Raw genomic sequence first — 144,179 nt, forward strand, 5'->3', positions numbered from 1 at the left:
CTTTTAATTTTTATGCCTCCTATACAATAACATTATTTTACCTGATTACATTTAATAAGTGATAACTTTTGTTTGGGAGCAGGTAGGAATATCATGGTGATGTCTTAGGAAGTGTAATTTAAAATCATCCTTAATGGTAAAGTCAGATTTTAACACACAATTCTGTAAGTTGGTATTATCTTGTCTCAACTACTTGATATCTGCAGCCTGTTTCTTGGGTCACGTGGCTAGGTGTAGTTGTCAATTGTCCTTTGTGTATTCCTCCCAGATAGTCTTACAATAGAAGGTTGGCAGGATGTGCCATTCTGGCAGGATGAGGGGGCAGTGCTGTGCACATCCCCATTTGCACATCCTTGGACTTGGACAGCCTGGGACCAGGGAAGGGAGGCAGGAAATCCTAGAAACCTCTGTGTAGAGTTAACTCCAGAAATGTATTCCATTTCAAAGCTGGCACCAGCTATAAAGTATGAAGCTCAGATCCACTTCTCAGTTCACTTCTGGACCAGTGGAAAAATCTCAGAGGACTGCCCTGTTTTCTGTGTCCTTCTGTGTACTTCAGAGTACTGCCCTGCAGCACAAACTGTAATGCACTGTTGCCAGAAACCGGCCCTGTGCCCTCAAAGGCTTGCCCTGATTGTTGGGGCTTCCTTTTCTGCTTTAACCCAAGACTTTCAGGGCGACTCTAAGGGCTAGTTGACTAACTTCCTGATCAGAGCTTCAGGGAGAGAAAAGTTCCAACTATCCTAAACCCGCACCTGGACCCAGTCTGTGTGAGTCTTTATCCTCCATGTGGTACCCCACAGTCCCAGACCCTTGGAAATGCCAAGGCAGCCCAAATAAATACCAAACGTGGTAAATAGAACGTTTTCAGCCCAAATGTTCTCTGAGAATCGAAAGGAGACTGGGACTTACCTGCATGCAGATCTTCGCAAGGTGCATTGCCAGCCAGTCTGAATTTTTGTTTGCTTCCAATACAGTCTTCTCCATAACAGGAAATCCTGTTCAGTAGCTCCTGTTCAGAAGGATATCTGGCCTCATGAAGCTAGATTGTGTCTGCATACTCATTGCACTGCAATATATAGTTTGTTGAGCCTTCTCTAGAATTAGGGGCACATCCCAAAAAGGAGATATTTATTAGAAAGTACTGATGCAGGGATCTGGCCGCCTAGACTCGTCTACTTTGTGCAGAATATTTGCATAACTACAAACACCACTATTCAGGTCACATGGGCAGATCATTTGAAAGGAATCTTATTGGAAATTCAAGGGATAGACACATGTGGAACAATATATTGAAGGAATAAGGAGGACTGTTTAACACTATTTGGATTTGTATTTGTCATTACAATGACTTTTTTGATCGTGTAGATTTAGAACCAACTGTTGAATTTGCTTGTGTGAAAAGATAATGAGATTGCAGCCCTGAAGAAGTCTTGAGTTACTCCCTCTAAGACACAACACATGTTGGCTTCAGAAACTAGAAAAGAGGCCAACAAGAGACAAAAAGGATAATGAAAAAGAATTGTTCCCGAGCACAGACAAACTACTTTGTTCAATGTTCCTATAGCAAATGCCAGATCGGAAGTCGGCATTTACTGTCTGCAAACAAAGGAACACGGACCTAGCACAACCCTATATCTGGAATTAGAAGCACGCGGCTGTGGCTCCCTCCCCCATTGGGATACTCAAGCCATTGCGCCTTCCCCTTCCCATCATTGAATGGGTCTCACTAATACCGTGCCATTACCTTTGATGCTCTAAGCGGTCTGGTTCCCCTACACCTCTGATTGTATTTTCCTTGGTCTGGCTGTTCACCATTTCTGCCCTCAGTTTCATATTTGTTACTCTCCATGCAGGAGTTACCAACATTTATTACAGGCAATTGTACACAGGCACGCTTTCTCTAAATGTCCTGATGATGATCCATTTATTGTATATATGGATCGAAACACCGTCGACACCCAATACACCTTATACACTGCTCTAAATTGTCATTTAATGTGTAAAGGTGTTCTCTTGCAATTTGTTTGTTACATTGAAAATTGTTTGTTTAACAAACTTACAGCTTTGCCTGACCCTTTTGTGTTCTTCATTGTTTGTCCCTCATGGTTTAGTTGGATGCAGGCTTGTGACCCACTTACAAATTGTTTTGTCTGTATTGTTCCTATTTGAATTTAAAATATTAAATATCTGTCCTCGGGCTGGACAAGTTATGCAAATATAGTACTGACTGGGTCTATATTCATTTCCCTCCCTTTTTACTGTTGTTTCTTTAGGGACCACTGTTCTTAAAAATAGCTAGCAGTTGTAGCATAGGGAAAACCAAAGAGGCCTGGTAGTATGTCAAAAAGCGTGGTAGTGCTAATCCTCTCTGCATTGTATTGGTTGGAGCATTGACATTTTCACCACAGGCAGTTTATTCACACAATAAACTTCCTAATGCTGCTATCTAACTCCTCAAAATGACTATTAGGTACTTTGAGGGAGATGTTAAGAAAAGGAAATATAAGCAAAGGAAGAATGGACATTTTAATCGAAAAGGCCTGCCCCACCAAGGACAGAGTCCACCTCTCTAATAATTGCTTCAACTTCATGCACGTAGTTTAACTGAAACAATTATGAGAAATATGTTGTTACAAAAATACCTAGATATCTCAGAGGACACTGTGGAACAGACTGTAAAGAAGCCGTAAGCTGAGAAATAATTGAGTTAAATATAAGAATTTTTCTTTTGGCTTGATTGACTCTATACTTTTCTTACATTCTGTGTATAGGAACTTTTTGCCTTTAAGCACAGAATGATATCATCTGCAAATAATTAAATGTTTGCCACCCCATTTATAGGTAGTACAAATAATGGGTTGGTGTATATTTTGATTGCCAGGGTTCAATAAAAAAGGAAAAACAGAATAGGGGCCATGGACATCCTTGCCCAGTGCCCTGCTAGATCTTAAGTACTCCAGCCTCCACAGTGTTTATGATAATTTTAGCTTCAGCCTTACTATAAAGTTCTCTCACATATTTAAAAACTGGGATTGGAATTCAAATTGCTCCATAATAAAAAAAAAACTGCTTGAAAATAAACAAGGTTGAAGGCCTTTCCCGAATTCATCATTTCTATTTCAGCCTTGTCCTTGCTGACTGAGAAGTAGTCGATAGCTTGAGTTAAAAAAAGTATTAGCAGTGATTGATCTTTTTGTCAGAAATCTATTTTTTTACAGATGGATCAATTGTTAGGCGCCTGGTACAGTCCTGATCGACCAAATTTTAAAAAATATTTTATAATCCGTATTTAATAGACTTGTAGGGTGTTAAGAATTTGGATCCACTGAGTCTTTGTCCATTTTGGGAAAACTTAGAACAACTTATTCCTTAGAATTATTGGAACTGTGTATGCCATCCTTAATTTGGGTAAAAAGAGATGATAAAAAACGTAGAAGCTCATCTTGGAAAGCCTTATATACTTCAGTTGAAATCGTGTCACTTCCACTGGCATCCGCACTAGCCATATTTTTAAGGGTGTCAGCCACTTCCAGGGATTCTATTTTCATAATAAGTGTGCTCCTATGAGTACCAGACACTTGTGGTAGCTGAAAGGACCGGGAGTAATTTGTTTGCTCTTGCTCATTTATCGCCCGAGCTTCTGCATAGATTTTCATTCACTATATTTTCAGTATCTGGATTTCTGACTTGAGTAACTGCTTGCCTACTCTTCTGGATTTTAGTGGACCATGCCAGGTATTTGCCTAGCTGTTTTCTCTCTTCATACAGCTTTTGCTGGAAAGTTTATCACCCTGCAAGATCCGCCGGCACATATAAAATCCTTTAATTGCTGCTTAGCCCTAGTCAACTGTTCTTGCGCCTCTTGATGTTCTATCACGGAGCATTGGTCCCCCATTAATCTCATATTGACTTTCTGCCTGGCCCTCTCAACTGAGGTCTGTAAAGTCTACATTTTTTGTGCCCAACTTTTGGACATTTTAGCTTTGTAGGGTATTATCTGTCCCCGGAAAGCAGCCTTAAATGGTTCCAAAACCATAAACATTGGGGCAGTATTTTCATTTCTCCTACAAAATTCCCAAATAAAGTGCCAAACTTTACTTAGGCAGGCTTGGTCTACAAGCAGGGATTTTTTCAAACTGCCATTTCAGCCTCTTTTTCTGAGGTGCTTCTGAGATTATTATGAGAGAATCTATGGAGAGGTCTGAAAAAGAATTGGCCAGTATCTCAGTCCTCCCTCTTTTTAATACATTTTTCAAAAGGACACAATCTAGCCACGAGGCAGATCTAAATCTGGAAGAATAACAAGTATACTGAGAAAAACCAAGGTAGTCAAGACATCAGGGATCTATTAAGGTAAGATACTCCTTCATTATATTTAACAATTTGGTTGGGGGAGTGGCTAGCTGCAGATGAAGATGGCCGCCATCTAATTGCGCTGCGCTAGCTGACAGCGTACAAGCCTGCAATATCCGGCATAATCCGTAATTTGGAGGGCCAGTTGGCAGAGCAGGAGCTCAGGGGGGTCCTAGCGGTGCCTCTGATCCAATGTCGGTGCACCGGAAATCGAGCGAGAGGAGAACGGAGGGAGTGGCCGGCAGAGGCAAGATGATACCTGCCGGTAGCGTCTGAGCAGGGAGGGACCCGTTGTTGTGAGTGCCAAGCTGTGAGTGGGGCAGGATAACCAGTGGCTCTATCAGGGCACCGGAGTTCTGTTGCTGCCTCGTTGCGTCTACAAAGTGCAGGAGGCGCTCGCAGAAGCCCCGCTAAGCAGGAAACTTCCAGGAAAGTGCTGACGCAGCCGGGGGATAATGCACAGCCCTGTGGCCCTGGCCGACTGCACTATACAGTCACAATACGCAGGGAGCGAGGGAGGCTCAACGGAGGTCCCTCTGGGCCGGCACTGCGGAATTTCCTACTTTAAGGCCTGAGGGCGGGTGACGGCGCCCCTCTCCTCTGTATCCTCTGATGATATAAGGTGACTTGGACTGGTCCAGATTTGAAGGAATATGGTTGGCCTTGGCTGCAGGAATAGCGAAGAGAAATATCACCAGGCAGTGGGGAGCGCCGCTACGTTTGACGCTGGAGGACTTGAGACAAGAACTTAATTGGTGCCAGCGCGCTAAAGAAACGGTCTACAAAAGCATGGGGTGTGTTAAGAAGTGGGAAAAGATATGGACACCCTGGAAAAAATTACAGAGGAATGAGTTTGGGGGACTGAACGGTATTGGTGGCCTCCACTGCCTAAAAGCAACCTATAAACATACTATTGGTGAAGTGCTGTGTCTGCCTTCCTGTGCACTGATGGAAATGTTTATTGTAATGTATGGTCTATTGAGCTATGTTAATAAAAAGATTTATATTAAAAAAAACAATTTGATTGTTTTTGGTTTTAATTGTTCCTTAATTTTATTAGAGGTATCGCACACTAAATCTCTCGCATTTCTAACGATCCTTCTGAATGTATTACAAGTTCATAAATTTGCTCCAACTCCTCGGTCTCCTCAAAAATGTGTCTATAATAATTCAAGATATTTAACATGGACTCTGCAACCATGACCTTGATCTATATCCATCTACCCTTTCTGTCTCGAATACCTTCCTTCACCTCCCAATCTACTGTATTCGATAATAATATCCTCACTCTCTGCATTGGTATATCCACTGAGGAAAAATATGACTGTGAGAACTTTGTCGGTATAGATAGTTTGGGGGTGTTGGACTTGAACAGGGTTTCCTGCAGAAAAATTACCTCTGGAAAAAAATGAAGGTTACTATTTCAGAAGAGTTCCACTTGCCCGCTAACTTAGAAGGCCATTCACATTGCACATAATTATCTTTATATTCTGTGTCATTATTAGCCTCTAGACTTACAAGTTACCACCCGGCTTGCCAGTACTGAGCACAAACAAGTTATCCCTGACTTTTTCCCAGCTGTCAAACCTCAATTTCAGACCATTTCTCAATTTTTTAATTTGGCTTCATTCAGATCTTTTTTTTCTCTTTGTTACCACTGCACTCCTTTCTCTCACCCTGATTGCATCGCTTTTAATGGCACTACCAAACCCCTCCTCGAAGTCCACCTCTACCCACCCCAGCTCAAGCCCAACCCTCGAGACTGGGAACACCCCATCTTCAAACCTCTCATCCACCCTCCACCAATGGATGCCATGTTGTAGCACCAGGTGACCCACTCATGACCTGCCTCTGTAATAAATGATAAGAAAAGAAAAAGAAGAATACCTAGCTTCAGAAATTCCCTTCCCTTCATCATCCTTCAGAACGGGTCACAAAAAAAATGTTTTCCCGTTCCATTATTAAACTATGTTTTAGCCAACTATGACAAGAAAGCATTCCCACTTCTATTGCTGTAAACAAATGAAATTGGACATTTATAAGAACTTGTTATTTAACCCCTTCCATGCGCATGACGAGCTGAGCTCGTCATGAGTTGCGCCACTCGCATGCTCATGACGAGCTCAGCTCGTCATGTAACGAGGCTTTTCGCAAAAAGCCGCACAGCACAAAAATAGCGGCCGCACGCATGCGATTAACCTGTTGTAACAATGAGGCTTGGTCTCCAAGAATCCTAAATTCCTGAATCAACCCTTGAAAAGTCTTGCAGCAATGTACCGTAGCAACAGATAAGTCAGAGAATACTTTCATATATGCATTATCAGTAATAGCAAAAGATTTTTGCTGAATTGCCATTGTTGAAGATTTGCTCTTTGATACAGAAATCTGGGCTTATGAATGCACCATTAAAATTGTTTAGCATATCGTAGAGCTAGATTTAGTCACTTTCACTTGTTCACGATCCCCTCCCCACACCCTGCTCATCTACAGGTTTAGTATAGTATACCTCCTATCTCTACTAAAACATCCCTGAGCTACCCTCTCTCAGAGAAGAAGTTGTAGCCCACACTACAATTAGGTTTGGAGTGCAAGGCGATCCCCTGAAGCATACCACCCTCGGGTGGGTGAGGGGTATCGTCCTAAGAAAGGGATAACCCAATGCTTTTTTTTTCTATATTAGACCCAGGGTGTGTTTTCTAGTTTCTTCTGTTGGTCTTTAAAAATTCCTCTGGTCCTCTTTTTTTGTGTATTATCTGGATTTCTTCCATATGGCAGAATAATCAGTATAATTAACCATTATTTCAATACTAACTGAGACTGAGATTAAGGATGGTATCGGGTTTCTGTCTTTATTGTATGCAGGTTTAATGGGCAGATGACTTGGTCCTGAGGAGGACCCTAAAATCATACAGAGTAGAAATGTTAACATACCACCTTTTAGACCTGGCATCTTTTTGGCATGTTTCCAGTCTTTTTGCTTTCTGACTTCCTTGTATTGACTTTGTTTTTGCTGGTTTAGTGTCTCTGCACACTTTCTCACTGCTGTTCAGTGTTAAAGTGCAAGTGCTCCTATTGTAGATTGTATTATGGATTGGTGTTTCCATAAAAGGCATATTTGATTTACTGGTAATTCCCTAGTAAAGTGCACTGAGAGTGCCAGGGACTGGAAGTCAAATGCTGCTAGTGAGCAGGCAGCACTGATTTTGCCACCCCCACGAGCAGATTTTCAAAGGGATCTCAGACCTGCACTTGCAGTGTCTGCGCACAGTTTTTACCGCCATGTCGACTTGGCAAGTGCACCCACTTGCCAAGGCCTAACCTTCCTTTTTATTACATGTGAGTCCTGGGGTGTGTGACATGTCCTGAAGGTGAACTATAGTGTAATTCGTTTTTCACTGATGAAAGGCTCCCTGTCCCATAAGATAGAATGGAGAATACTCTGTAACATTCTATGAGAATATCTTCCCATTGAGACAAGATAGAGAAAGGAGTTCAGTATGCATGAACTCAGAATGTAGAAATGCATCTTTTAGTAAAGACGATTTTAATGTTCTGGGTTAAAAAATACCACATTTAGAAAGTAGGTATTTTCTTGCTCAGCCATGCTGTGTGCCTCTGCTGGGTTGTGGATTGACTGTCTGGCTTTGGAGTGGTAGGGGCTGGGGATGTGCATTCTCTTCAGAAAGCACCTGGGGGGGTGGACGAGGTGTGTCCTGTCTTTCTTGGATGAGTCAGGGCTCAGCTGAATAGATCTGCGCTGCATTTACAGTAGTGGGAGGAGATTTCCTTGAACTGAGTGGGCCTGGCCTACCTTGGACAATGCTGTCTCCCCCACCTGATGGGAAGCTGGGCCAGGGTGAACCAAACTGGTTAGTACTAGGTACAGACACTCTCTGCCCAAGAGAACAAATAGAAATGCAGTATAAATATTGGGGCCCAGACCTCAGAACTTTAGAACTCGCTCGGATCAAGTAGCCTGCCAAGACAAAAAGCTGGAAGCACTGCCAGGAAGAGTACTGCCCCTTTGCTTTGTTGTTGCTTTGTTGGGTTGGCCTGCAGTTGCTGCTTCTGCCTTGGGCAGTGAAAGGTCTGGGCTGAACTTTCTTCACTTATCACTGAGTATCTCCAAGGGCTAGAAATAGAACTTGCCTCCTGTTCACAAAGTCTCAGTGACAGCGAAGACTTCACTTACCTCTGGGTACCGCATGTGGAACAGTGGGTTTCAGTTGCTACAAAAGGGGACAGCAGCCAACACCATCGCCAAACCTGCTGCGGGTTCTGTGTTCTGAAGGCACCTCACTCCAGATTGCCTCTGTCTCACTGAGGATGACGCTGCCCACTAACTTTGACAGCCGTGTCCGCACTGTGGTTTGGTGGCACCTCTTATGAGTCACATGATTCACCGCCTACTCCCACACAGCAGTCTGGGCAGACCGACGCCAGTTCCCCTCAACCAACACTGACGCTTGCACCGTGACCTGTCAACACTGTAACAAGAACCACTTCACTCCTTCCTGGTCTCACTGATGCCGATGGATGACTGTCACAGCGCCGCTGCCTGCACCGTGACGAGGGAACCACACGCCGCACCACTACACTTCACAGCACAACCGCAAAGGTTGCCACAACCGGCCTGCACCAACGCTGTCAGCTGCAACCACAGGTACTGTTTACGAGTCTACTGACACTAAAGCCAGTCTGCACCAACACGGTCGGCCGGAACTGTTGGATTCTGTTGTTTTCAGCACCTCAGTAGCTCCGGACGGAGGTAAAAGCTTCAAGGATCTGCATTTTAAAGTTATTTCTGCGTAGTGCCTGTTTTTGGTTACTGTATGTTGGTCTTTTATCGTTTTGGTCTTGTTGGCACAGATAAATATTGGTTATTTTTCTAAAACCTATGTGGTGTCCTTTTGTAATGTTTTCACTGTCTTATGGTTGGTTATGTGCAAATGCTTTACACACTGCCTCTGAGATAAGCCTGGCTGTTTGTGCCAAGGTACCAAAGGGGCGTGCAGGCGTTATTTCCGTAATGTATTCCCCTTGTCCTGACTAGAAGGAAGGGCCCTTTTTGGACAAAGGTGCAAAACATTGAAAATGAGAGACCCCCATCTCTAACACCACCTTTGTTTTTTTTTATGTTTGATTAAAACCAGCAGTGACTGGGATGTGTCATACAGCACCCTAAGATTGATATTGACAAATATTGTGTAAAACAAGAGGAATTAATGAATATGTATTTCTTATTTCACGTTTGAGCACTGCGTCCACTACCCTTGGTTCAGTTAGTCACGTATTATTGCATATAAACTGCCAATATATGTAATTGACAATTAGTAATCCATTGTGGTTCCTTCTGGTCGCCAGTGTTTCTCAGCATTTATGAAATACAAAAGAAATGTTTGTTATTAGTTATTGGATTCATTTGTGTAACTAAGAGGTTTCCGAGCTTAAATGAGTTCCAGGGTACTGATGTGTACATAGTATATGTTGCTTGAGGAGGGCTCACACCATCCTTGTTATACCTGTTATCCTTACGGTTGCCTTCCCCCTCACATTTTGCCTGGTTACCTCTTGTTTCTTTTTGCTGGCCTTAGGAATTTGAGCACTTTACCAATGCTGACCAATGCTAAAGTGTATCTGCTTCTCCCCTAAGCATGGTAACATTGGTATATACCTATTAGTATTATTTAATTTCATTGTAAGTTCCTTGTAAAGTGGTATACCACATACCCAGATCCTGTAAATTAAATACTTACTAGTGGGCCAACAGCAATGATTGTGCCACCCACACAAGTAGACGTTCAAACTTTTCTCAAGCCTGCCCCTGCAGGGCCTGTGTGTGCACTTTACTGCCATTTCAACTTGCCATTTAGAACCCTTTGCCAAGCAGTAAACTACCCTTTTGTTACACATACGTCACACCTACGGTGAGCCCTTGGTAGCCCATTGGGCTGGGTGCTGTGTAAAAATTAGTTAGGACATATACTTTTAAGTTTTGAATGTGCTGGTAGTGAAACCCCCTAAATAGTTTTTTCACACCTGACAGGCCTACTCCTCTCATAGGTTAACATTGGACATTCCTTAATATACTTTTAAGTTGTAATTCCTGGATTAGAAAGGAGTAGCTGTGTCATGTTTTATATCTTCGGAATGGTAATTATTAATCCCCTTTATAGGTTAAATTGGATTTACCATTACTGTTTTAGAAATTACACTTTTAGAAAATGGATATTTCTCATTTCTTACGCCTCGGTGTGCCTGCAGCCTGTCTCCAATGCACATCTGGGGTGGGTGACAGCTACACTTTGTGCATTTCCTCTAGACAGCCATAACATAGGAATGAAAGGTGTGCCTGAGCCCTCGTCTGCATTCTGTTGGCTCTTTCTGGGCTAGAAGGGAGTGTGGAGATAACACACTTGAATAGGTAGTGTCCTGTCCCCACACAAATGACTTATTATCCTCCATAGATAGTCTGGAGCCAGGGCTGGGAAGAAATGGGTTATGTGCACTTTAAAGACCCTTCTTTGAAGTCACCCCCACTTCAAAGGCACAACCGAGAATGAGTACTGGGTCTCTGAACCGACCAAATCTGACACTTTTGGACCTTGAACTGGACTTTGCCAGAGAGCTGCAGTGCTGCATCAAAGACAGACACTCTGGTGGACTGCTGACATGGAGGGCCTGCTTTTCTCTTGTGCTGCCCTGCTGCTCTCTGGCTCTGCTGATGAGAGCTGGACTCTGCCTTGCACTGAAGTGATCACAGAGGGCTTACTGGCTTGCCTCCTGTTTCTTGAGGCTCAGGGATATCAAAGGCTCTACCCATACTCCGGTGCCTAGTTCACTGGAAGTAGACCCAGATACTTACATCACTGATATAAACCGATCTCTGGTCTGTGTGTAGCAGAACTGACACATTGTGGGAGTAGAAACAGCACATCACACTCTGAACCACTGCATCACATCCAGGACCACCAGTTCAGAAGCAACTCACTGCTGTCACTGCATGGAAAAAAGTGACACATCGCCCCTCTGTTGCAAGGTGGATTATTATGTGGTATTGGTCGGAGAATTATCCTTAGCTCATTCCAGGTAGTGTAGTAAAGAGCAGTCAGGCATTATTGGATGGACATGTATTATGGTGCATAAGTAACTGAGATGAGTTAAAAGAAATCCAACACCAATTTATAAAAATAGTGTGTATTTCTACATAAATGTAGACACTAAAATTAACTTTGTATCATAAGTACAACCAAAGTTGTGGATTTTTAATAAATTAAAAATGCAGTAAATCTACTAAACTGGTCCCATTGAAATGAATAGGGGAAAACACAGGTGATTGCATGGTGATTTCAAACAAACCCTTTTGATGATGAGGTCATGCCGGTCCCTAAATCTGGTTCCAACAGTTGTTACTTTGGTACCTTGCTCAGGGAGTCCTGGTGCAGAGGTGACTTGCTTGCTCTTGGTACTAAAAGAGATCCATGTCAAACTTTCAGCAACAAAATCACACTTGAAGATGGAGTTCCACTCTTCCCGCGGATTGTATATGCCATTGGTATTCTAGGACCCAGGTTCAGTAGCTGGATTTTTTCTACCTTGCTCTGTGGCTCCGGGTGCAGAGGTAGCTGACAGCTGTCAATCATCGGGGCAGGTTGCGCCAGAGATGTTTTACCACACACTCAATGGTAGCGGGGTCATTGCCGACATTGGTCACTGTTGCTGGGAAATGCTCTGAGGCTGGACATGTCATTCAAGGGGTCGATCACTTGATTAGTGATCACCAAGCCTTGGTTGCATAAATGTAGTCCACAGTTACTTCAGCGGCTGGAGGTTGATAGGAGAGGAGCAGAGGCTTAAAACTTGTTGAAAGCTTGTCTACCACACAGGGCTTGCAGGACACTGCTTCTCTTCGGACACACTCTCATCATGCTGAGATGGTCAGAAGGCCACAATTTGTTTCAAGCAGCATGTCAATTTACCTGCAGCTTGCAGGGGACTGGTCCCACCAATTCAAGGGACTCTGCTTCAGTTTCTGGCATCCACTGATGTCCTTCTTGCTGGGAGGAATACGCCTTTGATACAGACAAATGACAAACACTCTGTTTCAGTATGTGATCCCTCCAGGGCACTTAAGTGTCCTACCTTTGCATTGAGGCAGAGTCCAAAACCCTGTTGTTGATGAGGGTGTCTTCTTTGTGCTTCTTCTCAGATTTAAAGTCAGAAGTGTGGTTCTGGTGCAAGGGGAGCCCCTTAAATCCTAGTTTATGGGATGTTTAGGGCATGAGGGACAGTGGCCAATGGGCTATTGGTCAGAGTGGATAACCCACCGCTGAAGTGACAACATCCTGTGAGTGTAGATTACCTTTCTATACAGAGTCCTCTGATTTAGGGTCTTCCAACATGGCAGAACGCTTCCTCAGCTGTACTGATCTCCTAGCCCACCCTAAAGATGTGGCTAGTCTTTATAAGGTGTACGCACCTTGAATAACTATTTTCCTGCCTGTTGAACTAGACAGGGCGGGAAGGGCTTCGTCCTCAAGAGGGGGACAAGTAATGACTTAAGGACTGTGAAAGCCTTATGGGCTCACCTCCTTGATGAATGTAAACACAGGCCCTCATGGGACAGAGGATGTATGACCTCATTCCTGCCCACACCTTTGTCTCCATCTTTGGAAAGTGCTAGCAGATCCCACCAGGAGGGCAGACTCTTGTCTTGGTGGTGAACAGCTCGGGGAAGCCCACCAAGGCAATGGGTCCTGTATCCTAGGGGAGCACCCACTCAGAGTGGCTCCCCGGTACATGCAGCTTCCCCTTGACACAAGAATTGATGGTTTGGCATGAAAAAGCACAATGTTTGACACCAATATGGCACATTTCGGTCGTTGCATAATGAAGCCGGCTATCTCAAGTTTTCTCGGTAACCAGCCCATGTTACTCTACAGACCACTGGCCCCTTATAGTAAAACCATGCTTTACAGGATTACTGTAGGGATCTATAAGTCTAAACATATATGTCCACACCTTAAATATAATACACTCTACCTCCTGGGCATAGGAAGACATTCTTAAGAGTGACTTACTTACATTAAGACAGTGGTGTGGCTCTGCAGCACATGGTGTGCACAGAGTCACTCTTGAACAGACAGGCTACACCCTCCAGCTAGGGTTGACCTGGGGCACCACCCTCAGGTCTGCCACTCTTACAACCAGTGCTTTGCTCAATGGACCCAACACATTGCCACCACTGCCTGAAGAAAAGCAACGCGTCACCTTGGCTGATGACTCAACATTAATGCATCGCTTGTCTGCACCCCTGATCTCACTGTTACGATCAGGATAAAGGTACTGTGTTTAGTGGTCCTGCATGGCTCCTGTCCCCGGCCTGTGCTCCATCATGGTCGGCTTGAACTGGTTACTTTTCCCTGGTCTAGCATGACCAGATAACTCTCATAAGCACTTATTGCTTCTAAGCACCAAAACTCTTTTTATTCTTTGCAAATTCAGCTCCCAACTTTTACTTGTTTGATTTTTGTCATTTTGGTCTTGATTTACTTATAAAATATTTGTCTATGTTTCTAACCCAATGTGGAGTATTTGTGTGGAGTTTCTATTGTGTTTCTGTGTGTATGTGTGTGTGGGTTGCACAAATACTTTGTGCATTGCCTCTTTATATAATCTGGCTGTTCTGTGCCAAGCTTCTAGAGGCTGAGCACAGGCTATTTCTAAATGTGTATCTAGTGTACCCTGACTAGAGTGGTGGTCCAAACTTGGACAAGGTGCATACCCCTGTCATTTCTAATCTCCACTTTGCTTCTGAGGGATTCAGGACTAAAGTTGCCTTCTTTCCCCAACCAGTATTGCACCAAGATGAGCATTTGCAGAGAGGTGGATAAAGGTGGCGTGCCTTCCGACAATCTCTTAGCAATCCAGCAGTGTGGGACTTACTGAAGGTAACAGGAGGGGTAGTTGGCCCCCAATGAGGTACTTTTAAGCACCCCAAGAAAGGTTACAGGGACATTATAGTTAGGAATTAGCACTTAAAAACATTTGAAATTCACTGGAAAAACCAAAGGTTACAGTGATGTTATAGTTAGGCCTAGATTTTACTCACACAAACCCAGAGAAATTTAGCTGAACTAACTGTAACTCATGCTGCGCAATCTTTATAACCTCACATATTACATCAGTCGTGACATGGTCAGTGACATCACTGATCACATAATTTACTGAATCTCTGATGCACCCATTCACACCCCATATAACCAATTATACCCACTCCAACTTCCACTCTACCATATTCAAACCCATTGACACACCCATACCAGTACTTACACACCCACTCCAGGATTCATGGGTCTATACACACACATCCACTCACTCACCCATACAACTACTCACACATCCACTCACTTACTAATAGAGCCACTGATATATATTCTCATACACCCATACAGCCACTCACACTCTGTCAGCTACCCATAGAGCTATTCACACACCTACTCACGCACCCATAGAGTCAATCACACAGCCACTTACCTGCCAGTTATACATAAACCCACTCAGTTACTCATACAGATACTAACACATTCTCACTCACCTATACAGTAAAAATGTAAAATGTGGGACTTGTAAAGCGCACTGCTGCCCGTAAGCGTACTGGCGCTGAAGACCGCTGGGGAACCCGTCCTGGCTTTCCCTGTGAGATGGTCCCTTCTGGGTATCTCCAAGGTGAAATCAGGCATCCCCGGCGTCCGTGGGGGGCCGTTGTAGAGATGAGGCAAGCTTAATGCCCAGAGTTGCCGAGTGTGATCCCTGGTTAGAGTAGGCACCGAGGCGAGAATTATCGAGTCCGCTGACCCTGGTCCACAACCCTGCCGCGTCAGGAATTGAACCCTGGTCCCGGGCCATTCTCTGCTTCCGGGTCTGCAGCCTCTAACCAGTGAGCCACACCACTCCTACACTACACTACAGTCACTGACACAAGCACACACTCACACATACAGCCACTCGCACAATCACTCACCCATATTGTCACTCATATACTCCAACACTCACCTATATTGCCTTTCACATATGCAGTTACTCACCTATATACCACTGACCATTCCAATCCTGCACTGACATAGCCATATACATACTCACACATCCATACAGCCCCTCCCACATGCAGTTACTAACCCAAACAGCCACTAACTCACACATTCACTCAACCATGAAGGCAGTTACATACCCCTCACCCACCCACACAGACACTCAGACACCCATACAGGTGCTCAGACAACCAATCAATCACCAATACAGCCAATCGCACACCCACTCACCAACCAACCCAGCCACTTAGACACCAACAGGCTGATACAGACATTAATTCAACCTAGTCACTCACCTATACATTCACTGAGACACCTATTCACTAACCTTTACAGTCAGTCACATACCCACTAAATCGTTCATACAGGCACTCATATACATACTGATTCACCAATGCACCTTGGTATATATATTTAACAGTTATAAACATTTTAAAAACACTCACAGTCACTGGATGATGTCATTGGTGCTATCAACAGTGATCTCATTTGAGATGTCACTGACCATGTCGTGAGTGATGTAATATGTGAGGTCATAAGCAGTGCATTGCGGGCCATATGTTATAGCTAGCTTGTCAGCTGGAGCTACTCTGATCATGTTATCACAAGGGAACCATGGTGCCACAATCACAGATTTGCCGATATTTTGTAAAATTGAATTCTTTTCATATTCAACATGATTTTTGGATGTAGTCAATAAGGTAGACATATGTGCACAATGTATGATGATACATTTATTTTTAAGTGTAACTCACTTAATTTTCTGTTTTATAGCACCGCAAATCTGCCGAGCGGTACCGTGGGTTCACTCAGAAACCCAGAAATATCCCCTCATTTAATTGGACACATAGGGGTCACACCCTTTTACCATTAAACTCCACCTAAACCTTCAAACAGAGAAAGGAGGACATAACTTGGAGAATCTGCTGTTTTCGCGGCTACAACATCCAACAGCTATTTACAATGGCTGCAACATCAACACCTGCTCCTGCTGAAGGTGTTGTTCTGCTGGAAAACGAGGAGGATGAAGAACATGCAGCACCTCGAAGGAAGAAAAATGTGAGGTCTGGTGATACTTGAGTAGACCATCAGGTGGCAAAGAAAGCTTTTGTTAAAATTGACAAATGTAACCATTGTGTCAAATAACTTTCTTGAGGAAAAGTGAAAAAGTGCAGTCACTGCACCTCTTCCATGTGGAAGCATATTGAGACAATCCATGTCGTACGCCTATTGGACTATATACAACATTTGTTGCTGAATATGTACATGCTGTTAATATTCATTCTTGCTAACTTTCATTTTCTTATTACCATCCACATTCGATGCCTCTATTTTTGGCCATGCTATATCATCCATTGACTGGTTTTGGAGTGACTCAGTAGAGAGTTTTTATGGGGTATATTAATCCTTTAAAAAAATAATAATAATAAAAACAGGTTTAAAAAAAGTTATTTTTAGAACCTAACCAATTAATCAAAAAAGAGCTGTGTTTTTTGTTTCATTTACCCATTGTATATATGGTGTATAAGTGTATGTGTATGTGTGTATTAGTATCTGTATTAGTCAGTGTTGGGGTTTGTTTCTGTATGTATGAGTATGTGTCTCATTAACTCAGTGAGTGTATTAGTGTGTCAAATGGAGCATCATTGTATATGTTAGTGACTCCTAGGGTATCTCACGGTATGTATAAATAAGTTAGTGAATGTATCAATGAATCCATGAGTGTGTCAGTAGTTGCATCAGTTTGTCCTAGGATTTGTCACAGTGTGTAGAAATGAATGTGTGATTATTTCAGTTAAGGTACCAGTGCGTTCATGTATCTATTAGGGAGTCTTAAGTTGTCCCCAGGTGTGTAGAAGACAGTGTGTGAGTGTGTTAATGAATACATTATGGAATTAATGAGTGTGTCAGTGTATGTATTAGTTAGTCCTAGATGGTGCCATGGTGTGTATTAGTAACTGTTTGCATGTATTAATGGTTGGATTGGTGTGCCCATGGGTGTGTCAGTGTATATGTCAATTACTCCCAGGGGGCCTCAGTGAGTATATGGGTGAGTTTGTAATTTTTTAGGAGAATGCACAGTGTGACCATGGGTGTTTTAGTGTATGTATTAAAGAGACCTAGGATATGTCAGAGTGTGTAGAAATATGTGAGTGAGTGAATGTATCTGGTTTTTTTTGTCCTCATTTGCCTTTTCTTCAATAGGGAGCATGCCAACCACCTTGCATGACTTGTAGACGTGATTTGATAAATTGGTAGTGGAAATGTCCCATAAGAAGAATTATAAGTGCTTTTTACTCAATCTAGGTATCTTTCAACCTGTAGGACCTTGACACGACTTGACTGACCCTGGTCCAGGAGTATAAGAGGCATAATCATTGGACCCGGGGGGAAAACAAAAAAAAAAAAAAAACCCGGGTTTATCTCCACTTAATTAACAGGTTCCAAAAAGCCATGTGTCTCTTACTAGTTGTTCTTTTCAGGTCCATTTTGGATATTTCATATAAGGAAGAAAGTCACCGAGAGTGTAATGGGGGCGCTTTCTCTACCCAATTCATACAAATCTGTCTTCTCGCCAGCATAATTGCGTAGAAGAGAAAGGACCTTGCCAATCCTTTGATGTTATCTTCCAATCCAAAAATGACGAGAGAAAGGGTTATTTCTAAAGATGTGTTTAGGATAGAGTTTAACGTTTCCTTCACATCGATCCAGAATTTTTGGATGTCTGGACATTCAAAAAACATATGTATGTCACAGGCCCCTGGCCAATTACATTTGTTGCATTTTTTATCTGGTAAGAATTTAGATAGTTTTAGTGGGGTTATATATGCACGATGCATAGAGAATAGATGGTTTTGTCTCAGCCATGAAGGCTTTACTGTTTTGTATAGTAAAGAGAAAGAGTTTTGCCATCTTTCCTCACACGGGGTGCCAATTGCCGTTCTCCATAGGTCATCTGGGAGCTGAAATTCCCCATCAATTTCCTCCAGCAACTGCCAATACCAGGTATTTAGTTCCTTTCCCCCCATAGCTCTTTCCACTAACTTTTGTTCTGTTAAGCTTGTTTTCCCTAGGTTTGCATCAGTACGAGTCTGAGATCTCACCCAACTATTTAGTTGAATATATTCAAATCTTGACAGTCCTACACCAACCAGTTCGTATAACTCATCCCAAGCTATAAGACTGCCTTCTTTGAGTAATTGACCCCATCTTATAATACCTGTTTGTTCAATTATGGTGGAAAGACTATCTCTCAGACAAAGTGGCAATCCTGGTGAATCCCAGATGGGGGCGTGGTTGGAATAATATGAGAGACCCAGTTTCTTTCTGATATTGTACCAAATTTTTGCCCATGATTGTACGATTTTTAATTTAATGTTTTTGAAGTATTTCTGACATCCAAATTTAAACATGAAACTATCCGATGTTAGATTAGCCCCGGTTAACATAGCCTTATACATGGAGTCAGTTGCAAGGTTAGATGGCATCTTTAAAAGCATTCTTGAGTGTGATAGTTGGAATGCCCATGAATAATACAGTAGATCTGGTAATGCAAGGCCTCCTTTCTCTCTCCTTCTCCTTAGCTTTTTCCAAGCAATTCTTGTGGTTTTGTAGTTCCATATGAAGGAGTTTATTTCTCTTTGTGATTTTTCAATCAGTTTTGAGTCAAAGGCAATAGGGATAGAATTGAAAACAAAGGTGAATTTTGGGAGAATACACATTTTAACCAGGTTCACCCTGCCTATAGTCGAAAGTGGTAGATGAGACCAAGATTTTAAGAGATTTTTGGTCTCAGTGTGTATCCTTTCCAAATTAATATGCCCAATTCCCGCCACTTCTTGAGTTATTCTAATTCCCAAATAGCGTATTGATGTGGATATTTTTACCCCCAGCTGGATATTGGGTATGTTCCAAACCATTATCTAACTTTTACTGGAATTGATTTCATATCCCGATATTGGTCCGAATTCTTCTGCCCGATGGATGACTACTGGGTATGCTCTAGCTGGGTCTGATGTAAAAATCATAATGTCGTCTGCATACATTGCTACCCGCCTTTCCCACTCTCCAAAGCTAAAGGATGGAATGTTAGCCTCGTCCCTTAAAAGTTGAGCGAACGGTTCAATATATAGATTAAATAGGAGAGGGGAAAGCGGGCAGCCCTGTCTTGTACCTCTAGTTATATCAAATGATTCGGTTAACGATCCATTAACCAATAACCTGGCAGAAGCAGTACTATATAGTTGTTTAATTATCCTACGAAAATTCTCCCCAAAGTTGAATTTTTTCAAAACATCGTTAAGATATAGCCAGTTAACCCTGTCAAACGCTTTAGTTGCATCTAGGGTTAATGTGGCCAATGGTAGAGAGAAAGCCGTAGCAATGTCTATAGCTCCCACAGCTTCATATGTAAGCTCCGCCAGTTGTCGACCCTTGATAAAACCTTTTTGGTCAGAATGAACGATTTTTCCAATGACACTAGCCAGTCTTGTAGATATTATAGTTGTAAAAAGTTTATAGTCGTTATTAAGTAGTGATATTGGTCTGTATGACCCACAGTCGAGTGTTGATTACCCTGGTTTCGGGATGAGCACGATTGTAGCTTCTCCCCAGGTTTTTGGGGGCTGCTTCCCTTGTATCAATATGCCATTAAACAGTGACGTAAGCACTGGTGCTACTATATCTTCAAGAGTTCTATAGATTTCTCCAGGCAGTCCGTCCGGACCAGCCGCCTTTCCTTTTTTAGAGTGGCGAATTGCTTTCTTGACCTCGTCTTCTGTGATCTCAACCTCCAAAAGGTTACTCTGACTTATTGATAGGGCTGGGAGATTTATGTCTTCTAGCCACCTATCCCTTGCTTGTTGATCATTAGGGAGGTTCTCCTTATAAATCTCCTCAAAGAAATCAAAGAAGGCTCTCCCTATCTCTGAGCTAGTAGATCTTGTTTCTGCTTCTCCAGGTATCTTAATTTCTCTGATGTAATTGAGATTTTTGTCTGCTCTTATTTTCCACGCTAGTACCCTCCCAGCAGCTTCTCCAAATTCAAATTGAGAGGATTTACTCACTTCCCATCTTTTATTTATTCTTTCCTGTAAAATGATTTCTAGTTGAGATTTCAATTCTGCCATTTTTTCATGATCATCAGATGTTATTAGAGACGGGTCGATCTTAAGTTCCAAAAGTTTCATTTCCTGTTCTAAGTTATTTATTTTCTGAATATATATTTTCCGCCTATAGGAGGCTCTATTGGTGATCTGCCCCCTTAGAAAGGCCTTAAAAGTTTCCCAGACAGCTATTGGGCCTGCGGAGTCTTTGTTTATATCAAAGAAGACTGAAGATTCAATTGAGAGAAAATTGACTTCTTCATCCTCTAATAGCAGTGTCCGATCAAAAGACCAAGACGGGTGATGAACCAAATTACTAGATTTTAAAGTAAATTTTTTTGCAGAGTGATCCGAGAGGTGTGATGGTGTATAGTCAATTGACTCTAGTATATCATTTAGACAATAACTAAAAAAAGCATAGTCGATTCTAGATTTATGTTTGAATCGGCTATTTCTCAAAGACACACCGGGTTTATTACCGGCGCGTTCTCTCCATAAATCTGCCAGACCTAAGTGTGTCATGATGTTTTTAAGAGTGTTTCTAGATCTGACAGAACTAGAAATTCTAGATTTAGTTGATTTGTCTAGTTTAGGATCCAAGACAATGTTAAAGTCTCCCATCCAAATTATTGGTTCCTGTACTGATATTAATTGCTCTCTTACAGCGTCCAAATGTGATGGATCGTCTGAGTTAGGGCCATGATAGCCTATCAATGTCCTCATTTGTCCATCCAGAGAGACTCTAACTATTAGCCATCTCCCTGATTTATCTTCTTTATATTCTTGTATTTGTGCTTTTGCTGATTTTTTAAATATAAATATTACCCCTCTTATATTTGCATTATGGTCTGTGGAGCACAATGTATCTATCCACCTTTGTTTTTTCATTACATTAACTGCCTCTGACTTAAGAAGGTGTGTTTCCTGCAACACAATGACCTGCGCCTGAGAGTCCCTTAGATACTGAAAAATACGCTCTCTTCTCCCTCTCACGCGCAGGCCATTTACGTTCCAGGACATGTAATTAACTGTTGTCATGTTTTGTTTTTATTTCTTTATGGTGTCTCTCTTCCATAACTTTCTTTAAAGTTTTTGTATTTATTATTTCTGTTTTAAACGTAACAAGTATGTGATTAAAAGTGCAAGTTATGGTTGGAATTATAATTTCAACATGATTTTCCAGATGAGGACTTTTTTATTTTTTTCCCTCTCAACCCTCCCCCCCACCCCCTTGGAAACCCTCCCTTATTTCTTCTGGCTTGGTGTTGAGCCAGATATACGTCGCTCCGTGGTCTCCTTTGACTCTTCCTTGCTACCTCTCTTAACTAAGCGATAAAAGACAAGAAAAGTGGGAGTTTTTTTTTTTTTTTTTTCTTTTTTCTTTACTTATGATAAGTTATCGTTTGAACCAAAGGGTTTAAAACAAAGTTTGATCTGTAAATGGTTTTGTATATCTATGTATATGTATATGTCTATATGTATTTCTTTATTTTCCTTTCTATATAGATTTTTCTTTTTCTTTTTTCCCTTTTCCCCTTTTTTCTTTTTTTTTTCCCTCACTTTTAAGTTTTGTTTTTCCTCCCTGCTTTTTTTTCTTTTCTTTTTTTTTCTCTTTCCCCTTCTTCCCTTTTTTTCTTTCTTCCTTCCTCCCCCTCCCCCTTTTCCCTCTTTTTTCCTTGAGTTTCACCCTCTGATATCCACTAAATACCCTACTATGCAATTAGTAGCAGTTGGATGCAAAAAAAAAAAAAAAGAAAAGAAAGAAAGGTCAACCAAAGTAAATTATTTGGTCATTTATTGGTTTTAACTAATTAACTTGATTCCCTCCTCTCTTCCCTTTTTTTTCTTTTTTTCTTTTTCTTTCCCCCCATTCATTCCGGAGTTTGCTAAGTTGACTTATTTTATTTATGAACCAGAGCCTGAGCTTGAGCATGGTCTTTTATGGAGTTTAACAGATCATCGGCATCATGTACAGATCTAACATTTGCCTTGAAAGCAGGCACTATGAAAGGCCCCGACTTCTCGTTTGAAATACGATCGGACCTATCCAAAACTACACTGGATAGGCAGTGGGAACTCGGGAGACGCATGGACTCCTTTAGATCACTTGGAGCAACAGCACAAATGAGATTTCCTGCATTCTTAAAAGTTATGTGAATGTATCTGTTAATACAATAGTGTGTCCATGGGTATGTCACTATATACATTAGTGAGTTATAGAGCATATCACTGTGTGTATGCGTAAGGGAGTGAGTATGCCAGTTCATGCATCACTGTGATCATGGGTATGTCAGGGAGTCTCTTAGTGAGACCTAGGGTGTGTCAGAAAGTGTAAGACTGAGTAAGTGAGTATTTCAGTTAATACATGTGTCCATGGGTATGCCAGTGAATGCATTAGTGAGTTGTAGAGTGTGTCAATGTGTGTATGCTTGAGTATTTGAGTGAGTATGTCAGTTAATATATCAGTGTACGTCAATGTACATAATAGTGAGAGCTGGGGTGTGTCAGAGTGGATCACTGACTAAATATCGACGGACACAATATAGACTACCCAAAATATCGACGCCAAAATATCGATGGACAAAATATCGTTTATATATATACATTGTAAACATATCGAATTTGTTAAAAATAATGTCAAATTAAAAAATTATTAAAAATGAATAGCTAAAATATACTTAAAAATACTGAAATTACCTTAAAAATATTAAATAATTAATTTAACTTATAAACAAAAAAATACAATCATATCTGTTAAAACATATATATATATATATATTCACTGAAAAAAACATAGGTTATAGACCATATATAGTTAGGAATTAGCATTTACAAAACCTTGAAAATTCACTGAAAAAACCATAGGTTATAGACCATATATAGTTAGGAATTAGCATTTAAAAAACCTTATTTTACTCACACAAAACCATTGAAATTCCATATATAGTTAGTTGCACTAACTATATATCGCGCACCCGCAATCCACTGCTGATGATGTCACATATTACATCATTCATGACATGGTCAGTGACATCACTGATGACATCTCAAATGACATCACTGATGACATCACTTTCAGTGAATTTTCAAGGTGTTGTATATGCTAATTCCTAACTATATATGGTCTATAACCTATGGTTTTTTCAGTGAATTTTCAAGGTTTTGTAAATGCTAATTCCTAACTATATATGGTCTATAACCTATGGTTTTTTCAGTGAATTTTCAAGGTTTTGTAAATGCTAATTCCTAACTATATATGGTCTATAACCTATGGTTTTTTCAGTGAATTTCAATGGTTTTTTAATAGCAAATATCAAAAGCTTTAAAATGTATTCTTCTTTAAATCGAAAAATATATTTTATATGTTTTTATTACAATTTTTAAATGTATTTTTTAAAAAAAAATCTTTTTGTTTCGCTCCCGGTAAGCGAACCGGTGAGCTTCCCGTTAGCTCAATTTGGTGCCGCGACTCGGTCCGCGAACCGGTAAACGTTCCGTTTGCGCAACTACCGCGTTAGAAAACAACATCGTGACGCGTCGCGTAAACGCGACGTATCGCGTTGTCGCGTAATGCGTCATATGACGCGCCGCGTTAGCGCACCCGGAAGCGCTCCGGTCCGTGAAGCGAGGCACGAAGCGAGGCGCGAGGCGCGAAGCGCAGCTTCCCGGAAGCGATCCGGGGCGCGGCGCGGAGCGCGTAACGTAAGCATAACAGGTCATGTGACTTGTTAATAACACTTTTCATTGGTTCATTTCACTTTTGGTTTCCTAATGTTGTTAGGCTAGGTCATGTGACCTAAAAATAACACTTTTCATTGGTTTAGAACTATTTTTTTTCCCAAATGATGAAAACCCCTCCTTGTTTTTACCTCATTCTTACTTTCTACTTCCAGAGAGCAAGACCTATTTTTGACAATGGCTTCTGTAATAGCTGCAGCTGGTGCTTCTCAGCAACCACCACCACCACCACCACCACCAAAAGGACCACCTCCAACACTGGACTTTGGTAGAGAGGAAGATAATGAGGACGAAGAGGAGGAGGAGGAGGAAGAGCAAGTAAGGCAGTTCCTGCCAGAAACACCAAGGCAGAGCCATATTAAAGAGCACTACATATGGCAATTTTTTAAAATTCCACCTGGACAAAAGAAGGTCAATGCACCCCAGGTGTCTTGTTTGATATGTAAAAATATACTTTCTCGTGGCAACCCCAACAAGAAATACAGCTTTGAGAATCATACAATGATTCGACCACATGGAGCGATGGCATCCTAATAATCTTTCCCAAGCACAAGTAAGGGATCTTGCTGCCAACCCCCCTAATGTCATCCCCAGCACCTCCAGTGGACAAAGCTCATTCGCCGGACCAGAAGGCCGAGAAATAATCCACAATATTCAAGCTCCTTTTGAACACTACAAAATAGTTTGTATATATTGTGGAGGAACTATTTGTTATGGAGAGAAGAGTATTACTTTGATTAACCGAGCTGGAGAAAATCATAAATGAAACAAGATGAGAAAACAATGAATCCTTTTTATTTTTTTTTGCTCCTGTTGAGACATGTTCAAACCCTGCTTTTTTCTTATTTCCCCTAAAAAAACACAAAAAAACACAAAATAGTTTTCAAAAATCAAAAAAAAATCAAAAAATTGTTCAGAAAATTAATAAAAAAAGAAGAAAAAGAATAAAAAAACAGTTCTTTTCAGAACTACCTTCCATTTATAACAAAATTGCTAACATTTTTATACCCTGTCTTTCTTTTTTCCTCATAGTACGCTCCTCGGACCGCTTCCCGGTGCGCGCACCGGGCGCTCCCCATGCAAAAAAAAAGAAAAAAAATATTTATTTTTTTTGCCCCGCGGGGCCCTTTTAAAGCCTCCACATCAAACCTAGGGGGTCAGGGAGGATCTACTATGCCCCCTTATGGTCCTTTCCCCCTTTGTTTTGGCCTCCTCTTGTCTCTCGATCCTACCGAGAGACAAGATGGCGGCCGCTCCGGACTGTTTAGAATGTTGACAGACACCGGAGAGCCAATCAGTTTCGCTTCGCGAAGTTCCGTTACGCGTCAGGTATGCGAACCGGGGCGCTGCCCGGAGCGCGCTTACAGATATATATATTTTTTTTAATGTTAATTTCTCAAAATCCACTGGAGCACATATATTGAGACCTAGCAAAGGCACATCGGGCTACCAGTCCCTACAATTTTGCCAAGTTTCGTGCAAATCCATTCAGCCGTTCGGGCTAAAAGTGAGGCCTACCGCCCTATGGAAAAATGAATAAGAAAAACGCGTTTTGGGACCCCCCTTTTTTCTCGGCCCCCCCTTGACGAACCCCCCCAAATTTTCAGGGGCTGCTCAGAAACAAAATGTTCCATTTTCCTGAAATTTGTAGCCAATTCCGTCCACAAACGCCAAAGTTATTAGACATAGAATTTTCAAAAATCCCATAGAGAAAAAGTCCTAACTATATATACCTACTGGCGACCGCCAGTAGGTAATATATATAAACATAATATTAATAAAAAATACACAATTCCCACTCCAGAGAGTGCAACAGTAGGGAAAGCGTTGGATAGCGTAAGGGTAAAATTTACTATTCCCACTCCAGAGAGTGCAACAGTAGGGAAAGGGTTGGATAGCGTAGGGGTAAAAATTACTATAACCACTCCAGTGAGTGCAACAGTAGGAAAAGGGTTGGATAGCGTAGGGGTAAAAATTACTATTCCCACTCCAGCGAGTGCAACAGTAGGGAAAGTGTTGGATAGCGTAGGGGTAAAAGTTACTATTCCCACTCCAGAGTGTCACGGCTGCTATTCCTCAGGGTCGGAACGATGCTCAAAGGGGTCCACCTCCTGATGTCCCCGCACTCTGACTGTTTAACTTCCAGAGTGTAAAGGCAATCAGGCGAGGGAAAACAGGGAAGGGATAGGAACAGCAGGGATAGGGACCTGAAATGACAAGAAGGGACACGTTAGCCCACAACACTCTAAATCCCTTGTTCATATCATAAGGGTTGTCATGGACCCTCACCTGATAAGACTCAGGAAAAAAACGACCCTTCCCTCTGTTGTGTTCTTTCTTAGGCTGAGGAGAATAAGTACACGTTATAGCCTTTCTACAACCTACTTGTGTCATGTGAAACATTCACCCGCCTTCACAACCCTCACTCACTCACCAGTTGCCAAAAGAAGGGGGACTGAAAAGGAATCCTTAAAAAGTGTCTGGTAGATCAATGTCTCTCCCAGGACCTTATCATCAGATAAGACAGCAACCACTGTTCTTTATAAAGGAAAAGAAACGAAACCCAAAAGTAGCCAGACGGCTCTTCCTGCTCAAAGGGAGGAACGACACAAGTTCGATAGTTAACAACAGGAGGGTGCAATCCTGCATCTCCTGTACAATGTTCTCAGCCGAGAACACCGTCTAAGTCTTGGTGTGCGTGGAGGGGGAAATCCAAGCGTCTCCAACGAACACACAAAAGAAAAGTCTAAGGAAAAACAAAAGTGCGGAGGGTGAAATCCAGCGTCTCCCACGCCACCTATGAGTCACAGCACCAGCCGGTGTCTGCAGCGCGGATGAGGGCCGCGTCCCGTGAGTGACAGCGAGGGGGAAATCCAAGCGTCTCCTGTTCACTCACCATTCAGGATAACGCTGTACCTCAAGAACGCGGAGGGGGCAATCCAAGCGTCTCACGCGTCTTGCGAGAAGAACCACTAGACAGTACCAGCCGGTAACTGTCTGTACTCGGTAGAACACAGCTTGCTCCACAGCCGCAGAGCAAAACGAACCACACCTCCCCAGCAGCTCCGCGGGGACAGGGCGTCCGCAAACATCAACTCCAAATGGACAAATCACAAGCACCAATAGCAGGCATCCATGAGAAGATATGCCTTCTGAGGCCATCCCCCTTCATGCTCGGCATTCTGGGAGATGTAGTCTCTCACCTAGGTAGGCACCTTAGTCAGACCCTGACAGTACGCCCCCCTGCCCTGTGCCTCCTAGCGCCCGGCTTCCTCGGGTTGCGGGCAAAGAAGGAGCGGACCAGGCGCGGGGCGTGGACGTCATGGCTAAGCTCCCACGAGTCGTCCTCAGAGCCATAGCCTTTCCAGGAAACGAGAAACCACAGCTTCCCCCGCCGGAACTTCGAGTCCACGATACGCCGAACCTCGAACTCCAATTGTCCATCCCTCAGAACCGGTGGAGCGGCCTTGCGTCGCATTGAGCCAGCCGGCTTCAACAAACTGCTGTGAAACACCGGGTGAATCCTCATAGACATAGGCAGCTTCAGTTTGTACGCCACCGGGTTGATTTTCTTGATGATGGCATAAGGACCGATAAAGCGGGGATGGAAAATGCTGCGGTATCTGAACCGAATGTTTTTGGTGGACAACCAGACCTTGTCCCCTATCTCGTACACAGGACTCTCCTGTCGATGTTTGTCTGCCCACTTCTTGTACGAGCCTTTTGCATGAACAAGGGTCTTTTGAATCCGCTGATGTGTTTCCAACAAAGCCTTCACATGCGCAGCCACGTTGGGTTGATTCTGGACATCACCGGGTATGGTCAAAGGCAAGGTGTTGGCGTGGAAGCCTGTATTGGCCTTGAATGGAGATTCTCCCATGGCACTATGCCATGCATTATTGTACGAAAGCTCCGCCAACCAGAGAAGAGAGACCCATGAGCGACTAGCTTCTTCCGAATAGCACCTCAGATATTGTTTGAGTGTTTGATTAAGCCGCTCTGTCTGCCCATCTGTCTGAGGGTGAAAACTGGTGGACAGAGCGTCTTCCACCCTCAGTGCCTTACACCACATGTGCCAGAACCTGGCCACGAACTGCGGCCCCCTGTCAGAGACAATCACCCGCGGAAGGCCATGAATCCGTACCACTTGTGTTAAGAGCAATTGAGCGGTTTGGCTGGCAGTAGGAAGATTCTTGCACGGGATGAAGTGCCCCATTTTTGTCAAGCTGTCCACTACTACCATTATCGCGTTGTACCCTTGGTCCATGGGCAAACCTACGATAAAATCCAGGCTGATTGTGTGCCAAGGACGAGATGGAGTGGGCAACGGTCTGAGCTTCCCACGACTCATGGAATGATCCCCCTTCGCTCTTGCACAGGTGTCACAGTGTCCTATCCATCTCTCTACGTCCTTTGTCAGAGTGTCCCACCAGAAATGGTGTCTCACGAGATGGACAGTCTTTCTCACCCCAGGATGTCCTGCCAAGGCTTCCCCATGGCACCAGTTGAACGCCTGGAGACGCAGATCATGGGAGGGTAAAAACAACTTCCCACCGTGCAAGGGTACTCCATGGTGGATGGTTCGGAGACTGTTCTGGCTTGCCCAATTCCGCCATTGGACCTGATCTCTGTCTTTCTGTACTTGGTCGATGAAACGATCGGCTGTTATCAGACACACCACCTTTTCTGGGTCGATTATTGCTCTATTTTGCTCCTTCGCCGGCACCAGGTCTCCTCCTTGTCTTGAGAGTGAGTCCCCTTTCCTGTTTTCTGATCCGGGACGGAACGTGACGATGAAATTGTATTCTGCGAAAAACAGCTTCCACCTCATTTGTCTTTGAGACAGGTGACGAGCAGTTTTCATAAACAGAAGATTTCTATGGTCGGAGTACACAGTTACAGGATGTTGTGATCCCCACAGGTAATGTCTCCATTCTTGAAATGCTCGTTTTATGGCCAGCAGTTCCTTTTCAGATATGGTATAGTTGGCCTTGGTAGAGTTTAATTTCCTGGATAAAAAGGCAACTGGATGCAGTTGACCTGTCTCCCTGTCTCTTTACGACAGAACAGCCCCCACCGCTGAATCTGAGGCATCCGCCTCCACTATAAAGGGCAGGTCCAATTGAGGATGTTTCAGGATTGGGGCAGTAACAAACGCTTACTTCAGTGACCCAAAAGCCTCCATGGCTTCCGTATTCCACTGGAATGGAACCCCTTTTCTCAGCAGTTTAGTGATGGGAGAGGCCAACAAGGAGAACTGGGAGATAAACAGTCTATAGTAGTTGGCGAAACCAAGGAAGCACTGCACCTCTTTCACACAGGTTGGCACTGGCCAGGCACGCACCGCATCGATCTTTCTCTCCACCATGTGAAATCCTCTCGGTGTCAGGATAACCCCCAGGAATTCCACCTCCTCCACACTGAACTCACATTTACTGAGTTTACAGTAGAGCCGGTACTCCAGCAACTTCTGTAAAACCAGAAGGACATGACTGGCGTGTTGTTTACGTGTGTCAGAGTAGACCAGTATGTCATCGATATACACGATGACAAACTGATCCAGATACTCTTTCAGCACATCATTAAGAAAGTACTGGAATGCCGCTGGGGCATTACAAAGCCCGAACGGCATTACCAGATACTCGAAAAGACCATATCTGGGTTTGAAGGCCGTCTTCCACTCATCACCGCTGCGAATTCTGACCAAGTGATAGGCACCACGGAGATCCAACCGTGTATAGATCACAGCCTCCCTCACCTGGTCCAACAGCACTGGGATGAGTGGAAGAGGATACCGGTTCCGTATAGTCTGCTTGTTTAGCTGGCGATAGTCAATGAGGGTGCGCAGCTCCCCATTGGCCTTCGTTGTAAAAAACAGAGGGGACGCTGCTGGGGACCTAGAGGGCCTGATGAAGCCTATAGCACTGAAATGTGCCAGATATTCTTGCAAGTGTTTGGATTCGGGTTCAGACAGGGCGTACACTCTGCAAGACGGAACAACGGCTCCTTCAACCAGATCTATTCGGCTGTCGTACTCCCGATGTGGTGGTAGTACCTCGGCCTGGCTTTCACTGAATACCTCCCTGTACTTGTGATACTCTGTAGGCAAGATGGTTACATTTTTCCACCACAGTAGCTATGTACATTGTTTGAGTCAAAGCTACCGTGTGTGATGTAGCTGTATGTAAGCATATGCTCCGACACTCATCAGAACGAAAGGTTAAAGTTTTCTCCCTCCAGTCGATTGAAGGGTTATGCTTTTCCAACCATGGGATACCCAATATTAGCTCATATTGCGGAGCCTCTATTATATTCAGTACTATGCTCTCAACATGAGTTATGGTACTGTTCTCCAACACCTGTACCAATTCCTCCGTACGCTCAATGATGGGACCGGATTTTAGAGGAGTACCATCCACAGCCAACAAGGTTTCTGGGTTGGCAATGGACACCCTTCCCAACCCTAGACGACGCACCAAGCCCTCGTCCACAAAATTCCCCGTTGCCCCCGAATCCACCATGCTCCACACAGCATGCTCCTTGCCCTGAGACTGTAGAGAAGTGGGTAAAGCAACGTGCGTAACCGGGGCTTCACCCTCAACCGAAGCCAACGATGTCAGCCTCCATTCTTTTGTTTCCAACCCTTTACTCGAAGGTATGCTTTCAGCGTTTCTTTCGGGATCGGCAGCGGTGAGAGCCACTTTCTTTCCCGAGAAAAAGGTCTTGGATCTTTTGGGCTTAGAGGGACACTCCTTGACATAATGTCCCTTTTTCCCACAATACATACAAAGCCCCTGTGTGCGACGGGTTTCTCTTTCTGCTCTGGTAAGGGGGGACCTGATGGCTCCAACATCCATTGGTACAGAAGTGCTATCACTGGTCCGAGGACTGGACGGAAGTACTTGTCCCATGGTTCCAGAAGGCCCATCATGTTTTCTACGATCGCCTCCTCGCTCTCCCAGACGATGGTCTAAGCGGAGCGTGAGGTTAATTAAATCAATGTGGGTTGTGGGTCAATCTGAGCTATGACATCTTTCAACTCATCCGACAGGCCTTGGTAATATAACGCCATCCTTTTTTCTTCGGGCCATGCTGTTTCAGCCACAAGACGATTGAAAGTGGTCATGTAAGAAACCAAATCTTTCCTCCCTTGTCGGAGTCCCAACAACTCCCTGTCTGCGCTCAGTGTTGTTGCTCTCCGGTCGAACACCCGTTCGAACTCTCGGCGGAAAGCTGTCCAGTCGTTCAGAATGGGATCGTCATTTCTGACAAAGGAAACCGCCCAGTTTGCCGCATCCCCTGATAAATAGGAGATGGCGAACGCTACTCGGGACATATTGTTTGGGAATGATGCCGGCCTACACGAAAAATGAAGGGTGATTTGGGTCAGGAAAGCCTGAATCTTTTGAGGGTCGCCTGAGTATCTCTCTGGGCTAGCTAACGGTATTGGAGGAGGTACGGTTACTTGAATGGGTCGGCCACCTGTTGCAGCGTCAAAAGGATTGGCCTGTTGCCGATCCAGCCTTTCCTTTAAAGCAGTGGTCTCTGCTTTAGATGCTGCCAGTTCCCGTTGAACTAACACCAGGGCCTGAAGCACGTCATCCATAGATGCCATGGTTTGAGTCTCTTTCCGACCAGGAGGAGTATATACGTGGGCTTGTGATTCTGTCACGGCTGCTATTCCTCAGGGTCGGAACGATGCTCAAAGGGGTCCACCTCCTGACGTCCCCGCACTCTGACTGTTTAACTTCCAGAGTGTAAAGGCAATCAGGCGAGGGAAAACAGGGAAGGGATAGGAACAGCAGGGATAGGGACCTGTTATGACAAGAAGGGACACGTTAGCCCACAACACTCTAAATCCCTTGTTCATATCATAAGGGTTGTCATGGACCCTCACCTGATAAGACTCAGGAAAAAAACGACCCTTCCCTCTGTTGTGTTCTTTCTTAGGCTGAGGAGAATAAGTACACGTTATAGCCTTTCTACAACCTACTTGTGTCATGTGAAACATTCACCCGCCTTCACAACCCTCACTCACTCACCAGTTGCCAAAAGAAGGGGGACTGAAAAGGAATCCTTAAAAAGTGTCTGGTAGATCAATGTCTCTCCCAGGACCTTATCATCAGATAAGACAGCAACCACTGTTCTTTATAAAGGAAAAGAAACGAAACCCAAAAGTAGTAAGACGGCTCTTCCTGCTCAAAGGGAGGAACAACACAAGTTCGATAGCTAACAACAGGAGGGTGCAATCCTGCGTCTCCTGTACAATGTTCTCAGCCGAGAACACCGTCTAAGTCTTGGTGTGCGTGGAGGGGGAAATCCAAGCGTCTCCAACGAACACACAAAAGAAAAGTCTAAGGAAAAACAAAAGCGCGGAGGGTGAAATCCAGCGTCTCCCACGCCACCTATGAGTCACAGCACCAGCCGGTGTCTGCAGCGCGGATGAGGGCCGCGTCCCGTGAGTGACAGCGAGGGGGAAATCCAAGCGTCTCCTGTTCACTCACCATTCAGGATAACGCTGTACCACAAGAACGCGGATGGGGCAATCCAAGCGTCTCACGCGTCTTGCGAGAAGAACCACTAGACAGTACCAGCCGGTAACTGTCTGTACTCGGTAGAACACAGCTTGCTCCACAGCCGCAGAGCAAAACGAACCACACCTCCCCAGCAGCTCCGCGGGGACAGGGCGTCCGCAAACATCAACTCCAAATGGACAAATCACAAGCACCAATAGCAGGCATCCATGAGAAGATATGCCTTCTGAGGCCATCCCCCTTCATGCTCGGCATTCTGGGAGATGTAGTCTCTCACCTAGGTAGGCACCTTAGTCAGACCCTGACACAGAGAGTGCAACAGTAGGGAAAGCATTGGATAGCGTAGGGGTAAAAATTACTATTCCAACTCCAGTGAGTGCAACAGTATGGAAAGCGTTGGATAGCGTAGGGGTAAAATTACTATTCCCACTCCAGCGAATGCAACAGTAGGGAAAGCATTGGATAGCGTAGAGGTAAAAATTACTATTCCCACTCCAGAGAGTGCAACAGTAGGGAAGGCGTTGGATAGCATAGGGGTAAAAATTACTATTCCCACTCCAGTGAGTGCATTGAGGGATGCTGCATGCTGGGATACGAGCATTGACTCATTGCAGTACCCGGAATCCCATTGAGGACCTCTTCCGACAATTATCCTTGGGACCATTGTGCTCCCGCCCCCGACAGCAGACCTGCGGTTGCGGTCCTGCTTCGTTATTCCCAACTGGCAATAACGCCAAATCTTAATTCCATTACGGGACCTTTGTGCTCCCGCCCCCGACAGCAGACCTGCGGTTGCGGTCCTGCTTCGTTATTCCCAACTGGCAATAACGCCAATTCTTAATACCATTACGTATGATAAGGCATGAATTTTGAATGTCCTGATGATGATCCCGCAATGCCCTAAGGGGATCGAAACGTCGTCGACACCTCACACTGGATGATTTGATTTGATTACTATTTAAATCATAACAGTGTACCTTGTGCAAATATTTGTCTGCAAAAATTTGGAATGTATGCAGACTGCCTGCTTCTGCCTCATTCATGTTCATTTGTTTCACAATTGTCTTTTATACAGTAGTAGGACACAGGCTGTGTCCCACTTTTGATATTGTATTTAATTGATTGACAAATTCTACAATTGTGTTATTAAACCCTGTCCGGCTGGACAGTTCATATAGACCTTAATTTCTGATCTATATTTATTCAAAATCATCAACTGCTTGTTAGGGACCTATGTTCCTTGAAACAATGCCCTGCAACAAGGCCTGCTGATCAGTGCCTGTATTTCAAATCCCTCCTTCACTACTTATTTGGGACTCACACGGACGCTGTTTTCCTCGCTGCTGACGCCACTTTGCTGCCTGCCCACGGACCTTCAATCACACCTAGTGGAACCCGCTTCGCGGGTCCCACGTCGCTGGAAGGGGCATTCCGAGGCTGTGCTTTCTCCTCTGCTGCTGGGCGGTGAGTGTGTGACAGGGCTGCGAGCAGCAACCCGGACTCAGTATCCCAGGAGTCCCGGGTTGCCCTGGCCGTTTCCAGCTGGCCTGCTCTCCCTGACCGCCCCGCCCAGCCCCACCTGCTTCAAAAGCGGCAGTGATTTCCCTCTGCCTTGGGACTCACACGGACGCTGTTTTCCTCGCTGCTGACGCCACTTTGCTGCCTGCCCACGGACCTTCAATCACACCTAGTGGAACCCGCTTCGCGGGTCCCACGTCGCTGGAAGGGGCATTCCGAGGCTGTGCTTTCTCCTCTGCTGCTGGGCGGTGAGTGTGTGACAGGGCTGCGAGCAGCAACCCGGACTCAGTATCCCAGGAGTCCCGGGTTGCCCTGGCCGTTTCCAGCTGGCCTGCTCTCCCTGACTGCCCCGCCCAGCCCCACCTGACCGGCAACGGCTCCTCCCCCTTACCTTCAGTCAGTACTTACTGAGCCAACTGCCCAGCTGCGCGGGAGCGCGCGGGAGGGCGCCGGGAGAAGCCCGGGACAAGGGCGGGACCGTCCTAGGCCGTCAGTGGCCGAAGGAGGCCGGGCTGGGCCCTCTCTCTTGACTTCTTCCCGTGACATAACCAAGGTAATGTCCTCGCCTACACACCGGGAAACCCCCTCAAGGGATGGAGCCGCCAGCTCCGGGACTTTGGACAATTATTTCAAACCCAATAAAGGTGAGGTGTTTATGGACGGTTCACTTGAGAAACGCAGGGCGGAGCGCAGGCGCTCTATTGAATCCATAAAAAACAGGTCCTTGATCGACATCAGCCCCTTCCCCAACACTCAAGAGGGAGGCGTGCTATCTAGCAGTATAAATAATTCGACATTAGAGGACTTCCCTGTCCTACTAAGGGAAATCCCCCCCACTCCAGGGATAGCGCTTGTACAAAACATAGAGCCAGTTCCCCTAGGGACTTCGAATTCTCCTGTCAACCTGCTAACCCAAATTCCACCTATCCAATTGGCCAATAAGAGCAAGCCCAAAATAAATGTAGTGGTGGAGTTACATAGGCCCCCACCCAGTAAACGTGCTCGGAAAACAACGGGGGGGCGGGGGAAACCTAAAATATCCCACCTGGATTTTGGCAAGAAATTGCAAAATAGTGTTCTTCAGGGGAAGCAAACGGAGATAGTGCCTCTTTCTAAACCCTCAAATACTGGTACCACTGCCATTACCAAAGAACAAGAGGGTACTACGCCAAATCCAAACAATCCACTCTATGCTAAAGGGAACATTGAATTTCTACTCCGTTCCCTTCTGCAGCCGATCACCGATAGCTTAAAAAAAGTCGAGATTAGGCTCACCTTACTAGAAACTTCTCTCACCACCCTGAGCACTCTAGTAAGGAAGCAGACAAAGTCAGTGGAAAACCCTCCCGCGGCTGAGGAACCTCCTAAAGAAGATGTCGCAAATAATGCTAATAGAGCTCCACCAAGAGGCACGCCATCTGCTCCCCCACTGCAACCCCTTATGGCCATTCAATTCCAGGCACAGCACAACAACCAAAGCTCCAGACCCACTCATCCTGTGGATTTAATCCCACATAGCTTGCAAATAGAGTCCTCTGGAACGCATCAAGGACAGGTCAATGTTCCCCCACTCACGCCCGTTTGTCCAACTCCCAGACCACGGAGGCCAGACCTTCCACCTGAGGCCAATAGATTAACGGCGGTTCTAGCGGGTGCCCCTCACTTAAGATCAGGGGAAAATGAGGATTACCAGTCTCTTAAGAAAAAGGTAATCAAATGGCTCAACTGGAACCGACCCTTGCCTCCCCAGTATAATAATGAAATCATCATGGTGAGAAGGGTTCCATGGCTAGGGAAGACCAGGAAAACTATAGTGGGGGATTGTATCTTGGTAACTTTCAAGGATCCAGGCACGGTTCGACACATTTGCAGAGGAATGAACCGATCCCTGGATTCCACTATACAGACCCTCGCAGTATCCTTTTTCTTCCCCCCGATCCCTAAACGCCAGGCCCCAATATATGATGACTGGACAAGGGTGGAACAGAGACGCAAGCACAAAGGCCCTGTACAATGCCCGTATTTGCAACCACCGGATACACCTTTCTGGGATTTCAATCGCTTCAACTGCCTGGACGGCTTGGATGGGGTCGACTGACTTACTGCTGGCAGGATAGCACCAGGGGTTTTGGGTTCCCGTGGGCCGTTGGAGAATTTCATTCTGTCCTCCGGCCCAAGTTTGGGCCCACTGAATGATCTACTCGCCATAGATCACGGCAGAACTGAATTCTCTTACCCAGCCACTGATGGAGTAGTTGCTGCAGAGGGGACATCTTTGGTTCCCCTCCCTGTGGGTGAGGGGGAGAGGGGATCTATGGTGCCACATGTAACTGATGCCGCCCCCGCTCCAGGCCCGGCAATACAAGAGGACCCAGGACTTACCTCTTCCAACCCTTGTGTCTTGACATCTCCCACTTCTGAACACCTGAGGATAATCTCCTGGAACATCGCGGGACTAGTAAACAAATTGGAAGAGCCGACCTGGGAAAAGTATATAGAAACTGGCGATATATGCATGTTCCAGGAAACCTGGGCCAGAGAGGACCATGGACACCAAGGCTACACATCATTCTTTATTCCAGCTAGGTGGGAGGGCAAAGGCCGCCCTTCAGGGGGCCTTGCGATATGGGTTGCTGCTCACCTGGGCTGTGTGGCATCACGGCTCCCATGCAACTCTGATGACATCCTGGCGGTCGCACTAACATGGCCAAATAAAGCCAACCTCTTGCTGGTTAACATCTACTCCAGGCCGACGGGAAAGGCAAAAGAATCACCGACTTTTAATGAACTTTCGATCTTTTTATCTGAACTGTCGACTGATTCATACTATGTGGTGGGTGAGGATTTTAATTCTCACTTTGAGCCACTCCCCGGCCTCCAGGAAGGGTTCTTATCAGATGAAGAAGCTAGGTGGGCAGTACCAGGGGTTGACGTCCCATCTCCGAAAGCTTGGACCCCATTGGCGTTGCAAATCACTGCCCTCACCTTAAGGTATGGACTTAGAGCGTGTAATGGGAGAGTTAACTCGGACATACCAGGTAAAAATACCTATAACCGCCGGGGAAGAGAGTCACACTTGGACTATGTTCTGGTCCAATTGGCAAGGTGGTCAACTATACAGGATTTTAGGGTAACAGATAGGCTGGATAGTGACCACAATGCCCTTGAGTTAGACCTTGTTCATCCAGCACCTCAGGGCTTAGTGACCCAGGAAGAAGGGAACTACCCCACGCTCCTCATAGATAACAGTAGGAGAAGAATTAGGTGGGAGCATCTGGTCACAAAAAAGGACAAACTCCCACTGCTCTATGCAGAGATTACCCCATCCTGAAAATTGTGGGGGAACTTGATAGTGTGGCAAGCAAAATAGACATAAGGAGTAAATTATTTGATGCCCACAAGGAACTTATAAAAGTTGCAGCACCCCACTTCACATGTAAGGCACGAAAGCCAAGAGAGAGGTGCCAAGGCAAAACTCAATGGTACAATGTGGCCTGTAGACGGGCCAAAACAGAACTCCTTGGAGTAATAAAGGAGGGCAAGGGAGGGGAACGCCTTAAGCAATGTAGGCAAACCTACAAGAAACTTCTCGCCCAGGCTAAAATAGAATGGGAGGAGAACCAGTGGGAAGAGCTCACTAAGGCCTTAGCAGTGCAAGACCAACGCCTGTTCTGGAGAATGGTGAACGGGGGATCAGGGAGTTTACATTCGGCAGTGGAGCCTAATATAGCTCCTGGAGTGTGGCAGGCCCACTTCCAGTTCTTATATAGCGCCGAGTCCGGAGAACTTCCTGTGACAGTTGAACTGGAGAGGCGGGGCTCTCAGGTGGATCAAATAACACTGAGCGAGGTCACTGCTGCTATTTCAGGCCTGGCTTCAGGGAAGGCCCCTGGGCTGGATGGGCTACCGGGAGACCTGTACAAGCAGGAGCCTACCGTCTGGGCGCCCTACCTCGTTGCTCTTTTTAATGGTATCCTCGGTGGGATGGAAATCCCTAGTACTTGGCTGGGGGCAGAGGTGGTCCCGATATACAAAAAGGGATCCCCCCACCTCCCAGCCAACTACAGACCGATTAGCCTGATAGATGTAGCGCAGAAGCTATTCGGCAGGGTTCTCCTGAATAGGCTTCAGGAATGGATTGAGGAGGTAGGCGCCCTCAGTCCATACCAGGCAGGCTTTAGGAAAGGGGTATCGACTGTGGACCAGGTCTTTAGATTGAACTTGGTCTATTGGAAGACAGTGAGGTTCGAGGGCGGCAGTTTGTACACAATTTTCGTGGACCTACGTGCCGCCTTCGACCTCGTGCCCAGGGGAAAACTCTGGGCCACTCTGGCAGGGATGGGCGTTCCACCAGATATTTTATTGACCTTGCAGAGGCTGCACCATAATAACTATGCCCAGGTGAGGTGTGGGAGGTCGGGGGAGCTGACTGATAGATTCCCCGTGGGCAGAGGGGTAAGACAGGGCTGTGTGCTGGCGCCGACCCTGTTTTGCCTCTTTGTCAACGGGGTAATCGCTCATCTGAACGCCACCGACTACACAGATGCCCCCAAGCTAAATGGCAACAGTGTGCCCGCAATAATGTTTGCGGACGACACGCTGTTGGTATCTAAAACTCCCATGGGCATCCAAAGGATACTGGATGCCTTTGTGGCCTTCTGTCAGGACAGAGGACTGGAAATCAATGCCACAAAAACCAAATATATGGTATTGAATCCAAGCCCCAAACAGCGCCCGAATCCCCTGCTGGGAGCAGCACGGCTGGAAAGAGTAGCCACGTTTGAATACCTCGGCGTGACACTCAACGAAAATATGACCTGGGGGACCCACCAAACTAGGGCTAACCTTAAACTAGTACAAATTGCCGGGGGGATCTCCCGGATGATGACTGGTTCGACCTATCGCCCATTGGGGGCCCTAATTCAGATATATAAGGCACAGGCCAGGGGGGCGATCCTGTATGGGGCTGAACTGTGGGGCCACACTCCATGTCGGAATCTGTCATCCACGGAAAACAGATTCATAAGACAAATTACCGCACTTCCCCCTAGCACCCCACTTCTCCCTTTGAGGCTTGATCTTGGGCTACGGCCTCTCGCCGATGAGATAAGTCTAAGACCCATTGCCTTCTGGCGCAGGCTTTGGAGCAGCGACGATCTCACCGACTATAGGGCGGAACTGGCCAAACTATTACAACACCCTAAGGCGCTCAGTATCCCCTGGGTCCAAAATATCCAGTCCACCTGCACAGATCTGGGGCTCCCCGAACTGTGGACTAAACCAGCAGATACAGCACCTAGAATCTCTAAGAGATTTCTGGCGAATCTGTATCATGAACACAAAAGGGTAAGGGCCTTAGTTACCCAGACAGAGGGATCCCTTTCTTCCAAATTCCTGCAAAATAAGGACCTCTACGCATTCGAAAAGGCTTTTGATCCCATATATCCCGTACTCTCTAGAAAGTTATTTCTCCAGTGGAGATACGGTACACTGCCTTTGCGTTCCTTTTCTAGCACCTGGTCGCAAGTCCCTTCCACCAAGCATTGCCCTCTTTGTGATGACAAAGAGGAAAATGACTTGCATGTGATCTTTTTTTGCCCAGCATATAAGGCAGCCAGAAAGTACTGGCTGCTGCCTCTGATTAAGAACTTGGGTGGTAGGGAATATATCCCTATGTACAGGATTTTAAAATGTGATGTTTCCGGCCCAATTGTTTTTGCGCTTGCCAAATTCTTTACAAATGTATGGTATACGCGTAATCGTCTTTTAAAAAATGCTGGGTAGCTTGTAGAATTGCTCATTTTTAACAATGTTAATAATGTTTGATGTGGATTTTTAAATCTTGCACTGATGTTCTATCAAATGTGACAGATTGTATGTGATTTTTAACCTATGTGCATCTTTTATGACCAATTGGTCGAAATAAAGATTGGAAATGAATTGTCTTTTATACAGTAGTAGGACACAGGCTGTGTCCCACTTTTGATATTGTATTTAATTGATTGACAAATTCTACAATTGTGTTATTAAACCCTGTCCGGCTGGACAGTTTATATAGACCTCAATTTCTGATCTATATTTATTCCAAACCATTTATTGCTTGTTAGGGACCACTGTTCCTTGAAACAATATATGCACCCAAGGTCCCTTACCTATTGCTCCTTTGGGTTTCCCTTGTACTTTAAAATATTATGGATAGTTACAGCATACGCTACAGAGAATGGGAACTGTTGGTGCTACACATATAAGTCTTTCACAAAGGTATCACGCAGCAACCAATCTGTTTGATGCCATTATTCTGATGAAATGCTATGGGCAATTATACAACCTCATTCCAAATTGAAAAATGAAAAAACTCAATAACTTTAGCCATCACACCATTTGCTAATCATTCTTCAACATTTAAATTGTGCTGCAAAATTACTATACAGAGTTTACAGGTACATTACCACTTCTCTGATACAGCAGTCTTAGATACAGATTTCTCTAATGAATCCAGTTTTAATTGAAGTCTTTCATTTAGCACTTGTATTACTCCCTGGTGTTTTATTTAGTCAATAGCTGTAACTTCCAAAATTATTTATTCTCCACTTTCGGCAATTCTTTATTAAAATTGGTGTAATCTTGAAGTGTGGGCATTAAACAAACTGTTGCTCTTGCGTCTTCAGTCAAATTAAACATTAGCTTTGTTGCTTTTTTCTTAGATGTAATAGTTTTTGGAAAAGTCAAGTTTAACTCTTACCTTCCTTTGTCAGAAGTCCAACTCCAATAGCCTTCAGAATATTACCATATCTTATCAGAAGCTTGACTCATATTCTTTAGTAGTTCCTAATACTGATATTCAGTCAAATGTTTATATTTCCAATACTCCCTATGAATTACAAGTTTTGCATGCAGAAGTATCACGCTCTCCTTTCACAGGGGTTGGTTGCAGTAAGTCACCAGACAAAATTAAATGCCTTCCTCTGAAGAGAACGTTTCTCAATCTGATTCATTCTTAAGTGAACAAAGGCAAGCATTACATTTGAAACCATGCTTACCTCATCATTGATTAAAAGCTTCATTGTCTTCAAAACTCTTGCTACCTCAGGACATGATTCACCAGATAGCTTCCGGTATTCCAATTTATTATCATGTTCTATAGGTAGCACTATTAGTCATTGTAAAGTAAATCCTTTAATATTGTATGCAGCTAATCCAGTTGGTGCTCTTACTACACACAGCACATTTTATCGTGTTGTCCTCTCTGGTAAGAGGTGAGAATTTTAATTAAAAAGCTGTTTCCCATGCCAGCTTGACCACAAATTTTTTGTTATTGCTTTTGTATTGCTTTAGTCAAAGTGTACAACTTATGACTAATACCAATGGACCACTGATATATAATACAATTGGTTTAAAGGATGAATAATTGCATTCCTTCTTCTCGTGAAGAAATCCATGTTCTTTTTTTTGCTTTTACTTCCAAATAAGTGTTCTTCTGTAAATTGCTCATTTGTGCAACTAACTGCTCCACATGTGTAGTTTATTGTCTAGCTTGTTTCATTGCATTTTCCACCTCATCCATTGCTATTGCAGCGTCATTTTCAATAATAGGTGGTCCAAGAGTATCTTGACTAAGTGACTGCTTTGTGAACTGTCCATATCTGTCTAACTCTTCAGCAATTCTTTCTTCTTGCTGAATCTCGTCAGTTAAAATGTGTATATATATCTTTCACAGCATTACATGAATCTTTGTAGCAGTAATAGTCTCCAAGTATTTCTGATTCAGCACACCAAGGCTTGAACAGTTGAAGAGCAGCAACATATTAAAATTCCCTTTTCTCTGAAGTTTGGCAGCTAAGTTTGATGTGGCTCATTAAGTTTCCTTTTGCATGTCTCACTAAACAACCATCACATCCAAGTACTGCAAATTGGTTTCTGTTACTTCCTGTTGGTACCTGTAGTGTTAAAGCACATATTTTCTAGATGTACATCTCTTCTTGGATAGTTTGTATCGGTGAACAGCCATGACAACGCGGGGATTACCCGGCACTGCCATTACAACGCAGGGATTACAACGAAAGTCGTTACAACGACTTTCACTGGAGGGCGCTGTTGGATAGGGAATAGTTTAATTTTCTATCCAACACCTTCCCTACTGTCAACGTGGGCTGGAGTTGGAATAGAAAATTAAACTATTCCACTATCCAACGCCCTCCAGCGAAAGTTGTTGTAATGACTTCCGTTGTAATCCCCGCTTTGTAATGGCATGCGGGGTAAAAGCCTGCGTTGTAATGCCATACAACCGTTTGTATCCAATGTGTGTGATTACAATGTCAGTACTTTCCAAGTCGAACTCCGCTAGATACTGAAATTCTGAGAAATACTTTAACACTCTATTTCATGTGCTTTCTATGACCAAACTGATCCAAACAGTTCTCCTAGACTTTGAGAATAAACTGATCAAGCGCAACCTGTCAAAATTATTTCTTTAGAATGCAGGTGATGGCTGCTGGAGTGTTTATACATACAACAAGGGAGATGAGGGCCCAAGGGGATGTTTAAAAACCTCTCACCGCTACAGCCCCTAAACAATCAGTAAATACACAAAGAGTAGCAGTGGGTCATTAACTAACTAACTCAAAAAATGTATCTGGAAAACGTACTTATGAAAGTAGGCATCTCCCTAACGATGGGTTTTAGGAAGAAATCAACGAAGCGACGAAGATGACGAATCATTTTTTAGAAGTAGGTCATGGCCCCACCGATCTCAAGTGGACTGTGATCGAGCAGCCAGTGATCCCAACCCATGTACCAGATGTGAAGAAGTTTCTGTTCAGGCTTGAACAGAAATGGGTATATAAACTGAACTCGGATAAAGTGGGATTAAATGAGGACATTCCTTGGATGTCATTATGAGGAGTGTGCTCTCTGTCATTGAGATACTTGTTTCTCCGCCCCTAACTATGTTCTGCCTAAATTCATCCTGATTATGACAGCATACGAAGGGCGTTCACATAATACATCGAGGTAGACTCCTTCCACACTGGAGGGGATAACTAACTTTATATCTAGACTCTGCGTTGTATATTCAATAAACTGTGACACAAAGACTACACTGCAATTACCACTAAGTCAGTCTTAGAACACACGTATGGCCCTTGTTTGGTGTTAAAATGATAGCTGATGCTCAATAGATTGTTTATATTCATGCAATATGTGTCTCTAGAAAGTCCGATTCTAGTAGAAAATCGTCACATAATACATTTTAATCTATGTCGGTTTTCTCAAGAATCCAAACACAATATTGGTTTTGACACGTTCTTTGTGTAATGTTTACATTTCGTGACATGTAAGAGAAATTTACGATCTTTCCAAACGCTAAAAACTACATTTCCCACAATTCCTAGTGAAGTCGCATGGATGTGATGCGTAAGACGTGGTGCGTAAGACGTGTAAGAGAAAATTACGATCCTTCCAAACCCTAAAAACAACATTTCCCATAATTCCTAGTGAAGTTGCATGGACGCGACGCGTCTCATGCCGTGGTGGAGAGAGAGCATATCTACGCGAAGACTGTTCCGGTCGGCACCTCCCCGAGACAGCCCAGAAGTACGTCTGGAGTAGCGACCGGAAGGTTAGTAGATGCGTAAGAAGAACGGTGTTGATGTCTTTGACGTGGCAGTGAGTAACTATGACTCGGTCTCAGCGCGATTTAAGTGTAGAGTGGTTGCACACTGGTACGAGGCAGCTCCTGTGTATTGTTAATGAACGCTGTCAGTCGGGAGAGGAGAACGAGATTTAAGGAACAGATATAATTATTGTACTAAAGGATGACTTAGATACATCCTCACGAGTAAAGATCAGCGTACAATAGCCCAATGTTTCTAAGAAAGAGTGGATTGGGCAAAGCATTAGCACATTAATTAAACATCAATGCACAGTGGTACGATGCTTCTATTGAGGAATAGCCACAGAGGGCAAATAGAATTGAGAACTAAGTAGAACATGAGACTAGACCACCATGTTGTTTGCTACCTTTGGGTGGTGTTATGAAGTCAGTTTGTCTGACATGTTGAAGTAACCCCTGTTTTTCAATGTTTTTTATGCTCACCAGTGCGGGGCTCCATTTACCTGCGCTGTGGCCAGGTGGGGTGGAGTGATGCTCTCCTCTAAATTAGGTAAGTGAGAGCGGCCACTTTACGATTACGATAGTGTGGGTGTCATTTAGAGACACCAGATCGGTATTTTGAAATCCAATCATTGATACACATCACTTATAGAAAGTGTAACCAAACTGACTTTATGTTGTCATGGTTGTCTGTCTCTTTTTATGTATCTGTCTGGACGTCTTCCCCTTCTAACGACGACCTGGAAATCACAATTAAGAGGAGAATGAAGTTCTACTGAATACCCAGGTGATAGTTTCCTTCTTTTTCACCGTTTTATTGAGCAGTCGCGATCATGGTCCTGAAGAAAGCAGCAGGATACCTTTAGGCTCCATTTAAGTTTGCAGAAACATGTCGACCACACATTAGAACTAGTGGTTATTTGTTGAAGCCACTACCATTGCACGCATTTTATTGTTTTGGGAGTACTAAGGTGTCAATAAAGTTCTTATCCTTTCTACTACCCAATTTTATCTGTTCACTTCACAGTTCACTGTTTTCACTTTTCACTTGCACTGCTTTACAGTTGTCTGTTCACACCCTAGGATAGGATAACACCTACTGGTTTCCTCTGTATTGACAAAGTTGCTGTCTCCAGTGGTTATCTAAAATCTTACCTTCCCGGTGTGGGAGAACCCAGATGATGAACAGGGCGGCAAGGATCGGCAACTGATGGGTATTTTTCCACACAGGAAAGATACTTTACACTCAGATAGCGTTTTTACACGTAGTTTGAGGTTAGTTTTACCTTCCTTTGGTTGAGTGTTACGTTTTCCAGATACATTTTTTGCTGTAGTGTTTATACAGCTGTTCTGATCTGGATCAATCCACTTTTTCAATCCCTCCGTTTGATGCTAATTTAATATTCTCTATACAAGTTACAATTTCAGTAACATTTGTATAGTAAACAATATGATTTGCTAGGTAAAATGTTGCTTTTTTGACATTATTAACATCACTAACTCTTGTCATATTTTTCTTCTCTTTGTTGGAACACCATTTACTAAAATAATAAGTGGTTCTTCAATATCTTTATCTATCTCCATGGTTTCAAAATGCTGTTTAAAAATCCAATGGTAAATACACAACTCTTCCTTTCAGTCCTTTCTGGATCTCCATTGGAGGTAATCTTCTTTTCTTTAGCTCCATATGAACTATGGCTTGGAATGGATGTATGCACTGTATTAGAAGCGATGCATAAACATTTAATACTTTAAGCTCTTTTGGAACAGACACTAATTCAAACGTAATATTTATGGCTCTAGCTGGCATTTTAATATTTTCTAACTAATCAAAGCAGTATTAACATATAATCTGCTGAGTCTACAAATCAAATCTTTCCCCAACAAATACATACACACCAAATTCTTGCCACTTTTTCACCTTTACAGTATACTACTGCTTTGCAAGTTTGCATTTTGTACTAAGGGAGCACTTACTGCAGCCACCCAGGATCTCTGCTGAGACAGGGACTCCAATCCTCAAGCACTCTTGCACCAGGAGGCAAAGCCACAGATCTACAGAGCCCGAAGGCGCATAAAATCACCTGCAGGCACCCGCAGCAGGGGAGCCCTTTACTGCAGCCATCTATGATCTCCGCCGGGACGGAGGACTCCAATCCTCAAGCATCCTTGCACGAAGAGGCGCCGCCACATATCTACAGCACCCGGAGGTCCATAAAAACACTGGTCTGCCCCTGCAGCGTGGGAACATTAACTGCAGCCATCCACGATCTCATCCAAGACCAGGGACTCCAATCCCCAAGCACCCTTGCACCAGGAGGTGCCACCACAGATCTACAGCACCCAGAGGTGCATAAACACACCGGCGGGCCCCCACAGCATCGGACTCGCATGGGCATGCCTAGGCCACACCGGGCCACGGGCAGGCCCGTCTGCACCCATCAGCAGCTGGCAGAGGCTGGGCTGGGCCAGGTCTCTTGGTCTCTATTCCCCACATTGGTTCTATAAATTAGAATAACTACCATCTGTGCCTGGGAAAAGATCATCTTAAAAGAACTTATTTAAAGACATTGAAGAGATCCGAAAGGTGATATACACTGTCAGAACCAAAAGTTAACTATGGAGAAAAGGAAGGGGGGTCATTTAGACCAGCAAGATACACAATGTTAGACCCGGGATCCCTGGTTGGCTGAGGCAGGTTCCCTAGGCCAAAGTTGGACCCGCGTTCCAACATCAGGGTAAGGAAGGTCACCTTCTTAGTTAATCCTGCTCATCCCCTTGGTAGCTAGCCACGAGCAGCCAGGCTTATCTTCAAGGCAAATGCGTAAAGTATTTGCAACCACACTCACAATAACCCAAAGATGTCACCACAAATAGACTCAAGTTTAATGAAACAAGTATAAACTTTATATAAAAAGATATACGATAAGACCACACAATATAAATCCAACATATGAGGTTGTGTACTATTTCTCCTGGCTGGTTGTTAGGCTAGCCAGCCCTTGTAAGTGCGGGCAATATTAATGAGCACTTCTAAACATTCTCCTGTACTCCTAATATCATCTCATACAGTTCGTAATGCTAGAATCAGGCACTTTTGCAATGAAAAAAATACTGTAAGATGTAACGCAGCAATCAGACACCCTGCAATGAAAAGAATGCAATGCGTAACGCAACAATCAGGCAGTTTGCAAGGTAAAATAATGCAATGCGTAATACAACAATGAGGTGTGTCGTTATGCAGAAATAAGGCAATGCGTAATGCACTAATCAGGTAATTCGTTATGCAGGAACAATGCAATGCACGATGTAATAATCAGGTAGTACGTTATGCAGAAACAATGCAATGCGTCATAAGGCAATCAGGTAGTTCGTTATGTAGATCAAATACCATGCGTTATACACTAATCAGGTAGTTCATTATGCAGGAATAATGCAATGCTTAATACTCTAATCAGGCACTCCATTATGCGGAAAAGATGCAATGTGCGGCTGCCGCGCATGCGCATTTCTTGCGAGTAATGCGCATGCGCGGGTGCCCGCGCATGCGCATTTGGCTGGAAGAAGTCGGCGCGACAGCAGAAGAGGGACCCCCGGGACACCGCATATCTGGTCTTTTTAATTTACTTTTACTCTATTTAAAATTAAATTAGGCATGTAGAAGAGGGCAGGAGGGAGGCAGGTGACGGGCATTTTCGCTCCGTCCACAGAGTGTGCATAGTGTTGCATAATACACCTACTTTGCGAATGACGAAGTAGGCAACATTACGCACACTCCGTGGACGGAGCGAAGCACTGCACCCAGGGTTAGTTAAAACAGCAAACTGCAGGCCAGCCCCAGACCACAAAGCAAGGGTCAGTCTTATCCTTCAGTCTCTTCAGTTGTTTCTTCCTTGGCAAATGGCCTCTTGACCACAAAGTAGTTTGAGTCTTGTTCACACTTGATCAAGCCATTCTCCAAAGTTCGGGGGCTTCAGCTCTCATAGTTATACCCCTTAATGGCATGGAAGTCTTTGTGTTTCAGGGGTCACTGACCCCTGGTAAAACCAGTTCTGGGTGCCTCCCTGCCAGTGACACATTTCTTCCTTTGATTAGTGGGGGTCTGGATTCTCAATCACTCAACAGGAGATGAGCCAACTTCTTTATAGCAGCAACCCAGGCCTCTTCACCTCTAGGGGCTTCTCCTCCCCCTACACTCCACATGCAGGTCAGCCTGTTGCTGTCTCACCTCCTCCCCTGGGTCAAGACATTCCCCAGATCCTATTGCTTCAAATCCAGACAGTCATTCCACAGCCAGACAGAGACACACAGAAAGAATAGAGCACAAAAACTCAGCCACTTCTAAAAGAGTGGCTTCTGAACACACAATGCAAGAACCACCTTCATAAAAAGATGTGTTATTACATTATGAATTCAGGCATACTAAACTTCACCTTTCCATCTTAAGCCTTTGATAAGGTGGGCTGGAAAACATATTACACAGCCACCCAATTCTGTCCAATGGGCAAGATGTCCTTTCAACAGTGTAAAATGAAATGGAGATTATTTCACTGTTGGGACATGAGACACACTGTAGTACATGTCCAACCTTTCACATGCACTACATCCTGTCCAGGCCGTAACCTAGACCTACCATAGGGGTGTCTAATGTGCATAGAAAGGGAAGGGTAAGGTCTGGCAAGTAAGTGCACTTGACAGAACAACAATGGCAGGCCTGAGTTCCCTTTTTAAGGCTACTGGTGTGGGTGGCACAAATAGTGCTGCAGGCCCACTAGTAGCAGTCGCATTACCATCCCTGGCACTTTAGTAGGGACTTGACTTAGTAAGGCGAACATACCAATCATGGACAACCAATTACCATTTCACTTTATACAGAGAGCACATACACTTTGACACCGTTTAGCAGTGGCAGAGTGTCCAAAGCATCTAAGTTGGCAACACCATGTTAGAAAAAAGGTAGAGCGGGAAAGCAAAACCTGCCTCCTGCCTCCCGACCTGCTTCCTGGATTGCGCCTGATTGCCGCAGCTCCTCGTGGGAGACCCAGCCTCCGCTGTGCCACCCACCTCCGCTTTTCCCGCCGATTCCGGCCGATTTCTTTTTTCCGCCGCTGACCCCTGCGGCCCCGCCCCCCCTCCTGCCCATTTGCCGCCCGCTGACCCTCCCTCCCGGCTCCCTACTTAAGGGGTCCACACCAGAAGCAGGTAGCGACCGCTGAGCCTCCCCTTAGGCGAGGTCGCCCCACGCTACACTGCCTCCTGCCTCCTGCCTCCCGACCTGCTTCCTGGATTGCGCCTGATTGCCGCAGCTCCTCGTGGGAGACCCAGCCTCCGCTGTGCCACCCACCTCCGCTTTTCCCGCCGATTCCGGCCGATTTCTTTTTTCCACCGCTGACCCCTGCGGCCCCACCCCCCCTCCTGCCCATTCGCCGCCCCGCTGACCCTCCCTCCCGGCTCCCTACTGATGACGCCCCCTAAACGAGCGCGTAGCGGACGCGCGCAGCGGGAGCACCGCATGTGCGCTGAAGGTGCGCCAAAGGTAAGCCCGTCTGCGCCCGTCCGCGCCTGGACCGCGCCCAGTGCCAGGACCCCTGGCCCCCACCGATGCAAGACGACCCGACATACCTACGACGCCGCTGCCCTCAACGCACTCAATGCCGGCCGGAACCCCATCTTCTGCCGGGCTGCCCCGAAACACATTCACGGACCCTTCACCTGCAGAACCTGCAAGTTCACCTGCCTCCGAACCTGCACCGCGCCCGCCAAGCCCAGCACCAGCAGCAACCTCAAGTGCATCCTGCTCAACACCCGCTCCGTCCACAGACACGCCGTGGAACTCTGGAACCTCCTCGACACAACATCACCAGACATCGCCTCCCTCACGGAAACCTGGATGAACGTCTCCTCAGCCCCCGACATCGCCACAAGATCATCAGGAGGGACCGCGTCAACCAGACCGGAGGAGGCATTGCCATCGTCCACAAGAACACCATCCGCATCACGACCGACTCCAACGACACCTTCGCCGCCGCCGAGCACCTCCACTTCCAGATTCACACCAACCCAAAGACGACCCTCAGAGGCACCTTCATCTACAGACCCCCGGGACCACGCACGCAATTCAGCGAAGACATCACGGACTTCATCAGCCCACACGCCCTCCCCTCCACCGACTACATCCTCCTAGGGGACCTCAACTTCCACCTGGAGAACAACGAGGACCGCAACACCGCCGCCCTGCTGGACAACCTCGCCAACCTCGGACTCAAGCAACTGGTCAACACCCCCACCCACTACGCCGGCCACACGCTTGATCCCGTCTTCTCATCCAGCAAGCACATCACCTTCAGCCACTCCACCGGACTCCACTGGACCGACCACAGCTGAGTCCACTTCAGCTTCAGAAAAACCACAACCCACCACCACCCGCAACAGGTTCCTCACAGGAACTGGAGCAAGATCACCGCCGACCAGCTCACCACCTCCCTCAGCCAGAACCCACCTGCCAGCACAACGGACCCCAACGAAGCAGCCCGCAACTTCACGCAGTGGCTGACCGCCTGCGCCGACGACCTCGCACCACTTAAGAACCCTCCTAGCAGACCCAGAAGCAAGAAGGCCCCCTGGTTCACTGACGAACTCAAGGACTCCAAGAAGACCTGCCGCTCCCTCGAGAAAGCCTGGCTCCTCGACCAGACCACCGACAACATGACCGCCCTCAAACGCGCCACCCGCAAGCACCACCAGCTCATCCGCACCACCAAGAAACAATCACTGAAGGAGCGACTGGACAACAACGCCCACGACAGCAAGGAACTCTTCAGCATCGTCAAGGAGTTCTCCAACCCCAGCACCGGCAACAACGACATCACTCCTTCACAAGATCTCTGCGACTCTCTCGCCTCATTCTTCCACCGCAAGATAGCCGACATCCACAACAGTTTCGGCGCTCCACCCACGCACCCAACCATCGAACCAACGCACCCCACCGCCACCCTCCGCACCTGGACCACGGTGACCACCGAAGACACAGCCCGCACGATGAACAGCATCCACTCCGGATCTCCAACCGACCCCTGCCCCCACCACGTCTTCAACAAGGCCGACTCCACCATCGCACCCCAACTCTTGGATGTCATCAACACCTCCTTCAACACCGCCACCTTCCCGAGAGCTGGAAGCATGCCGAGCTCAGGGCCCTACTGAAGAAACCAACAGCGGACCCCACCGACCTCAAAAACTTCCGCCCCATCTCGCTCCTCCCTTTTCCTGCCAAAGTCATCGAGAAGATCATCAACAGACAGCTTGCCGCCTTCCTCCAGATGAACGGATCCCTCGACCCCTCGCAGTCCGGTTTCAGAGCCAACCACAGCACCGAGACCGCCCTGATCGCAGCCACCGACGACATCCGAGCCCTGCTCGACAACGGGGAAACAGCGGCACTCATCCTCCTGGACCTCTCTGCAGCGTTCGACACTGTCTGCCACCGCACCCTAGTCCAACGCCTCAGCAACATCGGCATCCAAGAGAAGGCAATGGAGTGGATCATCTCGTTCCTCGCCGGAAGAACACAGAGAGTCCGCCTCCCCCTGTTTCGATCAGGCCACCGAAGTCATCTGCGGCGTCCCGCAAGGATCATCACTCAGCCCCACCCTCTTCAACGTCTACATGAGACCTCTCGCTGCCATCGCACGCCAACACAACCTCAACATCATCTCCTACGCCGTTGACACCCAGCTGATCCTCTCCCTCACCAGAGACCCCGACACCGCCAGAACCAACCTACACGAAGGGATGAAAGACGTCGCCGAATTGATGAAGAACAGCCGCCTGAAACTGAACTCAGATAAGACGGAAGTCCTCATCCTGGGACCATCGCCCTCCGCCTGGGACGACTCCTGGTGGCCCCCAGCCCTGGGCACAGCTCCCAAGCCAACAGACCACGCACGCAACCTGGGCTTCATCCTGGATTCCTCCCTCTCAATGACCAGACAAGTCACGCCGTCTCTTCATCGTGCTTTCACACCCTTCACATGCTTCGCAAGATCTTCCGATGGATCCCGACCGAAACCAGGAAGACGGTCACCCAGGCCCTCGTCACCAGCCGACTGGACTACGGAAACACCCTCTACGCCGGAACCACAGCCAAGCTACAGAATAGACTCCAACGCATCCAGAACGCCTCCGCCCGACTCATCCTGGACATCCCCCGATGCAGCCACATCTCCGGCCACCTGAAGGACCTGCACTGGCTCCCCGTCAACAAGAGGATCACGTTCAGGCTCGTCACCCACGCACACAAATCTCTCCACGACCTGGGCCCCAAGTACCTCAACGACCGCCTGACCTTCTACACACCCACCCGCCAGCTACCGTCTACTAGCCTCGCCTTCGCCGCCATACCACGCATCCGAAGAGCCACCGCCGGAGGCAGATCCTTCTCCTACCTGGCGGCCAAGATATGGAACTCCCTCCCCATCCACCTTCGGCTGACCCAGGACCACCTCGCCTTCAGGAGACAACTCAAGACCTGGCTGTTCGAGCAGTAGCGGACCCCTTCCCCCAAGCGCCTTGAGACCCTTCCGGGTGAGTAGTGCGCTATACAAGTGTTATGATTGATTGATTGATTGATTGACTTTAGCCGAAAAGGGACAAGTCCTACACACAATCTTTAACCACTTGGGTGCTAAGGCAATTCCCGCTGGGTGCTGAAATATCCAAGATCCCATTCTACATGACGAGTTCACCTTGTCATGAGCACAGCTCCAGTGTGCCTCATGACGAGCTCACCTTGTCATGAGCATGCAAGAGGTTAACTGCCTTAGAAACTATATCATGGATGAACAGTCCTCCCATTAAACAAATCAGGCAAGAACTAAATATTGCAGAGATACCTAGAATAACATCTCTGGAACTAATCCCTGCTTCCCCTGTATTACAAAGCATCAAAAAGAAGAAAGGCCTGTGGAGAAAGTCAATAAGAAAGAATTTTCATGCGGAACCTGCTAGAAAGAAACAGGACCCGAAACAAACCTCCAGCTTAGACCAACTTTGCGTACAACTAAATTCTATATTTAGATTGTGTACCAGAACATTTGAAAAACTCATTACTTTAGAGGGAAAACTAGAGGAAGTAATTTTGACACAAAAAAGATTGATAAATAGGGTGGAGACATCGGAAGAACAAGGAAGAACTAAGGGGCATCCAGGACTAAGCATGGGATCTACAAATAAAACATATATAGCCAGACAGAGAGAAGCTCTGCAACCAATCCTTCCCTCAAAACCCGTAATGTTGCCGTCACCTGGGAAATCAGTAGGTGAGCAAATGGCTCAAGACCAACGGGTCTTAACACAGGATACTAATTGGAGGGAACACAAGGGTATAAATGGGGTTAGTCAATCTAATTTAAATCAAATACTACCAAATATCCAACCAGAATGTACACCATGGGGTCGATTCCGATTCGGGAAAAACCGATCCGTTCGGAGCGTTTTTCCCGTACGAATCGTACCCTGCAATGTCCCCAATTACGTACGACGAAGTACGATTCGTACCAGGAGCCGTACTCCGTACAAGACACCGTACGACTCTAATCTCCGTACGATTCTCCCTTGGAACCCGCTGTACGCGGCATCTGTACGGTTCGCGGCTGGTTTTTATGACCCAGCAAGTACGATACGTGTCGGGTACCCACCGTACGACCCTTTTTCTACGGGAGCTGAAAACAGCCGTAAAAGCAGAGTTTGCGCTGAAACAGGTACGGAACGCCCCCCCGGGTACGGTGCGTACCCCCCATGATCGCAGGGGTACGCACCGTACCCCTGCGATCATGGGGTGTACGAGCCGTACCCCCATTGTGCGATCGGTGTACGAGCCGTACCCCCATTGTACGATCGGTGTACGAGCCGTACCCCCATTGTACGATGGGGGTACGGCTCGTACACCCATCGTACATGGGTTACGGCTTGTACACCGATCATACAATGGGGGTACGGCTTGTACACCGATCGTACAATGGGGGTACGGCTCGTACACCGATCGTACAATGGGGGCACGGCTCGTACACCGATCGTACAATGGGGGTAAGGCTCGTACACCCATCATACAATGGGGGTACGGCTCGTACACCCCATTATTGCAGGGGTACGGTGCGTACCCCTGCGATCATGGGGGTACAGACCGTATGGTGTGTATGTGTTTGTGTGCTTTTCCGTACGACTCTCCCTTACCTGACGTGGACCGTACGAATCGCGTCCTCATACCCCGGTCCGGATCGTACTCGTCGGGTCGTACGGCATGTGTACGAGTTGTACGGTATGTGTACGAGTCGTACGGTTCATGGTTTCAGCCTTGCAATACGTACGGATCGCGACGATTCGGACGGATTCACGGAATACGGATCGTACTTCGCGACTCGGGCGGACAGGTACGATTCGTACGGAGAGGGCTCCGGATACAAATCGTACGGACGGTTTTTTTCCCAAATCGGAATCGACCCCCATGTGTAATGGTCTTGGATAATGTTCAGCAGCTGCGGCAGGCACAACATGAGTCTCATGAATCCCTAGCAAACAAAGTCTTGTTTTGGCTGTAGAGAAATTCTAAGTGCCCCCATGATCTCTCAAAGGATATTATCTTTACACGAAGAGTGGACTGGGTTAGCCTTGAACCAAAATTATCTGAAGGGGATTGTGTAATAGTTAATTTCAGAAATTTGTGCCTAGTCAAAAATCTCTAGGCCACACCGCACCGAAGTAGGTTGTATCAAAGAATACAAAGGCTTGATACGCTGGGCATATTCAGGAATGTATGTACGCCCAAAATTTAAAAATCCCAGCAAGGACTGTAACTTTTTCAGAGTTGTAGGAGCGCGCAGTTGTGCGCATTTCTCTAAGAAGTGAGGAGCCAATCCTCGACCTTCATTGTTGAGCTCGTAGCCCAGAAACAACACTGTGTACTCTGCAATGTCAGACATTGCAAAATTGAATTTGCAACCAAAGTCCGCAAAGTTACAAATTATGCGGTCAACGCGACACTGATGCGACCGGACTATTCTTATAGCCCATCGCAAGGCATTTAAATTGGCGCTGTTTGCTACCACAGATAATACTGCTCCATTGGGAACTAAGACCATCCAGATTGTGGGCAAAAAAAACGTTTGAAATGTCAAGTGTGGTTTTAAACCATTTTCGCACAAGACCATCCACTAAAGCAGAGCCGTGGGTATTTTGTACTGCACAGGTACGGCAATGCGAGTTCAAATGCTGGTAATCCAATAAAAAGAGGGTTATTCATCGGTGACACACAAGTTTCAATTACACCTTGATATTCCAGTTGTTCAAGGATTTCCGCAACGGAAGCCTTAGCTTCGCGTCAGATGGGATATTGAGGTCGAGGCTGTGGCATAGACCATAAGGGAATCTCGTGGTGTTGGGAAAATGTATCCCAACCACAGTGTGTACGGTATAGAGCCTGCGCAAGGGCTTTAGCCCACACTTCCGCAAAATTCAGCGCATTCTCCTTTGAGACAGTGTGTGCAAAACTAGGGAGGATCACCTCCTCCCCTCTCGGAGCTGCGAGAACAAAAGGTGGGGGCCAATCAGCCTCCGCTAACAAAATGTCATAGGTAGTCGTAAGATTTTCCAATAATACCCCTTTTATGGTACGTCGTATGTCACCTTCAATTAAAAGGACAATGTCATAAAGTCTATCAGGGGGAGCTACTCTGGTATCAGCTGTCTCCACAACAACATACTAGTCAGTCGCTGTCACCTTCAGTAGTTGACGCAGGGCCTCTCGCACTATGGTAATCTCCGCCTCGCTGTCCAACAACGCCAGCGACCATGTCAGATTCCGAAGCTGCATTCTCACTATCTGTGGCATATCTCGCTGTTAAAGCGGCAACCATTTTCTTCTGAACTGGAGTCTTTTCCGTGTCGAATCGTCCCGCTTGCCTTTACTGTCTTTTGGGCGGGGCTGGTCGTGTCCCTGCTGGCCACCCCTACCTCTGCCACGTCCTCCACCACCGGTCGATGAGGCCGATGAGTCCTGAAAAGAACGAAGAGAGCGTTGTTCAGAAACCTGAAATGATCAGGAGATTTTATCGTCGCGCAATCGCACAAGTCATAAACACGTTCTGTAGGTGCAGGCACTGGTGATGCAGGACATGACCCCTGTTTATGTTGCTGTTGTTTACCCTGTTTTTGTTTTTTCTGCCAATTCTGCTTCTTAGCCTCGGGCTGGTCGTCTGTTTCCAACTTCTCCCCTTGCGGTTGTTTTTTCTCTTTTGTAGAGAAAGGCTTGACACCCAAACTATTACGGCCAACGGTCTTATAAGCCTCCGTAATAATTCTCGGTAACTGGTGGGGTTTATCGGCATTGGGAACAGCCTGCAAAGCATTAGACACCTGAAAGCTTAGCGCATCTCCCTTGACATTCGAAGAATGAGATCGGAAACTACGTCAAAACTGCCGCATAGCTGCAAACCCAATTCAACAGCTGCCTCAGGTTCGTGCTCATCTCGAACACGTTTAATGACCTGGGGTAGGACGGTCATTGACGGAGTGCCAAAGCACCTCGTATACACCGCCGCAAAAATCTTACCCCAAGACTCACAGTCACCTGCCTCTGGTATCAAGTCTTTAGGCAAGCTAATTGTCAGAATCCTGTGTTTTTCAACAGGAGTCGTGTTAGGAAATACTGCTTCCAGCTGGTCAAATTTCACGGCAAGCCAGAAAGGCATATCATCCTTACCCTGGGGGCGCTTGCCCATCACTGCATTAACCATAACAGGACTAAGCTTCATACCGCTCGGTCGGGCTGGAAGTGCCGCAACACCTGGGGCCCTGTCTAGGAGATTGCGGGTAATGTATTGCACTAACGACCTAATTACACTAATTGCGACTGTATGTAGTAGCCATAAATCCGCAACGGGAACCGTTCCATGTCGAGGATGCAGTGTAAATCCAGCCAAAACAGGCAAGGTAGCGCCTGGAATGGACAAAGGACCTAACCTTGTGACTAACAAAGTGTGGGATAGGGCGCCATTAAACCAAACTCAGTGCTGCCAAGCAATAATCGTAACTTCCTGTGTCCTATATGGAACATATTCCTGTGGCACAGCAGTAGGAGCATAAGTGTCGAACACACCAGTATTTGCGTTCACAGCAGGGAAGGTCACCCACGAATAGAACATTTTGAAAGGGTAAGCTACATCCGCACTCACTACCATAATAACTGCCATGCCCTCTAACCCGACGTTATAAGCCTGCAAATGATTGCAAACCACAATTCGACTATGCTGCGGTATGTCAACGTCAGCCATAACGACACAGTAAGAAAGAGGTACAATAAAACCTACGTAGCACAACTGGGTAGCAATTCAAAAGGAAACCATTTGAAAAGATTCAAGCTTGAAAAGACATATGTAAGTATAGGCAGGTTTGTCCAACACCACTGTCTTCTAGAAACAATAGGGAAGGGGGTTAAGGACTGATATAAGCACTACTCAAGCGTCATGTAATAAGACCTCCAACGATTGGGCGCCATGTCGCAGGGATTCTGCTCCTACACAGAACTGTGCATAGAGACTTGGAACCTCAGTGAATTAGGGTGTACCAAAACTCACCTTAGTATCCAAAATCACTAGCAATCAGTGTCTCATTGGTTCTTCCATACCCCCAATGATTAGACAACCCAGAACAAGGACTTAGAACACCTCAGGTAACGTGGAACACATGAACACTCTTTCGTTATACTATCATAACAGTCCAGAACGAGGAGTAAATGAAGACACGTGCAAGTTTGAAATATTTATTTCTAATGCTGTGTTCTCAGGCGCAGTGTCTTAGCTAATAGAAGCAAACATATTTTAAGCAATAAGGTTATCAGCATAATTATTATTCCATAAAATACAAAGGGAGAAAGCATGTTAAAATGCTAAAGGGAAGAAGGCTAAATGGCACCTCAGTCTTACCCTCCCTTGCTAGTATATTATATTATATCTACAGAAGGTCTCTTTGGGATTTAGAAGGGTGGCCCCATACCTCTGGCTTTAGTAGAAAGGGATCACATCATCTTCTACACCATCTCTCTGCATGCGAATATTCATCAAGTGTGTGTGCATGCTCCGTGCAGTGCATTATTAAATGCGCCAAAACCAGAGTTGGCCACAGCTGCGTATGTGTTATGTCTAGGACGTGCGCTGATCAGACCGAACAACAACCACTGTGTTGAAATAACCTTGAAGGCCTCGGCACTCACTGTTCAGACATAGCTTACCAAGCAAAGCTGATACAATAGGAAAACATATTATTCTCGTGTGAAGCAAAATATTCTACTAGGCTCAAAGCATTAATAACAATATGTGCCATGTGCAGAAGCAGATGAAAGGAAAAATGGAATTTAAACTTCTAATAAGTTCATGCTAACTTAACACAGTGTGGAGGCAAAGCCTATCTCCATGACAGTAGCTGTGGACAAAACCCTTTTAATGCTGGAGGTATCAGAATATGCTCTTTGGGCTTCTTTTATCTTCCAAAAGTTTATTGACCTACAGGTCGCACAAACAATTCAACGCATTCTGATTTGATAGAGAATACATAATTGTTTGTTGCCAAGAAACTTGGTCACTGGACCCTTTGCATTTTGATGGTTTTGTTGGGTATTATGTGCCAGCGCTACCCTGGAGAGCGAGCCGAGCCAAAGGTGGTCTTGTTACGTTTAGATCAGTCCAAATGACAGACATAACAGTTAGTGTTGTGTGTATATCTAAATACTATCAATTTCTTTTAATTACTATGTCAAAGTCGCCAGATTTGCTTCTGATTAACTATTATTATAATGTGTTTGATCCAAAGGTGACAAGTATTGTAGATGATCTTGATGATGCCATAACCCAAGCCCAGAGTAATCATGTTAAGGAATTGCAAATAATCTGGGTAGGAATCATGTGTTAATGAGAGAGATTATTCTCTGAAGCACTTTAAGCACACGCAGTTTGGTGACTCACCGACTGAGTGATCCTAATCCTATCGTTCTAACTCTAAAAAAAATGTTGTGACTACAAAAAGGGATAAGAAAATAAAGCCTGGTATAGAATATAACAGAAATAAGGGGATTAACATTAAATGGGAAAACGTTGACAAAAGGTCTTTTTTAATAGACCTTATGAAAAACAATGAATCCGACAGTGAGATAGTGCTCTCAGCTTCCGCCTCCCAGGAAATGTTATAGAGGCTTTTACAAATTTAAATAGTACTATGTCACATGAATTAACTAAGCCCAGCAAAAAAGTCCCTGATAACCCACAATGGTTTGACAAGACCTGCTCTGAAGCACATAGGATCCTATGGTCTGCCATAAAAAAGACCCCGAAGAACCAAGAGGAAATAGCAAAAGCCAGGAAAGATTATAATATATTATAAATCTACCTAGATGCGTCACTTTGTAAATATGGCGCAATTAGGCACATTTTTAACGCCACTGGTGCGTCACAAAAAGTGACGCACCAGCGGCGTAAAAGTGACGCATAGCCTCATAAATGAGGCCCATGATACTTTAAGCTCTTTTGGAACAGACACTAATTCTAGCTTATTATTTATGGGTCTGGCTGGCATTGTATTATTTTCTAACGTATCAAACCAGTATTAACATATAATCTGCTGTGTGTACAAATCAAAACTTTCCTCAACAAATACATACGCACCAAGGACCCGATCCATAGAACTAACTTAAGACAAAATCCTAAGCTTACCACCATTTTGGTATTCACAGAAGGCACTTACTCATTTTGGTATTCACAGAAGGCACATACTCATTTTGGTATTCACAGAAGGCACTTACTCATCAATAAGTAAGTGCCTTCTGTGAAAACCAAAATGAGTAAGTTACTCAAAATGAGTAAGTTACTCATCTTGGTATTCACAGAAGGCACGTACTCATCAATCAGTAAGTGCCTTCTGTGAATACCAAAATAAGTAAGTGCCTTCTGTGAATACCAAAATGAGTAGGTGTCTTCTGTGATTACCAAAATAGTAGTAATTTTAGGATTTTGTGTTAAGTTAGTTCTGTGAACCGGGCCCCAAATTCTTGCCACTTATCATTGTTCTCTTTTACAACTTTACAGTATAAAACGGCATTGCAAGTTTGCATTTTGTAGTAAGCGCGTCAACAACAAATAAAAAAACAGTTTGGTTTTTCATAGTAGACTCTGTTCAAGTTTTCAATCTGTTGTGCAGTTTTCAGTACAAATGTTTGTATCCTGTTCTACTGCACCTCCAGTAACCAACTCTACATTTTTCCTAGGCACCTATTCTGGACCAGACAACAAAACTAAATATCTTCACAAACATTTTCTACCTCTACTATGGTACCATACGATAAAACTCTATTCATTTCTTCTAAACATAAGGCGGGAGTTTTTACATAGTAAAGTCTTCTAACTAAAGTTTATATTTTGCAGTGGTGAACAGCTAACATCCTGAAATGATAAAAAAAAGTGCTTCTGCAAACTTTCCTTGAAAGACAGGCCAATGAATGCCCCTGTAAAGTACCATATTTTCTCACTTTGAATGGACCTTATTCTTGCAAAATTGCAATATTCTGTTTGAGACTTCTGGATGGAAATTCATGTGTAAAATAATTTAATAAATAGGTTGACTCCTGATGAATACGGCAAATAGCATAATACATGGAAGGGACCACCCTTGCTTGTTAAGTTATCAACATAGGCTTAGGACCAGGGGGAAGCCAACAGGAAAAATATACAAAGAGGTCCTACCAGCCTAATTTATTTTCACATAGGAATAAATCCATCTAAAACAGATCCAGACAAAATTCCATCTATTTCTTAATAACAACCAAGCCCATTTCCCTCCTACTTCACACTTTCATCTAACAGCCTATTCATACCAAACATTCATCATGCAACAATCTGGAAAAACAACATCCCTCATACATCAGCGGAGTCTAATCTCTTCTCTACTTCTGGTGCAGTGGCCTCAAACTGGACACACCAACAGACAACACATGTTTTGGTGGTTCTAAAATTATTCTACCACCTTCTTTATCACCATATTAAACTGTAATATATGTATAACACATCAGAAGGGCAGACAGAGAAATCTAAAACCAACAAAAAGTATATCAATACCATGCACTTTATAATTGATACTTCTCCTCATCTAGATCTCTTCACACCTTATTTGACAGGAGCAATTCTTCCAAAATAAAATGTTTAACAAATCTAAGCCACACAGCTCACCCGTTACCCCAGTGTACCAAATTTATATTGTGCAGATAGAGTCATGCCCCCATTCATTGTTCAAATAAAAACAAATACTTACCCTGGTCTATATAGCTTTCTAAAAACATCTGGTAGCTAAATGACTGCTACCCCTTCAGATTATCCTTATTAAAACCATTCTTCATACACCCGGGTGAAAATATTCCAGGAAAAGTGTGAACCTATATTCTCTTTGACACTAGACATGCACAGGACGTGATGTCCTGCACCAGAGTCCAGATACTCCGGTCCAGGAGGACCTGATTGGAATGGCCCTATATGTATATTTAGGAAACATAGGGCCAGATGTAGGTAATCTCAATTTACCTATTCTTAAATATTGAATCATACCGATACGGTATTTAAGAATAGGTAAATGGGATGTAGGTCATTTTTCGTTAAAAATTACCGAATCGTTAAGATTCGGTAATTACCGAATCGGTATTTACCGATTCGGTAATTGCCATTCATTCCTATGGGCCTGGAGGCCCATAGGAATGAATGGCAATTACCGAATTGGTAAATACCGATTTGGTAAAAGGGGGAATACATTGAAGGGTGGCAGGGTGTCACTTTGACTCCCTGTTGCACCCCTCAATTGTGTATGGGTGCACATGTTGCAGACATACATGCCCTAGTGGCATGTATGTCTGCAACATGGCACTGAAGCAATTCGCATGAAATTGCTTTTTGGGGTTTTTTCTTTATTTACCACCAACTTGTAGTTGGTGGTAAATAATGAATCCCAAAAAAGGGAAAGCACTCATTTGAGTGCCCCCTACATTGCAAATTCGGTAATTTACTGAATCGGTATTTTAAGGAATCGGTAATTTACTGATTCCTTAAAATACCAAATCGGTAAATTACCGAATTTGCAATTTAGGGCCCCCTACATCCCAAATGCCCAATTCCGGTCGGTAACGGCCGAAATTCGGTAATTTCGGCCGTTACCGACCGGTATTGGGCCACCTACATCTGGCCCTAATTGCCTTTCAGAAATATACAAAGAGGAAAGATTACCTATAATCCCATAAAAAAAATTCAATAGCTACAGGCTTACTCTTACATTGGTTTTGTCAGGAAATAATTACATTTTTTATATATAACAAGAGAATAAGGGTCACGATGCTCTTAACCAATGTTCATTGGAGAAAAATAAAAAACAGGAGGACCACCCGGGCCCTCTCCATTAATTACCATCTCCAAGATATGAGTTCAAACACTCAACAGTCTCCTCAAAAAATTAAAACTAGAACTACCTAATGCAGCAAATCTTCTTATTTTCTAAATGGTTAACCTCCACTTTGGTTTCCACTTTACTATCCCTCAGCCAGAACGAGCTTGACCAAAAGGACAGATATCCTACCGCTATAGGAGAAAACAAATGCAAAACTTTACCAGAGGGGAAATGTAGAGATAAATAGGTCTACCACTAACCATGGTTGTGCATATTTCAATATCAGGAGTCCCCTGATTTACAAGCTGTAAAAACCTTCAACTAGCAATCTATATATTTCCCTACAGTGGTGGTTGGTGCAGGTAAGCGCGGTGGGCGTGGACAAGGCGGGGGCAGGGAGGACAGGGGGCAGTCAATAGATGACTGAATAGGGGAAATTTAGTAAAGAAATAAATCCTATTCTTTCGTCTGTCAACATTCCCCGCATGCCTCACCACGCTGACCTGCACCGACCACTGCTGATGGTCAGCCCTCCAGAATGGAGGTATTCACTACCCTGTACATATCCATTGTACAATACTCCATGTCTCGATGTAGCTTATGGCTGACACATAATTTATAGCTTGCGCAAACAGAAAAACACCTAATAGCACATCCCTCAATCAAATACATGGCAAAATAATAGGCACAGATGTATGAGTAATGTTTAAACAAAAAGTTACCTATGCATCATTTTCATTGTCTTCTAAAATGGTGTACTAATGTACAAAATCCATAATACGCGCATGCATTTCCGTAATTTACGAAATCTGTCAAAGGGCAAAAAAATGCAATGTACATGGTGCGAGATGCCCTTCCTGTTCTTACTAGTATCAAACACAAGACTGTGCAAGCAAAATGCGTGTCTGCCCTGACGCTGGTTCAATAAAGCTGCAACTCTCAATTATAAATTATGGACCTTGATAGTAGTGCTATCTACATGGAGATGATACCAGCATGCGGACTGATAGTGCCCTTACCTCTTCTATTGCTACCCCTGCTTCTACTTTCTTCCACAACAAGTGTGCAACAGCTTACTCACTTTACATGCATCACATTTCTCATTTTAAACATTGGCACTCCTATGTTTCATACGAGCAGCTAGACTGTTAACTCTCTACATCTTTGCATTAAATATAGCGACATGGAAATAGAAAATATATTTTTTTTTATTTATCCCCCCTAAATTATGCTGTCAAAAGAATCATGCTCAAACTGTACGGTGAGAAAAACCTGGACTAAAAACTCTTTTTAATCCCCATGAAGATACTACAGGGGACTGCCATCCTGGGCATTGTTGTGAATGAATTCCTTGGTATTCTCCCTAAGGACCCAATAATGAACATTCTCCATAAGGACCACCGACAACCGAGTGAGTATCTTCTTCAATTCTAAACCTTAGGGTTCTAACCATAGGATTTCTTCATTGAGATCCTTTTTGTTCGTTTTCAGAGACAAATTCCAAAAGGTGTACCTCTTCTTGTGTTTCTTCATGTCAAAGGAAGGACCCTGGTTTGTATTTTATTGTTTTAATATGAGCCACCTCCAGTCATTCTCTGTATATTTCTCATCAACACAGTGCTCAACCAAATACTACAAATAGTACACAGCTGTGTTTGTCTACAGGGGCCTGTGTATGGCTTAATTGCACCTCTTCACTACCACATCCTCTACATTCCTAGAAACCATCTCCTCTTTTGCAACAGGAGTACCAGCCTAACTTCATAAAAATAAATCAACTGCATGCACTAGTGTATTCACTTGCAAATAGCATTCTACTTTAAAATAAGGTTCTGTGCCAGAGGCATTCTCCGATTCACCTTTAAAACTTTTGCAATAATTAGTTCTATTGATAAGCAGTTTCTAAAAGTTATTTTCTTCATACACACCATTGTTTTGTCTAGTGTCCTCATTCTATTCAATTTTAATATAAATACTTTCCTCTTCAGAGCAAATGCTTTCTACACAACACTGTCAATGTGTTACTTTTGCTCAAATGTAGCAATTGTACTCTTATACTTCTTCATCATTTTCAGCAAACTTTGTATTACTCTAGTCCAAAACAGTTTAGGTCTTACCTTCTTAAACTGTTTCTGTCTCCATGAAAAATTCCCTTATTACTTAGATCATTTCCTACTTTCAAAAATATGAACTCCTTACTTTTTCCACTCTATGTGTAAATTCCACTTTTAGACAAGACTGTAGCCACATTTTGCATTTTACAACATATTTGTTTGAGAAACTAGTAAGTATTCTTACGAGCATCTCCTTTTTCCTTCTGGATAGTCTCCTACTTATTTTGTTTGTCTCCCTGAGTTTGCAGTATATAATACTATTTTCTTGTTTCATTTGTCTTTCTGCTTTGTCAGGCATTGTATGTCTTCTTTCTTGAATAAAATCAGATGTCTGTAATAAAATAAACAATAAATTAACATCTACAACAAATAACTGTATTCCAAATTTACTGAGAAACTGGTTAATATTTAGTCTAGGGTGTATAATCAGTTATACAATTCATACTTTCCTTATATTGTTTAGCCTGCTTTTCACAGTAAACGGATATAACTATGTATTCATCTGCATCTCTTGGATATATGTATTATTGATACTCTAAGTATAACTGAGTGTGTAAGTGAGTCAGTGACTGCATTAATGTATCATTGGGTGAATCCATGTATGTATTACTCTGTCCCAGAATGTCTCACTGTATTTATCAGAGATTATGCGTATATGTCTCTGAATGCATCATTGTATTAAGAAATGTCTTAGTGTATGTATCAGTGTATCACAGAGTATCTTACAGTCTGTATGAGTGAGTCTGTCAGTGTCTCACTGTATCTATCACTCTCTCATGGTATCTCAGTGTGTCTATAGGTAGTGTGTCACTATATCACTCAAAGCATCACTGTGTTTATGAGTGTATGTATTAGTGTCTACAATAGTGTCTGAGTGTATGTATTGGTGCATACATGAGTAACTTAGGGAGTGCATCAGGGTATGCATAGGTGCCCTAGTGTATATATGAAAATACCCGGGATGATCAACTGTGTGTGTAAGTGGCTGTGTGAATGTATCAGTGAATGCATTGCTGCGTGCATGGCTGTGTCAGGGTGTGTATCCATATGTTCCAGAGTGTTTAATTGTATGCATAGGTTAGTGTATAAATGAGTCAATGAGTGTATTAATGTGTACATGGGTGCCTTTAGTAATCTGTTCTAGGGGGTTTAAGTGTCTATCTAAGTAAGTATCTGAGTCAGTCACTGAGTATACAAATGTGTATGAGTGTGTAAATGTATGCATCAATATCTCCAATGGTGTCTAACTGTATGCATAAGTGAGTGTGTTAGTGTATTAGTGAAGTCATCACTGTGTCCATAGTTTCCCTTTAGTTCTATTCTGCAGTTTCTAAATAGTTATGCAACAATTGTTCTTTTATTCTTTCTTCTTATTTGTACAGTATAAACATATAACTACCTATTCATCTACCTCTTTTATACATAGGTATTATACAGTGAATGTATTGTTCTAGGTACTCATGTGTGCACATGTCTATAACCACATACATCACTATTTCATTTAGGGGCCAATTACAAGTTTGGTGGTCCAACTGCCAAACCGCCATGTCTGCTTCCTCAATGACACTGCTGTGCCAATTATCTACTGCTTGCCATATTACAAGATGTGCTGTCTGAAATGCTGACCGCGGTCATGGTTGTCTACTCGGTGGGACCACACCAGTCTGCAATCTTGTCTGTGTTTCCACTAAAGCTGTCAGGTTCGCGATCCACCTGCAGAGCGTATTACAATGACACAGTTGTACTTGTGGTGTCCCAGCAGCGGTTAACAAATGGCGGTACCCGAAAAAAAACACCACAACAGTGACCATTAGATGGATTTAAAAAGTACACACCTGATGTGTTTTGGCAAGTGGACATGCCTGCATATCACACTATAAAACACACCTCATTCCTGAGCAGCAATCTTTGCTTCACAGCTGCAGCACAGCAAGACAGAGATCCATTTTCTCTGCTACCTATTTTTATCTTCCCATTTAGCACTCTCCATAACCTAAAATCTTTTTTGTACATTTTTATTTCCATCAATTGTTTGCTTTTTGAGTTACATACCCACTCACATTTTATTTTGTCACCATGCCTAGGGAAAATATCCACACTTTACTGAGCAATAGTTGACAGTCATGGTATGTGAAATATTTAGAGACACACATTTTTGGATCCCAAGTCCAGCATACTCCTCTCAGTAGGAAATCTGAAATGTGGGACAGGATAAACAAAATGAATGTTTTGGCATCACCCTGTGCACACAGGCCGACATTAGAAAGAGGTGGAACGACCTCAGGCAGAGGGGGCGGACCAGGTACAGCAACCAACAAATGAAGGCTCAGAGAACTGGTGGTGGCCCTCCCAGTGCATCATTACAACTTTTTCCCTGGGAGGAGAAGGCCATCCTGAATTCTGAGGGCTTGACATGGATAAAGGGGGGTGGACTCTGGTAAGTTACACTTCAGTACCTGCCACAAAATCACAATGCTCTGTATGCTCTCAACTCAGATTTTTCAATTGTGTTCTCAATCTACTTTCCTAACATGCAATACTCAAAGTATCTGAGATGTTGGTGTGTCTGTGCAATGTGTATTGCAGCATATAAGAGCACATGTAGCCAAATCCATTGCATGTCACATTTTGCAATGCTGTCTGTAAGGGCTTTACTTTCATAACATAGCAATCCAGGACCCATGATATGGGTTACCATGTGAATGTATGTTGCCAACAGATATGGTAAAATAAACATTTGTTGGTTTAGTGAGATTAAAGTGACTACAACTACCATGAGGCCTTGTAACTGGAACTCTAACCAAGATGATAGACTCTTATTGCCCCTTCTCACTTGTCTGCCATGTTACTACTGATCTTCACTCATCATGGTCTGTGCAATGTACAGACAATGGTCAACAGTAATATACGTCAGAGTACTTTGCTTGATGGTGTCCTGGACCCATCAACTGAAACTATTGATGGCATGAGTGACACCAAAACAACGGTAACATATGTGAGCATAAAGGAAACTCAGCTCAGCAGTGAAGACTTACTCAGAAGTATACACACTTTACATAGATAAGTAGCTAAAGCTACAGCTACAGCTACAGAGCTCGTTCTAAGATGCTCCTTCTAACTTTCCATCTAGTCCTCGTCTGCTCCAACCTCGGGGGTACTGTCCCTAATACAAAATCCCCAAAACAATAGACACGCCCTGAGCACATCCCCCTAGACAGGCCTTTTCTCTGGAAGTTTCCATCGAAACTCTGGCTTCATCCAAGAACCGTTGGGTCGACCTTGAGTTCCAGACACTGGCTTCGCTTAAAGTATCGTATCAGCAGTCTTTGACCCTTCTGTGCCACCTGCTCCAACCGTCCTAACACCTAAAACAAACGGGTTATTCTACCTACAGAGACATGCTTCCTTGCACTTGCAACTAGAAACTGGTAAACATCTCAACCTTACACGCATGCAGATTCTACTGTCTTTTATTCAACCATGGAAAGAGAGCCTTCCCAATTTAAAAAAGATTTCGGGCCTACTGAATTAGCTAACATAAGAAATCACAAATAGACCTCTTCTCGTACTTATATGCAATTAGGCCTTTACACAATTAAACACTCGTTTCTAAAGACATAATATGAGCATTACATTTAGAAATGACCAATGCTTTTCTTTCTATTACACGATTAAACAAATCTACACGTGCAAGCTTTAATATGGTGCACGTTCATCCTAATGCATCACTTTGTAAGTGAACTGATACATTTTGCATTACCTAAGGCACATTCTCAATTAAACACCACATATATATAGATACACTTCTAAACATTCTAATGTAAATGGATTGAATACTACATTTCTAGTAATCACATGTTAATACAGTCTTCTAAATATGCGGGTGCTTGCTACCCATGATTATGACGCACCCCTACAAATTTCAGAATAACATGGCGCTCTATCGGTTCCCCCTTTGATGACCTGTGTCATCACCCAAATCACACCACCCTTGGGGAAGAACTCACTTAAACAGAACTTGTTGCCATTCTCCCTCGTCTGAGCAACTCCATGTTTTCAAGTTTCTGATATTGACTGTCCTGCAGTCTTTCCATTCTCCTCTCTTGCTCTCTCAGTGATCTCTCAATCCTGTTGGACTCATACCACTTGTAAGCCCTAACTAAACCCCACAACCGGATCACAAAAGCCACAATTATAACAAGAGGTTTCAACACATAGCCAAGGAACCCCCTTCCCAGGTTCGCAAACCAATCTACCACCTGACTAAATCCCTTGCCAATTTTCTCCCAAACGCCTTCTTCAGTCAGATCCCCAATCTCATGATGAAACGTAGTGATGTCACTTATATATTTCTCCAGGTCTCTGCTGTCATCTGGTATATAAGTACAGCACTCTTGAACCTTCAAAAGATTACAGACTCCATCCTCTTTTGCAAAAAGGACATCTAAAGCAAGACAATCTTGCAAAACCATAGCCCGTATCGACAACATCTCTCCTTCGACCAGCACCAGCGACTTAGCTGTTCTAATTGACAACTCATCAACAACATTTGCCAGTCTTCTAATATTCACATCATTCAGAATCACTCTCAAACCTGGTATCATTGCTCCAAAGACATCTCCAACAATTGCTCCTACAGTCTCGCCCCTCTTCACCCTGGAATGTCTTCCTCCTTCTAGGGGTTCCAAATCTTCTGCATGATAAATCTTATGGAAAATGATCACTAAATAACGTGTGCCATACCATTTTGCAGGCAATCTCATATATGCATTCTTTCTACAGACATAATACACAGTTGGTATCATTTGCACAGAACCTTGCAAAAAGTCCTTTGCTGAATCTTCTAGAATGAAGACATGATCACACGTAGTTTGTCCCACTGCAACATTCTCATAATACGTCTGGTGACTCCTTATGCACAGCTTCTCCCTCTGTTCTTCATCTAGCGCTATCGGACAGTAACTCCCTTTTGATTTATGTAACTTTTCTTCATCCATCCAAACCATTCTGCCTTCTCCTGAATCTCATAACTGTATTTGTTTTCTTTATCTATCTTCCACCTGATCTATGAACTTTTTCACTACATCGGACAAGAAACATTGGTTATATCAATAAGCATATTCTCTATCTAGCTCCAAAGATGATATTAAAAACTTTCTAAGCCTGTCCTTTGTTTTGTAATAATCATACTTGTGCAAATGTTTATAAGCTGGCACTTCAGGAAGCACTGAATCATAATTGGAAAAGAAATACTCAAACTGGCCTCGTCCATAAAAGATGCTAAACAACAAACTACAAGAAATACCATATGTCAGTGGAAGGTGATGATATTGAATACCCTCGTCTACTGAGGCAGGTAACTGCATACACACATAACAATCTTTCGCATCCATTGCATCAATATATTCATACAAAAACTTTGCATATGCATTAAGCTTAAAGTCACTTCCAGAAAGATCTATATGAAACCTGCAACTCTCCACTAGCAGCAAAGATCTCTCATCTTCTATATTGACCTCTTTCTTGCTAGGAGTGGTTGGAGTAGGTGTTCCCTGTACCTCCAGTGCCTGCTCATGTGGGGCCAAATATGAGACTATAACAACTAGGATTATGAAAATTATAACTCCACCTACAAGTGTACCTACTATACATCTACATTTACGATTTGGGTTTTCAGCTCCCATGGTCTCAGAAATGTTTTCAATCTACTCAGTTCAGCAACGAACACACAAACGTCTCTTTTTCTCCTCCTTCAGTTGCTTGTGAACCAGTTCGAATGACCCTTTAGAAAGTTGAAAATCCCCTTTTCAGTTTCAGTTCCTTTTTTACACAATGCAAAGACAACCTTAACCGTTCTCCGTCCTCTGCGGGAAGTCCCTACATTTCTTCTTCTTCCACTCTGACCTAGGGTATTTCCTTTTCAATTTATTTACAACAAAGTCGCTCTAATTCAGAATCAAACTTGCTCCAATTACCTCTAGAACATGCTGCAAAAGCTCAAGATGAAGAACAATTATTTAGTGAGATGGAACTTCAACACCAAAGTTAGGAAATACCAATCTATTCAGAACCAAGTCACGAACTCCACTCAATGTCGGGGGATTTAGAACAGTGAAGGTCAACACTCCTTCAATTTCACTGCCTGGAATCAACAACACCACATCAATTTTCATGTTGGGGCTGTTGCTGACCACTGTCACTGACCACAATCTCCCAGACCTCAGTAATCCCGGCATTTGTCACAACGTATGTCCACTCCGGGGTTGCATATCTCTGACAAGGCACTCTTGTTCGTCTTGACCTTCTCAGACCTCCATGAGCTTGCCCTTCTTTGCTTTCTTCTGATTCCGAGTCCTCCGACACAGGAGCAAGATGTCTCTCAGAAGCCAGATGCAGATTCAGTTTCCTCTGTCTTTCAGGCCACGTTTCTCCTGCACATCTTGTCTTTCTGCTCTTCTCTCGCTCACCCTGCTCACAGTCTCCTTCTTCTACATCTGATTCTGGACCACTTTCACAGCAACTTACTCCTTCTGAGGCAGTTTTAGTGTCACTATTTTTGTGACCCTCCTCAGCTCGGTCTAGTGAGCAACCAGCTTCGTCAGCCGACCTCACAGCTTGGCTTGTCCCCTCCTGTGGCCCTGCTACCACAGCAGGATTTTCATTTGGGAGAGGAGCTGTTTCTTCCAAGGGTGTTGAAACTCTGCAGGTGTGAGAAGCATGCACCCAGTTTGGCAATCCTCAGCACTTCACTGCAGCGTTTGTTACCAAAATATTCTGGTAGTGGCCTCTCCAGCGAGCATCCAAGCAGCTCTTACTCATGTGCTTCTGAACCAGCACCCAGTCCCAGAAGCCTGCACTTCATGAGACACAGAATGGACCACATCAGCGAGTCCCTTGCAATAATCAAAGATCAGATCATCTGTGATGTTTATCAAAACTGTCGATGGCACTGCTGGTAATCTCATAACCCTCCCCATCAACATTTCATGGGGTGAAAGACCTGTTCTCCTGTCTGGTGTACTACGGACACTCATTAGCACCACCACTTCAGATGGAAAACAACCTTTACAATGCAACTTTTACAACGCACTACCATTACAACGAAACTTTTACAACGCAACATCCATTACAACGCATGTCGTTACAACGCAACCATTACAACGAATGACACTACAACGCATACCATTACAACGCATGTCATTACAACGCAGTCATTACAACGCATACCATTACAACGCATACCCCTGGTGTTAGAATAGTAATTTTTACCCCTACACTATCCGACACTTACCCTACTGTTGCACCCCCTGGAGTTAGAATAGTAATTTTTACCCCTACACTATCCAACACTTACCCTACTGTTGCACCCCCTGGAGTTAGAATAGTAATTTTTACCCCTACACTATCCGACACTTACCCTACTGTTGCACCCCCTGGAGTTAGAATAGTAATTTTTACCCCTGCACTATCCAACACTTACCCTACGGTTGCACCCCCTGGAGTTAGAATAGTAATTTTTACCCCTACACAATCCAACACTTACCCTACTGTTGCACCCCGTGGAGTTAGAATAGTAATTTTTACACCTACACTATCCAACACTTACCCTACTGTTGCACCCCCTGGAGTTAGAATAGTAATTTTTTCCCCTACACTATCCAACACTTACCCTACTGTTGCACCCCCTGGAGTTAGAATAGTAATTTTTACCCCTACACTATCCAATACTTACCAATCATGCAATGTAAATTTTTGCGTTGTAATGGTATGCGTTGTAAAGGTAGTATGCGTTGTAATGGAATGCGTTGTAAAGGTAGTTTAACAATATTCGTTGTAATGGCATGCGTTGTAAGGGAATGCGTTGTAATGGATGTTGCGTTGTAAAAAATGCGTTGTAATGGTATGCGTTGTAAAAGTATGCGTTGTAACGTCATACATCCCTTCAGAGACGTAGAAGAGCACACTTTTGCCATTCAAGCTTTCAAAGTCCCATTAATTACCTCCACTATTCCAGAAGCCTCTGGACGATAGCTACAATGGAGTCTCTGGTCAAAATTCAATGCTGTGCAAAGGATCTTCATGATTTCGCTATGGAAATATGTTCCTCTGTCTGATTCCAATGAAGTCGGAAACCCAAACCTAGGTATGAGCTCCCTCAATAGTAACTTAGCTACAGTGAGTGTGTTACACCTCTGCATTTGGTAAGCCTCCACCCACCTTGAGAACACACATACCACCACCAAAATATAGCTCAACCTGTTGCACCTAGGCATCTCGATGAAATCCAACTGCATTCAATTTAAAGGCCCCCCTGACCTCCCAACGTGACTCAGTGTAATCACAGTCTTCTTTCCAGCACTCATATGTTGACATGTGATACACCTTTGACACACAGCTTCCGCCACTGGCCGAAATCGTGAATTGTACCATGTTTGTCTGAACACTCATACCATTGCATCTCTTCCCAGATGTACCGCACCATAAATCTGTCTTGCCATTGGTTTCAACAAATCATCTGGCAACACTGCCCTTCCATCACTCAAAACTCAAATTTCAACATCTTTTTTCGTATAACCTGACTTTACCCACACGCTTTTCCTGTTCTGAAACCTGTTCCTGCAGACACTTGAGTTCATCCCTAGTATCCGCCATGGCCAACATCATGTTGAACTCGGTTCTTTCTTGGCTCTCTCCTGTGTGTCTCTGGGTAAAAATGAAACCTTGTTCAGCACAGAAACATGCAACTTCATCCGCATAACGGTTTCCAAGTGAGACAAAATCCGTCCCCCTACCATGAGCTGTACATTTTCCCACAGCGATTTTCTTTGGACGTTGTAAGGCCTCTAAGAATAACCTCACAAACTCCCCATTCCTAATGGGTGATCCAGACGATGTCATGTAACCTCTCTGGGACCACAATTGACCAGAGTCGTGAACCACACCAAACCCGTACTGGCTATCAGTGTAGATGGTAATTCGCATTTTATCAGCGGCCAAACAGGCACGAGTCAAGGCAATGATTTCAGCTACCTGGGCGGATTATACTCCTTCTAGGCAGGGAGCTTCAACCATTCCTGTTGTGGTGCATACAGCAAACGCTGCTCTCAACTGACCGAAAGTGTCTCTTAAGCATGAACCATCGACAAAGAAAATCTCATCAGGGTCAGACAATGGTTGATCTACAATGTCAGGTCTCGGTTTGGTGCAAAGTTCAGTCACCTCAAGACAGTCGTGATCCATACAATCCTCATCAAATGTGTTTGGTAACGGCATCAATGTGGCAGTATTCAAAACAGAACACCTCCTAAGAGTCACATTCTCCGCAGCAAGAATGACTTGCTTGTAGCTTGTGAGTCTATTGTTGATCAGGTGCTGTGTCTTGGTCCTTGTCATCAACAGTTCAACAGAATGTGGTACATATACAATCAAAGAATGGCCCATCAAAATGCTTTCACATCTCTCAATGCTGACACCCATTGCAGCAACGGATTTGAGACATCCGGGCAACGCTGAAGCTACTGGATCTAAAGTAGCTGCGAAATAGGCAACTGGTCTACGGACACCTCCATGATCGTGAGTAGGAACTGATAATGCACAACCTTCTCGTTCACAACAGAATAGTGAAAAGGCTTGTTGTAGTCAGGCATTCCCAGTGCCGGAGCACGACAAAGGTCTTCTTGCAACTCCAAGAACACCTTCATACAGTCATTGTCCCATGGTATCAGATCACTCACATCCTTGTGTTACAGTCTCTGCTAGGGCTTCGCTTTCAAAGAGAAGTTGGGAACCCACTGGTGACGGTAGCCCACCATCCTTATAAGCATTTTGACCTCCCTTTGCAAGGAAGGCACAGCCATACTCATTATTGCCTCAATTCTGTCGGATGACACCTTCCTCTTGCCTTTCTCAATTCAGTGCCCCAAATATTGCACCTCCTTCAGACAGTTCTGTAGCTTGTTTATGGACACCTTGTGTCCATTTTCTGCCAAATGATTCAGTAAGGCAATGGTGTCAATCCTGCATGCATCTTCAGTTTCAGACGCAACAAGGAGATCGTCTATATACTGCACAAGAACAGAGTTCTGCGGCAGCACCAGACTCCCAAGATTCCTTTTCAAGATCTGATTAAAGATCGATGGACTCTCTGTATACCCCTGAGGGATACAACACCATGTTAACACACGGTTTTCCAGCTTAAACGCAAAAGGAAACTGGCTTTTTTCATGCAACGGTATTGAAAAGAATGTTTGACACAAATCAATCACCGTGAACCATTCTGCTTTACATGGGATCTGGAGCAATATCACTGATTGATTCGGTACCACTGGACAACATGTAACAACTATGTTATTAACCTTGCGCAGATACTGCACAATCCTAAATTTGCCACTCGGTTTCTGCAATCCCATAATGGGTGAGTTGCATGGACTACCCAATATCTCCTTCAGGATCCCCTGCTTAATCATGGAGTCAATCACATGTTTTATCCCTGCAATCGTTTCTGGTGTCAAGTTATCATGGGGAGTCCTTGGAAACTTAACATTCTGCTTAACCTGAATCTCAACTGGCTCAACTCCATTGATCAGTGCAATGTCTTCTCCTGTGAAGTCCAACACTTTCTGTGAGACGGAATCTCTCAAGTCAAGTGAAAGCTCTTCCACTGTCACCACGGGGTACATTTGCACACACAAATGCTGATTTGCAACCTTAAAGGTAACATCCTCATCATTAGTTTGCAATTCCACTCCCTTGGGGGTACATTAAATAGTGCAGTTGAGCTTGCACAAAAGATCTCTTCCAAGCAAACAGACTGGGCTTTGTCAGCTGCTTGCATGTGAATCAACATCAGCTTGTCCTTCAGCTTTCTATATTTCAAATCCACCTTGTCACTGCAATATCTGACATATCGCAGTTTCTCGTCTTCCGGCTTGTTCTGCCAGCAGATCAAATGCTGTTGGATCATGAGGCATATCTCAGGCCTGAGACCCAAGACGAACTTAAAAACTAATTGTCCCATGTCTTTAGGGTCCGAAGTATCCAGCCTACTATACTACTTAAAGACTTGCAAGAGCCTCTCATAGTAGTCATGCACTGTCTCCTTAGGTTCCTGAACTGTCCGATCTATCTTGACCCAATCAATATCCCGTGGCGATATCTTAGACTTCAGCCATGTGATCGCTTGCTCATACTTTTTCATGACATGGGTGAAGGCCCATTTGTGACAGCATCCCTATCCAGCTCGGATGTAGGCCACTCAATTGCAACCTTAGAAGCTGCCCACACATCACTTGGGACAACAATCTCAAACAGTGTGTTCAAATTAATCCACAATACATTCGAGATCTTAACAAACTGATCAACCTGTTAGTACCACTCGACTGGCCTCTCCTCAACTTAGGTAAATCATTTGTGAATGCTGCTAAATCACCTCTGCTCCAAGGTACATGCACATACCCTCCACTGGATACCTCTCACAAAGTGTAATTCCCTACTCCTAACGTTCCCCTCTCCTGGAGGTTGTGCTCTGCTACACTCTTTTTGTTACTCTTGTTCTTGGACCATCTTTCTTCCCATTTATCGTGCCTGCTCCATGCTTGTATCCCTATGATCAGTTCTCTAATGTATGTCTTTAGCCCAATGACCCTCTTCTCCTCTAAGTCTTGGTCACTGTACTGTAAACGGTGGTTCCCCTGTAACTTTTTTATTTTAGACAAATCCACCTTGTGTCTGTTTGCCAATTCAGTTAATTTCTCATGTGCTGACCTTGCCTAGTGAGTCACATCCTTATCTACAAACAACAAATCGTCTGGTTCATAAAGTTCCACTCTCTCCAAAGGCAAGTTTCCTTCAACTATCTCATCCACTTCTGCTTTTAGCCTCATCACATCTAACATCTTCGCCCTTATAGCCACTTTTACAGTACCTCGACTAGATGCACCACTCAACTCCCTGCATTCACTGTCCTGTTCTCTGCATCTATTTCGTTTATTGGTATCCCTGAGGACTGGCCTGTTTTCTGTGCTTCCATGATCCCAGTCTCCTGTCATTCTGTCACTCTGGTTTTCCTCTGACTGGTACCATGTCCTCAAAATTGATCTTAATTTGGCAAAAGATTTTGCCCTCTGTCCCCTCAAGTCCATAGGTCACCTCGACGAGTCTGCCTTAGCTGGTAGCGGCATACTCGATTCTATGGGCCTTGATAAGTGAACTATTCTGCTCACTACCCCATTCCCTCCAGAATCAGTTCTCCCTTTCACCACTGATAGTGATGAATTCCCACTCCTCCCCTGATCTGGATCATACATTGACACCATGGGACCAATGGTAACCGGTACGTAAGGGCATCTGGCAACCTCCTGGCATCTGCATTCTCTGGAGTCTGCATTCCCATCCCTCCGGCCGAGAGTTTCCCAACTACTACGCACTAGGTGGAACTTGCGATTCTCTGATTTCCTCTGTCAGGCTGGTTTTTGCCCCACTGAGTCTGGGTTTTATGGAGGTGGTCTCTCTGATAGCAGCCTTTCTATCAAGCTATCATCGGTATCACTGTCATCTTCTTCATCATTCTTTTTCTGGGTGTTCCCTTCCTTGACTATCAGTGGGAACAGCGTATCCCCCTCAATGGTTTGCACTCTCCACTTCTTCTCCAATGCGTCCCATTGTGCATCTTGAAATGCCCTGACCAACTTTTTCACTCTTTCCTGACTCCTGTCCCGCTTCCTTTCGTGTGCTGCCCTAATCCATGCATGTAACGCTTCAAACTGTGTTGGTCTAGGCAAGGGTCGCAAAGAAGCCATGATCGTTTTCAACTGATACAACACTTCCAATCTATAGGTCTCATTTCAGGGAAAGGTCAATTCCTCATTTCCTTCTGTCATTTTGCACCAGTTCTCAAGCCAAAGTATAGTATATAGCCCAACATTCATAGCCATGTAATGACCTGGGGGTATCCTCAGGCAGAGCTTCTTCTCCTCCTCGAGTAGCCACCTTTCTTTCACCTCTACACAAATCTCATAAAACTTTAAAACCTTTCATGATAATATCAGATATCTTCCTTTCGCAGCGCTCTTTTACCTTCTGATGACAATTCACCAATACCAGCGCGGCTTCACACCAACCACCCTATCGCAACGCGGCACCTTTTGATGTCACTTTCCTCCGCTTGCAGCAGTTCCCCTCCTTTACAGTCTGTCTCTTACCCACTCACACGTCCCATTAATGCGCTAAAATAACTGCTTGTACATCCAAGCAGTCACTTCTCTGACTGTATGTCCACAGTCTCATGTAATTGACTACCTCAACTGGCAACTGTCTGTCCACGAAGGACCATACAATGATCCTCAACTAAAAGGTTACAATCGCTCAATGTTCCACATACAGCAACCCACGACCAGCGTCAGTTACTCACACATTTGCTCCCTCTATCTCGGTCCAGGTAGTCCATGGTACTTCACGACTCCCTTCAGACTGGTTGACAATTACGCTCTGGGTGTCTTCTACACCACAGTCTCTTAGACTACTCGTCGAGTCTAAGATTCCCGGGCTGCACGCGCTCACAGCCTGATCTCGCAATCACACAACAGTCATTCCAACTCCGCAAGACATCACAACATTAAACAACACCGCTATCTAACAACACATAATTCTGTTCATACTCACTCTCCCACGAACTGCTGCTTTCACCATACCGTCACTCTCCGTTGGTCTCCATAAAACGCCGCCTTCCGCTGACAATCCGCTGGACAATCATCACCTGAATTCTATGGGGCTCGGGAAATTCTTATCCTATTCTAGATCTCCCCTTATTCTAGAGTCAACCATCCTCGGTTGCTACCAATTGATGATGCCGGATTCTTATCTAGATTCTTACCTCAGTCTTACCAATCTTTAGAATCCTCGGTCGACAGAATTGTTGTTGTCTGCTTTGAAGTAGCAACGTCGGTTGCCTGCTTGACACCTCACCTGCCTTGTGGGGTGAATCTTGTGCCTGGGTTCGCAGTTCTGGTGCCTGCTCCTTCGCCCCCCCCCCGCCGCCGCAGGACACTGTCATCCCTTTGCGGCCGCAGTGCAGGGGAGGGCTCCTGATACCGGGGCTAGCTGGGACTGCAGCTCCCAGCCTGCATCGCGGCCGGAAGCCGACAACCGCAATGCCAGAAACGCGCCAGAACGTGCTATTTAATCAGCCTCTTCCCCGGTGGAGCGGGGGACCCTGTCAGCAACGTCGGTTGCCTGCTTGACACCTCACCTGCCTTATGGGGGAATCTTGTGCCTGGGTTCGCAGTTCTGGTGCCTGCTCCTTCACCCTCCCTCCGCCGCCGCAAGACACTGTCATGCCTTTGCGGCCGCAGTGCGGGGGAGGGCTCCTGACACCAGGGCTAGCTGGGATTGCAGCTCCCAGCCTGTATCGCGGCCAGAAGCCGACAACCGCAATGCCAGAAACGTGCCAGGAGGCGCTATTTAATCAGCCTTTTCCCGGTGGAGCGGGGGACCCTGTCAGCAAAGTCGGTTGCCTGCTTGACACCTCACCTGCCTTGTGGGGGGAATCTTGTGCCTGGGTTCGGAGTTCTGGTGCCTGCTCCTTCACCCTCCCTCCTTCGCTGCAGGACACTGTCATCCCTTTGCAGCCGCAGTGCGGGGGAGGGCTCCTGACACCGGGGCTATCTGGGACTGCAGCTCCCAGCCTGCATCGCGGCCGGAAGCCGACAACCGCAATGCCAGAAACGCGCCAGGAGGCGCTATTTAATCAGCCTTTTCCCTGGTGGAGCAGGGGACCCTGTCAGCAACGTCGGTTGCCAGCTTGACACCTCACCTGCCTTGTGGGGGGAATCTTGTGCCTGGGTTCACAGTTCTGGTGCCTGCTCCTTCACCCTCCCTCCGCCGCCGCAAGACACTGTCATCCCTTTGCGGCCGCAGTGCGGGGGAGGGCTACTGACACCGGGGCTAGCTGGGACTGCAGCTCCCAGCCTGCATCGCGGCCGGAAGCCAACAACCGCAATGCCAGAAAAGCGCCAGGAGGCGCTATTTAATCAGCCTCTTCCCCCGCGTCGCGGGAGCGCACGGGAGCTTCGCCGGGCTAAGCCCGGGCAAAGGGCGGGCTGTCTGTGGCTGTCTGGGGATGGAGGAGGACGGGACGGGCCCGGACCCTAACATTTGTGGATTGGGAAGTGCCTGGAAACATCATCGGACAAGACTCGGGTCAGTACATGAAATATCCCTTGCTATATGACTAACGGGTGATCGTGTGAGTCACCGTGAACTAGAGACGCTTGGGAGTGACAGTGGGCAAGTGTCACTGCCTGGATATCTAGTGATTAAAGTTTGGTGAACTTAGGAAACATTCTGTTGCCCCATTTATAAAAAATGATTAGCACATGGACATGGCAAGCACAGTGCAAACAAGGTCATCTAAATTACCCAAGTGCTCCCCTCTGGTCTCCTCTAATGGTAGTAAATCTAAAGGTATCTCTATATCGATCCCGGATAAACCTACTGCCATTGACAGAATGCTACGTCAAGCATTAGGGAAAGTAGCATCGGAGATTGAGCGAACAGAGAGAAGTCTCTTATTAACTCCCCAACCTGTTTCACTAACCCTGGAGCAAGATTCAGAAGCCCAAACATCGTTACTGGCTTTACCTGATCTCGGGATATTTGATATCCCTTGTGCTCAAGAAGGGACTTCATTGGTACAGGAGATAACCTCCAGGGGGGAAACACCACAAACTAGCGAGGTTAGGTTAGGAAAACTAACAGGCTTAAGAGAGTCACCCCGAACAAGGCCCCGTTAGTTAGTTCCATCACAGCAGATACAAGGTCTCCGGGGGGGCTGCATCAAATACATAAGTGCCCCCAATGTGGGTAGCCCAAATAATAGCTAACTTACAAAACCATTTAGAACAACTTATTGCCAATCAGACTAAAACAATCCTTAGTAGACTGGATAAAATAATAAGTTTGGTTAAAACAAAGGGGCTGTCTGGTGGCAGTAACCCTGCCCCCTCAGGCAAAAACCCATTGAGGGAGGATGCTATTAATAGCTTAGAAATACCACCCATAAACATACCCGGAAATGCCCAAGGTAACACCATTCCACAACCCCTGACCCCCCTGAATACACAACCAGTAGGCCCGATACCGGTTCCCCCAATTTTGCCCGCTGCCAGTAGAGAAGCCGTCCAGGGATCGCCAAAGGGCACACATCGAGTAATGGTTCATAGACAAGCCACGACCCCCCCGTAAGCCAGAGCCCACCAGAGAATACCGCTACCAAGGGGCATTTTATTACGTCAGTAACCCTCAATTTACCTCCTGACGCAGCACCCTATGTAATTATCCTTACAGGAGTACCAGTGTTGAGACCAGAACAGGTGGAAACGTATGGCAAACTTAAAAATAAAACCATGTTCTGGTTAAACAAGTGTAGGCCCCTGGTGGGCATGGAACAGGGGGAAATAATAATTGTTCGGCGGGTGAATTGGGTTGAGAACCAGGCCTAAGGAGGACATCGGGGATTGTGTGGTGGTGAACTTTAGAAACATGCAGGTGGTGGATCAGATATTAAGTTGGGGTCCAACCACGGAGGCTAGCAACATCAGGTCTATGCCTCTTAGTTTATTTTATCCTAAAGGGGCCTTTAATCGGGGGAGTGCCATGGGTGGATTGAAAGCTAGGGAGTGGAATTTAGTTGGCCACAACCGCAGACCGTACTATGTAGCCATGAGGAACCAGGGTGGGATTGATCTCCAGAATAGATTTCACCCTCTGTCGACCCTAGAAGGAGTAGATTGACTAGGGATAGACACAAACCCTAGACATATACAAGCTAAGGATAAGAGTCACGGACAGATTAAGACACCCCTTATTAAAACACCCCAAAATGAGTTAGTGCAGAGAGGGGAAAACAAGGGGGCAAATATGGCAGAGAGTTCCCATCTATGTACTGTAGGGGAGATCGAGATAACAGGACCAGATAGCACCAATTTAGGCACCCTATTAATAAATATAAATAAGGCTGCTGACCCTAATGAAATTACGATACTTGAGGGAAACGCGCTTATCCATCCTCCCAGGGCCAGGACAAGACAAGTTGGGCTGGATGGATTGAAAATATTATCCTAGAATGTAGCAGGACTTGCAGCCAAATATGAGGATCAGGAATGGAGGCAATACATCACCGGGTTTCATGTTATATGCCTGCAGGAGACCTGGATGATTGATTGTAACCATTCCTCTCTGGAAGGGTTTAAGTGTTTTTCAGTCCCTGCCCATAGGTCAGCCCCAGGGAGAGCCATGGGAGGGCTGATCATATATGTAGACCTTCTCATACAAGGGGTCTGGTCCAACCTCAACTGGGCATCACAGAACATGCAGGCAGTGGGCTTTCGCTCAAAAGGGTTAAACATCACCCTGGTTAATTGGTATAATGCGGTGGGGGCAAATGGTAAAGGAAACACAATAAAAGAACTGGACTCCCGCCTAAATGCCCAGCTGACGATGGTGTCAACGGCAAAGTCGGCAGTAGCTCTATCTGTAGACCTGGTAGGGGATTTCAACTGTCACCTTTGGGCAAACCTAAGGCCATTAAATAAAGATTGGTCACGGTGCACAGTGGAGAAAGGGCCACACTTCTCGCATTCTATGGAAGGGGTGGAGCTAGATAAGGTGCTGAAAGGCCACAATTTGGTCCATACAATGGACCTGATAGAAACGGGCAGTGGTGAGGAGCTCAATCCCACTTTTAAGGGCAGAGGATGTCGGTCGTACATTGACTATATTATGGTGTCACCTATACTCAAAGGCTGGGTTAGTAGGGCGGACATAGAAAGTAGCATATTTAGCCACTACAACCCCCTGGTGATAGAATTAAAATGCCCAACTATTAAAAACGCATCATGCGGGGTAGGAGCGGTGGATATCAGACCAAGGGAGAAGACTTATATGGTCCAAAATAGATGGGGATAATTTTTACAAAAACTTAATTATTACAGGGGCAGATGCACTAAATACATGCCTCGACACCAATATTGAGGGCGTCGCTGTCGTAATTGCATTTGAAAAGATGGCGCACCTCATTGAAGGACTATTAAAGACCACTAGGACTAGGATATCAATGACCCCCAAACCTAGATGGTTCGATAAAGAATGCTCAAAGGCACATAAAGATCTTAAATCTAGCCTAAAAATAACCCCTAGAGATAATATTTATATAGCTCAATGTAGGCTGACATATAAGAAGGTACTAAAAGCCCGTAAAACCAGCATTCAAATACAAGCCTGGGTGGACCTAAGGGAGGCGTTGGAAAGAGATCTGACCGAGTTCTGGAAAATTATAAATAAACCATGTTTCCAGGACTCAAATGCCCCACAAATTTTAAACACCATTTTGCCGGAGCAGTGGCACTCCCACTTCAGAAATTATACAACCATACAGGTGAAATAAACAACGATGAAGGGCAGAGGTTAAAACTGACTGTACGGCCAGAGATTACCCTGGCCAAAGTGGAAGGGGCAATCCTGGGGCTAACTAAAAATAAGGCGCCTGGCCCGGATGGTATTCCTTTCGACCTATACCTAAGTAAAATAGAGCTGTGGGCACCCATTCTCACGAGGGTCCTGAACGCGGCAGTGGAGAAGGGTCTGCCGCGCTCCTGGTGCTCGGCAACCATAGTTACAATATTCAAAAAAGGAAATCAAGATGACCCCAATTGCTATCGCCCGATATCCTTGATTGATGTCACGGCGAAGGTCCTGGGTCGGGTGGTTCTAAATCGCCTGACCGAATAGGCAGACACCCACCGGGTAATAACGGACACGCAATATGGGTTCAGGGAGGGGAGGTCAACCACGGACCAATGCCTGTACCTCTACTTGTTGGTCGCTAAGTACACCATAGCCAGCAAGGAGGCAGTCTATATGTGGTTCATGGACCTCTCCGCGGCATTCGATCATGTGAATAGGGAGAAGCTATGGGCCCTGATGATAGGCCTAGGGGTGGACCAGGATTTAGTTAACATCCTAAAGGCTTTGTACTGGAACACAACAGCGTCCGTCCGTTTTAACCAAGACGGAAGCAAGACCTCACCATTTCCATGCACTAGTGGAGTGCGGCAGGGCTGCATTTTAGCTCCTTTTTTGTTTTTACTTTACATTAATAATTCAGACAGGGATTTATGCAAACTTGGAGTGTACTCCCCGCAACTAGGCACCCATCCAGTCCCCGTCCTGCTTTACGCGGACGACGCAGTGTTATTAGCCCAGACACCGCGGGGGTAACAGAGGCTCATCGACGGATTTGTGAGTTTTATGGCCACACTTGATTTGTCAGCAAATCTGGCGAAATCATATGTTATGCTCCCTTGGGGCCAGACCAGACAAGAAATTTTCTTATGAGATAGGAACTTATAAAATTAGTCTGGTGCAGTCCTTTTCCTATCTAGGTGTACTATTTGACGGGCTTTTAAAGTTTAGATCTTTAGTGGACAAACACTGTGCAAAATCGGGGGCCTCATCTGGGGCTATATTGGGTTATGGGAGAAGGCTGGGAAGATAGTTTCCAGAGCAAGTGCTGAATCTGTACAGATCGATATGTTGTGCTAAGGCAGCTTACGGGGTGGAAGTTTGGGGTTTTGTGAACATATACCCAGTCCAGGCAGAGGAAAACAAATTCTTCTGAAGGGTATTGAAAGTTCCACCTAGCACATCTGCCTACATTTTACACGAGGAACTGGGAGAACCCTACATTGAAGACAGGATTAAGATCAGGCCACTTTTGGCCTGGGTGAAAATCTGGTCTAACCCCGAGGCAGGCCTTAGTAGACAAATTATCACAGACTGTTTGAAACGAGACAAATGGAGTTCTATCCCCTGGCTAAATTATGTAAAGGGTACACTAGAGGCCATTGGCTGTAAGAAACTCTAACGGAACCTGAAGCCCTTACTGCCCAGAATAAAATGACGGTCAAGAAAATGTTTGGGGAATGGACAACTGTAAGTAGGGCGGCCACTGAAGAGTGTAAATCCACAGTTGTGGCTTATAGATTACTGAAAATAGAGAGCGGAAGGGAACTCTATCTCTCACTGATCCATAATGCCCAGGACAGATTTTATATGTCCCGTTTTAGATTTAACTTGTTGCACCACTTGTTGTCTGATCCCCCTGGTTTTACCTTAACGGTTGAGCAGAAGGGTACCTGCTGCTGCACAATAGGTCTCCGCAGGATACCCTTCATTTTGTTTTGCTGTGCTCTTTTTATTCATTACCTAGGCGAAAGTTCTTGGTGGGATTACTGAAACAAGCCAAGTTTAAACATGCCAACGTAGCATTCATGTTTTTACAGAAGGCTAATGATGCATATACCCTGTCCTGTATTATGAGTTTTATCAAGATGGCAGTGAGGCTAAGGAATTTAAGAGAGATGAGTCGAATATGATGCCCTGCAAATTGAGACTCTGGACTAAATGAAATGAAATGTATTGGATGAACTATTTTTTAATGTAATTTTAACTGTTTTGATGTACTTTTATGGTATCTTTTTAAGTGCCGAATAAAGAAATATTTGATATAAAGGGAAGAAACCCAATTCATTTACAACCTTATAGAAGACCAAATCAATCCAATTTAAAGGACCACTGACTACGAAATAAAGTTCAGAAAATGTATTACAAAGCCAAAAACAATTGAACATACAAGCACCTCAGCAAGAGGTTAAGAAAATAAACCGGCACTAATAAAAACATAATCAGACAACTCAAGAGTAAAATCAAGGTAATCTCCAAAAGCATTAGGCAAACTATTATGGTCCCTACTTGAAGTGTAGAACATTGACCTAAAGGAAGAAAAGAAATATTGATCTATCACTACACTAACACTAAAGTGGCATCCCTACTTAGCATCATCCTCAGGCAAGAGAAAAAGGTGTCAGCAGTGAAGACTTCCTCAGAAGTACACTTACTTTGCATAGATAAGTAGCCGAAGCTACAGAGCTCGTTCTCAGATGCTCCTTCTAGCTTCCCCTCTAGTCATATTCTGCTCCACCCTCGGGGTACTGTCCCTAATACAAAATCCAAAAAACAGTAGATACCCCCTGAGCACATCCCCCTAGGCAAGCCTTCTCTCTGGAAGTTTCCATCAAAACTCTGACTTCATCCAAGAACCGTTGGGTCAACCTTGAGTTCCAGACACTGGCTTCACTTAAACTATCGTATCTGCATTCCTGGACCCTCCTGTGGCGCCTGCTTCAACTGTCCTAACTCCTAAAACAAACAGGTTATTCTGCCTAATGAGACATGCATCCTTGCACCTGCAACTGGAAACTGGTACACATCTCAACCTTGCATGCATACAGATTCTACTGTCTTTTATTCCATCAAGGAAAAAGAGACTTCCCAAGGAAAAATAAATTTCTGGTATACTGAATCAGTAGGCCAGAACATAACATACGAAATCACAAATAGACCTCTTCTAGTACTTATATGCAATTAGGCCTTTACACAATTAAACACTCATTTCTAAAGACACAATATGAGTATTACATTTAGAAATGACTAATGCATTACTTTCTATTACATAATTAAAGAAACTACACGTGCAAGCTTTAATATGGTGCATTTCATCCTAAGGCATCACTTTATACGTGAACTAATACATTTTGCATTACCTAAGGCACATTCTCGATTAAACACTACATTAGGCTTCAAACAATATGGATACACTCCTAAACATTCTAATATAAATGGATTGAATACTACATTGCTAATAATCACATGTTAATACAGTCCTCTAAATATGCAGGTGCTAGATACCCATGATTATGAGGCACCCCTACAGATTTCAGAATAACATGGCGCTCTATCACCTGTATTTGACACAACTAGGCCCTGACATGGACAAATACAAGTTATGACTTTTGGAGATGTCAATATCTATCATTAAAGCCAAAATGCCACATATCTACACATATAATGAGCTGTTGAAATCTATTACATCTATTGAATGTCAACTAACATCTAGAAACCACCTTCAACTCCACACACATAGATGATGATACTAATCCCTCTCTATTTTGTTCCGTTATAGGTCCCCATTTACTTTCATCCAAACAACGTTGATGTAGATACCTCACTTCCACCATTAACAATGGACCATATCCATGAAAAACCGTATTTGCGATTCCCAAATTGCGATTAATAGCGATTCGCATTTTGAGAATCTCAAATCGGTATGTAAATCAAAAAACGCAAATAAATAGCGATTTCTTCAAAATCGCAGATTTTTATGCGATTACCCGTTTTGCGATTCCTTAAGTGAAAATTTGCAGATTTTGCGAACTCGCAATTAAGGAATCGCAAAACGGGGAATCTGAAACTCAGGTGCAGCTTGATGACATCACAACCAGGAAGTGTGACTACCCATGCCGCACCTGAGTTCCAGAATCACAGTGAAAGGCTGGAAGGAATGCTCAGGCACCAGTGCAGGGCAACAGAAAGTGGAGAAATGGCTACACAGGAGCAGCAGCAGGGTGAAATCCAAAGAAAGAGAAAACAGAAATTTTCAGAAAGGGAGCAGGAGGTGCTCATCCAGGAGATGGTGCAGAGCCATGAGCTTTTATTTGGAAAAAAATCCATCAGAGTGCCAGAGACCTGGAAAAGGAGAATATGGACGGAGATCCAAGAAAAGGTCAATTCCATAGGCATCACCCACCGCAGTGTCGAGGAATTGCGAAAATGCTGGTACAATATGCGCAAGCGTTCGAAGGAAAGGGTTGCTGCCAGGCTGCAGGAGGCAAAAGTTACTGGTGGAGGGACATCCACTGCCCCCACTTCCACGCCAATGGAGGAATTGGTGGAGCGTACTCTACTACCGGAGAGTGTGAGCGGCGTGGCTGACCTCGACAGCTCTGGCCTACCAGGACCAAGACAAGGTAAGAAGTATGCCACCCCCATGAGAGACCCAGGCACACATCACATATGCCATTCCAGTGCAGGGACCCGCACAACCACAGCAATGCATTATGGGAGATGTAGTCACAGGAAACAAACAGTGTACCCTTGACTTTCTGGTAGGTCGCTCCCCCCTCCGCTGCAGCGCCACCAATGCCAGTGCCAGCCTTGCCACCTCTCTTCGCCTCTGCTGCCTGCTGCTCCTGATCACCGCCTCCGCCGCCGCCTCCTCATCCAGAGTGCTTGTGCCTTAACCCTCTCTGCCTTGTATCCTGTCTGCCTGTGCCCATTCTTCTCCCGTGTTCCCTGTGTGCCAGCCTGCCAGCCTGCCCTGCTGGTCCCCCTGCTGCCTCCTTTGAGCGGGCCTGCCTAATTTTCCTGGCCTCGCTCTTCCTCTGCCGTTTCTGCTGTTTTATATTTCCTGCTTTTCCCATTTTCTTTTCCCGCCGCTGCCTCCCCTGCGGCCCCGCCCCCCCTGCCCATTCGCTGCCCTCTTTCCCGCCTTCCGCCTCCTAGCTGGTCCTCCCTCCCCACCTCCCCTTAAATGGTGGCTGCGCGCCACTGGCGCGCCGAAGGCGTGCCTAAGGCAAGCTCGTCTGCGCCCGTCCGTGCCTGGACCGCACCCAGCACCAGAACCCCTGGCCCTCACACCACCCGCAATGCACGCCACCGCTACGATGCCAGCACCTTCATCGCACTCAACCACGGACGCACCCCCAACTGCTACAAGGCCAACCCCAAGTGCACCCACGGCCCTTTCACCTGCCAGAACTGCAACTTCTCCTGCAACAACAACGCCGAGACCACCACAGCAACGGAACCCAATCAACTACGATGCCTCCTGCTCAACACCCGCTCCGCACGCAAGCATGCCGTCGAGCTCTGGGACCTGCTCACCACCACTCCACCAGACGTCGCCTTCTTGACCGAGACCTGGATGAATGATGCCTCTACCCCAGACATCGCAGTGGCCATCCCCGACGGATACAAGATCTCTCACAGAGACCGCACCAATGGAGCCGGGGAAGACATCGCCATAATCCACAAGAACACCATCAAGGTCTCCACAAACACCGACGACACCCTTGCCACCGCCGAACACATGCATTTCAAGATCCACACCGACCCCAAGACCACCCTCAGAGGCAACCTCATCTACTGACCACCAGGCCCACGTCCCCAATTCTGCAACTCCATCGCCGACTTCATCAGCACGCACGCCCTGACCTCCACCAACTACATCCTGCTCGGCGACCTGAACTACCACATAGAAAACAACAACGACAGCAATTCCTCACACTGATCGACAACCTCGCCACCCTTGGACTGAGACAGATCGTCACTACCCCGACCCATATCGCCGGTCACACGCTTGATGCCATCTTCACCTCCAGCCCCCACGTTGCCTTCAGCCACACTTCCGAGCTCACCTGGACCGACCACCATTGCGTCCACTTCACCTTCCAGAAACCTGTCTCCCACCACCGCACTCTACAGATCCCCCGCCGACGCTGGGGAAAAGTCACCAAGGAACGACTAGAAACACACCTCGCACTCAACCCAGCGACCAGCCCCACTGACCCCGAGGAGGGGGCCCGCACCCTCAGACTGAGGATGGAGGACTGCGCCAACACCGTAGCACCAATGAAACAACCCACTGACAGAGACACCAGCCAGAGAGCCAGCTGGTTCACCCCGGAGCTCCTAGCCTCCAAGCGCACCTGCCGGAAACTGGAGAACATCTGGCTCAACGACAGAACACCCGCCAACCGCACAGCCCACAAAGACGCCATCCGCAACCATCACCACCTCATCAGGACCACCAAAAAAGCCTCATTCAAAGACCGCCTCGACAACAACACACACAACAGCAAAGAGATATTCAACATCGTCAAAGAGCTCTCCACTCTCAGCTCCTGCACCAACGACATTCCGCCATCACAAGCCATGTGCGACACCCTCGCGGCCTTCTTCCACTGCAAGAACACCAACATCCACAACAGCTATGCCCCCCGACGCACCCCACGGACCCCACCACGACGAATACCCCGAGCCACACCGACCACGACCCCCTGACCATTTGGACCAACGTGAGCAGCGAAGACATAACCAGGACCATGAGCACCATCCACTCAGGCTCCCCGTATGACCCTCTCCCCAACCACATCGCCAACAAAGCCGTCAGCATCATCGCACCCCACCTGCGTAACATCATCAACCTCTCCTTCGAGACCGCTACCTTCCCGAAGAGCTGGAAACACGCCGAGATCAACGCCCTCCTGAAGAAACCCAAGACTAACCCGACCTCAAGAACTTCCGGCCCATCTCCCTGCTTCCGTTCCCTGCGAAAGTCATGGAAAAGATCGTCAACACCCAGCTCACCCGCTACCCAGAAGACAACATTATCCTGGACCCCTCCCAGTCAGGCTTCCTCAGCTACTACAGTACCGAGACCACCCTCATCGCCACCACAGATGACATCAGAATCCTACTTGACAGCGGCGAGACGGCGGCCCTCATCCTCCTGAACCTCTCTGCCACCTTCGACACCGTCTGCCACCACACATTGCACACATGCCTCTATGATGCAGGGATCCGCGACAAGGCCCTGGACTGGACTACCTCCTTCCTTACCGACAGAACCCAGAGAGTACACTCCGGATCCACCACTACCATCTGCGGCATCCCCCAGGGATCCTCACTCAGCCCGACTCTGTTCAATGTCTAGATGGCCCCTCCTCGCTCGCATCGCCAGACTACACAACCTCAACATAATCTCCTACGCCGATGACACCCAGCTGATCCGCTCCCTCACCAAAGACCCCCTCACCGCCAAATCCAACTCACACCAGGGCATGAAGGCCGTCGCCGAATGGATGGAGGCAAGCCGACTCAAACTGAACACGGACAAGACGGAGGTCCTCATCCTCGGGCCCAATCCCTCATCGTTGGACGACTCCTGGTGGCCAGCATCACTGAGAACCCCCCAGCACCAAACAACCACGCACGTAACATAGGGATCATCCTCGACTCCAAGCTCAGCATGACCAACCAAGTCAACGCAGTCTCCTCCTCCTGCTTCCACACTCTCTGCATGCTCCGCAAGATCTACAGATGGATCCCGATGGGCACACGGAAAACCATCACCCACGCCCTCATCAACAGCCGACTCGACTACGAAAACGCCCTCTACGCTGGAGCCCCGTCCAAATTCATCAACAGACTCCAAAGAATGCAGAACGCCACCGCACGCCTGATCCTCAACGTCCCATGCCGAGACCACATCACCCCGCACCTGAGAGACCTGCACTGGCTCCCCATCGACAAAAGAATCACATTCAAACTCATGATCCACGCACACAAGGCACTCCACAACACCGGCCCAGCCTACCTCAACGACAGACTCTCCTTCTACGTACCCAACATGGAAACTCTGCTCCACCGACCTATCCCTGGCCGCCGTCCCGCGCATCCACAGAACCACTTCCAGGGGCAGACCCTTCTCCCACCGTGCCTCAAAGTCCTGGGACACCCTCCCCCTCCTCCTACGACAGACCGCAGACCTCCCAGCATTCAGAAGACTGCTCTAGACCTGGCTCTTCGACCACTAGCTGCAGCCCCCCCCCCCCAGCGCCTTGAGACCCTAGCAGGTAAGCAGTGCGCTTTACAAATTCCCTGATTGATTGATTGAGTGTAACAGTGAAACCCAGATAGGCTCAAGGAGTATGTGTGTATGAGTGAAGGCATTATACAGACAGTCAGGACCCACGTAATAAACCAAATAGTGCAATTTATTGCATTACCAATGCAAGGCTGGACAGCAAATTAATGTGTGCATTTACGTCCAAGGCACCACAAGAAACACAGGGCCAGAGGCCTGGACGGGAGGAAGAGTCCCACAGAGCAGTAGTACCAGGGCAAGTGAAGGAAGAGGAGGAGGGCAGCCCAGTCATCTCACCCAAATGCCCCCGGCGCATTGCAGTGGCTCCATTGCCACCGCTGGAGGATGAACTTAGTGACACAGATGACAAAGCCAATGACGTCCAGGGACAGTCTGTGCCACAATCCAGACCACGAGCAATTCAAAGTCCCACACCTGCCAATCCATCCAGGCGCAGGGCCCGTCCATCCCCAGGTACATCTGCGGCTGGAGAGGAGTCAGTGTTCCTCGGCCTCGAGGGAAACATGCTTCATGCACAGCTCCTGCAGGGGAGAGGAATACGGAAAATTAAAAAAGAAAGCTTAGGGTGAGCTTCAGGGGCATTATGGGTGGCCGGGGGCACTCTGTGCGGAGGTACGCGCGGACCGTGCTGCTAGGCACCGTGAAACTCAGCGCCTCCACACACGCCTTGAACTCTTCACAGGGGCTGTTAACCGACTGGCCTCAGCCAGCTCTATCCAATCCCGGCGCAGCATTAGCATGCAGCTGGAGGTTGCACACAGCAGTCAGGGCATGGCCAGGGGATTACTACAGGTCACATGTGCTGTGGATCAGCTGTGGACAGTTGCTACTGGTGGGACAGGAGTCCTCAGTTCCCTAGAGGAGGACGCACAATCAAGCCATAGCAGCCTCACTCCACCCCCCAACAGGACAGGTGCCATAGTGAGCGTCATGGCAGGGATGCAAATGCCACTGATGAGGGTAATGTGCACTCGGGGCACAGAGCAATAGGACGTCAGCGCCGCCGTTGAAGTGCCAGGACATACTAATGGAAATGGGTGGATCAACCCATTGCACAAAGAGAACAGTGACAAATTTTTTTTTTTTGCACTGTGAATCAAACATGTGTGTGATAATACTAACCACATTGTGTGCCACATAGGCTGTGTGATATTATGAATCCTGACTTAAAGGATATTAAACACAGTTTATCCTGATTACATAGCATTGTGTCATAATTTCTCACCTAGAAATAGTTCTGTGTTATGTCATCCCGCCTCTGTCACCCGGCTGCTGCTCCAATCACACCGGCTGGCCTGCATCCTGGAGCTGGGCCCTCCTCATCTGATGTGTCTGAATCGCTGAGCTCCACTGGGGTGCCTTTCAGGTGGTGATGTTATGCAGCATGGCACATGCAACCACCATTTTGCAGCAGGTCTCAGGGCTGTATTGCAGTGCTCCCCCACTCATATGCAGGCAACTGAAACGGCTCCTGAGTATGCCAAAGGTCCGCTCAATGGTACTGCGGGTGGCAGTGTGGGCACTGTTGTACCTCCACTTCCCTGCGTTTGCAGGATTTAGGGATGGGGTCAATATGAAGTCCCGGACTGCATACGCACTGTCACCTGTGAGTCAAGAGGAAATAGGTTACACACTGTCCTGCCACTGCTGTGCTTTACTATTGTGTCACTGTTTCCTATGCAATTACCCAGAAGGTAGCCCTCTCCAATCTCCCCATTAGTGAGTCGACGGTGGATCCCACTGTGGCAAAAGATGAACGAGTCGTGGGTGCTCCCTGGGTATTTAGCTACAATGTCAGTGATAATGTACTTGACATCACACACTACTTGTATATTCAGGGAATGGTATGACTTGCGATTTCTGAACACATACTCATTCTGGGAGGGAGGATATGGCGACATGTGTTTCATCAATGCATCCAATGACGTGGGGGAATTGTGCTATTTGATAGAACTCCTGCTTGGTCTGGTCTAGTGCCTGTGTGGTGCAGGGGAAGTGGATGTGGTGGGGCAGCCTCTAAACCATGGCATCAAGGAACACGTGGAAAAAACGCAGCAATGCACTCTGTGACACCACTCCTACTGAGGCTATCACCCCCTGGAAGCAACCTGATGCCAAGAGGTGCAGTGAGCACAGGACCTGGATGTGGGTGGGGATGGTGTGTGTCCTGCTTGTGGGGTGTTCAAGAATAGGTTTGAGTTCCTCAATTAAATCAAGGATGCTCTCTTCATCCAGCCTGTAGTGTGTATGGATGTCCTCCTCAGTCCGCTGGAACAGGGTAATGCTCGCACGGAATATCCTCTCCTGGCGTCTCATCCTCTGTGCAGCAGCTCTGAGTCATAGCCTCCTGGCTATCACATACAGCCCAGCCATTGTGGAAACATCTGTTGCATTGTGGGACACCTTACACAGTTTGCACCTGGTTACCACCTGCTCATACTTGGTGCTAATTGCGAGACTCTATTTTGCGAATTTCATAAAATCGCTATTTGCGATTTTTTCATACATTGCATAGCGATTTCTAAATTTGCGAATTCCCGTTTGCGATTTTCGCAAACTGAGAAAATCACAAACTAAGAAATCGCTAGGGAATTCGCCAAATGCTGGTTATTGCAACGTAAGAAATCGCTATATTTGCGATTTCTACTTTTGCGATGTGATTGTGCCTCATACATAGGAAATAGCATTTTTTTTTATCCCAAACACTGTTTCTTGCGAATCGCAGCGTTTACGACTAGAAACTTGGTTGATACATATGGCCCAATATGTTCTATTTCTCAACAGGTCGATCCACCACTGTACCTATACAGATGTTGGAAACCGAACAGAGGGGCATATATACAAGGGTATTGCACCCCAGGAATGTCACATTTAATGACGTTCCTGTGGCACAATGCCCAGCTCCATGTTTACAAAGTAGCATTAGGCACTTTTGATGCTTTGTAAATATGGTACCCTTTCACACAGGTATCTGCATGAAAGGGGTGTGCAATGGGTGTGTCACGCCTGCCAATTCGCTAAGCATACATGAAGATGGCCGCGCCGCTGTGCACATGAGCGAGAGGGTCAGGCAGTAGTCAAAAGCCTGTCTTCTCTGAATTCCGCCGCTTCGCGCTCTAGTGTTCGTGAACCTTGCGCCGCGTCACTTCCGCTCACAGCCCTTCTTGCTTCTGTTCCTGTCTATCGTGTATTCCTTGCAGGTACTACTTTCCACCATTAGGACCCCGGCTCTTCTGAGGACCTGAGCCCTTTGATGTTCCTTTGGATATCACGGGGACTTCGACTTCGTTCCTGGCGAACTCGTCATTACACTGCTAGCGGCTCCGCTCTGGATATTTAGAGTGGTGCTAGCATTTTCCTTATCATTTCTCCTGGGCACTGACTTGGTTGTCTACTTTGCCTCCTGTACCGGACTCCCGTCTGTTGCTCCCGGTTCCGCCCGCCAGCCAGACTTGGTTCCCGTTGGCCGGCCGGACATGGGTAGAACGGGCACGGGGTCTTTTTAGGGGCATTGTGGGATTCGTAGTATGCCTAAGTTTCCCTGTATGTACATCCCCCTCAAATCATTACTTATTTTGCGGCATCTACGGACCAGTCTTTGGTGTGTCGGAATGGGCAGGGATTGCAGCTGAAGGAGGCACAGAAGATCTGGAACAGGCGCCTGGCTCAATTTATGAGTTCTTTCACTAGTGTTATTGTTCACATTTGTTTACAAGGGATCTTTTTGTGATACAGAAACCATCCTCAGCCCAACACCTCTGTTCAGCCCCAACCATCTATATTGTCATCACACCTCACATTAGGGTAAGTCCTGTAGTAGTAGATAATTCTCCTAAGATTAGGTACATACATCTTTTTCTTATTATTTTGTCTCTTCTCCTTTTAGCGTTACCCATAGCAACGAATAATGAGAGAGTAGCTGTGGCAGTTACCAAAGGACGTAGAGTGTTCAAGAGAGGAATCTTGTTTACTATCTATAGGTAAAGTGACAGGAGAGGTGAGGTACTGGTAAACAGAAATAGGTGGGGTTTTTCACTTTGTACATTGTCCTTTTTTCCTTACAGTGCCAGTATCCGACGTGCAGAAACTCCTGGTCCAAGGTGTCCTTTTCCCTCCTTCCCTTCTATCACCTCCACGTGCTATGGTCTGGTAGGCGTGTCGGTGTTGAGGGGGAGGGGCTGGGCTTATCATCAGTTCCTGGCACTCCTGTGGAAATAGCTTGTGGATCTTTACAGGGTGTTGCTGTGGGATTTTCACTGCCTCACACATTGCTTTTTGATGCTGCCCCATATTCACAAGGAGGTGCAAATCTGAGGCAGCGTCAACATCTAACGCCATGCAAGAGCGGCATTAAACTGGCAAAACAAGGAGAAATACTTTTATTTCACCTAATTTCTGCTATTTATATGTGTGCCGCATTCTTCAGCAGACATAGACAGAGCAACACGCCATGAATGACTGCTTATGTGCAGGAAGGTGTACATTCCTGGACATAAACAACCATAACATAATGATGATTCGCTACTACTATGTGTGCTGCAGAATGCAGCACACATAGGAGTAACAAATTGCCATTATTGATTATTTATGTGCCAGAAAGGACGCCTTCCTGTAAACAAACAATTATTCATGGCGTTTTGCTCTTTCTATGTCTGCTGCAGAATGCAATAATTCCCTGCAATGCAGGCACCCTTGCACTATGAGCCTTTCTTGTATACTTTTATATGCATTTGAGGATGATGTTAGTCAAGTGAAGCATCTCACAGATCACTCACGTCACATCACATTTGATGGGAGATAGTTGCACCTCATAGACCCCTTCACAGTGCCAGCCAACCATATGTTCACCCTTGAAATGAACAGACGTTTTACTTTTCTGCATTGAATTGGTAGAAATGTGAGTGCCATGTGGGATAAGTAGCCTCATCCTGCAGAGAGCAAGGCCTGACTGTGGAAGGAGAACCGTAGCACAGAGTATTGTCTGTGTAGACCTGCTAATCCATGGATGTTCACAGAAAGAGTAATCTGTACCACTAGTGGCCCTGATTGCTGTTACATGGCTAATGCCAGGCATGATAACTGAGGTAAACGTTTAACCTGATACTTTTTTCCATTGACCCATAATGTCAATGTATGTCTGCCATTTATGACTGCCCCCTTATTCACAACGGCATGTTGATACTTTTCTAATAGTGTTACTTCCACTGTACAGGCCTATTGCAAATCAGAGACATGAACAGTGTAGATTGTGGCTTACTTTTGAATAGACGTAGAAATGTGATTTATCTCCTTGGCTAGTATCGCAAGCAACAACAATATACACATGGAAGTGCTGCTATTCTTTGGCACTCGGAACGACCAGGGATCGCATCGGAGGAGCCGGCGAATACATATCAAGTACGTTTTGAGCTGCACAGTGGCTATAAATCTCATCAAATGCACGCATTGTGCGGGTTCTAAATTAATAATACACCCCTCGTTTTTTTCAAAAGGAAACACCAGACGCCAATTAGAACGGAACGTCGTGAGTTTGATTCGCTTTCTTCTTCCATGGGTCACACGTAAAAACACGAGGAGGACATGGGTTCACTTATATATAAAACAGCAAATGGATGCATATCGCTTTAAACTGCACCGAACACAGCATGTTATGTTTATATTTACATGAGGCACTTTAACTTTATATGAATGTATTCACCACACTTTATGGTCTATAAGGTTCAGTAATGCACAATACAGCAGATTGACAATATCATATGTTGAAATATGTATATAGTGTACAAATATATGTGCTTTGATCTTTTTGTAGTGATGCTCCCTTTCAGCCAGAAATGCATAGGAGCCAAGGAGCCAAAAAAGGCTATGTTAAAGGATATAACGTATAAGGAATATTTTGGCTCAAAATGAAATGAGAATAATTTCAAAGAAATGAAAATATTGAAATAATAAAGCACGTTTTGAAACGATAAAAACAAATTGAAGTTCTATTTTCTTTAAGGAACACAGGTGTGCCCATGGGGAGGCATCTAATTTAAGTTGGAAGCACTACATTAATGGTTAACACTCAGACGTCTCTAGGATGGAAGACGCCACCCTTGGAGCACCCAAAAAATGTGGATAAGCACATCTAAACAGATAAGTAGAGGTTAATGAACAAACAGGTTGTGCACCAGTTACACTTGTTTGAATATACGACAGGGTTGAGGTTAGTCTTCAGATGACTATAAAAGTTTGTATCCATGCCTTAGTTGTGCTTAGAATGTGACATGGACACATGCAACATGTTGACTCTTGATGAAGGCTTGAGCTAGATGACAACACAATGTGTATTAAGCTGACAGCAATCCTCAAACTTCCAGTTATAAACTGTTTCTACGTCTGTTGTATACATACAGGTCAACGCCCATCGGATGAAGGCCATTTGGAGAGCAATCGCACGGAAGGTGCGGATCCTGGGGTCTACAGCTGATGTAGAGTCCAATACAGAAACAGGTGGGAGGACCTGTAGCAATGGACACAGAAGATCGTGGTGGTCCAGCTGGGAAAGTCCTGTCAAATAGAAGGGGCATGCACCGGACCCTGACCTCCGTGATGGCCTGCATACTTGTGGTGACCTACCTGTACCTTGATGGGCAGTTGAGGACCCAAAAGCAATGACTAGGGAGTACGTCTTGGCCAGAGTAATACATGCCCTATTGCCAAGTTTGACTGCTACAGACCGGCATTTGACCAACCATATTGGTGGTGGCCCATGTGCCACACTCAAGATGAGTCATTGTTAGTGAAAGTGTGGTAGTAGGTGCATGCTGCTGTGCTGTTGCCATTGCCTTTGTGGTTTGAAACACAGCAGAGTCCTGTCTACATTCAATGATCTCCTTTTCGGCAGACACCAGGCTGAATGAAATCAGTAATCAGTAATCACCTTATGATCTCAATAAATATGGGTGACATTTGTACCACACAGGCAACTGGTGTTGCTTGTATGAGGAGTGACATTCCTTCACTTCTGTCTCTCATTTGATGGTGGCCCTATTGCATGTGACATGACATGGAGTTCTGAGTACATGCATTGACTGTACAACAGTGCCCATTGGTAAGTACTGGTTATACAGTGAAATGAGGGTGCAAACATCACTGGTGCCATCAACACTAGTGCTTACATGTTGGCCAGTGTGCACTTGCTGTTGATGGGTCCTCTGTAAAAATATTTTTAAAAACCCATTCAGTGACAGGTGACATGCATAACAGAGTGAGATGTAAAACTGCTGATAGCATATGTGAGTGTCTACACTGATCCTTACAAGGCAATCTGAATAAGCAATACAAAAGAGTGGTGTGATGTGCCTGCTCATTGAGACTCTAGTGATCACACATCATCATGTGCTAGAAGTACAGGGACACCTGAAACCTTCAAAGGTGAATTGGTTTGTGTAAATACAATCTATGACTGGCATCATCACCTGTACCAATCAGGGTTGATGATGTTAATATGGCTATATGGAGTCGTGTACTGTTTGAGCAAAGGGAATAGCATCACAACTAAAATATATACTACGAGAAGTCTTCATATGTTTAAAGATATAAAATTTGGAAACTATCTTTCCAACATCCTTAGATTCTCTGTATGAAACAGAGACTGGGATATATTTTTGAGTCTTACGCAGATGAAAAAATTATTGCTGTATCCTAAACATCTTATCATGTTCAATTTATAGACTTTATGATCATATAATGGCATGCAGGATTAAGGTCCAATTTCTTATGTATAAACTATGTTACGATGAGAGAATAGGGCATAATTTCTCCTGACATTCTTTGCCCTTCCGGTTCAGGCCCTGATGCATTTCCGGGCCACATGGGGGTGACCAAACAAATGTGGCAGAGGACGGTGGTGTTCTCTGACTGGGAACACAGAGATGAATTGCTCCATTGAGCAGGTACTTTTAGATATAGGTAGATAAAATTGCATGCATTGAGACACTTGACTGGCAGGCTAAAATCACCCGTGCTCTGAGTTCTCAGCATGTTGAAATCCTCTTGTTTCTTTTTTGCTTTGTTCCCCTTTTTCCTTTCATTTCCTTGTGGTGAGTTTAGGAAGATCCACTGTGAAGGGGACTGCAGTAAGCATGAGCGTAAAATCCGTTCCGCTCGCGGATTTTGCGGATTTTCGGCAAATTCGCAATCCGCGAACTCTCGCGAACTTGCCGAAAATTCTTAAAATCCGTGCGAAGCGGATTTTTTGCTTGGTCGCACTTGCCAACTAGAATACTATACAATTTCGCGGGAGTAAACACTTGCGAACACGTAGATGCGGCGGGCAGCGACAATCTCGCAATTGCGAGATTGCAAAATTTGCAATTTCGCCCAAGAAATCCACCAGCAGGCAGCATAAACCTTGAAAATTATGATTTTTATCAGAATAACTCCTCAGGTTGACATTTGCCTGCACTTTTTCTTTGCAAGGAGTCCAATTTGGGGGGGGGGGTGGGAGGAAGGAAGTGCCCCACAGTCTCCAACTTCCTGTTCCTGTCCAGCAGGCTCCTCCCAGTGCTTTCTTCATGTGCTGGTCACTTTGATTTGGATCTTGACCTGGAAGGATTACTTTTTGTGGATGCTGCTGGATATTTGGATTTTTGCAAAACTGAAAGCACTCAGCAGGTGCAAAAGTTCAATCTTATCATTAGTAACCATTCCCTGTAGTGCTTCCTGAGGGGCACCTTCAGAGTTCATTTGCCTACTTGCAACTATTCTATGACCCTGCTCTGACCCTCACAGCAGGCTCAGAGAATAGCTACAAGTATACAACAAAGTTCCTGTTAAAAAAATTACACTGCAACGGAAAGCAATTACAGACAAAACTGAAAGCACTCAGCAGGTGCAAAATTTCAATCTTATCATTAGTAACCATTCCCTGTAGTGCTTCCTGAGGGGCCCCTTCAGAGTTCAGTTGCCTACTTGCAACTATTCTATGACCCTGCTCTGACCCTCACAGCAGACTCAGAGAATAGCTACAAGTAGGCCACAAAGGTCCTGTGAAAAAAAATTGCACTGCAACAGAAAGCAAATTACAGATAAGGAAGCAGGTGCCAGCCAGACTGGAAGTTTAAATTCAGTGACACATTAATCAACCCCAAATTAATTCATGTCAGTGGAAGCAGGGCAGGTGTGCTTGCTTTTTTCCACCCCCATAATCTACAGTGATAAACCAACCAGAGGGTGGCAGTGATGTACCAGAGGGTGGCATGGGTGTACCAGAGGGTGGCAGTGGTGAAACAGAGGGTGCTGTGAACCTGTGATGATGAACCAGATGTAGAAACAACATAGTCGCGGCCGTTGCGAGCCGACAAGTAAGTTTGCAATTGCGAACTGGTACACAACCCTCGCAAACTGGCAGAAACCCTTGCGAACACAAAAAAAATAAAAAATCCGCAAATTCGCGAGAGTTCGCGGATTTTGCGGATTGCGAATCCGTAAATACGCAAGTTCGCGGATTGCCAATTCGCAAAATCCGCCCATGCTTAGACTGCAGTCCCCGGTTAGGTCAGTGGACCTAGCAGAATATAGTATGCACTGCCCTTTTAGTGCATGGTGCACACCTCTCATTTGTACAATTGTATAAAACTCCCTCTCCAGTTTCAGTCAGGATGGTTAGTAAAGATAAGTACATACATTTCAATGTAGCAAATATATGCAAGTGATTAGGATCAGTACACAACATACATTTGCAAGATAGAGATGTATACAGTTGAAATACTCATCTTGCTATTCTTTTCCTTTGTGTCTCAAATATTATAATTTTTAAGCTCTGTATATTCTCATGGAATATGATGCATTACATTTGGGTAAGGACACTATTCTTTCTGTCCCTCCTTTTCTTCTCCTGCCCGCATTTTTTTAATTTTTATCCATCAAAATTCACTGCACTACCCTAGCACAAGTGCGCTTTATGGTGGTGGTTAATTTTATTGTGCAGTACAGTTTCGAAAATTGAGCTGAGTGAACTGATAACTGCAACATTTGCTGTTTTGTTTGGTTTTTCTTGTTTCTTACAGTGTCATGGGTGAAACCTGAGGATGAGATTAATACACCCAGTCAATCAACAGTTCTAATGTTAGGTCAGTTGTAATCACTTTTTCTATTACTTTTGTAGCAGAGTGACAGTCCATCTCTGTTCCTGATGAATGCCCGTAAACGTATGTTGTCAGCTAAGGAGCAGAAACATGTTGACTCTTTAGAGCTAGGATAGTTGTTATCCCCTGCCTTCACTATTTTTAAATATACTGAAGGGGGCACCAGAATAAAATAGTTTTGCCCACCGGGAGGTAGTTTTAATCACTGTCATTTCCTCTTTCTTCTTTTTGCACTCTGTCCCTCACCCACCAACATTACAATCTTGTCATCGAAAACACCTCAACTCATCCAAATATTCATGGAAGTTTTAGCCAACACAAGGTACTTTGTGGTCCTAGTGTGAGGAGGGAGCCCAATGATAAAGCATGTCATCTTCAGGTAAGTGAGGGTTCTCATCCTTTTAGGCTCGATGCCAAACTTTAATGCTACCTAAGGTACATATTGTGTGGGTAAAAAAGATATATATGCCTCAGCCTATCCTCGCTACGTGGGCACAGGTATATATCATAGATCTCTGGGATCAGAACCGGACCCCATACCTTGTAATATTGTTAAGTAATTTGCATCTCAGGTTGCACAAGGCTGGCACACTAGTTTCAGGACCTCTCCTCTGCAAAAATTCCTCTCTGTTTTTTAAACAACACGTCTTGGTGTATATGATGTGAGTTTTTTTTTAAACAGCTGATGTGAATTTATATTGTGTCTAAATGCCAAGATACGTTGCTAATTGCACATAGAAAGACAGGGCTCAGAGTTGTTTGACATGTACAAGATGATCAGACAGAGTCCCAGAAAGAACCAATTACATAAACAAGTGCTGTGTTATGCTAAAGAAAATATTGTGGCACAAAAATAAACATGCTGAGTGTAAGGTATGCAAAGTAAAGCAGCCTACCACTTGCAGTTAGCCTAAAATAAGGGAGAAGAACTAAGTAGGTCCTAAAGGAGACACACGACAAGGCTTTTTTCTGCACAAAAACAATCCATGGAGATGTTTTCCTCTTCTGCAGCACACATAGAAATAGGAGAAAAAGAGGTGAAAACAATATATTACTCCTCATTATGCCTCACCTGGGGAGACAGTAGATTTGAACACATTCCCAGGTTTACAAGTCCTTGTAAATCTGAGAATGCGTAAAAAAATGGGAGTTGAGAGGGAACACCTATAACAACCCCCATGGAAAACCTCCCCTGCGCAGAGTAAAGCAAAGCAGAAATTTGTGCTGCAATGAATTACTCCTTATTTGTTAAGCCATTCAAATCCAAGCTAAGTGGCTTTGCATGGCTTCATGAATATGACTTGGGGCTTTGCATTATGCATGTACCACCTTGTGTGGTGCAAGCATGACACAAGGCCCTCATAAATATGCCCCTAAGTGGATAGTATAAAGAAAGAGAGCTTGCTGGAAAGGGAGGGGAATAAGGATGAGAGAAAGACAAATGAAAAATTGATGAATTGAGAGATGGGTGAATGGAGAGATTGATGAAGGAGGGATGGAGAGAACGATGGATGGAAAAAAAGTGGAGAGAAGGGATGGAGGATGGTGTATGGATGCAGAGATGGATACATGAATGATAAAAAAGGGGGAAACATCCTTTACAACGAAACTTTTACAACGCAGTGCTTTTACAACGCAGGTTTTACAACGAAAACCATTACAACGCATTGCGCTGGGGGGCGCTCTAGGATAGGGAATAGATTTAATTTACTATCCAACACCTTCCCTAGTGCCCACGGGGACTGGAGTTGGAATAGTAAAATAAACTATTCACTATCCAGCACCCCAAAGCGCTATGCGTTGTAAAGGTTTGCATTGTAAAAACTGCGTTGTAACAGCATGCGTGGTAAAAGCATGCGTTGTAACGTCATACATCCATAAAAATGATATATGCATTTAAAAAAGGAGGAAGGAAAGATGGATGGATATTTGTATCAATGAATGGATAGATGGGAGGAAATGGAATACGGACAGAAGTATGTATGGATATATGAAGAAAGGATGCAGTAAAAAAGAAAGGGATGGGAGAAAAAAGGATGGGTGGATGTAAACACAACAGGAAAACAAATGACAAAAGTGAGGAACAGAAGATTAAAAAACAACTGAAAGAAAAATGTAGAGAAGGAAGGAAAATTAAGAATCTTCTGTCAGGACATTCTTGAAGGGCTAACTCATCCCACTCACTCACCTATTGCCATGAGCGATATGGTTAAAAGTGGAGACTACTTTATTTTTATAGCGACTCCAGCTTAAATATTGAGAGGCTTCTTAAAGCAGTCCAATCTGGGACGTCCTGTAGTGTAGTTCCTATATTCCCAATAGGCTCTGTGCATTGGAATAATATATCCTATAGATGTGACGTAGGACTTATGTCTACTAGATCTCTATCGAATATATTAGACTTAATTGTGAGTGCCAGCTAGCTCAGTGGTCACTAGAAACTTTCTCGAGTTCACAAGAAGGGATTTAGTTTCTTACAACCGCATAAACATGACAACTTTGTTTCCCCAAGATAAAACTGATCTTCAGAGTTGTGGAAACAATAGATAGATATTTAACTCAGTCATTCGTGCATGTTTTGTTTCACCAGAGTTTGCAGAGAAGTAGATAGATGAGTGTTTTCAATAAAAGTATTTATTGAACAGTCTTCTTTCTCAAGCAAAAGAAATGAACTGCTACAATCGTAATACTGGTTGCAAAATATAATGCATACAGTAAAAAGAGTAGAATAAAATAATACTGTAAGAGCATTGTATAGTTCTTAGACCATAGATAAATACATACATAAATAACAAAGGCTAAAAGTACTCAACTGGTGCTTCTAAAATACGCCTACCCCGATGTACCTAACCTAGGTCTAGTACGAGGGAAGAAGTAAGTGCGGTGTAGCATAAATTTAGTATTCTTTACCAAGAATCTATCCAAGATTTCTCTAACGGTCTTATCAGCTCCGTACCTTGGTTTAAAATAAAGAAGGTCAGGCACAGGACTCGATTTCCCAACAACCTGCAAGGGTAGCTTGAAAACACTGGAGCTGGATTTCTCTGCAAAGGAAAAGACAGCGTCTCTCTCAGTGCGTCTGCTGGAGGGTCGGCTTCCTTTGGCACTTGCTGCAGCAGGATGCGTTGGGCAAGTAGATAGTCGAACTGCTCCAAACCACCATGTGTTTGCTATGGCAAGTGTGGGCATATTTATACCTTGAAGGTGCCGAGTTTGACGTAAAGGTGGACATAATAATGTCATCAAAGAGTCACAGTTCTTTGAAAACTCCATGAGTTCTTGGACAAGTCAGTATTCGAGCAAGGGGAAGTCCCTAGTTGCTGAAGCCGAGTTTTCCAAGAAATCGTTGTGGATATTCGGAACTAGTGGAAGTAGTCATGCCGTATTTGAACTGCACGAGCTATGTCTAAATTAGGTTATGATTTATATGCCTATATAAGAATATGGTGATTTATATAAGGGCATGAATAAGGAAATTTACACTAGGGTCATAAAATGCTATACAACACCCACTCCAAGTTTATCATGTTCAACATTACTAAGTTCAAGCACTAAAACATATTCTAAAGCATGTGTTTACAATCCCACCCAAAAATACATTAAAATGCATTTGAAAATGGTTGTACCCGAAAAAATGAGCATTTGTACTGTACGCATTTTAAAAGCAATGAGTTGATCGTAAGCATATACTATAATATTGGAAATGCTAACCGAATCCATCATGAAATTACATTTATGAAATGGCTCTTAGTTACAGAAGAAAAGTCAAGACCATCCCATAGCAGAATATACAAGCTATGTTGGTTTGCGAATTGAGGTCAATATTGTTTCTAGGAGGTATTCAAAGAAATCTTGTTCTCTAGGAATAGTTCTACTTTAAGCAGATTGCTTTGTGCCAAAGTTCATTGTGTTTGGAAAAAAGTCAAATAAAAAAATAGAATTCCAAAGTTAGAAGCTTTTGTTTTGAAAAAAGTGAAGGTCGAATTTCAGAGTTGAAAGAACGCTGTGTGCTAACTTCAAAAGATATTCTCGGTGTCAGGAGAAAACATTAATTCGTCTAGGCTGGCAAAGAAATCGTCTACCACAGTAAATGAAAGTTGAACCACTTCATTGAGTAGATCAATTGAACACAGATAAGAAGCATCGCCGTCAGTGTCAGTCGCAATAGCAATATTTGCAGTTGATGGTACCTGTGTGCCTGTTGGTCCGCGTATCACACCTACAGTTGGAGTTGCCGGTGAGATCTCAATGAATGCCGTCATCAGAATTGGTAGCCGTTGGGGGCAACACAATACATGAGCCGTTATCGGACTCAGTAAAGTGTCAACATCCGTTGGCATTGCTGATGGAAGTGTTAGACAGATATCTAACACGCATTCCTCTCCACAAAGCAGGCATCGTAGAACAGGTAAGATGCAATCTTGCCAGATTGGTCTGAATGACAGGAACCATGTGGTATTCAGATCCCTCAAACGAGCCAAGCCAAGGATGTGTGTTATGCATTCAAGGACTTAAGTACCGCAATGCAACGCCCATGCTGACAATGGCCTCCTTGTAAGCCCTAGTACTAAAAGACGGACCCTGGTCAGAATGTAGCGTAAAAATCAAGTGGGGGGGATTAACCACTTGTCCTGTGTTTCCAGGGTCTGTGATAACGTGCATGGGGTCATGTTGGGAAAAAAAAACATATGCGAACACCGGTGTCAGGTGGTAGATCTTGGTTCTCTGCCATTCAGTGCCGCAACAGCATTATCATTGGGTCTTTTCCTTTGTATGTTATGCTGACCTCCACATGGAGGAAGACAAACTGGAATGACAGTAGTGGCCAGGAATAAAAAGAGGGCGTGTTGGTGCTCAAGTGAATGTGGTTTAAAATTCAATTCCATATATCCAGTCTCAGGTATTTTATTCTGTGGAACACTGGTATAGGAAACTAAAAACAAAGAGGTGCGTTTAAAGACCAAGTTACTAGCCTTTCGCACTTGTGAGAGCGGTCAACATGTTTCAGCCTGCTGGTATCTCCAGAGGCTTTCATCAGGACCAGGTGATAGGAGTGTATTTTGACTTCTAATTAAGAAGATGGTGAACTCGCCACCTTAATGTTTTGTGAGGTAGATGAGTTTCATCTGTACCTGAAAGGAAAAGAAGGTTTCACAATAGTCACTTATTCTAGTGATATCGGTGTTGCAATGTATTGTACTCTAATTGCCCCATAGTGGACTTGATTGATCAGTAGGGCACGTGTATTACGTTAAATCTTGGCAAGTTTAGCAAAGGGTCAGGTAAAAGGTTCGAGGGCAAGGTGATAGCTACATATAGTTTTTGTAGAAGACTAGTGAGATTCGTGGTATTGTAAAGAAAAAGGAAGTTACAACGCATTGTGCATATCGTATTTACAGGAGACTGGTATGGCTTGTTATATTGCTAAAAAATAACAGGTTGCTTAGCATTGGGTGGATTAGCCAGAACGGGTGTTCGGGTGTTGTTTTAGTCATGGCGGTTTCTTTTTCTATAACTCATTGCCGCTGTAACGCCGAATCGCGCATATTACGAAAATCAGGCAGGGAGAGGGGGAAATTATTGTCGTCTACCTTTACATCAGTATACATAATGTTGAAGTTAATATTTTGTATATAGCCACGAAGCCGACATTGTTGTGATTTCCTAGCTGCGGGTATCGTTGTTCATTAAAAACATCGCATGAATCATAGCGAATGAGTCGTTATGCAGGGTTGTTAAATAGTACGTGCCTCGCATTCACACTAGGTCATTAATTAAATGTCTGTCACCTTTTACCTTAGTTCAAAAGTGTTCGCGGCGGCATACCAGTGTTCCACAGAATAAAATACCTGAGACTGGATATACGGAATTTTAAACCACATTCACTTGAGCACCAACACGCCCTCTTTTTATTCCTGGCCACTACTGTCATTCCAGTTGGTCTTCCTCCATGTGGAGGTCAGCATAACATACAAAGGAAAAGACCCGATGATAATGCTGTTGCGGCACTGAATGGTGTAGAACCAAGAAATACCGCCTGACACCGGTGTTCGCATATGAGGGTTTTTTACCAACATGACCCCATGAACATTATCATAGACCCTTGAAACACAGGACAAGTGGTTCATTACCACCCTACTTGATTTTTGCTCTAGCCCAAGGAAGCTGAATGAACTACGACTTCTTTTTTTTCCCTCCCCAATTATTTTTTGAGTCAGAATGTAGTGTGCCAATTGCGTATGTGCCGATAAAGACTCACAAATCTTTTATAACATTTCGGGCGTCAGCCAAGCACTGAGGCCACATCCAAATGAATCTTGTCCTAGTATTTGTGGGACTGCTTTTGTCCATGGGGACGTTTGAGCGTGGATAGTCTAATTCTATCTAACAATGGTGTCTGTACTGGGCTGGCTACCCTCTAGTCTGGAAACTGGTGGCGCTCCAAGCTGTGATCTCTGTAGCAGACATCGGAAATTAATATCAAATTCGTAAATGTCTGCACTCATCCCTGGCCACCAGTACATCTCTTGCAATTCTAATAGAGATTTTGAGATCCCTTGATGTATCAGACCCTCTCCCATATGTGCTTCTTGAATCAAAGCACCTCTCTGCCTTCGCGGCTTCATCAGCCAATGAATTCCCTTCAATGTGAACGCCATCACGCTGTTGACTCAGTGTATGGATCACATGAGTCTTTGATAGTTCCTTCTGTAAAAGAACTACTTGTTCCCAAAGCATTTTATGCTTAATTGTGCCACCTTTTGTGTCTTTAAAACCATTTGAAACCCAGTTCTGCAAATATTAATTGTAAGATTGGATGCAGTAATACGAATCGCACACTATGAGCTTGGGGAATTCGCGATCGGTATTTCCAGCGCCATCTTGAAAGCCTGTAGTTCAGCTCGCTGAGCTATACAGTCTCCGAGAGATTGAGTTTTTGTGACCATAGGTCTGAATTTACCATTGAGCCAATTGCGGGCTGTGCTGATCCGTCTGTATATATTATACAGCCGTAATGTTCTTGAGGCAGAATTTTAGTGGGCAGAGGACATTCTTGTTCGTGTTGGAGAAATTCTTGTGTCTTCAAGTAAGGGTCAAAAACTTACTCAACGTCTGTCGCAGCAAGAGAATTAACCCATTGTATCCATATTGGATGTAGAGCTTTTGCATTTGGAATGCTTGCCTTTGTCACTGCTTCTAAGGCAGGTACAGGAGTAACAACTTTTATGCGTTTACCCTGTGCGAGGGCTCTCTCTTTTGCTACCGCAGTTTGAACCGCTGTCAGAATTTTTTCTATTGAAGTGAATTTCATTTCAGCTTGTGTGTACAAGTGTGATTTGTAAGCTATTGGTACCTTTTCACCTTCATTAAAGGTTAGGTATGTGAATCCGCATCTCCCTGGGATGATTCGGATTACAAGGTTGCGATCGTTTACGTGTGTCTGTAAATGTGTTGTTGCTAACATGTCTGTTTGCACTGAACGCAAAATTTCTGTGTGTTTTTGAGTCCAAGTTGTTTGTTTGAAATCAGGTTTGATTAATTCCTTGAGAGGTTTAACCCTTTTTGCGTAATGTAAGTTCTTCCGACATTCAGGAATCCTAAAACTGACTGTAAGTTTTTCAGCGCTTTTGGAGGTTGGAGCAGTGCACATTTTTCTAAAAAGTTTGCTGCCAGGCTTTTGCCTTCACTTGAAAGTTCATATCCCAAGAATAAGACGTTCAGGTGGGCAATCCTTGATTTTTTAAAGTTGAATTTATACCCTTCATAGGCGAATCCAAGTATTATGGTGTTCACCCTGGGCAAGTGCCTGTCCAAATCATCGTCTGTAACATAGATTTCATCGACATAAAATAATCCCTCATCATCATACGTTTGTAGTAACTCTGGCAGAAAATAACCCTGGACTGTTCTTGAATCCCTGTGGGAGACAACAGAAGTGACGCTATGTCCCTATAATTGAGAAAGCGGTCAAGTACCTGCTTTCAGGTGCAATGTTTTGACAGAAGAAACCGTTCGTTTGAAATATCTAATGTCGTTTTATATTTTTCACCCACAATGTTATTCATCAGTGCTGCACTGTGTGCATTTTGTACTGCAAAGGTTTTGCAACAAGAATTTAAATGTCTGTAGTCCAAAACTAGAGGATATGTATTGTCTGGTTTGGAGAAAGGCAAACAAGGGATTGTTCATGGATGAGGTGCATGTCACCTCTTGGCATTCCAGTGTATCTAAGATCTCCCTGACCTGTTTTTTAGATTCTTGTTTAACCGGATACTGCTTCTGAGCAGTTGGTTGATTTTTTAACTGGATTTTATGGTGAGGATAATCCTCATCCCATCCCACATAATTTGTATATAATGCTGGAGCCTGGGCTACAGCCCATTTTCTGGCATAGGTGTATTTTTTATGAATAGGAATATGATTTGAGAAGGCTGGTATAATGATCTCTTCACCATGTGGGCACTCCCTGACAAATTCAGGTGGCCAGTCTTTTTCAGCCAGAAGAATGTCATAACCCTTGGATAGTTTTTCACAAAAGAGTGCTTTTATTTTCCTAGTTATGTCCCCCTCTATTCGGAGTGTTACTTCATATAACTTATGTGGTACACTAACTCTGGTATCTGCAGTTTCAACCTAAATGCATTCATTCAGGTCCACTGTCTCCAGATGATCCTTCAGGATCTTGCGAGCTATGGTAACCTCTGCTGCGCTGTCCAGCATTGTCTGGGCCCACTCCCCGTTCTTGAGTTGTGTCCTCAAGATCCTCAGCATGTCTGAGTTTTAGACTTGCTGCCTTCTTTTTGGTGAATTGGGTTTTCTTATGTTACGGAACATGTTGATCGTCTTTGGACTTCATGCATTCTTCCTTGTGTTCTGATCGTCTTCTTCTTTCGGATTTCTGCGAGGAAGTCTGAAAGGTACGAGAGGAACGTGTATCAGTATCTTGATATCTATCAGGTTTTCTCAAATTATCCCTGTTTCTGAGGTTATACCTCTTTTCAGAGGGCTCATTTTGGGGAGACCTACCTCTAGATTGAAAACACTTTTCTTTAGGACGTGTCTGTCTAGTATCTTCCCACTCTTTTTAGGAGTAGAGAGTGTGTTTTTAATAAAAACATTTTCAGGATTTTCAGTTAGTTCAGGCTTTACCGTTTTCACTCCCAAACTATCTCCTCCTAGTTCTTCATAGGATTTTTCAATTATTCTGGCCAGTTCGGATGGTTGCTCAGTTACATCAAGTTCTTTTAGTTTTTGGCGGATTGCCACGGATGCTGCTTCACCTTTAATATTAGCTAATATTATAGCTGAGACCTGTTTGAAATCTATCAGTAACTTCATACCGATATTTAAAGCAGGCTCTGCCCCGTATTAATTTTGAATCTGTTTCAGGACGTCTGGTACTACCGCCATGGACGGAACGCCATGTGTTTTTGTGTAGATTGCAGCAAACACTGTACCCCAAGTGTCACAGTCCTCCAGGTGTGGTGCAATCCCCATTGGTAAACAGATTGTTAGAATCCTGTGTTTCTCATGAAGTGTACTATTGGGAAATGCTGCCTCGATCTGAGTAATTTTTTTAGCTAACCAAAATGGAATTTGTTCCCTCTTTGTGGGTAATTTACCAATGACTGATTGTATAGTCTGTGGTGTAATTTTGTTTGTGTTCCCCTGATGAGGGGTGTGCTGTGGAATTCTTATAGCAGGTTGGACTGTTAGAGTCTGCATGACATATTGTACCAATAGTCTATGGATTTTAATTAACTGTTTTAGCTGAGATAATAGTTCTGGACCTGTCATTTGTTCAATGGCAGGATGTGGTGTATAGCTAGCTAGTACTGGCCATGTCGCTCCTGGTCTACCAAGTGGACTGAGCCTGGTAATGTGATTTTGATGTTGTAGGGTGCCTTCAAACCAGAGCTGATGCTCTTGGTAAGTTAGTGGAATTTCACTGTCCTCGAAAAGAACTTATTCTGCTGGATGTTTTTCTATCTTATAGGAGTGGAACACATGTGTTGTTGGATTTGCTTGTGGAAAGAAAATCCATGAATAGAATACCTCTGTCTGCCGATATTCATGTGCCTCTGTGACAAAAATTACCCTACCAGCTCTTGCTGATAGGCCATTTTTTATTAGTTTTATAGCTATTGTTTTCCGCAAATTTTTCGGGATGTTTATAGCATCCGGGTAGTCATGTCGTAAACTTGTAACGTCAAGACCTGGTTGGTTTGCATTTACTGCAGTTCCATGTACCCTTGGATTATCCTCGTCGGTATCCGACATTTTGTTTGAAAGTCTTGCAGAGCAAGTTTCAAGGAAATAAAGTTAAGGTGCACAATATTTTGGAACACTGTATCCTTCAACGTTGAACAAAACCAAAAACTAAAAAGTAGGATTTTCGTCCTACTCAGTTATGGCGGATATTTTATCCTTTAACCCACTCCAGACGTCTATTGGAGTATTTTACGGGATAAACGGGTCTCTGTGAAAAGCACGACTAAGTAACTCTAGTATCTAGCGTTAAATTAATGCCTTACCAAATGTTGGGCGCCATTTAGTGTAGTGCCAGCTAGCTCAGAGGTCACTAGAAACTTTCTTGAGTTCACAAGAAGGGATTTAGTTTCTGACAACCGCATAAACATGACAACTTTGTTTCCCCAAGATAAAACTGATCTAAACAGTCGTGGAAACAATTGATAGATATTTTGCTCAGTCATTCGTGCATGCTTCGTTTCATCAGAGTTTACAGAGTAGTAGATAGACGGGCATTTTCAATAAAAGTATTTATTGAACAGTCCTCTTTCTAACGCAAAAGAAATTAACTGCTACAATCGTAATACTGGATGCAAAATATAATGCATACAGTAAAAAGAGTAGAATAAAATAATACTGTAAGAGCATTGTATGGTTCCTAGACCATAGATAAATACATACATAAATAACAAAGGCTAAAAAGTACTCAACTGGTGCTTCTAAAATACGCCTACCCCACTGTACCTAACCTAGGTCTAGTACGAGGGAAGAAGTAATTGAGGTGTAGCATAAATTTAGTATTCTTTGCCAAGAGTCTATCCAAGATTTCTCTAAGGGTCTAATCAGCTCCGTACCTTGGTTTACAATGAAGAAGGTCAGGCACAGGACTCGATTTCCCAACAACCCGAAAGGTTAGCTTGGAAACACTGGAGCTGGATTTCTCGGCAAGAGAAAAGACAGCGTCTCTCTCAGTGCGTCTGCTGTAGCAGGATGCGTCGAGCAAGTAGATAGTCGAACTGCTCCAAACCACCGTGTGTTTGCTATGGCAAGTGTGGGCATATTTATACCTTGAAGGTGCTGAGTTTGACGTAAAGGTGGACATAATAACGTCATCAAAGAGTCTCAGTTCTTTGAAAACTCCATGAATTCTTGGACAAGTCAGTATTCGAGCAAGGGGAAGTCCCTAGCTGCTGAAGCCGAGTTTTCCAAGAAATCGTTGTGGATTTTCGGAACTAGTGGAAGTAGCCATGCCGTATTTGGACTGCATGAGCTATGTCTAAATAAGGTTATGATTTCTATGCCTATATAAGGATATGGTGATTTATATCTATATAAGGGCATGAATCGGGAAATTTACACTAGGGTCCTAAAATGCTATACAACAGTCCTTGGATCCAATCCCCCCAAAATTCATGCTGCTAGGGGAAGAAGTAATTGCTCCGGTTCTCGTCAAGCTTCTACACCTGTCTTTTACTTCGGGTCAGGTTCCTAGCAATTAGAAGCATGCCATGGTGGTACCACTGCTAAAGAAACCTTCCTTGGATCCTGCTCTCCCAGAAAACCTGAGACCTATATCTCTACTACCCTATGCTGCTAAAATTGCTAAAAAACATTTAAACAGTCAACTGTCCATATTTCTGGAAGAGAGGCAAGTGCTTCATGAAACCCAGTTGGGGTTTAGACCACAACACAGTACCGAGTCGGCCCTTCTTCTTGCTTCAAAGGCCCTGAAAACCGCTGCTAATGAGGGTAGAACTACTGCTCTGATCCTCCTAGACCTGAGTGCTGCTTTTGACACGGTCTCCTACGGCCTTCTTATGGAATGGTTGGGGGAGGCCGGGGGAGGTGGAGGGACATGGCAGTGGATTAAACATTTTCTGGAGAATTGATCCTTCTAGGTTCTACAGCATCCTTTTAAATACAGAGTCTGTCCTCTGTCTCAAGTGGTGCCACAGGGTTCGGCTCTTAGCCCTACCCTTTTTAATATCTACATGCACCCCTTGGCAGATATTGTGCTGAGACATGTGGTAAAACTGGTGTCAAATGCTGATGACACCCAGTTAATCATTACCCTGGAGCAAAAGGAGGCAGGAACGGCATCTGATTTTAAGGTACACCTGGGGGAACTTGCCAATTGGATGAAGCTCAGCTGTCTGCAGCTGAATTCGGGAAAGACGGAGGTAATGGTAGTTGGTAAGCAGTCCTCTCTTTGGTCACATTTAAGGTGGCCGTAGGAGCTGGGACCGACTCAGATCCCTAAGGCTAAGGTCAAGAATCTAGGAGTATGGTTTAACAACACCCTCTCTTATTTAGAGCAGATATCAGCTGTGGCTGGTGCCTGCTTTGGCATTCTTAAAATGTTGTGAAAAATCCTGGATCTACTCCCATTAGATGCCAGATGTACCATTGTACAGGCCCTTTTTACACCCCATCTAGATTATTGCAACAACATGTACCTAGGGGTGACCCAAAAAAGTCTGAACATCCTGCAGAAGGTTCAGAATACTGCAGCTCGGGTAATTCTGAATATTCCCAGCCAGACTTCGGTGGGGGAGGCCTTGAGGAAATTACACTGGCTCCCCATACAGGCTAGAGTTACCTTTAAGGCCTTGTGTTTTTAGCCACAGGATCTTCAACAAGAAAGGTCCTAGCTTCTTGCACCCCCTTCTTACTGCCTATAAACCTGCACGTTGCATGAGATCCTTGGGCACAGCAAAGTTGATTGTGCCCAAGGTACAGAAGGTACAGGTTGGTGGGAGCTCTTTTGGCTTCCTTGCGGCTAAGGCCTGGAATGATCTCCCTATTGAGTTACAGACGTGCCCGTCTGAGGCAATGTTTCGGAAAAAACGTAAGATGCGGCTCTTCCAGCATCCCCCTGGTTGCCGGAAGTAGGCCTTTGTAGCGGTTCCCTGGGGGTCCTAGGCTGTAGGGCGGGTGGGTGGTTCTAGTCAGTTATGAGGTATTATTGGTGGTCTAGCATGCGGACACTCCGTTGGAGTAACCAGGCAGGAGAGGCTTTCAGTAAAAGTTTCCCCTCATTTTTACTATGCCTACTTCCAGTTTTTGCCCCTTCATCTAGGACGGCCCCAGGAAGCATTACAAATATTGGTTTTATAAGACCTGTGGAGGCGATTAGTTTGGCTGTGTTTTTCAGCTCTTGCTTCATATCTGATCTGATAATTAAAAACTTGCTGTCATGCCCATGCATCTCAACTTTTAGTAGTCAACTTTGAAAAATGCACTCCCAAATTCAAAATTGGCTGATGCTCTTTTAACCCAGAAGCCCTGTACTAGTTGTATTTAGCAAAGCTGCTCTGTTGGACTTGGCCCTTTCTGCAGGGTCATCACCAGACTTTTTCCATTGTACATCTGTTTTCTGAATCTGTTTATGTTGGCGTTAAGGACTTTGCCTACGTTACCAATGCTAACCAGTGCTAAAGTGCTTGTGCTCTCTCCTTAAAATGTGGTAGAACTAGCTTATACCAAATTGGCACATTGAATTTACTTTTATGTCCTAGTAAAGTGGTTCTGCATGTAAACAGGGCCTGTAAATTAAATGCTTCTAGAGGGCCTGAAGCACTGCTTTTGCCACCCACTTAGGTAGCCTTTTTAAACATGTCCCAGGATTGTCATTGCAGCCTCTCAATGCAGTTGTAATGTGGCACCTCAAAATGACAAAATGTGCCTTTTGCCAAGCCCAGACTTTTCTTTTCAATACTTATAAGTCACCCCTAGGGAGGGACCTGCACTGCCCCGAGAGCAGGGTGCAGTGTATTTAAAAAGTAGGAAATGCACTTTTAAGCTTTACATGTCCTAGTAGTGAAAAAAAACTAAAATCGTTTTTCACTGCTGCAAGGCTTACTTTTCCCAAAAGCTAGCATTTGACTTACCTTACTACATATAATCAACTGTAACGTTCAATTGAGAACAGGTAGACAAATCGAGTTTGCTGCCTACGAATTTGTAATTAAAAGCACTCTTTATTAGTAATGTCAGACTTTTAATCACAATTCTGAAAATGCTGATTATAGAAAGTTCAAAACAAAAGAGTACCAGATGGGGATCTGGTTGTCCCGGTGCACTGCTTCAAGTCACTCAAGCTGAGTGTACTAAACTAGACAGTAGATTCAGGAACATTCCAAAAACATTTAAAGCAGAATTTCAATATTCAAAAGAAACATAACAAGCAATAAACGACATGTAGTCCCTGGAGCTTTGCGTAGAGTTTATTTTTATCCATTCGTAAAGTTCAAGAATTGAGAGTTGAAATTCAAAAATCAGGAGTGGGGTCCAAATAAGTTTGAGGGGGATTTCAAAATTAAATATCCCAATGCATTTTGGGCAAATAAAGCTCGCCCTTCGTCAGGAGAATCTAAAGAAAATGGTATAAACATATCAAGAAGCTTATTTACAAAGGCAGCAGGCGCAGTAACACTAAATTCATAGTCCTATATTGCACTAAATGAAGCCATCCAAATAGGTCTGCAAAAAAAGGGCAGAGTGCAAGAATAAACCATATTCGTGAATTAGGGGGAGTCCAGGAAACAAAAGAGAAACCATAGGATTCGTGATTAAAGCCAGCTAGAAAGGGGTGGACACCGTAATGCTATAGTCATAGTGAATACATGCATCCTAGATTGCAGTGAAGACGGTGACTAGCAAGAGTGGACATGAGCGCTAGTGATTAGATCAGTAAGAATTTTATCTTACCAGAGAATTCACATGGGTAACGTGTGAATAAAAACGTAGTGTTCAGAAATGGCGGCAATACTACAAAATAAAATGTGTCGTTTAGGATTCCATAGTGAAAAAGCATGATCAAAGTGAACAAAATAAAATGCGAAGGGCTTACCAAGCGTAGAACCCGAGTAACGAGTGTAGGTGGAGAGAAGGTGAGCAGATCTGTCTGAGAAAAGAATACGGTGTTATCGCGAAGTTTAAAAAAAGGTGAATAGTAAACTGCGGGTAGAGAAAAGTGTGTGAAAAACTCACTGTTCGAGTGATGAACAGAGAGCTTGAAACCACGAACGCTAGAAAGAGCAGCATGTGTACAGCGTCGATCGGCAAGAATCATTAGTAGTCACCAGTGTAGTAAAAGTAGAAATCGGACTGGATTAAAGATGTATTAGAAGTGGGAACAGTGGCGGCCATCTTAGGTTAGTGTGAGGAAAGTGGTGAAGGAAACAAGTGGCGAACATTACAGTACATAGAAAAAGGAAGATGACATTTCAGGGGTGTGCCAGCAGCAATACATACATTCAATGCAAATGCTCACAATCGTGTACAGCAAAAATACAAAAATGAGATGGACAAGAAATGCGTCAGTTAACATGAGATTCAGGATAATGAGATGAAAACATGAGAGCATCATGTTGAAGTTAAGTTGAAGGGCAGAGGCTTTTAAGTATTTACAAGGAATACAGTATGTGCAAAAATACAAGATAAATGTAGTGTGGGCATAGTTACAAAAAGCAAGCAAGTTCAAATTTATGATTAAGACCATTTGGTACAAGAGTTTGCATAAACCAAATCCAGTAAGTTTCACGTTGTGATAAAAATTTGTTGTTATCACGATCAGGGCGTTATTCGATGACCTCAAGAACACCGCATTTTAGTTGGGCAATGTTATGTCTGGATGTGCACCAATGTTGAGCTAAAGGAGAGGTTATGGTGTTAGTCCGGATACGACTCTTGTGTTCAGTGATGCGAGTACGCAAGGCTCTCTCTGTTTTGCCTATATAAAAAAGGTCACATGGACATTTGATGAAGTATACAAGATGACGGCTATTACATGTGGCATTGAATCTCAAATTAATTGGTTTACCAGATCTAGGGTGGTGTAGTGTTTTTCCTGTGTTTAAACTTCACGATAACACCGTATTCTTTTCTCAGACAGATCAGTTCACCTTCACTCCACCTACACTCGTTACTCGGGTTCTACGCTTGGTAAGCCCTTCGCATTTTATTTTGTTCACTTGTGATCATGCTTTTTCACTATGGATTCCTAAACGACACATTTTATTTTGTAGTATTGCCGCCATTTCTGAACACTACGTTTTTATTCACACGTTACCCGTGTGAATTCTCTGGTAAGATAAAATTCTTACTGATCTAATCACTAGCGCTCATGTCCACTCTTGCTAGTCACCGTCTTCACGGCAATCTAGGATGCATGTATTCACTATGACTATAGCATTAGGGTGTCCACCCCTTTCTAGCTGGCTTTAATCACGAATCCTATGGTTTCTCTTTTGCTTCCTGGACTCCCCCTAACTCACGAATATGGTTTATTCTTGCACTCTGCCCTTTTTTTGCAGACCTATTTGGATGGCTTCATTTAGTGCAATATAGGACTATGTATTTAGTGTTACTGCGCCTGCTGCCTTTGTAAATAAGCTTCTTGATATGTTTATAGCATTTTCTTTAGATTCCCCTGACGAAGGGCGAGCTTTAATTGCCCAAAATGCATTGGGATATTTAATGTTGAAATCCCCCACGAACTTGTTTGGACCCCACTCCTGATTTTTGAATTTCAACTCTCAATTCTTGAACTTTACGAATGGATAAAGAGAAACTCTACGCAAAGCTCCTAGGACTACATGTCGTTTATTGCTTGTTATGTTTCTTTTGAATATTGAAATTGTGCTTTAAATGTTTTTGGAATGTTCCTGAATCTACTGTCTAGTTTAGTGTACTCAGCTTGAGTGACTTGAAGCTGTGCACCGGGACAGCCAGATCCCCATCTGGTACTCTTTTGTTTTGAATTCCCATAGGCCTGCAGAGCCTATTACCCCTCTGCACGCATTGCTAACTCTTTAATCAATGTAGTTTAATTGATTACTCTTATGAACTTTGAATACTGAGTGCAAGACGGTTGCCATTATCTCTTTTCGATTATAGAAAGTTGGCATTTTATTTTGCAAACCATTTGGCGCTTCCAACCTGTTTCTGAGTGATAGACCTGTCAGCTTTAGTGGGGACTCCCCCCACAGTGTTTGCATACCGACCTCCAATTTTTCCTGACATTTGTTTTTGTTGTCCTTAGGATTCTGCACACTTTACCACTGCTCATCAGTGCTAAATTGCTTGTACTAACATCCCTAAAACCGGGAGACAATGGCTTATACAATATTGGAATATTTAATTTGCTGGTAATTCTCTTGTGGAGTGGTTTCCCATATAACAAATGCCTATAAATTAAGTGCTACAAGCAGGCTTGCAGCACTTGTTGTGCCAGCCACTTAAGTAGTATCTTAAAGCACACCCCAATACTGCCACTGCAGCCTGAAAGCAGTTTTAAATTGCCATATTGACTTGCCATTTAAACTCCCTTGCCAAGCCATTTATTCCCATTTATTACATACTTTACCCCTTAGGTAGGCCCAGGTAACCAACGGGTGGGTACTATGTAGTTTAAAGGTTGGACATGTTCTTTACACTTTTACATGTTCTGGTAATGAAAAACTCCTAAAGTCAGATCAGATCAGAATTCACTTTATTCGATTTAAGGTATATTAAATCATCAAAGTACAATACATTAAAAAACAAGAATATATCAAAACTATTTGTATAAAAAGAAAAATCACAAGCAATTTAAGAAAGAGAGGGACCATCCATTGTCTCCCTGTATCTGCCCACCCCTTTCAAATATTTAGCTATGTGATCAGTAAAAATGTCATCATTTAAAAGTTGTAACTTTATAAAAGCAGGTCGGCATTGTCTCAGGCCACACACTTTTAAAATAGGCAAAATCCATCTTTTCCTAACTAAAATATAGAACTTGCAGAAAAACATAACATGAATTGTGAACTGTACAGAAATGTTGTCGCAGGGACATGGGCATAATGAACAAGATATGAAAATTGGCAAGGTGTAAACGAGTTTTAGGACATCCTATCGTAAGTTCCTAATGTATTTATTAGGTAGGATTGCGCCCCTGGTTGGGTCAGGAGCAATTGATTTGCTCTTACCGATGGTTTCATAATATTAGTAGACAGTCTAATGGTCTCCAGGTGGTCAATACATAACAAAGTTAATTCCTTCCTAGTGACACGATTCAGACTATCAGGCCTAGCAAAGTACTCAGGATGTCCTAGACCAGTGTTTCCCAAACTGTGGTCCGCGGACCCCCAGGGGTCCTTGACACATTCCCAGGGGGTCCGTAGGCAGCAGTTTTGAAAGCACTGGAAAGTTTCTTGTATAATTAGCCGTTTTAGAGCAACAATAAAAGTGTCAAGATAACACCAGTGATTAATGTACCTGCTGGAGAGAGATTAGAGTTTTTTCCAGTGGCAACTTTAACTTATCTAATGTAGCACAGAGGGTTAATATGCCTACTGCAAAGAACGTGTACCATGCATTTAAAAATGGGTTACTGCTTTTGTCAGTAACTTCTTTTTCTTCCTAGATTGTCGTACCCTGGTGCATAGTAAGGTCTTCATTTACTACTCCTTAAAAGCTAATAAAATTCAATATGTAATGATAAATGTGTTGTAGGTTGCACCATTATTTCCCCAAAATTTTGGGTGGAGAGCCTTCCAAAGCCCCCTCTGTAGTGGCCAGGGTCACTCACTGCACTTGGTATGCACCGTATGGGGACTGGTCTGAAAACATTTTCTAGGGCTACTTTTGGTTTCCAGTCTGGCCCTGGCAAGAGCAAGAGCCTCGTACTGTAAAATAAAACCAACTATTTAAAAGTGAGTCACTAGGTTGCAGCACCAATCTTCCTATCAAATTATTTAGTTTTTTGCAAATTCTTTCAATATTAAATATTAAGAGGGATATTTACAACAGAAGTGGAAGAGCGTGTTGTTAGCCTCCTTGGCTTAACAACACGCTCCGCCACTTCTGAAACGCAGGGCTGCACCATATTTACAAGAATATAGTGCAGCCCTGCATTTCCCCCTGCACTGGCGCTACCCTTAGCAGGGTAGCGCCAATACAGGCACCCTTGCACCATAGTGCAAGTGTGTCTGCGTGTAGGGAAAGATTGTTTATGTACAGGAAGGTCCTCCTTCCTGCACATAAACAACTTTGAAATGCTGTTTTGTCACTTATATGTGTTCTGCTTAATGCCGCACACATGGAAGTTACAAAACATTTTCAAGATTGTTTACGTGCAAGAAGGGTCACCTTCCTGAACATAAACAAACCAAGGCGTTTTGCTTTTTCCACGTGTATTGCATAAGGCAGCACACATGAAAAAAGCAAAATGGAGGAGAACTAAAGCATTTCTCCTTGTTTCGACAAGTTAAGACCAGGTGTTTCCTCTTTTTTATTTTGGCGCAGCCTACTATTTACACTGCCCTTGTAAATAGGAGGCAGCGTCAAAATCAATGGGTGTTGCAGTGGAAAGCCAACCGCAACACCCACTGCTCACCTATTTCACTCTAAGTATTGCATGAAAGGGTGCCTTATTTGCATGGCAGCGTTAAGCCATGGTAAGTGGCTCAACGCTGCCTTGTAAATAAGGCGAAGCCCCTATCGCCACGGGAACAACGCAAAAAGTGACGTTCTCATGGGGATAAGGGCTTGTAAATATGCCCCTAAAATCCTTAGTAATTCAAGTTTTTCTTTTGTGTGCACATGTGTGTTTATTGTGTTCGAATTACTGTTTTAATGTTTGAAATTGAAATCCTACAAATTACTTGGGGGTCCCCGGCTTCCAGTGGTGACTCAATGGGGGTCCACAGGAGTCAAAAGTTTGGGAACCACTGTCCTAGACCATTCGCTCATTTTTTAACATACACAATCCACAGAATGCGATCTACCCCATGCAAAGTCAGACAGTCAATAATCACGTCCCGATTTAGACCAGAAGTAATACCAGTCTGAACCTTATGCCATAATAGCATCAGCTGCATGTCTGTCGGACAGATATAACAGTCCCAATTCAGCGTGGCAGGTAGACGTAGCTGTGCTATTTGGTGCAGCTAAGAGGTGTCTTAAAAACCTATTCTCTGCTTGCTGTAATGGCTCAACATTAGCATAACCCCAAATACCAGCTCCATACATGGCAAAAGGAATACATTTTAATTTATAAATTGTCAATAAATCAGCAATTAGACGCTTTCCTAACTTTCCTAACTTTCTGGCAAAGTTTGTCTAGGCTCCTATGGCTTTGCCGAATAGCAGTTTTCTGGAGTTGTTTTCTGGAGTCAATAGCTTTGGCCCATAGACCCCTTCTTTCAAATATAATACCCAAATGAGAAAAATGGTTAGTAAAATCGATTTTCCTATTGTTTATAAAAATGTTTCGGCACTTGACATTGGGCTTACTGCATTTCATAGTAAATGTTTTATTAATATTTACGCTAAGGTCTACATTTGACATATAGGCAGCAAAGCTAGACAATATTTTCTGCAAGCCAAGGGGTTACGGGCCAAAAGAATGTCATCATCAGCATAGAACAATGCTTCAATTGACCGTTTGCCGATGCGTAGTAAGTCCTGGCATTCCCTTGATAATTTTGCCCCCAAACCCTTAATATAAAGATAAACAGAAGGGGGGCTAACACACCCCCCTGCTGGACCCCCTTCTTAACATGGAAATTGTAACTAAGTTCGCCAGATTTCCCATAACAAACCCTGGCCCGAGCATCTAAATATGACTGCTTCAAGAAATTTATAAGTGGCGGATCCACCCTCATGGACTCTAATATACTCCATAGCTTCTGGTGGTTGATGCAAAGACTAAACTCACATCAACAAAACACTAATATAAGCTCCCCCTTTGGGCCTGTAAATATTTCCCAACAGGAGATAAAGATTTAGGCTCGTTTCCACTTTGCCCAGACCTTGGCGAAATCCATACTGTAACTCTGAGATTATGCCCCTGTCTTCGGCCCACAGCTGCAATCTGCTTAAAACAACAAGCCTGGCCACTTTTACAAGGGAATCCAAGAGTGATATAGGTCTGTAATAGGCTAGGTCGTTGAGATCACCTTTCTTAAAGGTGGGGACAAGTATGGACTCCCTCCAGGTTGGTGTAAATCCATGTGTACAACAAGCCCTCAGAACCATGATTAAGAGTGGGCCCACAACAAGGGGCAGGATTTAATTAAATCCACAGGTATACTACCTGGTCCCGAGGCTTTGTCTCCCATACTCGCATTGATAGCTAAAATCACCTCATTGACATTAAAATCAATCAGCTCATTAAAATTAAAATCAATACTTTTGATTTGGTTGTTCTCTGGGTTTGTTCTCGGGACCTCATCATGTTGAATATCTACCAAATTACAGCATAGGCTAGAAAAATGAGTCACCCATTGATCCTCCCCTATTGTTATTTCAATACTAGGTAGATTTCTGGTAACCAGAAATGGTGCGTTCACCTCCTTCCAAATGCCTTTTATATCTTTCAAGTCTGAGGGTTGCTAAAGGTCTTGCCATAGTTCAGTTCTTATGGCAGTTTTGCTCTCTTTAAGAGATCATTTATACATTGCTCTTGCTCTTTTTATAGCTCCCAGATCTCTAGTGGGATTACCTAAGGCGGTTATCAGGGCTGCATGTGCTTTAGTGCATTTTGAATCAAACCAACCTTTCTTGCTATCTACCTGTTTTTCGGTAGTTAATAATAGTTTATTTTGTATGAACTGAAGAATATTTCTAAAAGAACTATGAACATCAGACTCCCTGGCAGTTTGGTGAAGACAAACCAAGAAGTTGCTTTTACAACTACTTAAAAGTGACTTACAAAGTTGTAATGAGTCAACGCCCACCCACTTGACTGTGTGTCCATTCGTTCTATTGATAACAATATCTTAGCGAGTTGAGTAGCCATGCCTTTACTGGTTAGCACTTTAGCAGGCAGATCCATAAAGACACTAATAGGAAAATGGTCCCTGAAAGTAATGGGATTTATTTTAAAATGGTGTATTTTTCTATCAGCGTATCTATTTGATATTAGTATGTGATCTATGATTGAACAAAAACCACGGCCGTTAAAGGTGCCGCTACACGGAATGGGTGGTAAACAAAGATCATTTGCAAAACCCAGATCCATAGTGTATTTAAGAAGATTTAAGTGGTCTCCAAAAACGGAATGTGAGAAATGGGAAAAATCTTTACCATCATTGGGTGCTATACCACAAATATCTCCTTCGGCGTATAAGCATGGTCCAGAGTTAAAATCCCCTCCCCAGATTGTGCAAAGATCTTTGTTTGTGTTCATTTGGATTTTATCCAGATCGTTCTGTGGGTACTTCAAGATGCGTTCCGTGTCCAAAACAGTTTTGTTAATTTAAAAATGTAGTAATACAGTGCAGTGAGAATTATCAATGTGCATTTTTAGCACCTGGTAATAGGTTTTGGACTCCGCAAAGTCTATCTTGCATGCATTCAACCTGTATAAAATATAAGTGCATAAGCTGCCCTTTTTCCTCCCATGGCTAGAGGGTACTGCCAGGGTAAAAAAAGTTTTGTACCCATTAATGTGTTGTATCTGCCCAGGTTTCTTGAATACATATAATATCAAAGTTATGGATGAATTTGAGCCAGGCAGGGTTAGCCAATTTAGTATTAAGGCCTGCCACATTCCAAATAAGAATTTCCATGTGATTGGTCCTAATTGCATGCTGGGTTTCACTATTATTGTGGGGACGACCAACAGTAGAAACATTAGGATGATGACCGTAACTGTTGGATAAATATACATGAGGAGTATTTGGGATTTGCTGGTGTTCTCCATTTTCAATACTGTGGTGTGCAATAATGCCTCCTACCGCGTCTTTAGCTGGCTGGACGTTGGCCAATAGCCCCATACTACAATGGCCATAGTCACCGTAAGGAACAGCCATGATATTTTTGTTGGTATGACCACAGACCTTATGGTGTGGGAATATTAAAATTGGGCCAGATGGATTATATGCAGTAATTTGATTTTGGACTGCATGACTACATCCATTACCGAGTCAATCTATATCTTCCAGAGAGAAAAGCATATCAAATCTATTTTGCAGGCGTACACTGTATTGGGAGTGATTTGTGGGGTGAAATAATCTCTGCTGTGGTACATGGGAAGTATGAATCATTGGGGGATAGAAATAGCCATGGGAAAGTACATTTATCCCACAGTTAACCACGTGAAGTCTGTTCAGTATCTCATATATTAGGCTTGGCATTATAAAAGTAAGGACAATACACTCTACCGGAAGTGTATTATCACTTTTCCCACCCATCACACTCTTCTTGCCATTTTGAACTCCCTCAATAAAGCCTCCGTTAGGCTGGTTTAGATCTGAGCCAACAGAGAGCTCTATTTCTTCGAGACTCGCAAGTTTCAGTTTAATTCGCGGTACATTCATCATTATCATTGTATAGGGAGTAGCCTCTGATGGCAGGTTCAAGCGCATCTCCATCACATCATCCCTAACTGTTGAGATTACACAGGGGTTAGGTGGTGGTGGGGAGCCTCTGTGCTTGACATGGGCTGCTACTTCGTTATATTTTAAGTTAGAAGTACTATTACAATCAACAAATGCCCCAAGTGAAATTTTTGGAGTGTTGGCCTGAGAGAAATGGGCTGCATTACCATCAGTCAAGGCACCCCTTAGGGAGTTATGCAAGGGATTAACAGAGCCTGCACCCTGAGCTTTACTCAATAAATCCTCAATAACAGATACCCTAGCCAACAATTTCTATAGGGGAACTAAGACTAACTTATGGTGGATGGGGGGATTATCAATTCCCAAGCCCTCCCTCTGGACCATATAAACCGCTGAAATATAAGGAGTCTCAATTTGGCCAGTCAAATTAATCAGCACACTGTCCAAGTGCTCTAGGCATCCACACAATAAGGCAAAGTTAGTGTCTATCAATTATTTAATCCGTTCAAGAGCAGTGTCCAGGACAGTCACCCCAGCAACAATAGTGGGGATTTTATCCCCACAAGTGGTATACGATGATAAGAGGGAAACCCTTGGTCTGTGTGCCAATGGAGCAGGTCACCACATAATGACCACACCGAGGCCCCTTTTGTTGTTTTGATTTGTGGGTGCCCACGCCCTTCTTTCGCTTCATAGGTACCTCAACCTTCGTACCCTCGGTAGGGAGTTTATTGGTCCGTATCCTAAAGGCTATACTTGACCCACTAGTAGTATCCATAGAAAGGGCTTTCAAATTGTGAACAGTATCAGAGGAAACTGGTGACAACTCTTTTACAGTGGGAGACAAACACGTTTGGGGGACACCACCAGTAGTGAGGATAGCTAGTGAGGAATGCCTCTGCAAAGATAATGGTTATGGAGAAAGTCGCCTCTCCGTTAATTCAATCTCATGACAAAACAGTGTTTCTGCCCTTTTGATGAAGACATCCAAAGTTCCCCTAACTTCCTTATATTTGCTATGATGGAATCAAGATTATGCACCACCCCCGGAGCTGCAGATAACAAGTCTCAAATCAAACAGGCAGAAGGTGACACACTGCTGTACCTGGTATAAGTGAATCCGGAATAGATGACAGATGGCCTGTTGTTAGGGGGGGCCCAGCCCAGCCTCCTTCTGGCTCAGACGGGCACTGCACACGCTCGCGCGTGTCCCACGCTGCGGGAGCCCTGGCCTCCTTTTGTGCACCTCCTGTCACGTTTGGTGACATAAGCGGCGTGCGTACCACTGGGGCTGCTGGGAAATGTGGTCCCTCACCCTCATGGCACCGGATTCACCAGAGAAGCAGTCATGCGGCAAGGCTGTGGTGTGAAAACCCATTGCCCCTGAAAGCGGGCAGCCACAGACGGTCTAGTAATCGCACTGTGCTAATCCGTCAATGCAGGTATTTCTGGATGATAAATTGGGTGGAGTCCATGTGAGTTATTTGAGTAGGACTCTTATCATACAATTGACCTCTATAAGAGACTATGGTAGAAATATTAACAAACACTTGTTCTGACGCTAAATCAGTAACATAAACGCGGTCTCTTATATCAAATATTATTTGGGGAGCCTCCAAATCAATGTGTGTATGCCAAAGGTCAATCAATGTAGCAGACATGTGTTGAAGGTCATGCTGTTGTATTGTTGTAAAAAAAATTCAAAATCACGTACAACTTGCCAAATGTCCTCACTGCTATAAACCGCATTACGAGCCCACCGCATTGCCTGACTGGCTATTACCCTCTTCCCATCCTCCCCTACTCTAGATTGTATCCACAGGCCTACTCATTCCTTAAACCTCGCCAAATCCCTGTCTTCAAAACCACGTACAAGTGTATCAGGATCCAAATACAGCGGAGGATGAATAACCGCAGGAGGAGGAGTAATAGGAGTAGTAGCTAGAACTGTAGTCAATGATTGCACCGGAGAAGAAAGAACAGAGGAGACAGAAGTCGGAACAGTGGATGTCACAGTCTTCAAAGATGGTGAGGGGAGAGAAAGGATAGGGGGGCACAGTAACCAGAGTTGTGAGTATTAAAGCCGTAGATAAGGGGGCAACCGGAGTGGTCGAGACAAGCTGCTGTGGAACAACTGGATATATTCTCTGTGGGGCATAAGGAGGCTGGTGTCGAGTATCTAACAACTCCTCTAGAAAAGTATCATCTTCCTCTTTGGCCACTTAGGACTTGTCAATAAGCAACCGAAATCTCCTATTCTCAAATTCTATTCCTTTCTCCTGTTTTTCTCCATTATATGCTACAACTTTCTGTTTAAGAGCCTGCATACTTCCTTCCCATGCATCTTTCCCTATTTTTAGCCACCTTTATTTGGCTTCCTTCTACCAAGTCTCAAACCACAATGGTACCATATCCACAGAGAACCAAAACAGACTCACCTGATATCAGGAGTACAAACAAACCAGTTCTCCACTGCTGACTCTTCAGACCAAACAGTCAGACCAAGGATTTAGCCATTCAGGACTCCAGTCGAGATGACCACTGGGCGAGGCACCCTCTGGTGGGACAAAGGCTGCAGTTGCGAGTGACAGAAATGCTTCATGCAGGGATCCCTAAGCCGTCCGTCTGACCTGATGAAGTCCTCCTCCTCCCCTCCATCTGCGGAAAGGGGACGTCTCACTAACACAAAGGAATCCCTGTTTGGGCGCCAATTGAAGGAATTGACCCGAAAAGGGGCATCCGGGTCACCACTGACCTCCTCTAAGCCTTCCGTACCAAATGAAGAGTCTGTCAGGCAGAGGAGAATACAAACCAATAATTGTTTATTCATATACACTCAGAGTGGAGCACCATCTGTACAGTTGCTATGAGTGCTACTGAGTAAACTGATATCAACAAGCATAGACATACATTGTGTACATTTCATACCCGGGTGACGGGACGCTCACAGTGGAATTTTCCAGGCAGATGCAACTGGACAGTGAAATACAAAAAAATAGGTATCTGTTCTGGTATCTTGCACAACCTAGCACAGTCCAAGGTTGTTTCACCCTGGGCCCGCCACCTGACAAGTGGGTGAGGGCCTCTATCTATTCAGAGAGCTATCCGCTGACATGAACAGTTTACTCATTACTGAAGCAAATTTTAACATTTCAGAAAAGAAAGTTAGAAGAGGACATTTCTCAGAAATTAATTAGATCAGTTTCGAATAGCCCAAGATGGCGCCTGCGAAGAAAATGGTGCAGCGTATGCTAACTAAAACATAATATTACGTAAGTATTCTATGGGCCTAATCTTACAAGACTATGAAATGAAATCTGGAGAAACCATAATTGATTTTGCGGATAGAATAAGGGAACGATGTAGACAAGAGACAGGATAGCCCTGGACTGATATGGGCCCACAGGTCTCCTTTTATAATATCCTCAAAAAGAGAATTCCCACCAAGATACAAATCAGATTGTACAGCCTAGTGGGGCTAGATACCAAACCCTGGAGGGAGATACAGGCCCACATATTGCTCTATCACACAAAAAACAAGAGAAGGATAGGGAAAACAGGAGCAAGCTCAGAGAGACACCATTAAGTTGGTCCAACACAAATTGAAAAAGACCACCCTCAAGGGAGCCATGTTGGCATTCAAATGGCACCAGTCTTAAGGGGGGCTCTACTGCAAAATCCCTGAGGGCTTCAACACGGATATAAGAGCAAAGGCCAGCGTGGTTGGCAGCAACCAATCCTTAGGGATTGTTACTATTGTAACTGAATGGTCCACGTGGCAGACAGATGCTGACTAAAAGGATACCATTAATAGAGGTCAATGAGCCAGGGCCAGTCCCCACAAAATCTCCATCCACAAAATCAACCCAGGAAAACCCAAATGCACCTTACACTCAGGGGCAGGGTGGTCAGTCAGCCACTGCACCACCACAACAGGAAATAAGTAGTTGGACAATCATGTTGCAACAACAGACAGGGAACCCAGCCCAACAGGGACCGGGGCTGCAATCGCAGCATGGAGGGGTAACTGTCTGGGGAGCTAGTGCCTTCACACCAACGCAGAACCCAAATGTGCAGTAAGCTAAAACTCCCAATGCATACCGCCCAATTCAAACACACTTCAAACTTCGCTGTACCACAAATCAGAAGAAGGACCAATGAGTCAAAGCTAGGAATTCAAACCTTCACTTGCATTCAGGAATTCAGAGCAGCTGCATGTGTTTTGCCAATCGGGTATCTTCACTGGAGACCACCATGCAGAGCGCTTGCGGGAGCCTAGGGTCCACTCTGCTGCTGATGCACCAGGGTGTGGCTGGTTGGCCACACCACAGGGAGAGGGCAGTCTGATTAGATTGGCAGTGTGGCTTCCCAATGAGTCCTTGAGTGCAAGTGCCCAGGTCCCCGCATCCATAAGTCAATTGGGATTCCAATCACCAAGTCGAAGGTACCCAATCTCGGGCATCCAGTCCGGGACCAAAATTCCTTCATGACACGTCCCAAAAGCATTCCCCAAAACCTAGAAGCCTCCAGCCAAATGGAGGCTCCCTTTTTTACTTCCAATATGAAGCTGTCCTCCACTGTCAGGAGCCAGGTTTCCCATACACTTTGTATATTGAAGACCCCATACCCTCCACACCATGCACAAGATCCGACAGGTTATGAAGCGCCATGGCGCAGATTGTGTCGGGAGGGAGGCCGTTTAGAACAACTAACTGTCCCCGGCCATCACAATCATTAGTCAAATTTAGACAAGTTCTTGACCTTAACCCCAGATTCTCTATGCAGCAATGTTTTTAATCCTGTCTCTCAAGTTTTCCAAATATCCAAAGTCTGTTCGCCGGGTCATCCCCTCCAAGATAAAGACTGCCGGTTAGAAATCCCTAGCTACAGGCCCAAATACCCTGGAAAACACTTTGTCTGAGGGAGGGGGGGGGTACCTGGAAAAAGGGGGTCCACAAAATCCTTCACAGCCCGAGCGAGAGTAGAATGCAGAATGTGCTTACCCCCGTATCAGGCCTAGCAATAAGCCAGCAGACAAGGCCTTACCTTCACCATCTGGAGAAAGTAGTATGCTCAACTTCAAACAAGATCAGCAGGGGTACACAGGGGCCAGAGAACAGCTTTCCAACCACCTCCGCTTTAAAGAAAAAATAAGAAAACAGATTATGTGAGATCTAGGGAGATGCTAAAAGACCAACAGATAGAAGCCCAAACTAGCCAACAGCTAAGTCTCTAGAAAAAGGGCATGGCCAAGAAACCTGGAACCTTGAGGCTCACGTTGCACACCACCTGCCAGGGACTAGAGGGGTACAGATGTGACCTCAGGGCAAGTTGTAACCATCAATAGCACTCATCCCTCAAATATTGACATGCCCCTTCATTACACATCATACCGCCAAAAGGTATGTCAAAAGAATCGACCCATACCCACAGCAACCCCATACACACACTAAGCTTGCGATCCCTAGCTGAAAATTAAACAAACACTAATGTTCAGGAAATCGCCCTGTTAAAATCCATCACCAGTCTAACAACCAGTTATTTACTCACTCTTTAATGTGCACCATAAAAAATAAATACCCTGAACGGGGATACCTTCTGGTGCTTCACTAGAATTGCTTGTATGTAGTGTGATGAACACATCCCTAAAAAAGAGCACACAAACCCAGAAGAAAAATGATTGACAACAGCACATGCAATAATGCACTGTTTTCTAAACTAACCATAAATGTAGCTCATATCAACAGGTCATCAATCAAATGCACAAGTGCACCAACTTTTCAGCGGCCACATCAGAACCCCAACAGGATCTACAGTGTGTGAATTGAGAACTACGAACTATACTGTGAAATTTCTGTCTTGAACTTTTAAAATTAGAGAAACTCTCATTTACTAGAGGACACCTCCCCTGGATTCATCCCACTACCTGCAATGTTCAATAACGTATGTATTGTTGCTGTTCTATGTACCCTCTGTTTACTATGTGTACTGCTGCATTCATTCATCACCAAAGACATGCCTAGTTAAATGGAGCCCACCCAGGAACTATTACATTGCTTGTGTAGGGACCTTTCCTAAATCACTTATAATTAGACTGAACCACACACTAGCAACCCACATGCACAACACAGCACTCTCTTACACAACAGATGGTATCTGCACAGGACATGACTGCTGTGGGCTCCAAGGCATCAGCCAGGTCATGTTACGTCTGTTCACTGATACTGCATGCAGTGGATGCAGATGGGCTTTACTTGTCCCAAGAGGTAGCCCCTGACAAAGCAAAATGCCTTTTCCACCTATACATATGAAGGATTAGGGCAAAAATATAATCCAACAAGGTAGAACCCCACAGAGTAGCAGTGAATCTGACTTGATACAAGACCAATCCAACAACACTGTACCTTTTCATAAAGCCTAGCAACATTTAAACTGAAGATTTTTCAGAACCAGCTGGTGTGTCACCCTTACGCCTGCACTGATGCAGTGGCATCCTACAATTGTTGCAGTGAAATCTGATGGATTTCACTGCACCACTCCTATGAGGCTTTGTTGCGTGGGAACGCCCACCCTGTATACATCAGACGTGATGCAAGTAAAATGTGGAACAGGGCTTCACAAGGTCATGCATATGCCTAGATGCTTCATTTTGCACATACGGTGCAACGTGATGCAAGAATCACACTGCAAGTACGTCAAGGAAATGACGCACTGGTGAGGTGAAATAGTCAAAAGGGGCTCATGAATAAGCACCCCTGTCTTTTTCCCCTACACTGGCACACAATGGATGCCATGCACCAACACAGGTCCCCTTGCACCATGGTGCAAGGGTGACTTAGTTTCAGAGTTGATTGATGCTGTGGCTCCATCACTTCTCGAGTGGAGTGTGGGAGAGAACAAGTTTGCGTTCTTGGAGCATTGTTTGCCTGGTCTTCTCTTGAGGGGTGCTAGTGTGTCGGCGCAGTTAGAGATCCATCGGTGGAGGGTGCGTGTGGCGGTGTTGTTGTCTGTAAGCGTTGGCAGAGTATTAATGCTGAGGGAGTTGATGAGAAATTCTTCGGGCCTTGAGCCAGCTGCGAGGAGGGATGATAGTGGTGGTCTACGGTGGGCATGGTGAAGACGTGATATATACAATGATGGACAGTCCAAGAGAGTCCGGTGGTGTGGCTGTATTTGAAGTTACCGCTAGTGGAAAAGATGTGCTCGAGCGTGTGTCTTGCTATGTGGGTTGGTGTGGTGACTAGCTGCTTGAGTCCGATGTTAAGGAGGTTCCATAGGAGTGGGGTGGTGTTCCTGGTCACTGGGGTTGTCTAGGCAGAATGGCATAGGTGAATGGTGGCCCATAGTTTGGGGGGCCTGCAGATGAAGTTGCCAGGTTGGACCAGGTCTGGAAGAGGAGTTCTTCCATGGTCACTGTTGGGTCATTAGAATGCATGGTCTGTCGTAGTGTGCTTTTGTAGACAATAGCAGTGCCTCCGCCTGGATAGTCAGGGTGGCCCTCGGAAGTGATTTAGTAGGTGTCAGGGATGGCGATGGTAATGTCAGGTCCAGGTTTCCGTGAAGAAGGCAATGTCTGAAGAAGTGGCATCAAGGAGGTCCCAGATATCTATGGTGTATTTGTGAGGGACCGCACGTTGAGGAGGTGGAGTTGAGCCGGTCGGGTGCGTTGTTGGTATGGCTGGATGGCAAGAGGCACTGGTGTGCTGATGTGGCAGAAGGTTCGTTTGCAGATTCAACAGGCGCAGGGTGCAAGAGTATTGTTTGGTGATGCTAGATGGAAGATGGCGTGGTGTCCATGGTTTAGGGTGAGAAGGGTGCCGCTGTTGTAGAGGTGGAGTGTTTGAGAGGCAGGATCCCTGGTGCAGGGAACGGTAGAGGGCCGGATGGACACAGACGGGCTTGCCTTTGGCTTCCCTTCAGCACACCAGTGGCATGCCCGATGTGCATGGCCGCACACCGTCCTCCATCAAGTAGTGCTGCAGGGGGATTGGACAGCTGTGGAGCGGGAAACATGGGAAAGTACACTGAAGGGGCGGGGCGTTGGTGATCGCAGCAGCAATGAGGGATAGGATATAGGAAAAGGAACTGCAAAAAACACAGAAAAAACAAAGCCAAACACAGCAAAGACAAAAAATAAAGAAAAAGGTAGGAAAGCAACAGAGAAGAGCAGAAAGATGAACAGGAACGGCAGACGAGAGGGACAGGAGAGCAGTCAAGCTGCGGAGCAGTGACGCTCTACCACTGGACCACCAGGGATGAGGCGCAGGCAGGAGCCTGGGGTGGAGGAGGGACTTGAACACCTGACATCTGTGTCAGAGGAAACAGATGCAGCAGATGGGGATAGCAGCAGCAGCAAACAGATAGTGCAGTGCCGTAGAAAGAGGAAGTCCACTAAGGATTAGTCCCCCTTACACTCAAAAGAAAACTAACAGGGGGCAAGAAAAGGTAGCATCACCCGGTTGCCTCTTCTAATCTGACAGTGATGACCAGATTCCGTGTTCCCCAGTGATTAACAGTGGATCAAGCTGCATACCTAAGGGCTTAGGCCAGAACTGGCCCCTATGCCCCTGGCACCCACTACCACCAATGGCCATTCTCAGCGAATTGAGCGAGTTAGTTGAGTCCCCCATCAATCTTGTGAGGTGCCCTCGGTGATGTAGGTCAGCTGCAGTGCAGGGATTGCTCAGGGCATGGTGTGCACCATCCAGAGGCACTAGGCGTAGGCCCGACTCGCCAATGGGCCTCCTCCGCTAATCGTCCCACCTTCTCCTCACCTTGAAATTGACTACAGGGCTCAATGCGCTGCACTCTCTCAAAACTGTGATTCAGACAGCAGGAGCCTCAGCCAGGTGGGAATTCAGAAGCCTGGGTACAGCAGTCGCCTCTACGTCCACTGAGGAACCTCCCAATGCAGGTATGGCAACAGGGCCCCCCAAGGCGCAAAGTTGCAGCGCTCACGCCAAACAATTTTGGTACAGCTCTGGGGCCTCACCCTCCACAGTCTGGCCAGAACAACATCCTATGGCCTGTGATGCAGAGAGACATGGCACACCATTGATAATCTCCTCGGAGCACCCCGTGGTAGTGGTGGATCGTAGTATGCAATGCAGACCTCCCTACATTGGTGCACAGGAGCACCTCTACTGTTCACAGCTCCAAGGGGCACAAGGCGGTCTACTCACACACGTCCTCCATGTGACCTGCCAGAAGTCACCACCAGGTAAGGTTGATCACCGTGCCTCAATGTATACTGCCACGGCCCAGCGACTCCACAACACCTCTGCATCCCACTCTGGGTCCCAGATGCAGGCCCAGCGAGGTCTCCGGGCCTGGGGACTGTCCTTGCTTTCAAGGTTTTGGATGCCATGGTGTTGCAAGGAGTGCGCAATGAAAAGTGATGCATCACTGGTTTGGCACAGCAATGCGCCTCTTTTCATAGATGTAGCCTTGAATTTCCTCTTCCAATGTGATCATCCTGGCTGTTGAGGGATTTGAGGGGGAGTGTTGATCTGTCCTCCACTTACTCCTGGCTTCTCCATTCTGCATTCCATTGGTTTTATTTCCTATTTTTCGTTGGAGGTGGACTTAAAGTTTTTCTTGCCTCTAGAGGTGAAAAAAATCATGTTGGACTGACTAACGTGAGTTTTTGTGCCGCTAATGGGCCTTTCGTCAGTTTTCGCCTGCTAATGTCCGAATTTGTTAGCCCTCACGCTAGTGTTAACAGCAGTTTTCACCACAGTTATCTGAAACTACTACCATGTAGTGACGTATTGTAAATACACCGCTAACAGGGCGATAGTTTTTATTGATAGGCCGCATTAGGAAAACAGCCACTAACCAGGGTTAGCAGCAGTTAGCGGCAGTTCTTGTACATATGTCCCAGAGTTTTTTACTCCATGCCCTGGTGGAGTAACCAAACTCCATATTTAGAGATATCCAAAGGACCATCGGGCATCCTTTACCTTGGTATGAACCACAATCTTGGCGGTTTTAATCAATGTATTAAAAGAGAGTCATACAGCTTTGTCAACATTAAAGACCAGTATGTTATACTTTCTATTTTTATTCAAAAAGATAATCCCAAAAGTAGGATTCTCTGTTTGAAAATAAAAAAACAACCATCTCCTCACCATGGGAGATTTTTCCCACTGCGCAGGGGTAATTGAGAGGTTGTTTGTTTTGGATTGCAATATGCTTGCCATTTGTTCGCCTACTCTAAATAGGGCAGGCAGAAAAATGGCAAATCCTCCAAAAACCCTTACTCCTACGGGCTGTTGGAAGTGTATGTCAGGGGAGGAGACAGAGTAGTCTCTGCTGCTGATATACTGAAAATCCACCCATCATCTAATGAGATAGATGGTTTTCAGTAGGGTAGAAAAAGTACTCCAGTGCATTGTGACGTACTACCTTTACCACCACACTCTAAATCACGACTGATGGAGCAAGGGTTCACATATTCTGAAACTTGCTTGTATTCAGCCCTCTCTAAATAACTTGTAATATATTAACTAACATGTTTTGTTTAATAACCTTTGCATTACATGACATTTCTAGCATCTAGGGGAAGCTTGCCTATGTGCTTGTACTAATGGTAACTCTAATGAATTAAAATGGCCGCCGAAAACACAGGAAACCTTCTGCGCATGCGTCTCTCACATCTATGTGGCATGACGTTCCTCTCTGTTTGGTGGGAAAACTTTGCTTCTGCGCACTATTGCTAGAAATTGCTGCGTTAAATTTCACATGCTAAGGCTTATGCTGCAGCTTGTACTAAACTTGTTTGTTCTGCTTAATCATAAACGCAGTTAAATAAAGTAATGGGAATAGAGAAGAGATAAGTGGTATACAGTGTATTCATTTATTTCTGTATTCTAATATGTTTCTTTTTAACTTTGCTACTAGCTCGTACTTTGGGCCTGACCATTGACACAGCTTACATCTTGGACGATTCTACACAGGTGCACTCTGACTCTGAAATTGCTGAAGCATTGGCATTGAATATCTGCCAACACCCTTCTTACCCACGATGTGCCTGGGAACCTGATCATCTGACCTCTAGAAAGGAAGCTACCAAATACAATGTATTCAACATGTGTACCAATATTGTTGGGCGGAATAAAATCATGGGAAAGTAAATTGTGGGTGGGGATTCAATCAATATGATTCAAATTGAAATTACATCATCTTAGTATGGTGTGATGACCTCTCCTCGTCTTTCCAACCTATCACTGAAGGGGAACACATGGATTTGCAACATTAAGGGGTGGTACATTGCCCTCGAAATGGTATAACTAAGGTAGGCTCAAATAGAGAAATTAACTCGACTTGTCCGAATAGCTGACCTGTCACTGACCCAACGCACTCAATAGGCGATCGAAAGCAGAAGTGCTGGCGGAGCACTCTGTCAGAAGAATCGATTACCCAATCGGGGTACTAATTGGCTTTACTAGAGAAAGGGGTGTGACGCTGGCGTTGCACTTAGCTGAGGTCACCTGTCTTGATCTGCACCTGGCTTGTCCCCTGGGCACCTTATTAGTCAGGAGACTGGTCCTGGTCCATATTTTTTGCCCCAAGCATGGGGCCAGGATTGGTCATTGCACCATTCTAGGTAAACATAATCTATGTGATATGTCCGTGTGCTATTTCCCTTTCTCACCCTTCCCAAGTACCAATGTCTAAAGGGGTTAGTGTGATTTCTTACAAACTTTATGTCCTACTGGTTATATTCTAGCTTGTAATATTTATGGTCACGAGATTGTGGCCCTTTTTCCTTTGACCCAGGAAATCTATCATAGATAATGGTTTTAAAACTTCCCTCGAGTCTGTGGTTATTATAAGAAAAGTAAATGTGTTTAAATATTTCCTGTTTATGCTTACTCCATCTGATTCGCAGGACTTATAGTAAGGTGACGAGGATTGGTAAATCATGGTTTACAGGTATAAGTCCTAAACAGACCTGTGGGCAAACTGATAGACAATCTATCAAACACACCCAAGGCATCAATTTACAGGCTTGACAACCTGGGCTCCGTCCAATAAGTTGATGAACTACCCCACCATCAAAGTAAATGATTGGGCAGCCCATGCTCATTGATGAGTTCTGGATCATCAACAACCAGAGCTTTACTGCAAAATTAATTTTCTTTTCAATTGCAAGACTTTAGTTTTTGGTGCATACACATATGCAGAAATCTGAGAAGTGTGCTCAAAAGAAGTGATTTTCCCACTTAGATCTTTAGCATTTAAAAGCTCATATTGACATATTTTGACTTAAATCATATTTTCATACCTGTTGCTAAAAAGCTGCAAATTTTAAATTCATAGCATGTAAACTTGATGAGATCAAAAGGCATGTTGAAGTTGATTAACTATACTCCTAGCGTACTTTTCATAAGTTATCATGATACCTACATGAGTTTGATTTATTATTAGCAAAACTGCCCTTTCCTTGAAAGAACTCACTGTGACTTGCACCTAATTCTGTCAACTGGAGCTACAGCGGTAAGCTGCTAGATCCAAACGAGGTTAATACAATAGGTTACACGAAGGACATTCCACACATCAAGGACATATCTCCCTGTTGGAAGGGGATACTACACTTGACCTCTGTCTGAAGAAGGCGTTCCCCAGCTACAGCATAGCCAGATGGGCCTACGGCAGCTGGTCGTATGTGGGAATTTCTTTGAACTTTTGGAAGGAATGTTGGCTGGCCTTAGCAGAAGGTTGGAACATGAGATGGAGAAAAGAAAACAATCTGTCATCTTGTTTAGTACTTGACCAAATGGTTAAGGGTTAGCTGTTTCTGTAAAGCACCTTTTTGAAATAGAAACTGAGTCAATCAATCGTCTTTATTTGATTTCACTAAAACAAATCATAAAAGTACATACACGGAGTCACACTGGTAAAAGATATTAGGTGAATAAATTGTGAGAATTTTTGTATAATTTACTTAAGCGCTGTACACACTCACATACTCCAATTTTCTTTTAAAACTGCTGCCAAGACACACTTAGGAAGATAGGTGTTTAAAATGAAAGGAGAGAATAATTCTTCCTGCAGCTTACTCATATATTTCCCATCTGCCTTTCTGATAAATATAGAGATTAAGGGGCATATTACCAACAAGTAGTGATATTTATCGCTAAAAAGGCTTAGCGATGATTTTTTTATTGCTGCCTATAGCTGGGTATGTTAACGGAGAAAACATGCTATTAGCAACGTTTTTCTCCATTGTGCTAAAATGTCCAGCGATAGCAGCGAAATGCGTGAATATTGCTGAGAATACAGCGATATTCACACATTAGCGACGAAATGCTATTAGCCATGTTATCCACCTCCCATTGGATAACATGGCTAAGAACTTGTCTGGGCAGGTGTTAGTATTTGGAGATATTCGCGCTTAGCGCGAATATTTCCAACGCTACGCCTGCCTTGCTAATAGGCAATAGCGACGTTAGCGACTGCTTTCAGTCGCTAACTGGTTGGGTACGCCCACCTTGCATGTCATTAGCGATAAATATCGCTGAAATGAAAAGCGGGCCCCAAACCACTTGCTATCGCCTACAAGCTGTCAGTAACATCAGTTAGCGACAGCTTGCTAATAGGGCGATAGAATTATCGCCGCTTAGTGGCCGAAAACGGCTGCTAAATCGGCAATAATTGCCTATCGCCCCCCTTGGTAATATGCCCCTATGTTGTCTGGAGTTCTGTCTTCAACCTCTGGGACTGGAGATCTGCCACAAGTGCTAAGGAAGCTATTCTCATGCTGGCCATGCTGACCATAAGGCAAAGGGTTCCACTACCAGTCTGGGAGAGCGTGATTCCTTGTTAGCATTTTTGCTGAAGCTGGAATGTGCCAAAGGCAATAAAGACAAAGCAAGCTGAGACAACCTAGTAGACCTAGTAGAAAAGGAGATCAGTGGTAGTATTTATCTAGCCAGCCAATCTGACACTTTTCCCTTATATCTCGGGAGTGAAAAGGTATTGCCATTTGAGGTAGTTGGATCTCCTGCAGAGCAACCTATGAACCAATTCCAATGAGATTGTTTGCTTTGGACCTGTCAGAGAGATTTGAAGATACTGCTCAAAAACCTGAAAATTAGGTTTGTTCAGAATCAGACTTTTTTTCAATGTTTGGATATTTACAAAACTTGATGAAAGACATTAAGGGCCAGATGTAGGTAGCCCAATACCGGTCGGTAACGGACGAAATTACCGAATTTCGGCCGTTACCGACTGGTATTAGGCATTTGAGATGTAGGGGCCTAATTTAAGGATTCGGTAATTTACCGAATAAGTAATTTAAGGACTCTGTAAATTACCGAATTCTTAAATACCGATTCGGTAAATTACCGAATCCGTAATGTAGGGAGCACTCAAGTGAGTGCATTTGTCATTTAAGGATTCGTTATTTACCACCAACTACAAGTTGGTGGTAAATATCGAAAACCTGTGAAAAAGTAAATTTGTGCTTTTCCAAAAGGGCCATGTGGCAGACATACATGCCCTTAGGGCATGTATGTGTGCCACATGTGCACCCATGCACTATTCAGGGATGCAACAGGGTGTCAATGTGACACCCTGCCACCCTTGTATTCTTCCCCTGTTAAAGATTCGGTAGTTACCGAATCAGTAATTCTCATTCATTCCTATGAGTCTCCAGGCCCCTAGGAATGAATGGGGAATACCGAACCGGTAAATACCGAATCAGTATTTATCGAATTTTACCGATTCGGTAAAAATCACCGAATACATACCTACATACCATTTACCGATTCTAAAATACCGAATCGGTAAAATTCGGTATTTTAGAATCGGTAAATAGTATTTCCCTACATATGGCCCTAAATGATTTATTATAAAAGCTGTGACTTAGAGCTGTTTCATGCTTAAATGTTCAGGACAAGTCACAAGGATATCTTTGCAAGAAGTGACCATTCTGCCTGTATTTGTCAGTCTGTCTTTCTAAAAGCATTTGATTAAGTAGTTTAACAACACTTTGGGACACCTTTAACGGCATGTCCCACCTTGTGGAGTCATTTTTGACAACAACTTCCAGTTTTTAATTTCTGAAGAATTTCGACCTCCAGAAAAACATCATGAATTACCTATGACTGGCATAGACGATTAACTCACCCCGTAACTAAGTCATTGCCAGTCAACTACACACTATTAACTTACAAGGATTTCTGAGTTCCCATCCCCTTTATAGACTATTTCATGTTTTCTTTTAGTAAAGTGTCATCCCATTCCCTATATACACTTTTCAAAATTTTTAGAGTCATTAATCATATATTCTTTAGCTTTTCTCTTGAATCTCAATGTTTTGGGCCATTATTTTTGAACTGTTAAGAAGTTCTCATGTTTTGATGTTGCACCTGAGTCACATGCACATTTCTTTAATTGGAAGGTGGTTTCTTTTTGTGCCAAACTACCAACAATGAGCCAATGAATCCTCACAGAAGCTTATTTACCTAAAAGTTATTAGATTATTTAGAATGTATGGTTGCTCATCCACAGCTCACCTCAGGTTTGATGGCTATGTCCCCTAAAGCTTAAATTATCTGTTTTCCAACTTCTGTTTTTGATTATTTGTCTCTCTGACCACATCAGAGTGAACAAAGATTCAGGGCAATGACTGCTTTACTGAAAATGTTCCCCCACCATCAGTACCAAATTGAAAAGCCATGAAAGGATGAAGACTTAAACCCGGCAGTTTTGGAGGACAAGGGGAACCCAAGGGATAGCTAAGAACCATGGGTATAACTATGTTATAAAGACAAAGGCTCCTAGCTCATTCAAGATCAACTAAATACAATATAGACCACAATGGAATACTATATGCAAAAAATCCTTGCCCAGCCGGACAAGGGATTTATTTGTAGACAAATGTCAGATGAACATTATATTCCTACAGGAATAGCATGACACAAGCCTGTGCCGTACTAGAGAAGAGAGAAACAAGATAGCAAAAGGTGAAAGGGTGTTTTCAGGCAAGAGAGAAGAGCAAAAACAGGGCACTGTAAGTCGATTTGCAGATTAATGACAGTGTCACCTTGAGTGAAGCACACATTTACATTTACAATAAATTATGCGTATGCCCACTCATGGGTGTCGACGTTTCGATCCCTTATGCTCCGTTAATTGGTTGGGATCATCATCAGGACTAAACAGTTAGATGTTCATCTGACATTTGTCTACAAATAAATCCCTTGTCCGGCTGGGCAAGGATTTTTTGCATATAGTATTCCATTGTGGTCTATATTGTATTTAGTTGATCTTGAATGAGCTAGGAGCCTTTGTCTTTATAACAGACTTAAACCCGGCATGCAGGCCTACAAAGGGCTTGTCAGAATCCCTTTAACTAATAAAAGCTAGTACACTGGTGAAAAAGGCTCACTACTAGAACTAACACCAGCAATGAAGTATTTCATTTTTACAAAGAACTAATAGCTACAATACCTACACATTATACCTCCCCTCATTGACTGGACTTCCAGCAGCAAATTTATTTGACTTTATTATGGAAGACCTTGTCTCTGCAGGCACTTCTCTGGGCTTCCTACAAACAGCAGAGCTGAATTGAGCCAAAAAGGTAATTGAATTCACACCCGTGAAACAGCTACTTCAACAAACTAATTAGTTTTAGTACAGCGGAAACAAAATATTTGATGTGAGGGTGCCTACGGCCAAAGAAAAGTGCACCCATCAGCACACTGATTTGTGTACAATGCTTTGAGCAAAAAGAGTACACAATAAGTGCCTCAATCCACAATTGCAAGTTAGATTTTGAGGGTTGTGAAAATATTTTGAAAATTGCTCAAAGAATACTCCCTAAAAGTGGATAGCTTTTCAACCAATCACTGATGTTTTGTTGGCTGACAACACACCATACCTCTGGGAGATACCCTGTGAGTATTATCTTCGAAATTAATGATTAATTTAGCAGGTGAAATTCTTGACCAAAGTGAAAAAGAACTTAAAAAAATAAAGATGGCTAACAAGAATCTTACCCAAGCCTCAAAGATAAAAGTGGAAGACATAAACTCACAAAGGGGAGGGCATCAAACCAGTCCACAGCAGTGATGTTTGAGGATAAAAAAGCAGAAGCAGAGCATCTGATGGATTCAAGTGAAATGACTTCTTAAGAAAATGTGGGAGCCAAATGATCACCATAAAAGGGCAGTGACTAAGCTGGGGCTTGGTACTTTGGAGTGTTTTATAGCATTGTAACATAGTACTGCTGTTTGGGGCAAACAAGAGGTTTGAGGGTTACATCAGACGGCTAAAACACAGTCCCAAAAGGGTACTTTCAAGTTGAAGTTAGGGATTATGTTGAACCTTTGCTGATTTCAGGGAGAGGCCGTTTAGTGGGTTTCACAGGAAGGCACACCATACATATTATACCCATATGCATTAGCCCACCGTAAGGAAAGGAAGATAGAGAAGTCACTTACTTTTAACGTATCCACACACTGTAATGGTAAAAAGGATAATTTTCTTTAGAGCTGTTAACACCACTACCAAGAGAGTGCCAGATGCTGCAGTTCCTGAAGGGGTTTGGAGAAGACATCTGTTTCTACAATCTGATGGCTTCTGCTGAATGGCACTCTCTGGGGTGAACAAACATCCACTACATATGTGTAAGATCCTTACGCTCATCAAGAACCTTTTTATAGCAACACTGCATAAACTTATTTCTATGAAACAAGGCTCTCCATTGATAGAAGGAGGATGTAACTTAGTACTTAGTTACATCAGCAACAATACTCAACATCCTGGGACTGTGGGAAAATCACTTAATCTCTCCGTGATTCCATCTATAACAACACTGGTGCTCATGTAAAGCACTCTGATACCCAATGTCTCAGGTCTAGTTCGCGCTATATAAAACTCTAAAAAAACATACTTGAATGGGTGGAAGATAGAGCAGGGAAGAAGAAGGGAGGTACATCAACATTGCTGAAGGAGGGCACTCAATGGCTCACTGAGGTATTCTTGCTTTATAGCTAGAGCCACTGTACTTCAGGAAAAATGATGTATTCCGACTATTCAATGGCCCATTAGTTTTATGCAACGTCCAATATGTCATTTATCGATTGACAGCCAAGACGGTCTTCATGGAAGGTAGAACATGAGGTTATTTCTCTGTTAGAACACACAGCAATAATCGATACTTTATAACGGAAATGGAGATGTGCATATATAAGAGGGGCTTGGAGGCTAAATTGCAGTACAATCAGAGATCCAGTAGCCAAGAAATTGATCATTAATCAAATAAAATGATACTTCCTTTTCAATGACAATGGAGGTAAAAGAGAGACAATATGGGTGGCACTGTAGTTTTTGTTGAGAGACTTTCTTATAGCTAATTTAAATAAGATCTTGTAAACAGTGATAAATAAACTAAATGAAGACCTCAAGCTAGCATAAACAAGGATAACATCTGCTGCTGGCAGAAACAGTGGTTAGTCATGGCTCTTTCCAGTATAATGCAACTTGTGCAAGTAACAAGCATAAAACATATACTGAAGGTGTGGCGTCACAATAGCATGTGCCTGTAACAAGCTGCACAATTTTTAAACAAGATCCTTTAATACATGCATTACTTATGATGAAGGTGTGCCTGTCACCGTAGAAAATGCCAGTAACAAGCTGTACAGTACTTGAAATTAGCTCTTTCAATGCATGAATAGTCTACAGACACCATGAGACCATGAGCTACTTCCCAAACAATTAAGACAGCTGCCATGCATCATGCAACGTGCAATTTCCACAGTCAGTGGGGCTTGTTTTCCACTGTCTTTCCATACTCAGGACATGCCAGGCAAAATAAATTGTCTCCTGAGCCAGCATATTGACTGCTGATATGCACATTCAGTAATGTCTGCCATCATGCACATTTACTATGCAAGTGGGTTTCACAAATAGCCTGTCGCCTTGTGCTTATGCACGCAGTATCCCAGCTATCACAGTGCCACAGTCCCGACGGTAGCAGTACATTCACACAGCCACCAGTAATAATTGAAATATGACCTGAGTCAGAATTCCAAAAACAGCAAGACAACAACCCTCGTCACGTAAATGTAGCATAGCGATGGTTTTCCTTCTAGCCCTCTCCAATGGTACAAGACAGTCCGATGTCAACACAGCTCAGAGATAATTCATCAATATGTATTCAACTCCGGGTCATAAATAATACAGGTAGCCACTCGCTGACACCAGAAGCTCCTTGTCACCTCCAACCGTCTCTTGCTCGCTCCACAACATACCAACCTAACTGTGGAGCCACAAGTGATGCAAAGTGGAGGTGTCACAAGCTGA

The sequence above is a fragment of the Lissotriton helveticus genome, chromosome 8 (assembly GCF_964261635.1).
Source record: "Lissotriton helveticus chromosome 8, aLisHel1.1, whole genome shotgun sequence".
Lineage (NCBI taxonomy): Eukaryota > Metazoa > Chordata > Amphibia > Caudata > Salamandridae > Lissotriton > Lissotriton helveticus.